Source organism: Chenopodium quinoa, unplaced genomic scaffold, assembly GCF_001683475.1.
Source record: "Chenopodium quinoa cultivar QQ74 unplaced genomic scaffold, ASM168347v1, whole genome shotgun sequence".
NCBI lineage: Eukaryota > Viridiplantae > Streptophyta > Magnoliopsida > Caryophyllales > Amaranthaceae > Chenopodium > Chenopodium quinoa.
In genome coordinates this window covers 1,053,475-1,197,653 of record NW_018744790.1, presented here as the reverse complement: position 1 = coordinate 1,197,653, position 144,179 = coordinate 1,053,475, and the positions used below count along the sequence as shown (strand labels likewise).

The window sequence follows — 144,179 nt, the reverse complement described above, 5'->3', positions numbered from 1 at the left end:
CTCTCACAGGTCCTCCCGGCTCGGGTTAGCGGGCTAGACACTTTGGAAGTGAGGGGGAAGGGTAAGGGAATCCCTACCCCAAAGGTACCTCTAGTGGGGTTTAATCCCACAACCTCTTAGTTGTAAGGCTGAGCAAAACTATTTGAAGATCCGAAAATCCGATCCGAAAATTATGGATATCCGATCCGAATTTGACTTCGAATCGGATATCCAATCCGAATAAATTGGATATCCAAAATTTAAATTTCGGATATCGAATATCGGATTTCCGATCTGATATCCGAAATGCTACCCAAAAATCGCTACATCCAGCAAACCCAAATACCCCCAGAAGCCCAAAACAAGAAACCCTAAACTATTCTTTCAACCCACCTCACCGCCCTTTTCTCTCTCCTCTCTTCTCCTTCTCTGATCTTTCATTCTCCATTTCTCCTTTCTCCTCTATTCTCGTTCAACAGCCTTCCCCCTCCTCCCGGCGGTGGTCAACTCCTACCCTTATCGCGCCGCCCTTTCCCACCAGCAACAACAACCACCTTAACTGTAGTGAACGACCCCTTCCAACCACCAAACCAGTAACAATCCTCATTGCACTCCTAAATTGACGGCGTCTCCTCTCAGATCTCAGTCCCAAATCGACGGTGGCTTCTCCGTTTTAATGGTGGTAGAGACGGCTACCCTCTCCTCCTCACAGCTTCTTCCACTTTTCGCTCCTCTCACGATTTCATTTTGTTGTTCTTCATTTTTGTCTGTTGATTTCAATTAGTGTATTTTAAGTATAAATCTAGGCTTATTATTTTTTGTCTTATATTGTTGATTTTAATTAGTTGATTCTTAATTATTTCTCGTCATTTTCTGGTTATCTTTAGATTTTGAATTTTGTGAGTTGATAATTGATTTTTTTGGTTTAATATTTTGTAATTCGTGGTTAATATTCTGCATGCACGCGCGCGCACACACACACACAAAACCAAAAAAAAAAGGTAATTTTGTCTTTAAGAGCTTAATTTAGTATTACATGACCAATATTAATAAAAGGATCGGATACTGGATATCCGACTTATCCGATCCAAAAATTTCAGATATTCCAAGCTTTCGGATCGGATATCGAATATCCTAATTTTCGGATACGGATACCGATCCGTGTTCACCCCTACTTAGTTGTGAGATACAAACTTGACCACTAGACCAGGCTATGCTTGGTGTCACGCCTATGTTGTTGGTAAATGGAAATATTGATGCATATGGTTACCATGTACTCGCCACCTTTATATGAAGCAATGCTCTTCAGAGAATGCATTGCAATCCACAGTTACTAGTTTCGAAGATTTTCTAGCTATAAGAAGGATTCTAATCCCATGAATACTGGAAGGACTTTCTCTTCGACAAGGCTAAACACTTCATGGGGAAACAAAGGTCTGCAGCGGGTTGCTAATAATTTGGCAAAGGGTTTTGCCTGGAAAGTTGGGGATGGAAATCAAATCAAGTTTGCAAATATGAAATAGGTGGGAGGTGGTGCCCCAGTTATCGCTTCAGACAACACTTTGAGAGGAGTTGGCACAGGTCTAGTCAGTGACCTCATTCTTCATGAACCTAAAAGATGGAACATCTAGAAGGTGAGAAATCTCTTTAAGTGGGAAAGTGCAAAAGGAATTTTGAACTTGGAATTATATAAATCACATGAGGATGATACTCTATACTGGGAGCATCATAAAACATGTAATTACACAACCAGGACTGGGTATGATTTTCTACAAGGGTTAAAGATGGAAGATGCTGATAGTAGGCTGACTCAGGACTTCTGCAAAATTTTATGGCGTCTTAAGATTCCCCCAAAATGGAGTCTTTTCCTTTGGAAGTTGGCAATGAATGGGATAGAGGTACTGCTGGATTGTGATCTATGTGGAGGGGAAGTGGAAGATACTGAGCAATTATTTCAAAATTGTGTTTTAGCTCAGATTGCATGGGAAGAAAGCTCTTTAGGTCCCACTTTGGAATTAGCTGAATCTATTTCAATGCGACAATGGATTCAGAGATATATATTGCTTTTCTATAGCGAGGATGGTATTCATAGCGATAGAATCACTAACTTTATTATGATTCTATGGTGTTTATGGATCAATAGGAATGGAAAGGTCTTCAGAGGAGATGAGAGTGATTTGCATGCTCTGTTGCGTCATATTGAGAAAGCAAAAGTAGAGCTAGAGGAACAGACCGAGCACTTCTACAGGCAATGATGGAGGAACTAGACCTCCGGGTTTCGACTATGCCTCATTAGGTAAAGAGCGCTTTAATCTCCAGGCTAATGGGGTAAACTCTGGGGGTAACTAATAGATGGATCGTGGCAGAAAAATACAGGAAATGCTGGGATGGGCTGGGTGGTTCAGAATGCTTCTGGAGATTGCCAGGAAGAGGACACTATTGTAGGTTGTCCTCTGCTTTTCATGCAGAATCAATAGCTTGCCTACTGGCGATTAGATGAGCCTCATCTAAAAACTGGCAAAGGATAGTGATTTTCACAGACTCTTCGATTTTGATCAATTTCTTGGGAAATTGACATAATCCAGACATTAACATCCTATGGACGATACGAGATATTCAGAAAGAAGCCAACAACTTTCAATCTTGTGTAGTTTGGAAGGTGAGTAGGGAAGAGGTCCAACAGGCACACTTGGTGGCTAATGACTGCAGGACCTCGAGTTCATCTTTCATTAATTAGTGTTTTTCTTGTTTTGTTGTCGTCAAAATAAATAAATAAATAAATTATCATGTGATAATATTTGTTCAGTGGCATATAATATTGAATATTATGTCAAATTAAACAACGTTCATTCGCCGACATGCCATTACTTAGCTTTGCCAAATTAAGCATAAAATACAAGTCTCGCCTTACTCAATTTGTTAAGACTTTTTTATCCATTGTGAACAACTAGAGGATCTCAGAGCACTTACTTGTGATATATGAAGCATGGAAACTCTCAGGACCTAATGTTTCAGAAACTCGGAAACTCGAAAACCTTTAAGAAACTTCGTTTCCATCTATGCGGGTTCCGTTCCTCCGTAACAAAAAAAACGCAACACTTTCCATTTTAGGCCATAACAAAAAATGCAACACTTTCATTCTTTCCATTTATTGTAAAGTTATTTTGGAAAAATTTACTAAAATGCCATTAATTAAGAAACTTAACACCTAATTAAAACACCCTAATTTTCATTAAATCTTAACCAAAATACTTAATCTTAATCATTCTCACCATATTCTAACCCCAAAGTCATGAACCACCATCAATTCATCAACTTCATGAAACCCTGACCTCCAGCACTGTTATTGTTCGAACCACCGCCACTTGTTTGAGCTTCCGCCGCCACTTGAACCACCAACCCACTAACACTTGTTCCAACTTTCGCTATGGCGGCGGGGGTGAGCGGATGAGAGGACAGAGTTCTGGTGGTCCACTTTAGTCATTTAGTGGGTCAAACGCATCATTATTTCAGCAAAAGAAACCTGAGTTAATTGTTCATTTGTATTTTTTTAGTATTAAAAATATTTAGTAGTTCTTCATTTGTATTATTTAATCAAAAATGAATTTATAAATGAAGTTTCAAGAATTAAATTGGTATCAAAATATTAGACATGGTATCAAATTTAATAATTTATGAATATTGTAAGTTGTATGGACATCATCGTCAAAATCTTAGGAGGGGTTTGCCTGTTTTGGATGGGATTTTGAGGTAGGAGTTTTAGGTGGGCTTCAAGGTGTTGGTTTAGGGATTTGGGTAGGTCTTGGATGGCTTTTATGGAGGGAAAGAGAAATGGGTTAGTGGGGAAAGAGGTGGTCGACTGCCTAGGGTGGGAAAGGCAGGGCCGGCTAAGGGCCTGTGCAACCAGACCCTTAGCACAGGGCCCCGAATTGTTGAGGGCCCATTAATAATTGGAGCCCAACCCTAATTTTTTTTTTTTTAAAAAAAAAAAAAAAAAAGTTGCTCTTTCTGCTCAAGCGTGAATTAGAGAAGTCAGTAACTATCTATCTTCCATTCTTCTTCCCCATTTCAATTACTCCCACAAATCAAGCACCTAGATTACCTCGTAAATGCTCTCAATTTGCTTAAAAATTCTAAAATCTTCCTTCTTTAGTCATTAAATTTCTTGTTTTACCCAAAATCTTCATCTTTCCATATAAACTTCTTGCCTTCCTCTATCAATCACAATAATTATGTTCTCAATTCATAAATTACTTCCTCTGGAGGAATTAGTTATGTATTTTCCACAAACAAATCCTTGATTTTCGTATATCAAAGGCTAATATGTATAGAGTTTTAAATTTTCTAGGAGTTTTTTTAAGCAAATTTTCTAGGAGTTATTTAGCATTTTAGCTTTATTGCTAATATGTAATTTTTAAAGTTGGAAATTAAGAAAATTATTGTAATGGGTACTCCCCTGAGTCGGTGAGCTGCGGAAATTGGAGTTGTGGTAACCTTTTACTAACTTGTTTTTATCCTCCTTTGACTTTCAATTACCAAGTATTAGACTAATTGTTGAATATAATTTGTTTTGGGTGCATTGTTTCTTTGATTACTAAATACTTTTTTTTTGAAGGGTTTAATTACTAAATACTAATGTAGTTTTATTTTTAATTATGTCTGCCAAATATTTTTTGGAGAAGGTGTTATATGAAGACTTGTTGATGAATTTGCTACAAAAATCGCTAGAAATGTCTTTTTTTTTAAAAAAACTTGAAGTTGTAGTTGGATATGATTTACTATTTAAATTAATTAGTTTGAGAGAGGGAATAAAAAAAAAGAATCGGATAGAAAAGTGTTTTTTTTTGCTTGTATCTAACTTTTTTTATCAGGACCTAATTTCTAAGTTTAAAACAGGGCCCCTAATATGGTTAAGACAGCCATGGGGAAAGGTGGTCCTTGTGGTGGTCAGTGACGGATAAAAGTACATTCGCCATAGTGTTCATCTCTTTAAAGGCGGGAATCACCAAGAAATTTACCACTCAAATCTCCCGCTCAACCTTCCCCATTCATTTTTGTACATAAATGATGTATCTTCTACCTATTGGATGTCTATGTGGGGACACACTCCCCTGACCCTTTTCTTTCTTTTATGCAGCAACGTTATGCCATAAAGATTTTTTTTTTTTTTTCCATCTAAATATTTTTTTACTACTCCATCCAATCATCAAAGCAACACTATATATAATCCACATAGTTAGATATATGATTAATAATGTAATGCAACACTATTGAGTTCATTGCTTATTTTCATCACTTGGCTACAACCTTTTGACACTTTCCTCCGTCGCCACAAACTTCAGATGCAATTTCAGCTAGTTGGGCTTCTTGAGTACCGTTATTGCACATGTTTGCGAATACATTCTCATATATGATCCCGTAAAAAGAAAATCCTCCACAATAGGTCTCATAAGTGGAAAGCTACACATACATTAATAAATACAAATTAAACTGTTTAAAACTTGTTGATTAGCAAAAATCCAAAATATAAGGTGTTGCTTATAATTACTTAAACCAAAATCAAAGTTCTTAAAACTACTTACCAATGTACTGTAACAGTCCCAATCGTCCACCCTTGAGATAGTATCAATCAACTTTGAGAAATCATTAGGGAAGGAAATAGCTTTTGCAATCTGTTCAATTGCGCAATCCACATGGCGTCGATTCGCCAACTCTTTATCCAACTCCTTCTGTGCTACTTTCTTTTTAAGAGCTCCATCAGGAGCGTTCAGAACCTATACATATCTCATTGTAAAGTCATATAATTAGTCATTTAGTTTCCTACTACGTAACTCTGTGACATATTAGTTGCAACGATTTGTCATTTTTCCTCCTTACTTTATGTCCAATTGTCGCAACTAATATGTTACGAAGGTAGTAGTTAATTTATTTAGTTTAATGCAAAATTAACAAAATCTGTCATACTGTACCATTAGTACTAAGGAATGAAGAGAAGCTTCTTGTTGATCAAGAGCCAGCTTTGGACTATTCCCATACTTGATGAGATGAGAATTGAAGATTCTTTTTTCGGCCTATGTAAATCATTATACAAGTATTTGTGAAACATTAGCTATGCAATTCAAACTATGTCCACTTAATAAGCAAATCATTTATAGCTAATTTAGCAAGACGTTATATATTCCCACCGTTTTTTTGAATATTAATTGTGAGAAAAAAAATTCATTTGTTGCAATAAAAAAAACGGAGGTAGTATAATGCACCTCTACAAATTGTTTGTCTAGAATTTTTCCTCTTGGCTTGCTGTTAAATAATAAGTAGATGCAATAGTCATAAAATGATACATAAAGATCCAATAATTATGAATTCATTGACGATTGTAGAAAAGATAAAACAAACAATAAGGACTTACATAGGAAGATTTTGGAGAAGTTTGTTAATGGCAGCCGCAAGACCATAATCGGGCGTGACTTGGTTGTAAATCCCAAGCACTAACACAGCTACTATGGCAAGGGTTATTAGGAAATTTCGTGGTTTAAGCAAATATCCCGAAAAACCTTGGCACCCCATTACCTCAATTTACCAATTTAAATCTTGCTCAAAAGAACACAAGATGAAGCCACAACAACGGATCAAATCAGATCAAATGAACCAAACCAAATAGCAACAGCAAAAGATCAACTATTCAATTCAAATGAATTAAATCAAACCAGGCCGGAAACTATGAAAAAAATCAAGGAACCATAACAACTAAATCTCAAAGTCAACTACAATTATGAATTAAAAAAAAAAAAAAAACAATCAACAACTCAACTAATAACCAACAACAAATTCAAATTAAACTTAGGTCATGTACATCATTAACAATGTATAAACAATGTATTTGGGAGGGCCAATCCTTGCCCGCAGTCATGTTGCACCAAGTTATTTTTTTAGCGGGCCAGCCCGCTCGACCCGTTAAGTTATAAACAATGTATACTTTATTTACTACTAGCTTTTATATGCACGCGATGCGTGCTTAGAACTAAGAAAATTGTATTTCTTTGAAAATGATTATGGGCATGTTCGGCGCTAGTTTTTGAGTAGCTTTTAGGTAGCTTTTAGTGGTTTGACCAAAATCACTACTTGAAAAAAAATGTAGGTGTTTGGCAAAGTAGTGGTTAAGATAGCTTTTAGTGGTGGAGGTAGCTTTTATAAAAAGTTAGGAAGATTAGCTTTTGAAATTGGAGGTAGCTTTTGAGATAGCTGTTGAAAATTTAATCTACAATTTTAAAAATAAAATGTTGATTTTTATATATAACAGCTAGTCAATCGCTAATTTACCGAACACTTATATGTAAATTATTTATCTTCACAGCTAACAGCTTGTTGACAGCTAACAGCTACATACACAGCTCACAGCTACCTCCACAGCTACAGCTACCTTCACAGCTATATTTTGTCGAACATGCCCTATATAGTACTGTATGTATCAAATTAAAATGCATAAGAAGTTAAAGATTTGATATTATTAATAATTTATAGCTAATTAGCAATGCAATTTGTATTAATTATAATAATTTTGTAAATAAATATGACTTGAATTCAAAATATATATTTTTCATATATGTTTCAATCCAATTTGGACTAATGTTCATAGATTTAAGTTTTTCAATAATACATTATACAATAAATGCAATTTTCATTTTTAATTAAATAAGGGAGAAGGGGTAATTTAGGTAAATCAAATCATAACATTTAAAATTTATTAAGGGTATTAAAGTCTTTTGAGAGGGAGGACACCATCTTCCTCCCCCCACCCTCCCTTATACGAGGAACTAAAAATGGAGAAAAGTTATGCATTTACTAATGCATAACATTGATTAAAATATTATAAAACACATGGTAGAGAGAGAAAATAGGAGAGAGATAGGAAGAGAGAGGCATGTAGGTGGACCACACCTATTTTTTAGTCGGATTGTATCACATGATGGGGGACCACATGCTGATTGTTCCACTGAAAGTTTATATAGTACCATTGAATCCTCAGTGGTACTATTTACGCATAAATTTAGTACAACTGAATGCATATATAATACTATTATGTGCACATATAGTATTACTGTATATTCAATGGTACCATTTGATCATCCAATGATATCAGAATATTTATTCATTTGTACATATTCATAATTACATGAATACCCTTTGTTATGCATTTCTAAATGCCTAACATTCCTCCCTTTAAAATTCCTCCTCTTATATAATAGAGATTATTATTACTTGTAGAAGAAAAAAAGTAACAAATCCTACAAAAGTTAATCATGTAAATCGCCATATTTCACAACACTCTAGTTCTTTGTCTCTCTTATTCTTGTTTTGACCAATATAATATACGGGGTCTTTCTTTTTTTCTAATATTCTTAATTTTTTAAAATAGTATAGTAAGTTAATCTACTTTGATTTTACTTCTAAGTCGATGCAAGGGTGTGTGAACTAATAATTCTTTCTTGGTGAAGTATAAGAAATAATTTGGCAAAACTTTATATGATTATATGTGTAACTATCCGAACATTGCAAATTTATAACGAAAGATAAATTATTGTTGTAGACATCTAAAAATGTCTTCCCAAAACCAAACCCGATGATGAACAACCTTTCACCGCCACTATTGGTCGGGTTTAGTATTTAATCCCGAGAGTGCTTAAAAAATCATATTTTATTAAATTCATATTTTTGAACAGTCATGGATTAGTCTTGATGTTTGGTAAAAGAATAGTTTTAATTTCAACCCAAACTTATTAATTAATTTTAAGCCCAAACCTTTTTTATTTTATTGTTTTATTATTTATTTTTTGCCCAAACCTTTTATTTATTTTTATTTAATTATTTTCTTATTTTAGCCCGAATAATAAAAAGTCAGAAAAGGCCCGAAATTATCAATCGGCACTTAAAATGCCGAAGAAAATTAGGGTTAAAAATGTATTTAGACGGAAAAACGGGCAGGAATTTCCCGCACCACGGCAGGTACCTACCGTGTCACGGGAATCCTTCCCGTCTGACGGTGGGATTTCCCGTGACACGGGAGGTCTGCCGTGACTCGGGACATTCCGTGTCTTTTCCGCGTAAACCCTTGACGCGTTTTTTATCCCGTTTTTCTGAAAATTTCCCGCATCACGCCAAAAGTGTGTCGTGTCACGGGAAAGAGTGTCGTCTGACGGTGGAGCTTCCCGTGTCACGGTACAGGTTGACCGTGTCACGGGATACTTTTTTAGGGTTTTTATCATTTTAGGGTTCCGTGTGCTCCCTCAGCACATTTTCCCTATAAATACCCCCCTCATTTCTGATGAACGGGGCACCGAGTAATTCTCTTATTTTATTTTCTCTCTTCTATGCTTTAGCCTAAACACTAGCCTACCCTTTTTACTTCAAAATTCCTTCTTCAAGCACTCAAAGGAGTCCATATTTTACTCGAGGTTCTGTCCTTAACCCAAGACGTGAAAGATAGAACTGTTTAAGGGTTTGGTTTTGGGGGGACATTTTTAGGTGTCTACAATTACATAAGGGTCCAATAGCCCGTGGGCCAACCCACCCATTTTAAGAGGGCGGGTTAGGACAACTATTCACCCGTTTTAAGGGCTGGGCTTTAACTCATATGGCCTGTTGGACAATATTTTATAGTTAGGCGCGACCCATTAACCACCTAAGTCCACTAATGATCAGCTCAAGTTTCAGGTTCATCTATAAGATTTGTGAAATTGGTCATTTCGTAATTGCCTGGAAATTCTAAAGCAACGCATGTGCCTGCCTTTAATGAGTGTTAGAAAACGGTCGTTTATTTTTGTGTAGACTTCCGTTACGTTGGGAACCATGGTTTGCTTTAATTTTTTTTTTTTACGAGAAAGTGTAAATATTATTAAGGGGAGTTCGAAACTTCAAAGGGAAGCACCTCAACGGGAGCTTCTTCAATCCATTATCTTAAGGTATCAAAATTACGACTAATATGTGCAAGCTTATGAGCTGCACAATTACCACACCGCCTAACAAAAGAGAAATCTAGTCTAGGAAAAAACATAACGTAGAGTACTCAAGTATATCCCTAATAGCCAAGCTAAGAGACGAGTTAGATATACAACCCTTCCTTAACTTGGAATACAAGGATTGACAATCCGCCCACCTCGAGTTTTAAGCTACGCAAGCTAGCCTCCCATGCAACTTGGAGTGTGTGACGAAGAGCTAATGCTTCTGCCATCTCAACACCCATCCTCCCTCGAACCACCATGCACGTAGCAATCATGACATCCCCATCAGCATCTCGAACCAACCCACCAAAGCAAACTTTAACTTCTTCAAATATTGTCGTATCAAAATTCGCCTTGAAAATTCCAGCAGTAGGGGCTTGCCACCCAATCGGGCTAGGATCAGATACACCATTTAACACAGCTTTAATAGAGTTAGCCTTCTAAAACTCACCAATGAGCCCTTAACCTTTCGCAAGTAGCAAGGAAATTGGAGTAGCCTTTTGATTGAAGCACCACACATTTTGCTTGAGCCAAATCTTCCAAAGTAAACTCCAAAATAAGGACACCATTGCTCATCATGAAACCGGGACGCCAACACTTCAATCCATCCTCATAAGTTCATCTCCCTCATATAGTTCACATCCAAACGAAGGACTGACATCCTCCAAATTGGCTGAACCTCTGCGCATAGAAAAAGTGCATGGGAAACCGATCTGTTGAGATAATATTATATGTAAAGATAATATTTAGGAAATATTGTTAGGATTCCTTAGTTATCTTTATGTTAATATTTGATTTGATATGATTCCTAAGCCTAGGATAATTAGGAATATATTGTAAACTATAGATGTACTCGTGAGGTGATAATGAGAACGGGAGGCATTGAATTAATTTAACATGGTATCAGAGCCTAGGTTTGTTGGGCCGTTTATAACTAGGTATTTGTCAAGCCACTGGTTAAGGAGCCTCTATTGGATGTTCATTCCCAAAGAGGATTTATATTGTACCTTCTGGTGTGCTCTAATTCTAAGGACACTCACAAGTGAGGGGGAGTGTTGGAACCCAATATGTATCACTTGTGAGTGTCCCACATTGGAGAAAGAGGAGATGTGGTTCCACTTTATAAGGTAGAGGAGTAACTCCTACTATTGCCAATTGGTCTTAGTATGGAAGCTCCAAAGCCTTGTTTGTGGACCAAACTCTCCTCCTCCTTGTTCGGGTTGCCCAAACCCATTTCATATTGTTTCGAAATTTAACATGGTATCTAGAGCTAGGGTTCAAAAACCATAAAAAAAAAATATTTCTCGTTAAATTAATCGGTGATGGCGAAGGGAGATGATGATGTTCCGCCACCACCGCCCCCTGTTGATCTTGAATATCACCTGGGATCGAGTGATCATCCCGGTATTATTATTACCCCAATTAAACTTCGTGGAGCAAATTATGATGAGTGGTCTAAGGCTATGCGAAGGGCATTGATTGCTAAGTGGAAGTTTGGGTTTGTGGATGGCTCGATCAAGGAGCCTACTGCCGATTCTTCACAAAGGAAGCACTGGATAGCAGTTAACTCCATGCTCGTTTCTTGGATTAGCAACACGTTGGATGATTCGGTGCGTTCCACCATTGGAGACTATGACTATGTGAGGGAATTATGGGTACACTTACAGCAACGCTATTGTGTTTTTAGTGGTACTAGAGTTTGTCAGTTGAAAAATTCTTTAGGAGAATGTAAGCAGACGTCCACGGAGTCGATCGGTGACGGAATATTTTGGACCCCTATCAAAAATATGGACGGAGCTACTCCAATTTTCGCGAGTACCGAAGTGTTCTTGTCGGCAGTGTACATGTGATATTGCCAAGCAAGTAGGTGATATTAGAGATGAAGATTACCTACATTATTTTTTTATTGGCCTAGACGATCCGTATGAGGCAATCCGGTCTCAATTGTTGGCGCAACACCCTTTGCCTCATGTGGACAATGCGTATCAAGTGGTGATAAATACCGAGAGACTTCGGACTAAATACGGAAAGGTGAAGGAGAACTTTATGGCGTTTAAGGTGGACTCGCGTGTTAAGTCGACTGACAGTGAAAGACCCTTTTGCACCCACTGCAATCGGGAAGGCCATGACAAAGAGGGATGTTACCAATTGATCGGGTTTCCCGAATGGTGGGACGAGAATCGCAAAGGAGGAAGAGGACAGGGCAGAGGTGCTCGTGGGGGTAGGAGTGGTGGTCGTGGTGCTAGTGGGGGACGCAATAATACCTCTACGAGCACTACACATCGTGCCAATGCTGTACAGGGAGGCGTGAACAACAATAGTGCAACAAGCAGCAATCAAAGTTCCTCCACTCAAGGCCTCGCAGGTGTGACGTCCGATCAGGCTCAACAAATTATTGAATTACTGAGCAATAAATCTAAGTCTCACTTAGAAGGTAAGACAAAGTCCCGTGGATCATTGATACCGGAGCATCTAATCATGTAACAAATGATTTGTCGATTATGAGAAACGTTAAAATAATTCAAAATTGTCCGGTGGGATTACCGGATGGTCAAGCAGTGAACGCAAATCAATTGGGTTCGGTTACACTAGATGGTGGTCTTTTCATTGATAATGTCTTATTTATACCATATTTGAATCGTAATTTAATTTCGGTCACCCAACTGAGTGATGAATCACATTGTACAATACAATTTACTAACAAAATTTGTGTTATTCAGGACCAGTCGACGAGGATGGTGATTGGCGTGGGTGAACGTGAAAACAAACTTTATTTTTTCCGAGGTGTGCCGCAAGTGAAGGTGCTAGCAGTATATTGTGTGGTGGATCTTTGGCATAAACGCATAGGTCATCCGTCGGAGAAAGTATTGAAGTTTCTTTCACCTGTGAGTAACTCAATTAGAAAGAATAATAAAATATGTGATGTATGCCCTCGGGCAAAACAGTCTAGAGATAGTTTTCCAGTTAGTGAAAATAAGGCTAGTAATTTGTTTGATCTTGTTCACATTGACTTATGGGGTCCCTACAAGGTTGCTTCGTCGTGTGGTGCCAAGTATTTTTTGACAATAGTAGATGATTATTCTAGGGGTGTTTGGATTTATTTGATTAAAAATAAAACTGAAGTTGAATTTCATTTTCTGAATTTTATTTCCTTGATCAAACGCCAATTTAATAGAGATGTAAAAGTGGTTCGGAGTGATAATGGAACCGAATTTAATCATCTAAAGGAATATTTTGTCACCAATGGGATTATTTTTGAGTCTTCATGTGTGGGTACCCCTCAACAAAATGGGAGAGTGGAGAGAAAACACCAACATATTTTGAATATGGCACAAGCATTACGATTTCAAGGTGGTTTACCGATTAAATTTTGGGGGGAGTGTGCCTTGACGGCTTGTTATTTAATTAATCGTACTCCAAGTCCATTACTTGGGAATAAATCTCCATATGAATTGTTATTTGATAAAATGCCTTCCTATGATTTAATTTGTGTGTTTGGGTGTTTGGGTTATGCACATAACCAACGGAGTAAGGGAGATAAATTTAAGTCTCGGAGTAGGAAATGTATATTTTTGGGGTACCCGTTTGGACAAAAGGGATGGAAAATGTTTGATTTGGAGACAAAAGAGTACTTTGTGTCTAGAGACGTGAAATTTCATGAGCACGCTTTCCCTTATGGTGAACAGTCGGATGAGCCTTTGAGGTTGAGATTAGGTGAGGATGGAGATGATTGGTGTAGGTAATGGAGATGATTTTGATGAGTTCGAACAGTGCAGTATGGGTGACTTACGAGGGGTGGATATTGAAGGTATGGAAGCAGAGGGAGATGGAGCACCTAGCAGGGGTCCATCGGCTGCTGGCCGTGAGCAGCCCCACCAACAGCACCTTACTGCTTTAGGCGCTGGGTTGTCAGCGGCAGCTGGCCGAGAGCAACACAAGCAGCCCAGCACAGCAGGGGCTGGTGCTGCGCGAGAACAGAGCAGGCAGCAGAGTACCTATGCCTCGAGTGCTGGGAGTGAACATTGCCAGCAGCAGCTCGAAGCAGGGGGGCAGCACACCCAGGCAGGGCAGTCCGCAAGTCAGGCGGAGTAGATTGTTGCGCAACAAAATGTGGACTCGAACACAACTTCTCAAGATGAAATAAGTGAGGAATTGGGTCGAGGGAAGAGAGTGAAGTTCCCTTCAACAAAGCTTCGTGATTGTGTTACGCATACTATTCGGAAAATTAAAGTCTCATCGTTGTCACCCGCGAAATCATCTTCCTCATGTACTCCTTATCCTATAACCTATTTTGTTAATTATGATCGGTTTTCCGAGAAACATAGAAATTATATTGCTGCAGTGACAGAGGAACGCATTTCGAGATCCTTTAAAGAGGCAATGAAACATGAAGGGTGGAGAGAAGAAATGGCATCCGAGATAAAGGCCTTAGAAGATCAAGGTACATGGACCTTGGAGACACTTCCGGAAGGGAAGAGAGCACTTGGAAGCAAGTGGGTTTACACTGAGAAGAGAGATGAAGAAGGTAAACTGATTAGATTGAAAGCTCAGTTGGTTATTCTTGGAAATCATCAAGAGGAAGGCATAGACTACAATGAGACGTTTGCTCCGGTGGCAAAGATGTCTACCGTTCGTACTTTTCTAGCTGAAGCAGCAGTGAAAGAATGGGAAGTACGTCAAATGGATGTACACAATGCCTTTCTACATGGAGAGTTGGAGGAGGAGATTAACATGAAAGTTCCCCCCGGGTTTCAGAAAAACAATTCAGATAAAGTATGCAAAATGAAGAAATCGTTGTACGGGTTAAAACAGGTGCCAAGGTGTTGGTTCAAGAAACTGTCCACGACTCTGAAGAAATATGGTTTCAAGCAGTCATATAATGACTATTCGTTGTTTACCTTTTCGAAAGGTAAATTGCAATTGAGTGTGTTAGTTTATGTGGATGACATGATTATTGCTTGTAAAAGTAAATTTGCATTGGAAAGTTTTAAAGCATATTTGTGTGAATGTTTTAAAATGAAAGATTTAGGAGCCGTGAAATATTTTTTGGGATTAGAAGTAGCCCGTAGCAAACATGGATTTTATGTTTGTCAGAGAAAGTATGCCTTGGATATTATTGCAGAGACAGGATTGTTAGGTGCTAAACCTGCAGATTTTTCGATGAAGCAAAATCACAAGCTAGCAGTTTTAGGGGGGAAAGAGTTCGCAGATGTTGAGAAATATAGACGTTTGATAGGGCGTCTAATATATATGGTTGTGACTAGACCAGACTTGGCATATTCAGTGCATATCCTATCTCAGTTTATGAGATCTCCCTTGGAAGTGCATTGGGAAGCAGCTTTGAGAGTAGTTCGTTATCTAAAGAAGTGCCCGGGTCAAGGTATTCTTCTTAGATCTAATAGTGCCTTGCAATTAGAAGGTTGGTGTGACTCTGATTGGGTAGGTTGTCCATTAACTCGACGTTCTTTGACTGGTTGGTTTGTGTTACTTGGTTTGTCTCCTGTGTCATGGAAGACCAAGAAACAACCTACGGTGGCTACAAGTTCGTCAGAATCAGAATATCGATCAATAACAGGTTTGACATGTGAATTGAAGTGGTTGAAGAGAATGCTTCGTGATCTAGGGGTTAGGCATGAGCAAGGGATGAAAGTTTTCTGTGATAGTCAATCAGCTCTACATATTGCGAATAATCCAGTTTTTCACGAGCGAACCAAGCATATTGAAGTCGATTGTCATTTTATTAGAGATGCAATTCAAGAGGGTCTCATATGTCCGTCATATGTGTCTACAAAATTACAATTAGCAAATATCTTCACGAAGGCGTTGGGAAAGGCACAGTTTGAGTTTATTCTTAGCAAGATGGGCATTCGAGATCTCCATGCTCCATCTTGAGGGGGGATGTTGAGATAATATTATATGTAAAGATAATATTTAGGAAATATTGATAGGATTCCTTAGTTATCTTTATGTTAATATTTGATTTGATATGATTCCTAAGCTTAGGATAATTAGGAATATATTGTAAACTATATATGTACTCGTGAGGTGATAATGAGAACTGGAGACATTGAATTAATTTGACAGTTTCTAACTCCTCACAGCACATTGGGCATTGACCATCAATCACCATTCCTCTATGAGCCAGCTTTGACCTCACATGAAGCCCTTCATGAAGCACTTTCCAGCCAAACAACAACACTTTGGGAGGGAGCTTAGTGCGCCATAAACGCTCCCACAACCGACTAGAAGTGAGAGTAGACGAAGAAGCTTTAGTCTATCTCGATCAAAAAGCTCCACAAAGTAAGCACTTTGAACTGTAAATTCCCCATTTTTGGAGTGCACCCAAGTCCACTCTTCCATGCAGGGAAACAATGGCAAGGGCTCATCCATGATAGCCTCTTGTTCCCAATTTGAGAATAAGCTTTGTAGCAAGTCAAAATCCCACGAGTCATTTGCGATTAAATCACAAGCTTTGTAGCAAATCAACATTCCATGAGTCAATTGCGATAAAAAAAGAGAGTATTTAATTCTTTTTCATTGCTCCGTCTCTCCACTTTCGAAAGTAAAATCTTTTTTCATGAACTCTAGAAAACATATTTCTTCATCTTCCTTAAAATTAAATGTCTATATACCCTTACTACATTTACTGAACTGAGCTGAACTGAACTAAACTGATTGGACCTGAACTGAACTGAGCTGAAATGAATATTTTATGAGAGAAGGAAATTAGGAGTTGAATTGAACTGAACTGAACTGATTACAGCTAAACTGAATTGAACTGAACTGAACTGATTAAAGCTAAACTGAACTGGACTGAACTGAAAATAAGTAAATCAGAACAGGCCCTAAATCAATAAATGCTATTGACATTTCCCTCTTAAACTCCTATCTATTTCCACCAAGACATCGCATCTTTTGTTTTAAAAATTTATTTCCCCAAAAATAAAGTTAATAAAGAAAAAAATTGGAAAAATAAAATCCTCTTATAATAGGAATCTTTTCCAATTATGCCCAATACTCTCCATATTTTTTTCATTTTATAATTATTTCCCCCCCCCCTCCATAGAAATATCTTTTCCAATAAGAATTATCCCCACAACCTTCTTTACTCCTTTTACTCTTTAGGTCTCTTTATCATTGCTATTTTCCACTAGCCAAAATGATTTTTTTTTTATCAACACCAAAATGATTTCATACTTTTCTTATTTGACATTTCATCCTTTTATTTTGGAGAACAATTTGTCAAATTGGTGTTAAATAATAAATAAATTATTAAAATAGTGTTCACTTAAAAATATTTCTCAAAGTAGTGTCCATGTAGCTTCGGAAATTACAAAGCTAGGAGTTAATATTGCTTCATTCTAAAAGTTTAAATTAAAAATTAGTCTCAAAACTAGTTCTCTTTTTTTCTTTGACAGGCAAAAATAGTTCTCTTAGATTTTACTTTACTATTGTTATAGACGTTGATGGTAGATGTGATCGGGAAGCAAGCATAGTCAATCTCTGGCATCACTACAATCAAGTGTGTTTTCCTTCTTTTCTAATTAAAATTCAACTGAAATTTATGTGAGCTTACATAACAAGTAGATTAAAGTTTTCCTAAAAAAGAAAAAAAAAAGTAGATTAAAGTTTAACGGAACAATGTAAATTGGTTAAATTTAACCTAATTATGAAAATTATTGGTGAATATCGTCTGATTATACTCATATAAGGTAGGTGAACTAGACTTTGCAATTGAATATGTCAGGCATGAACCACTTACAAGTGCTCAGAGTCACAACACCAACTATTTTTTAACTCCAACTACTCCATATAATATAATTTTTTTCCCTCTAAAATTACATAATATAGATTTGCATCTCATTAGTATTACACCAATGAATCTAGACTTTTCGTCCTTTTTTTTAACTTGATCCTGCTGTCTCTTGCATTCCAAATTTATTCTTCACACAATTCTGATTTAAATAAAATTAGTTGGCCTATATATAGTTATAACTAGGTTAGATCCCGTGCCATGCACGGTAATTTCAATATTTATTATTAGTTTAATACAATTATTTTACTATAAAAAATAATATCAAATTGCAAAATAGGATAAAAGTTATGTAATTACGACTTTTTTTAAATCATTAAAGAAAATAGCGGAAGAAATGCATGCACGACTAATAAAAATAACTATGGATTACATTACAAAGTTATATATAAGATTACATTATTGTATTATATGATTTTGTTCCCATCATAAAATAAATAAATAAATCTTTGTTGAATGTGTAAAGATGAATATACTTGCCAATAGAAAAGAAATATTATTGTAAAGTAAGTATTAAATTAAATAATCCATATAATATAATTTTTTTTCCCTCTAAAATTACATAATATAGATTTGCATCTCATTAGTATTACACCAATGAATCTAGACTTTTCTTTTTTTTTCTTTTTTTTTTTTTTTAACTTGATCCTGTCTCTTGGATTCCAAGTTTATTCATCCCACAATTCTGATTTAAATAAAATTAGGCCCTGTTCTTTTGAGCTTCTGGGCAGAGTAGAACAAAACAAAGCAGAGCAGATTTCAGCAGAGCTGAGCCGAGCCGAGCAGAGCAGAGCAGAGCAGATTTCATTATTATTATTATTATAATAATTATTATTACTAATATTAATATTAATATTATTATTATTACTATTATTATTATTAAATATTAATTATTATTATTAAATATTAATTATTATTATTATTATTATTACTAATATTATCGCATTATTATTATAATCATTAAATTTTTAAAGTTAAATATTAATTATTATTATTATTATACTAATTATAATAATTATTATTAAATATTATTTAATTATTATTATTAAAAATTAGTAATTAGTATTATCTTTAAATATTAGTTATTATCTAAATATTAATTTTTATTATAAAAATCAATTATTGTTATTATAATAAATATTATTAGTTATAAGTATTATTATTACTATTAGTATAATAACTATTATTATTATTACTATTATTATTATTATTAAATATTATTTATTGTAATTATTATTATTATTAAATATTAATAATTTATTATTATTTTTTTTTATTAAATATCAACAATTAATTATTGTTATTATTATTATTAAGTATTAATTATTATTATTATTATTAAATATTAATTAGTTATTGTTATTAAATATTAATTATTTATTATTATTCTTTTTAAATATTAATTATTATTAAATATTGGTTATTATTATAATAATTCAATGTTAAGTATTAATTTTAAGTAGAGTAGAGCAGAGCAGAGCAGAGCAAAGCAGAGCATAGCAAAGCAGATTTCAGCAGAGCAGAGAAGCTCTAAAGAATGGGGCTTTAGTTGGCCTATAGTTATAATCATATAATTTGCAAAAAATAAAAATGGCAAGGTACATACTTATTAAGTTACAATTTTTTTTTACTTCTTTTGAAAATTTTAGAACGATACACAATTTCTATAACCTCTATAAGAAAATCCATGATACGTATTTTTATCATTTTGTCAATCAAAAAAATCGTGCATCGCACAAGTATGATCTAGTAGTAAATCTATTTTACAGTACCAAATTACGTGAGAAACATTTAATGAAACCCCTTCTTTTTTCGCGTTTTACTGCTTTTCCTTTTCATGTATGAATTACTTTTTGGTTCGAATTTACTATGAATTACTACTTGAAAATTACTTGTAAGTTTCAGATTTCAAATTTGGGCACTCATCAATTTCCTGATTTCACAATGTTTAACCTATATCATGCTATGAGTTGAGTTGAGTTTGACATAATTTTCTGGAGGTTTCAGCTCAATCTAGGTATCTCCACTACCTCAGAAACTTAAAAAAATCAAAAAATTGTTCATCAATGTTCTTCATTATTTATCATTGTTCTTCAAGTTTGTTCATCCATGGATGAGATTAACCACCATTATGGTAATCTTTGTCCCGTAAATACACCCGCACATCAATGAAAATTGAAAATATACATCGATTTACATATTATATGTGAAGAGTTCATTTAATTGTTTTTAATCCAAAAACAATATATGTTAATTGGATAATCGCAAACAAGGGATGCAAAATCGGTCATTATATATATGCAAAAATTTAAACAAAAAAAATTAACAATTTTTCAAAATCTGGGTTTGTGAGCAAATTTGAGAAGACAATGATTTTTGTTTTGGAATACTTGTTTGATCCGAAAAACAAGATATAGTTTTCAATTTTGATTGCATATAAGTTATTAACCCAAATGCTAATAGGACATTACCTATAAAGCGCAATGTTATTGTTTATTTGGTCTACGATCATATGTTATTTTGGATAGTACTAATTATTAGTTCATAATGTACATGCATTAATATCCTAATATTTTTCTTAATTGATAGCAAATAGGATCGTGGTCCTCAATCCTCATTCACTAGCCAAGTCACAATGTACATATACCAAGTTTGACATCAATAATCACTTATATATTATGGTTTGATTTCTGTATGCATGCATACTCCTCAAAATTAAATTAACTCTCAATCAAACCACTTTAGAGCTATTCCACTAGTAGAAAATACTTAATGGCAAGCTGTTCAAACCCCTTAATGGGAAGCGGTTTTGAACCGCATGCTCTTAGGGGACTTGCCATTAGCCTTTTAAGTGGCAAGCGGTTTAGAACTGCTTGCCATTTGTAGTGAATGGGTAGCGGTTTTGGCGCTAAACCGCTACCCATTATGGCTATAAAAAATAATTTTTTTTTGGTGTTTTTCACTAAAATTGATACACGAACAAACTACATGTAAAAACAATAATATTTTTATAAATTAGTGTTGTAAGTATTACATTTTAGTAAAAAAAATTAAAAAAAATTAATACAAGTCATAAAAATAATACAACAGCTCTTGTTTAGCTCTTGTTCCACCACCATCACCACCATCCACGCGCACCACCACCATCCACCAGACCACCAACCAGCACCACCACCTTCCACCAAATCCCAGCCCACTTCGCCCAACACAACCCCCACCAAAACCCCACCATCCACCAGAACCCAGCCCACTTCGCCCACCACGACCCCCACCAAAACCCCCACCATCCACCAGATCCCAGCCCACTTTTCCCACCACGACCCCCACCAAAACCCTCACCAACACCAAATCGGCCTGAAACAAACCAATTCAACCACGTAAACATCACCATAAAACTACAAAAAAAAAAAACTTTAAAAAAAATACCATAAATTCCACCAAAACCTCGTAATTGGATTGAAATTTGGGTTTTAAGGGTCAAATTCGACCATGAAAACTCTAGATCTAGAGTTTTTATGGTCGAATTTGACCTAAAAAACTCGAAAATGAGGGTCTTGGCTCGAATTTGCTCGAAAATGAGAGTCGTGGGTCGAATTTGCTCGAAAACCCCTCACACCACCACCAGATTGAGAAGGAGGATCTGAACCCTAAAGTCGTCGCTCGTCGCTCTTCATGATGTGGCCTGAAAAAGGAAAGAAAGATATGAGAGTAAAAGAGAAGAAGATGGAGAACGGAGATGAGAGAAGAAAGAGAAAGAGATGGAGGAGAGCTGGAGAGAAAAGTGAGAGCGTGAGAAAAATGAAAGGGAGGAGGAGAGAGAGCGTGAGAAATAGAGAGGAGGAGGAAAGAGAAGAAGGACGCATGAGATTTTTTAGGGATTTTTTAACAAATGGCAAGCGCTTGCCATTTACAATTTTGCAAGCGGTTCACCCTAAACTGCTTGCCATTTACAATTATGCGAGCGGTTCACCCTAAACCGCTTGCCATTTACAATTTTGCAAGTGGAATTCCAAAATCGCTTGCCATTTGGGGCTTCCCATTAACTATTTTCTACTAGTATTCTATTGACAACCTAATTGTCAAATTAGATTATTATGTTCTTATCTTTCGTGTGATCCAATGGTTGGATTACTTGGATACTAGTTTGTTATTAATTAAAATAAGGAATTTTTGTGAAGAACTAACTTATATAAATAAGTTTTTTGTGAAAAACTACCTTACAAAAAAAAATGTTGTAAGAAACTACCTTTTAAACAATAAATGTTGTAGAAAACTACTTTATTAAATAATTAATGTTGTAAAAAGCTACTTTTTGTCGAAATATTGCATTGCATAAGAGACATTTAATGACCCATTTTCAATCATTTTTTCTCCTTTTTCCACCCAATTTCTCCACAGCCCCCTTATAACCTCTAATTCCTCTTCTCTTTCATTGTAAAATCAATCACATAGTAGCCACTTACAACATTTAGTTTTTATAAGGTACTTTATTACAATAATTTTTTTATAAGGTAGTTTTTCACAAAATTTGATGTATATAAGATAGTTTTTCATAAAAAAGTCATAAAATAATGAACCATCTTTGATTATTATTATAATTTTACAATAATTAAGGAGATTAAGACCAATTCTAAATATATAAGTAATGTCATATCCTAATATTGGACGAATTCCATATAATAACCAAATAAAAATAAAACGTGGAGGTGAGCAATTACATGGCAAACTTTTTTTTTTGAAAGAATATAATGACAAATTGTTAAATATAGTAAATATATTTTTGTATTTATAAATTAGGAAATTCAATATTCAACCCCTTACATTTAGGCTAAATGCATGCTACTATTGCTAGTTGTATTCTTTATAATTAGGACATATCATGCTTCTGTTTTGTATATACACATATTCTAGTTATATTAATGAGAATAAAAAATATTCATTTTCATATTTGTCAAAATAGCGTTACATGTTAAATGTGATTTTTTGTATCTAGTTTTTTACCCAATGGTTAGTACTACAACTCTATGAGTATTTTTTTGATTAGTTAAGTTTCATTTTTAATTTATAGTATATAATTTTATGTGTCATAAAAAATAACTGATAACAACACTATTGTATATCATTAATTTATTTCCTAAATAATACGTTAGATATTATAATAGAATATTTGAAAAAGATTTGGACGACAGTTTATATGAGATAACTTATGTATCATTTAGTAACAATATTTTCTAAACATAAGCAATCAACAACCATCATATAGACAATATTCTTCAAATAGATCTTAAATCTAACACATTATTGTTAATCTAAATTTCAATTTTAATTGGTTGCTTTAAATACATGATTTTTTTTACCTTATAGAAAGATGGTTTGAATTTCAAATTACACAAACCAAAAAATAAAAATTAATGTCCAAACCTATATAATGATCAAATCAATCAAAGGAAGAAGATGCAATTTTAGGATACAAAGATATATAATGAGCAAATCGATTAGAGGAAGAAGACGCGATTTTTTTTATAATTTTCTTCTCATAAACCTTGTTTGATACGTAGAACACAATTACACAAGTGTGAATTTTACGATCTGTTTATAAATTAGGAGTTAACTTATGTGTATTTTGGTTATTACCTAAAAAAGAAAGTTTATTGCATGAGTTTGACGAATGGCCATATGTATTTTGGATATTGTAAAAATTCCAACTTTATGATTTTTTTTGACGTGGAGCTGAGGGAAAATGACATTTTGATTTTATTTTACAATAAGCAAAAAAATTGAACGAATCTGATCTTATTTTAGTAAAGAAAGACTTAAAGTAGTTCCTTAAAAAATAGATAGATTTAGAATCATAAACCTTAATTAAATTATAGTATTTTCCTAATTTTATCTTTTTTTAAGGGAAAGTACGTAAGTTATTATCCTAAAATTTTGTTAATATTCTATTAATCAAATTGCGTGAAGAAATAAAAAAAATCTCAGGAAAATCTAAAATTTGAGGGAAAGTAAATCAGCTATTATCCTAAGATTTATTAATATTCTATTTACCAAATTTTATCCTCTTTTTAAATTTATTTTACACGATTGTTTATCAAACATTCCATGTTTATTGCATTATTAAATATATATATTACCATAATTCTACGCATGATAAAAATCAGTAATTTTACAAAATCATAGGATATGTCAATAAAATCAATAATATATATATATATATATATATATATATATATATATATATATATATATATATATTCTAATATTTAGAAAATATTAGAATATAATCTTTTGAAATTTATATCTTCTATACACTAATAATAAGATAAGAAATTAGGAAACTATCCTTATTATAATTAGTGATTGAAATTCTTTTTAAATAATATTTCTAATGTTAAAAGATATTGATTTCACAATATTTTTTTATATGTATAATCATTAAAATAGATTCATTTTAATTTTTGTACACGTTTAGCTACAAATATTTTTAAAAGGTCGTAAAGTACTTTAAAATAATTGGTTATTTCCATCATAACGTATGATCATAATCGTTTAATATTTAAATGCATATAATAGGTAATGTCTTATCCGTATGTGGGTAAATTCCTTAAACACAAACAAGATTTGTAATTTGGTCTTTTTTTTTTTATCAAACAAGAAAAATCTTACGTTTTCTTATCAGATTATCTTGAAGAACGTAGATCACCGAATTACCTCAAATTTTTTGTGATCGAATACATAAATTCGATGTTTTTGCAACCGTTGATTGATATTGTACTAGTGAAATATATTTTTGTAGAATTAAAAATCTACGACAATATGCTTTGTAACCCCGGATTTTTGCAAATTCGATTGTTGAACAAAGTTGAAGGACATTGAAGAATGTCGATGAATAATGATAAACTATGAAGAAAATTTTGTTTTATTTTTTTTAATTTAATCTTTTTTTTATTTTATTTAATACTGATTTTAATAAATTATTTTTTGAAAATTATAAAATAATTTTTGGAAATACAAAAATCAAATTTTGGAAAATAAAAAAAAGAATTAAAAAGGAAATAACTAAAAATAAGGTTTGACCAAGGTAAAAAAAAATCGCCTAATGATAATTCAGTATAGTGATGGTCCAAATAAAGTGGACCATAGTAGAATTTTCGCAGAAAAGATGGATTATGATTTCTACAACATAAATTCTAGATCTATTGGATTCGGAATTTGACTAAGCAAATTTCAAAGAGATGACAACATCGGTACTATTCTAGATAGGATCATTTGTTGTTTTTTTGAAGGTTTACGCTTTGTTTGGATAGCAAAGAAGGAAAGAAAAGAAGGGGAGGGAGAATGGAGGAAGGGAAGGGAAAAGAAAGGGAGGGGGGGTGAGCTCCATTTTCCCTCCAAATCTCTCCAATTTTAGAGAGATTATGGTTATTATAGAGAGAGGGAAAATAGATCCTTCCCTCTCCTTCCCCTTCCTTCCCCCAATCTTTTACCCAAACAAGAGATTTTGTCCCCCTCCATTTCTCTTCTCTTCTTTTCCTTCCATTTCTTCCTATCCAAACAAAGTGTTAAGGGGAAAGATAAAAGGGCCCCCCTATGTGAAGAAACATCAAGTTGTGACACAAGTTGGATGCTCTGCAATAATAAAAGTAAGCTCCCGAATTAATGGAATATTTAATTTTATATTATTAAATTCAAACTACAACACAATCATGTTTTGTCAACACTTTCAGACTCGTCTATTTCGTTTCTCAGACTCGTCTATTTCTCTCCCATCAGACATTGCATCAAAAGCAAGTATGGAGTTGATGAGTAGAAAGACATAAGGACTGGTAGGAGAGAAAATCTTGGTTTTCAACGTCTAGATTGTAATAATTATTTGAAGAAGAAAAGAGAGAAATAAATGAAAGTTAAGGATACCAGCGAGGTTTTTGAGTACTTGCAATGAAAGCAAATTGATGATCCAAAGCTAGCTTTTCTATGCCATACAAGTTGGTGTGGATGATCTCATTACAAATATTTTTTTGGGCTGATGCAAATATGATGTCCGACTATGACTATGACTATTTTGGTGATATAGTATGTTTTGAGGATCTTTTACCAAAATGACTAATTGAATAAAAGTATTTCCCAAAATGACTAATTATAAATTTTAGTGTTATCACAATTGCTAATTACCATTTTACTACTTACAAAAAAATAAAGATGGTTCTAGTGTTATCACAAAAAATTGAAAAAGAAAAAGGGGGGGGGGGCATGGTAATTACTAATTACCGTGGTATTTAGGAAGAAAAAAATGATGGTCAAAAATTGAAATTATGAGAGAAGAAATTCAATTGGAAAATCGTTAGAAAATTTGTATGGCAAAGAGAAAAATGGTACTCTCTCCGTATCAATATGATAGTCCCATATGGAATCAACAGGGCCGGCTAAGAGGCTGTGCAACCAGCCTCTCACCACAGGGCCTCCAAGGTGTAAGGGCCCCAAAATACGAGCCCAACTGATTTTACAGGGCCTCCAAGGTGTAAGGGCCTCTCACCTCCATTAAACTAGCAATTATCAAGACCCATCCTCTAATTTCTTTCCCCATTAATATTGCAATTCCCAAAAGGCATCAATTTTAAACCTTCCATATTCAATTCATCTAATTTATTATTAACTGGGTTGTTTAAAAAAAAAATCCATCAAACACTCCTCTTCTCCTTATTCGTATAAATTAACAAATATTGATAATATTCTTGGTCTTTCAACCATCATCCATGGAAGAAAACAACTTTGTTTCTTCTTAACTGAGTTTGTGTTTGATTTCTTTTCTTTAATTTTTGCTGCTGAGCTACCTAGGCAATTCTTAACACATTGCATATCAATAATAGAATCATGATTACCCTTATTATAGACATCCCAAGCAAACCAAACATAAAAATCCCAAGCATCATCAATTGATAATGCTCTAAATTCACCATTATGCATGCATTCAACTTCATCCCTAGTTTGCTCATTCAAACCAAAATAACAAATCTCACAAACCTCCCAAAGACTACAACAATCAAAATCCAAATATCCCACAAGTCTATTGAAATATTCACAAAAAGGCTCATTGTCATATTGAGGAAACGAGTTACTTGCCATTTTTTTTTACAAAAACAAGCAAAAATTAAAAAAAAATAAAATAAAATAAAAAGAAAAGTATACACAAAGACCTAGACTCAAGCAATAAAAAACAATCAAGCATTGACACCGTTCCCCGGCAACGGCGCCATTTTGACGGGCGTTAGAACGGTCGCACATTCCACACTCAATCAAATAAATTTATAAATCCTAAACCTAACCCCTAAACAAGTCTAGTGGTAAGTTCGGAGTCGAACCACAAGGAACGGTAATGTTGAATTGTTCTCGATCTAATGCTTAAGCTACGCCGAAATCGGTTTATGGATAGTGGACACTACAACTACACTAAAACACATATAAAGAACAAGGTATGATAAAGTCTAATAGGGGAAAAGATCCACTTAGAACAATTAATAAGCTAATGAGAATCCATTTGATAATCAATCATGCAAAGAAAGAATTATAATGAGAATTAACTACACTCAAAAGTAATCTCTCAAATTCCTAGCCTAGATCCCTCATTGACTAGGTGCATAGAAGAAAATTACCCAAAATGCAATCAAATATATCAATTCTAATTCACAATCCCTTGTCAAACTAAAACCAATATGCAATTAAGTGTGCTATCATGGGAGATCAATCCAATCTAAAACAAACAACATGCCAACATCAATTCAATCAATTTAATCACACAATTATCATCAAATTTATCTCAAATAACTCAAACAATCATTACAAAGTCTCACTCAACACCTAGTAGAAGGGAAACTACTCAAGCATAATGAAAGCAACTAAATAAAGCAATAAGAGAAGTGAAAGTAAGAAATGCTCATTGATATAAGGTGGACATCTTCAAATTCCTCATTTGATTATCCAAAATCCATGAAAACCATTGTGCTCCTCACTTTCTCTCTCTAAAATTTTGAGAGTTTCTCTCTCTAAAACCTAAAACTAACCTAAAAACTATTCTAAAACTGAAAAATCCTTTTTTCTTTAATGAGCAAAAAAAACTATTTATACCCCTTACAAAATTGCTTAGGAAGCTCCGCAAAAAGTCAGCTGAAACGGGAAAAGGTCCGACCGAACTCTGGGTAGGTTCGGTCGGACTCAGGGTAGGTTCGGCCGAACTCAAGGTAGGTTCGGTCGAACCTCCCTGATCCATGTTTGGTCGAACTTTCCTGGTTCGACCCCTCCTGTAAACATGCTGAAAACTTGGTTGAAACTGCCTTGGAGGTTCGGTCGAACTTTTCAAAAGTTTGACCACACCTTGGTTCGACCGAACCTCTTAGAGGTTCGGCCACACCTCCTCTTGAACTTCCTCTTCTTCCCTTTTGCTCCTCTTGTCTTTGTCCATGCCTCCATACTTGGCCAAGGGGCCTCCTACCGTGCTTAGGACCGTCATGGAACCTGCAAAAGATAGCAAAGATCACGAGAGCATGGGGATGATAAAATTATGCATTAAGATTATCAAAACAAGCGCAAATAAGCATACTTTTCATCCATAAAAGAAAAGGAAGCCATAAGAGGAGAAAAGAGGTAGAAAACCTAAGAAAAACAGGAGAAAAGAGACCAATACACTACCCCTAAGGGTAACATAAATGTCACTCATCAAACACCCCCAAGCTTAACTTTTGCTCATCCTCGAGCAAAACAAACACAACGGAAAACGATGTATAATTTTTTTTTAAAAAAAATAAAATAAAATAAAACTAGAAGAGAAAGAATATACACTAACTCACTTTCGTAGGAATCACGAATGCATTTAGCGCATGCATCAAGCACTTTAAACCCCATAGATCGCTCTAGAGGACGAGTATGCTCTCGTAAGGGTATCCTAAAAGTTTAACCCATAACTCTTGACAAAAATCAAGGCAAGGCAAAAAAAAAACAATAAAATAAAATAAATCGAAGTAAGAGAAAAGTTACAAGCGTTCTAGAGTGGACTTTTATGATGGAACAAACACTAATGAATGTCAATCTTTCTAAAATAATAAAGGTATGCACGTTCTAAGATGTCCAAGGTTGATTGAAACATAACATATGCTAAGCATAGAGAACTAAAGGAAACACATTCCACCTTTTGTTTCAACCAATCAAACCACGTTCTCTCTACTAGTTTCAAATCCACTTTCAAGTTAGCTTCTCATGATTCCACGAAGAAACCAGAAAATAAATAAGAAATTAAAAACATTGAGAAGGTTACCCGACATCTTGGCTATGCAAACTCGCTCTATAGGCTTGATTCCTATTTCCCGCCATCATTGAATGACTTAACCCTCTAGGATCAAAAGGACTTTCAAGGTATTAACATATAAGCTAGGAGAGTAAAGGTGTGGAGAACTCTTGAAATTGGTGGTAAACCTATGTGAAGCACGGGTGGAACTTCTTCCACAAGATCCAAACGATTCCAAAACAAAAGTGCCAAGTATGCTTATTAAATAACTTTCCCCCAAGCTTATTTAACACAAAATAACAAAAACAGGGAGAACAACAATAACAAAACCCTTTTTTTTTTTTTGTGCTTTACATTCTTCTTTACTTTTTTTTTTCAATAATTCCTTTTTCCAAGCTTTTTTTTTTTTTTTTAAATGTCCTTGCCTCTTTTAACTTTGGACGGCTTTTTCTCAAAATGTATTTGGTTTTATGCAAAAAATTATATACAACACATACTTGCTTTGCAAATGAACTTATAATTCTAAACTTGCACCATAAACAATAAAACAAGCTCCAAAACAAAATTGCTTCACAAACTAAAGGTAGGATTTAAAGTGAAACCAAGGCTGGAAGGCTTGTATTAAGGTTAGAGAAAAGAATGTATATGGCTCAAAAGGGCTAGCAAGAGGGGCAAATATAAACTAAACTCAAAAATAGAAAATATATCCTATAAAAAGAGAAATTCCTTTGTCATCCCCTAAAGTGGCACGGTCGCGATCTTGGGAGATAAAAGTCAAGTTCTAGATACGAGAATGCAATAGCCAAGGATCCAAATATGCCGCTCAACAAAGTATGATAAAGGCTTGAACAATTTACCTCACTAGGGATAGCAATAACTAACTCTTGATTTCATATCCACCATAGAGAGCAACTCCATCTTACCACAAGCAAGTGAACTAGGGCTTCATGGTCTCAAAGTTCTTAACAACTACCTTAGCATATCATATCCTAGAGTCAACCTAACACATTCTCAAACCGTGCATACCTTTATAATTTAGGAATAAGGACATTCAAGAATACAATTCCAAGCGTATTATGTCAAAAGTAAGAACAAAACAAAACACATTGCAAATTTTCCTTGATAGAAACAAAATCTTTTTGGAATTTTCAAAATAAAGAAAATGGAAATGCATATACAAATGTGCATGGCATATATGAATCAAAATTCCACCAAACATGATAGAATACCCTCCCCCAAGCTTGAATGAGGCAACATGCTCAAACTTTAAACCAAAGAATCCATGGGAGGAGAAAAGAAAGAAAGTCATCCAACCAACCAACATATGTCCAACAAGTCACAAATAATTAGAGGAAGAGCAAGGAAGGATATTACCGGATATTAGGTGGGTATAGTACCCGCAAATGACCCAATTAAACCTTCTTGAAGCCGACTACCTCTAAAATTGAATCTTGTTTTCCATGTGCTAGCAAAAGTGGAGTCAAACTTCCTTGATTCTTGATCCAAACCAATGCATAAGAGTATATTAAGTTATGTACCTAGCACCAAGCACACAAACATTTCCATGAGGCCAAAAACTATTCTAAAAATAAAAGAAAATGAAAGCAATAAAACACGGGTTACTTCCCGAGAAAGGCTTGCTTAAGGTCCAAGCTTGACCGCTCTAGTAAATAATATTGCAACGATCGCAAGAGCTTGTCAAATGCACTACTACACATCTCATAAGATAACAAGTAAGCAAATGATATAAGAAGGGCATGCACCAAGATTAGTGCACGCAAAAGAAGGTGAAGAGGGAGTTTCCAAGAAGAAGAAGAATCAAAAGAAAATTCAAGAAAATAAGAAGAAGAATAGAAAGGCAAACTCTCTTCACAAAAATCTTTTTGGGTGGCAAAATCACCCTTTTCCTCAATTGAAGACGAATGAGGGACATAAAAATCTTCATAGGCAAGGGGGTCCCCAATAGGCTCATTAACAAAGGAAGGAAGGGATAAAGGAGTGTAGGGGATATGGTTGAAATTCCTTGAAAAAGGGACATGAGAGAAGGGGATAGGAGCAATGGTCTTACAAATGGTCTCTTCTTCACCACCATTCCTCAAATCACCAATTTGAGCATGAAAATCAATCATAGAATCCTCAAAAGAAGAACACTCATGATCATGATCTCCCTCAAACATCCAACTTCCAAGAGGAACTACATAATCCCCTTCACTACAATCATGAACAACAACTCCCTCAACTTCCTTAAATCCTAAAATCTCAAAGCCATGCATGAATGTGCAAATTCATTTCAAAATCATCTCTCTCCCATAAAGCATTCTTAATGAACTCACTCAAAATGCTATGGGTTTTCATTTGACACTCAATAAACACATTAGACATAACCTTAAATGAATCTAAATACTCGTGGATAAAAGGATCACAATCATGCACTTGAGACTCATCAAGATGGGAAAAAGGGTTAGGATTTTCAAAATCAACACTCTCTTCATTCTCAACTCCTTCACCATCACTCATATGCTCACCAATGGGATCCTCACACTCTCTTGGTTGCTCAAAATCATCATCATCATCCTCAACACACACATTAAATTGGGATTTTTCACAAACAAGCATCAAGGGTGACAATTAGCTTTCTAACTCTTCTTTTCTTCTTCTTCCCTCCTCAAGACGCTCCTCATTATTTTTCATTATCTCTAATTGACCTCTCATAGAATTAAGAATCATTTCCTTACTAGGCCCAAGCTCATTATCAAGCTCAATGCACCTAATTTGAGATTCAAAAGTAGAAATAAGGGATTCAAAAGGTGTTGAAGGTTGAGGCTCAACAAGAGAAGAAGAAGTACAACCAAGATTGGAAAAATCAACATTAAGATCATGAGCATATACATCACATTGGGGAGTGGGGGCACAATCAAACACATAAGATTCATCATTAAGGGAACGAAGCACATCACAAGAAGGCATGGTAAATAATGAAAAATATTGAAACACACCATTAGCATCAACTTGAGCATGTACCTCATCATCATGAACAAAAGAGGAAATAGAGTTGAAATCATGTGTTTTAGGTTCACTTAATGGATCATGTAACAAATCATGGGAATTCATGCTAATATTAGAAGTATCAACACATTGCATATCAATAATAGAATCATGATTACCCTTATTATAGACATCCCAAGCAAACCAAACATAAAAATCCCAAGCATCATCAATTGATAATGCTCTAAATTCACCATTATGCATGCATTCAACTTCATCCCTAGTTTGCTCATTCAAACCAAAATAACAAATCTCACAAGCCTCCCAAAGACTACAACAATCAAAATCCAAATATCCCACAAGTCTATTGAAATATTCACAAAAAGGCTCATTGTCATATTGAGGAAACGAGTTACTTGCCATTTTTTTTTTACAAAAACAAGCAAAAATTAAAAAAAAAATAAAATAAAATAAAAAGAAAAGTATACACAAAGACCTAGACTCAAGCAATCAAAAACAATCAAGCATTGACATCGTTCCCCGGCAACGGCGCCATTTTGACGGGCGTTAGAACGATCGCACATTCCACACTCAATCAAATAAATTTATAAATCCTAAAACTAACCCCTAAACAAGTCTAGTGGTAAGTTCAGAGTCGAACCACAAGGAACGGTAATGTTGGATTGTTCTCGATCTAATGCTTAAGCTACGCCGAAATCGGTTTATGGATAGTGGACACTACAACTACACTAAAACACATATAAAGAACAAGGTATGATAAAGTCTACTAGGGGAAAAGATCCACTTAGAACAATTAATAAGCTAATGAGAATCCATTTGATAATCAATCATGCAAAGAAAGAATTATAATGAGAATTAACTACACTCAAAAGTAATCTCTCAAATTCCTAGCCTAGATCCCTCATTGACTAGGTGCATAGAAGAAAATTACCCAAAATGCAATCAAATATATCAATTCTAATTCACAATCCCTTGTCAAACTAAAACCAATATGCAATTAAGTGTGCTATCATGGGAGATCAATCCAATCTAAAACAAACAACATGCCAACATCAATTCAATCAATTTAATCACACAATTATCATCAAATTTATCTCAAATAACTCAAACAATCATTACAAAGTCTCACTCAACACCTAGTAGAAGGGAAACTACTCAAGCATAATGAAAGCAACTAAATAAAGCAATAAGAGAAGTGAAAGTAAGAAATGCTCATTGATATAAGGTGGACATCTTCAAATTCCTCATTTGATTATCCAAAATCCATGAAAACCATTGTGCTCCTCACTTTCTCTCTCTAAAATTTTGAGAGTTTCTCTCTCTAAAACCTAAAACTAACCTAAAAACTATTCTAAAACTGAAAAATCCTTTTTTCTTTAATGAGCAAAAAAAAACTATTTATACCCCTTACAAAATTGCTTAGGAAGCTCCGTAAAAAGTCAGCTGAAACGGGAAAAGGTCCGACCGAACTCTGGGTAGGTTCGGTCGGACTCAGGGTAGGTTCGGCCGAACTCAAGGTAGGTTCGGTCGAACCTCCCTGATCCATGTTTGGTCGAACTTTCCTGGTTCGACCCCTCCTGTAAACATGCTGAAAACTTGGTTGAAACTGCCTTGGAGGTTCGGTCGAACTTTTCAAAAGTTTGACCACACCTTGGTTCGACCGAACCTCTTAGAGGTTCGGCCACACCTCCTCTTGAACTTCCTCTTCTTCCCTTTTGCTCCTCTTGTCTTTGTCCATGCCTCCATACTTGGCCAAGGGGCCTCCTACCGTGCTTAGGACCGTCATGGAACCTGCAAAAGATAGCAAAGATCACGAGAGCATGGGGATGATAAAATTATGCATTAAGATTATCAAAACAAGCGCAAATAAGCATACTTTTCATCCATAAAAGAAAAGGAAGCCATAAGAGGAGAAAAGAGGTAGAAAACCTAAGAAAAACAGGAGAAAAGAGACCAATACACTACCCCTAAGGGTAACATAAATGTCACTCATCAGAAATCGTCAAACATAATTGTATAATTCAAGGGAATAATTTCTTTTACTTAGAGTCATGTCATCAATTCACAATCAATTAATTAAATCAATCAGAATTTACTATGTATAAAATAGGAAATAAAAACCAAGTTAAAAGTAGAATACATTCAATAAGGGTAGATCTTTTTGAAACGCCCAATATATTATATGGGACTAACAAATTGAAACGGAGGGAGTACTGTAATAACTTTTGACACATTTACCAAAAATGAGGAAAATCAAAGGGAAAATTTCTTTTTATATTTTTGGTAGGAAATAGGATTTTCTATGCGTAATAAACTAATACTCCCTCCGTGTTTTTTAAGTGTTACACTTACTAAATCCGGCCGTGTTTTAATAGATGTTACACTTTCTATTTTGGCAAAACAGTTACATTAAAATATTATATCTCTCTCCTCTCATGGTCCCCTCCCAAACCCACTACTACTTTTTTTATTATAGATTTTCTATCACATTCATTACTTTTCAATAAACTATTAACCCAATTATCTTTCTTTTACAATTTTTTAATACTCTAACTACCCCACTTACCTCTTATTTTATGTAAGTTAATTAAATTGCCTAAAACTATGTGCCGGTCAAAATGTAACACTTAAAAAAACACGGAAGGAGTAACTAAAAGAAGGGGAAAAGTGAAGAGATAAAAAAATTTAAAAAAAATAAAAAAAAAAAAAATAAAAAAAAAAAGAAGAAGAAGTAAGACAATTCGCACATATTAAGGGTTGAAATACTCGTAAAAAAAGTTGAGGTTGGAATAAAGTTATAATTGTATATGAAAAAAATTTCCAATAATAGAGAAGTTGGAACAAATTTTCTTTTCGATGCAAACCCAACAAAAAATTTGAGTGATTAACAATGGATAAGTTTAGGCAATGAAGTTTAGTCCTAGAATTGTATGTCTTACGTAAACCAACTTAAATTTATCTACTCCTAAGTCCTAACCCACTTAAAACTCTTATTTAAGGAAGTTTTCACAAGAATAATCTTTTATAGTATATATTTGATCATTATACAAAGCCTTCCAAGACGAGTTCTCATAAATTTATACACAAATCTTAATAACAATATTAGCATAATATATACAAAACACAATGTCAAGCCAATATAGGCAATGTTTCGGGTGAAAACAATGGGACCTTGCCGAAGGTCCAAAAGAAGTGGATGAAGACTGGTCTGGTCCAAGTGATGTTGGGCCGAAGGTTTCCTGCCAGCAAATACACGTAAAACTGGCCTCGGGGGTGGATCCGAGGAAGACCCCTCCGATGCCGAAGTCAGACAGTGTTTAGAGAGAGAAAGTTATGCAAGAGAGTTAATGCTTGAGGCTTTTTTTTGTGAATGAATCATAAATGATGCAAGTGAAGACTTTTATACCTTAGCATGACAAAGAGAGGAGGATGGATGGGCCAGACTTAGTCATGGCTGACCATGACAATTTGGGCCGCTTGACTTTATGTTGACTTGGCTTAATGGAGGCTTGGGCCTTGACCTTGGAATATTGAATCATTTAGTGACTAGGCCCAATTGGCATAATTGGACCCAAACAACTTGCCCCCCAAACTCGATTTGGAAGGATGACGGGTCGGGTTTGAATCCAATGAAAATGGAGGGAAGTAAATGATTTAATTAAATCAGAAGATTTAAATTTTAACAGTCATTAACTCAATAACTGTAATTAGGATAATTAGTGGGGAAGTTGAGTGGATAATGGGCGGTTAATTAAGAGAGAGAGCGTTTAACGGTTACTTAAGGAGGTATTTAAGAGAATTTAAGCATTCTGACTTTCGAAATTCCCATTTTCTGGAAATATAAGGCCAAATTCGCTATTTCTCTCCTCATTTCTTCACCAATTCACTCTCGAATTCTCTAAGAAACCCTTGTTTCTGCTTCGAAACTTCACTCCACACCCGAAATCAAAGCTTGACGCTCAAACCCGTTGCTCCGACTAACTGAATCGGCGAGTTTCGATTCTCATAAAGGTAATTTTCTTCCAATTTCCCTTGATTTTCTTAGTTTTTTGAAAGCACTCCTCTTTTCCCGACTTCCTTTCTTGCGAATTCTTCAATGACTCGCTTAAGAGGTCGCCAGACTGGAAGACAAGGTCAGGCCAGGGACCCTAGGGACCGTGCCGACGTATGGAACGGGGAACGCGTCGAGGAAGACCCAGAAAGGGGGATTCCGGTCGTCCCCTTGAACGTTGCTGCTCAGCAAGGTGCCGAGGCTGGGGTCGCTGAACAGGAGGAAGATATGCCTCCTGTGCTTTGGGATTTGCTACCTGGGCACGTTGAATGGAAAAATGCCGAAGCCCAGAGAGCCATGAGGGACAGTACCCCTTATTATTGGTGGGTTAGGCACGCCGAAGCTTATCGGTTTGCCGAACAGATTGAGTTGCACTACGACATTTTTGAGGAAGATGGGTATTGGTGCCGAATGCCCGCGCTGACTGATAGAATTCATCGCCCTCCCCCTGGGTATGTGGGGGTATATACTCGGCAACTACAGTACGGGCTTCGGTTCCCCTTAGATCCCTTCGTCAGGGACATTTTGATAAAGTACAGGATCTCCCTATGCCAGTTGACACCCGTTAGTATTCGACGGGTGATGACCTATCTCTGGGTATGCCGGGTTTTTGGCGATGAACCGGACTTGCACTCTTTCCGAAGGATGCACCAACTGGTGCAGAACACCCAGAGCGTATACAGTCATCATGGGCCCGGCTGGTGGCGAATCGAGAGCCATCCACAATATTTGACTATGTGGCCGAACAATTCTTCGGATAAGGATTGGAGAGGCCAATGGATCTGGGTAAGGGCTCCAGCTGATCCGGAGCACCCCCATTTTTTTGGAGCTCCCCGTTATCTCTCCAGGCCCGATCCGAACATGCAGGATTTGGGCCCCGAAGACCCTGATGCCGCTCGTCATCCCAGCTATGAGCAGATGAGCTTCTTCGGGAAGCAGAAGAATCCTGGGGGGACTGGCCGAATGAAGTTCATCCCAACCAGATGGCTTCCAGATAACCATTACGTCTTCCAAGAGAAGATGTTGGCGGTTGTCGGCCTCAGCCGAAAGCATAGAGCGGTAAGTACCTTCGGCTGGGGCCGAGGACTATTTATTTTGTTATTGTTTCATTTGTTTTGTCTATTCATTAAGGCTAACCTTCGCCTTTTCCTTTCAGAGTTGAGCGAGGCCACCTCCAGAATCGACTACGATCGACTAGGAGTGAATGCTGAAAGGGTCATCTTAGACCGAGCTCCAGCGATCACTGCTCCGAAGGACCGCCCACTACACTTACACTCAACGGGCCTTCAGATCGAGGCTGCTACAGATTATCTGAAGCAGAAGCCTTGGTGGGAGAAGCATGATCCTTTGAGGCCTCTGCTACCCAAAGAAGTGCTCGCTGCTCAAGCTGTTGCGGAAGTGACCAGAGGCATCAATTCCCTAGAAAGGGGTGAAGGGACTTCTGGTGCTGCCGAGGCTCATCCGAGGACTTTGGTAAGGCCTTCAGCAACTTGCTTTTTCTTCCTTTTTCTTCTTTTTGTTGTTGTTGTTTTTTTTTATATTTTATTTTTTTATACTGATCCTTCCTTGCTCCCCCACTTCTACAGTCTGAGGAAGAAGGCAGAAGGAGGGAAGGGAAGGCTCCCTAGTCGTCAGACGACCTTTCAGAACTCGACTCTTCAGATTCTAACGACATGGACGACCAACCTCTTGAACAGAGGAAGAGAAGAAGGACGGACCCAGCTGTTGTGGGTCTAGGAGATTTCACGCTGAGGCCAATGCCTGGCGTTGTCATAAGGGAACCTGCTGCTGGCCGAGGCAGGGTTCCAAGGGGTACAGGGGGTCCTCCGCCCCCGACTTAGCCACCACCGCCAATTCCATCACCGCCGAGGACCCCTCCACCACCTCCTCCTACTGCTGACATGGAGGTGGACCAGCGGACTCCTGATCTAAAGGAGGGGGTTCCCGAAGCGGTTTCCAACAAGGGGAGTGCTGCTGAGCTCCCTGAGGTTGGGGTTGCTGAAGTAGCCGAAGAGGCGGCTACTGCTGAAGACGAGGCCCCTAGGGGCTTCACTGCTGAGATCCAGCGGGAGGTTGACGCCTTGACAAGTCAACCTCTCGGGGAGGCTGAAGGGGTCCTGACTGGAGGGGACCATGCTGAAGGAGGGGCGACGACTAAGCCCAAAAAAATGGATGAGGTCCCATCAACTTCGCTCCTCTCTTTCAAGTCTTTCCAGTCTGGGGACATGGGGTTTTCAGCCAAGAAGTGCTCTATCCCAGCTGGCGTTAGGGCCGAAATCTGGGGGAAGTACAAGGAAAGCGCCGAGGCTTATTTCGGCGGTTGCTTCGAATTATCAAAAATGGAGCAAGTCCGAGAGTGATCTGTTCGGGAAACCGCCGAGATTGCTGAACCCGGTCCCTCAGTACCAGATCCTGCCCGAGACAACCAGAGGCTGCTAATGCGGGTATGTAATAAGATTCTGCACCTTCAGCAGTTTCGATTTACTTGTGAATTTATTTAACTTAAATTTAATCCCAGCTCCGCAGGTTGTCTACAATCATACCATGACCTTTGAGATGATTGACACACTTCAGGAGAGGGTAGACATCGTTGAGACAGAGGCAAAGCTTGCCCAGCTGAAGCAGGAGAAAGCCGAGGATAGGGCAAGGGTTGTGATCGACTCCTTCAACACTTTCTGTGCTAAAATGGAGAAAGATGTCTTCCCTCAAGCAGACGAGGGTGAGGCCCTGCTCAAAGCTTTCGGCGCGGTTGACGTCCCTAGCCTCAAAGCCAAGATCCAGCACAAAATCGACACTGAGGTTCAATCCCAAGTGCTGGCCCGAGAAGAAATATCTCGGCAGAAGATCAAGATCTTGGAGGCTGATGCCAATCAACACCGCCAAGCCTGCGAAAGGAGGGAGAAAGATATGGTCGAGGCCGGGGTCCAGCTAGAGTCTCAGCGGCAGAGCATCACCAGCCTGGAGGTTCAACTGAAGAACCAAGAGGAACAACTCTCTCAGGCCCGAGACAAGGCCGAGCAGACTGAGCAGCGGCTTGCTGATGCCGAGGCTCAGTTGAAGGAACAGCGGGAGTCCTCCCAGAAAGCCTTGGACGAGGTACAGAAGAAGCTAGCCGATGCTGAGGCTCAGCTAGCCCTTAGAATTTATACCCAGGCTGAGTACTCCACTGCCTACCTCAATGGCTATGGGGTGGCTCGGAGGCTGGCTCTCCATGCTGCACCTGACCTGGATTGGTATCAATGTGAAATCTGGGCTGAAGACCCCAAGAATCCTCACATGCAGCAGGCTAGCCAAGCTGAGGTCGATCTGCTAGCCCGCCTCCTGGCCGAGGATGCTGCGGCCAAGGAGGCTGAGATGAAGGAGGCTGAAGTCCAAGCTCCAGTTCAACCCGCCTCTTCTGCAGCTGAGGTTGATGCCGCGCTGGACTCCAACCTTGCTGGGAGGCCTGACCCTTCAGCTGAAGCCTAGGGACTCGGGCAGTCGTCTTTAGAATCTTGCGGATCAACGTGATCTTAAAATGATAGATGCCGCTTCTGAATGTTTTTTGCCTTTGTTTTTGCTTCAACTTGCCTCAGTGTACAAACTATTTATTTTTTTGCCTTATACACATTTCAGCAGCTGTTATTTTCCGCTTGTGGGCGGCTGCCGATATTATCTTTCACTTTACTTGAAACACTTATGTTTGTAGCTCGTAATCCAAGCATGATTTCCTGTATATGAATTTGATATTTTCCTCTTATTGCCTTGCTTTGAACTTGCATGCTTGAATTTTCCTCTTATTATCTTTCACTTTACTTAAAACACTTATGTTTATGATTTTTTTTTTTCTAAGTACAAAGCTTCGGCTTAGAGGTCTCAGCTGAGGCAGTCTGCACTTATTGTATTTCTTGCCCCCCCAGAGATTTGAAGACTTGATCTTCTGATTTCTGAGACCAATTCTCTTTTCCTTGCTTATTTCCTATCAGTTTATGCTTTTGCTCTTGATTTTCTGTCTATCTAAAAATGGATATCTCAAACACAGGGAATAAAGAAAAAATGGAAGAGTAAATATTGCAAATGTTTGTAGAAAATAGTGGCTCGGAGGCCTTTCATTAATAATTCAAAAATGTACTTACAAGGATTGTTCTGCCCCGAAGGGTTTACACATGAAAGTTTTTAAGTACATCAGCATTCCAGTGGTTTTTCAGCTCAGTTCCATCCAACTGCCGAAGTCGGTATGTTCCCGGCTGAAGCTCATCATAGATTTCATAGGGTCCCTCCCAAGCAGCTGAGAGCTTCCCATGAATTCGGCTTTTCTGTACCGCAGCAGCATTCCGAAGGACGAGGTCTCCAATTTTGAGAGGCCTTGCCTGAACTCTTCGGTTGTAAAATTTGCCGATTCTCTGCTTGTACGCAGCCATTCTGACTCGGGCCGAGTCTCTTACTTCGTCAAGGAAATCGAGAGATTCCTTCATAAGTTGCTCATTCTCGGCCGAGAAGTGGTGCACCCGCAGGCTTTCAGTGCCAATTTCCACAGGGAGAACAGCTTCGGCGTCGTACACCAATTCGAAGGGTGAATGGCCCGTTGCTTCTTTTTCGGTTGTCCGAAGGACTAGAGAGTTCCTAGGAGCTCCTCCAGCCACTTGGACTTTTGATCCTCCACCCTCTTTTTGAGGGCATTCAGAATCTGTTTATTTGCAGCTTCGGCTTGTCCGTTACTTTGCGGGTGGCATACCGCTGAATATGTCAGTTTGATGCCGAACTGATCTGTATACCGCTTCAGCGACAGATTATCAAATTGCCTTCCATGATCAAAGACAAACACTTTCGGGATGCCGAAACGAGTGATGATATTCTGCCAGATAAATTTCCTGACAGTTTGCTCCCACTAGTAGAAAAAGGCTTATTTGCGTCGCTCATTTATAGTGTATTTACGTCGCTTCTATGAGCGACGCAACTGCTCGCGACGCAAATGACTTTTGAGTCATTTGCGTCGCTCCTAGGCGCGACGCAAATGACTTTTTTGATAAACTTATTTTTTGTCACTTGCGTCGCTCCTTTATAAATAAGCGACGCAAATGACTTTTCTGATTAACTTATTTTTTGTTATTTGCGTCACTCTTTTATAAAGGAGCAACGCAAATAACTCTTAAGATAAACTTATTTTTTGTTATTTGTGTCACTCCTTTATAAAAGAGCGACGCAAATGACTGATCTGATAAACTTATTTTTAGTCATTTGCGTCGCTCCTTTATAAACAAGCGACGCAAATGACTCTTCAGATAAACTTTTTTTGTTATTTGCGTCGCTCCTTTATAAACAAGCGACGCAAATGACTCTTCCAATTAACTTATTTTTTGTTATTTGCATCACTTGTTTATATAGGAGTGACGCAAATGACTGATTAGACAATACAAAACTGTTGTATTTGCGTCACTTGTTTGTTTAATGAGTGACACAAATGAGGTGAATTTTTTTTTTTTTAATTATAATATAATAATTGCCTTGTATATGTTTATAGTACCTGTTTTCCTAGGTATAAAGTAATATGATAACGCTAATATAATTGAAATTAAAATGCAATATTATTGAATAATGCAAATGTAAATTTCGGCAGAGTCTCCTTTGTAATTTGGCCTACCCATAAAATTGGGAATGACGGCATTATATTAACAACCTGTCCAATAATTTACATCTCAATATCATAGACATTATACTCACCATCCCAACACCAATTAACCAAATTACTTCATTTCAAGCCTATAATCCAAAACAAGAGTCAAACATGTGCTAAGTGGTAAATCTAAAGTTCAACATTACATATAAAATACTCTGCCCAAATATCTCAGATCTCATTTATCTCCTCCTCGGTGTACAGTGTAGTTCTTGAAAAATCCTATAAACACAACAAATATACAAGAGGAAAGTTTTAATTCAAGATTGTAGCTAACATCAAATTGTATTTATCAAACAAAAATGAAATATTTATCAAGCGTGTGTGCTCGTGATCCTAAATCTCATAGAACAAGAGCAAGCACGAGAGAAATAGAGTTCAGGACATTACTGAAAGTGCCTAAGTAGTGGTACTTGTTCTCATAAACGCGCCCAATTTGTGCTACCCATCGCCCATTATGATGATGCCTACAAAAAAATTAAATGATAAAAAATAATTTTAATAAGACATTCAAAGAATCATATAGATGTCACATGACCCATAAAATTAAAGAAAAAACAATGAATGTTCAAAGATGCAAACAAGCAACCAGTAGTATATTGCAAAACAGCAACTGTAAAAATCTACAGACTAGATGTACTAGCTGAAAACATGCAGGTGAATATATTAAACCAGCAGAATTGAGATGAGCCTCAATGAAAATTCAATGACTGAAATTATAAAAATTCAGTCATTTAAGATTCCTGTGTTTTGTGTGCTTGCAACTTGCAAATCCAGCCAGCTTATCTTTTAAGATTCCTAATAATTAGATGGACTAAAATGGATGATGATACTCCAATATCACGTACCCAACGCCTTTTCCTCTTTTCACTTTATAGTTCTGAAGGTTCAATGGGCACTCAAGAGGGGGGGGGGTGAATTGAGTGTTAAGTAATCGTTGGCTAATTTTGCTTCTTTTCGAATTATGGTTAAGGGACCAGTTGTGCTGGTTCCCTTATGCAGCGGAATATAAATAAGCAATAAAGAAGACAACAAATTTAACGAGGTTCAGCCAACTTAGGCCTACGTCCTCCTATCCTAAGTTCTTTATTAATCTACTCCGAAAAACAAAGACAAAGAACACTCTGCTGTTTCCCTACTCCGGGAACCAGCAAACCCCACACTCTACTCCGAGTGTGCTCTCGACTTACACTCGTAAGCCCAATGTGTTTTAACTCACAAACACTCACCCAGCCTTTAACCCCTTTGTTAAAGACTCAATACAAGAATCAAGAACTCTCCTTTGATCTCACTTCTACGAAGCTAATTAAGAGAAAATATTTAAGTACTAGAATGCTCTTGTATATGACTTGATAATTGAATTAGTGCTTTAAGCTCTCAAAATAATAACTCTTTTAATTCGTGAGAGATGTATATCTGATTATTCAGAATAAGATGTATTTTATAGGTTGGTTAGTTAAACCCTAGTTACCTTAAATCATGCATATAAGATATATATGATTTATGGTAAGTATTTATCTTAATTGATTTGATCACAAGATAAAATCAATTTAGGATAAAATACTTCCTAGTTTTTAGCTAACCAAAAATATTATCTTATTCTTAGCTGCTTGGATATATTTTAAATCAATATTTTTCGGAAATTATCCTTTTTGTAAAATCTTTGTGAAACGGCAGCTTGAATAATCTGTTCAGTTAACCTGGTTCCCTGACCTGGTTCCCTGAACTGAATATGTTATGAAACTTGTTCCAAACCTTGTACCAAATTTCATAACGATACTCAATATACTAAAAGCACTTTATATACTCAATTATATAAGTTATACTACGGAGCATTTACATGAAGATCCTAAATAACTCTTTTGTGATATAGTCTTCCTTCATGTAAACTTCAAGTCTTGAAAACCTTCTTTGAATAACCTCAATTGTAACCAATGGATCTTTCTTCAATCTCTTCGAAAGTCCTATCTGCTTCAAGACTTGGAATCAACTTATATACTGCACATTCAACAAGGTTAATGCACAATATAAAGTAAGTGACTGCTTTTCCGCATAGCAGTCGAGGAAACGGTTCATACTGGTTCCCCACCAGTACATAGCACATTTATCATCTAACTGTTTCCTGTATATAGATAAGTTAGTTCAATAGATAACTCATATAGTCAATAACTTATCTAGGGAAACAGTGTTCTATTATAGCTGGTTCCAACCAACTGTTTTCAACACTTATTAAAACCTGTTTCCCATAGCTGTTTGTCATCATTCAAAACCATCATTCAAAACCTAAGGGACTCAACAAATTCCCCCTTTTTGATGATGACAAACTTTTGAAGTTCCTGAACCTGTGGACATGCTCAAAAGGAAAACCGTCAAAAACTTCAAGGACTCAAGACTCTTTGGAACAAGTCAATTAGGCCAAAGGACTCAAGACTCTTTGGAACAAGTCAGTTAGGCCAACTGGTTCCCTAAACAGAAAAAAGAAAATACGAAATAAAAAGACTCAAACTGACTCAATCTAAACTAGCTAAACCTTAGGCTTCAACTTCAGACTACTTCCCCCTTTTGGCATCATTAAAAAGTATCCACAAGTAAAAGCAATGTGCACAAGTTAATGTGCTTATCCATACAATGTCATCAACCACCATTCAAGCATTATGCTGCAAAAAGAGATTAGTCAAACAATTCATACCATAGCAGAGTTAGTAGTTCATACAAGCCAACAAAGTTCAACCAAAGAAGCCCAAATCCATCCAAAAAGAAAGTTCATGGAATGGAGAGAAGTAGACAGACCAACAAAATCAGTTATTTTAGAATAAACATGAGGGTGAGGAAACAAGAACAGAAACAGCATCACTCCTCATCATCATTCTCGTTCCCTTCCTCCTCCTCGAACTTTGCAACATCTTCTGTATTATCATCTGATTCCTCTTTATCCTTGTCACCATGCTCTGCTTAAACCAAAATCATTATATTACTAAGCATATTCTTGTGATTCCCCAATCTGTTTCAAAACCACTTCCTGACCTGCTGGTTCCTCTATTTTTTTTTTTTTTTTTTTTTTTTTTTTTTTTTTATAAATCATGAGAGATCCGCACTTATTCATAAAGTTCTCCTTGTTGCATAAAGAGTACAAGACTAGCATCACATCAATCAAGCAAAGACCTCCACCCTTTTGTGGTGTGAAAGGTTCTTGCTGGTACCCTTTTTCTCTTGGTTTCCGGAAGAGAATTAATGGACTGTTCCTCCTACACCTTCTCAGTGAACTTCTTTAATGAAGATTGAGTTACTCTACTTCGTACCATGGTCTTAACAATGAGTGTCTTCTCATTGTAACCAACAATCTCTAATTCATCCTCTTCACTCTGACTTTTCCGAATTTCCTCCAACTTCGGGCTTAAGGACATTTGAGCTTCCTTCTGATGTTCCCCCTGAGACTGAGCTGGTTCCTTGAGTGAACAGTAACCGAATGAACAATGATGAATTTAAAGCATACGAGAGAGAGAAAGAGAGTTTCGAGTGATGATGATTGATGATCTGCACAAAGGGTTAGTGTATATTTTTAACAATGAAGCACAAAGAGAGAAGAAGGAAAGAAAAGAGTTAGTTGAGCCAATAAAAAGCAACTGTAAAGGATATTTTTAAATTGAAATAAAAAATTTGGTAATTATCTTTTACCATAATTATCTCAACCAACTATAAATAAGGCATATGATATGTTTGCCTTTTATATGGGATTAAATAACTGAAATAAGATAAATTCCTTCCAAAATGAAATATCTTATAGTAATCTTCCGAAAATAAAAGATATTATCGGATGACATATCAGAGCTGGTCTGCTGTTTCCCTTTGCTGGTACCTGTATAGAACCATGTCACGCTGTTTCTGGCAATTCAGCCTGATTTCACCTGTTTCTTACAACAATGATTCTCAATCCTTTTGAGATTTTGAACCATCTACACAACACTTGAAAGATATCAACATAAGTATGTACACACACTATACAAGAGAATACCATTCTAACCAATCATTGAAGGAAGTAATTGAAGCCAATACCTAAAATCTAACTAGACCTAAAAGGACTCTTAACCTACAAAAAGACTCTCTACACAAAGGCTTTGTGAAGATATCAGCAATTTGATCTTCACTTTTACAAAACAACATCTCCACCAATTCTTTTTCCACATTGTCTCTTAAAAAATGGTGTCTTATTTCAATGTGTTTTGTCTTGGAGTGTTGCATAGGATTCTTTGAAATATTGATTGCACTAGTGTTATCACAAAAAATAGGAACACTTTTATAAATAACACCAAAATCTTTCAGCTGGTTCCTTATCCACAGTAGCTGGGAACAGCATGAAGCTGCAGCTATATATTCAGACTCTGCTGTGGATAGGGCCACTGAATTTTGCTTTTTAGAACCCCATGAAATTAGACAAGAGCCAAGAAAGTGTGCCATACCTGATGTGCTCTTTCTATCAACTAAGAAACCAGCATAATCTGCATCTGTGTATCCAATAAGATCAATGGTACTGCCTTTGGGGTACCACAATCCCAGATTTGCTGTTCCTACAAGATACCTAAGTATCCTTCTAACAGCCTTCAAGTGAGATTCCTTTGGATTGCTTTGAAACCTAGCACACAAACCAACAGAAAACACAATGTCAGGTCTACTAGCTGTTAGGTAAAGTAGAGAACCTATCATTCCTCTATAAAGGGAAGCTTCAACATCTTTTCCCTTAAGATCAGCATCTAATTTTGTAGATGGGGGAACAGGTGTATCATAAGCTTTGCTGTTCTCCATGCCGAATTTTTTCAGCAACTCTTTTGAGTACTTTTGTTGATGGATCATTATTCCATCATCCATTTGCTTAATCTGCAACCCTAGGAAGAATCCTAGTTCTCCCATCATGCTCATTTCAAATTCACTCTGCATAAGATTAGCAAATTCATCACATAAAACCTGATTAGTAGCACCAAATAAAATATCATCAACATAAATTTGTACTACAATCAAGTGTTTCCCCCTGGTTCTTATGAACAAGGTCTTGTCTACTGTTCCCCTCTTGTAATCATTTGCCATCAAGAAATTGGACAATCTTTCATACCAAGCCCTCGGAGCTTGTTTCAACCCATATAATGCTTTGTCCAACTTGTACACATGTTGGGGGAACAGTGCATCTTCAAAACCAGGTGGCTGCTCCACATATACTTCTTCCTTTAAATATCCATTGAGGATGGCAGTCTTTACATCCATCTGAAACAGCTTAAAATTCATGTGAGCAGCATAAGCAATTAAAATCCTAATAGCCTCTAGCCTAGCTACTGGTGCAAACGTCTCATCATAGTCAATTCCTTCTTGTTGATTGTACCCTTGCACCACTAGCCTTGCTTTGTTTCTGACTATAGTACCAAGGTCATCTAACTTGTTTCTAAAGACCCATCTAGTGCCAATGACTGATCTTTCCTTGGGACGGGGAACCAGGTGCCAAACCTGGTTCCTCTGAAACTGATTTAACTCATCTTGCATAGCTAGTACCCAATCAGGATCAGTCAATGCCATTTTATAGTCAGTAGGCTCTACATTAGACAGGAAAGAATAGAAAGCACAAAAGTTTTGAAAAACATTTGTTCTCGTTTGAATCCCCTTATTTATATCACTAATTATTTGATCAGTGGGATGAGAAGATTGATATCTATAACTTTTAAAATTAAGACTGTTTTGTGCTTTCTCATTAAGTTGGGAACCAGCATGTTCATGGATTTCTCCTTCTTCTGAGGAGCCAGGAGGATTCACATTCATGCTGTTTCCTCTATCATTACTTACCTCAGGTTCAGGGGTGGTACCTTCTTCTGTTCCCCCTGAACTCATTACCTGTCTATTATTTGAGGAACCATCAGGACTTGGTTCCCCTTCAGAGTCCTCATTATCTTCATTTTCTTCTCTAGGCACTTCATCATTATCATCTGGTGGAATATTTGGTAGGCCTAGATCTGCTTGCACTTCATCCGTGGGACCAGTATACTGGTTCCCCGTGAAATCCATCAATCCAATCACTTCATCAGGTTGTACCTGCGCAATCTCAGAAGACACGTTAAATTCATCAAAAATGACATGGACACTCTCCTCAACACAAAGAGTCCTTTTATTGAAGACTCTATATGCTTTGCTGTGAGAGGAGTATCCAAGAAAGATTCCCTCATCACTTCTAGGATCAAACTTATCAAGTTGATTCTTCCCATTATTATGCACATAACATTTACATCCAAAGACACGAAAGTATGTGATGTTGGGCTTTCGACCTTTAAGAAGTTCATAGGGAGTCTTATTTAACTTTGGTCTAATGAGACCTCTATTCAATATATAGCAAGCAGTGTCAACAGCTTCTCCCCAAAAACTCTTTGGGAGACCACTCTCAATGAGCATCGTCCTCGCCATCTCCTCAAGAGTTCTATTCTTCCTTTCTACAACACCATTTTGTTGAGGTGTTCTAGGGGCTGAGAAGTTGTGATTAACTCCATGTTCCCTACAATAATCAATAAAGTTAGCATTATCAAATTCAGTACCATGGTCTGATCTTACCGAGACCAGCTTGTGGGTGAGCTGGTTCTCCACTTGTTTCACCAATGTTACCCATTCTTCAAACGTTTCATCCTTTGTGTGTAACATCATTACCCAAGTGTACCTAGAATAATCATCAACCATAACACAGACATATCTATGACCTCTTCGACTTTGTACTCTCATGGGACCACACAAATCAATGTGTACAAGTTCGAAGGGTCTGCTGGTACTCAAAACAGTTTTAGACTTAAAAGAAATTTTGACCTGTTTCCCCCTTACACATTCAGAACAAACTTTATCAGCTTCATACTTAATGTTAGGAAGGCCTACAACTAAGTCACGTGTTTTAAGTTTGTTTAGAAGTGTTAGGCTAGCATGTCCAAACCTCTTATGCCAAATCCATTGATTATTGTCAGAAACAGCTCTCAAACAGATGGACTTGTCTTGAGGGATTTTATCTAAGAAGGTGATGTAAACATCATGCTTCCTGGTTCCCTCACATACAAGTTCTCCTGTTTGTGAGTTAACTATGTGACATAGGTTGGCTTGAAACTCAACTATATTACCTTTGTCACATAATTGAGAAATACTCAAGAGATTATGTTGCAAGCCTTCAACATAATAAACATCATCTATTGCGTTAGAAAGTGTCTTACCAACCTTACCTAAACCAGTGATGGTTCCCTTGCTGTTATCCCCAAAGGTGACACTTCCTCCATCAAAGGCCACTAGTGAAAGGAATTGATCTTTATCCCCGGACATGTGTCTTGAGCAACCACTGTCCAAATACCAATAGGTGTCTCCCTTCACTCTAGCCTGCAAGAGCAAATCAAACATTAGTTTTAGGAACCCAAACATACTTGGGTCCCTTTTCAACAACATTAACATCTTGTTGATCCTTTCTTCTCCATACATATTTTACACCCTTGCTGTTCTTATTAGCACTAATTTTCTTAGCTGGACATTCATGTATCTTATGTCCATTTTTACCACAATGAAAACACACATGCATCTCTTTAGTCATGACATACTTGCCTCGTTGATATTCTTTGATCCAGGTGGTTTCTCTAGGAGACCAGTTAGTCCTGGTTCTCTGTCTAGTATAACCAAGACCAACTTTTCCTCTGTTTCCTCTTGATGAAGTCAGGTAATTTAAGGATTCTTGAGCATTCAATAATTTGTCCACATGTCTATGACTATCATTAAGTTCTTTTTCTCTGGTTTCAAGTGTTTTAGTTAACAATTCGTTTTTCTCTTTAAGAAAATCAAAGTTACTTTTTAAAGCTTCGAATTGTAGATTAAGCTTTGAAACCATAGAGTCAATAGACATGTCAACAACCACTAGTTGCTTGTCCTTTTTCAGTTGATTGATTTCCGCATGCAAATCACAAATATTACTTTCATACTTATCAATCGTATTACTAACATCTACACTGGTACCTGTAGGGGAAACAGTGAACTGTGCAGCTTTAAGTGAAGCAATTTCCTTGTGAGAGTTTTCCAGGTTGTAAGCCAATGTTTCAAAGGCCTTCAACAAGGAAGTTCTAGTACACGAATTTGCTTTACTTATAGCTACTGAAAAATCAAGAGTATCACTAGTGGTTGATAAGTCTCTAGGGAACCAGGAGGTCAGATCCTCTTCACCATCAATTGGTTCAAACGATCTTTCCTTTTCTAGTTCCACTTTACACTTGTCCAATTCAACCTCTAGTTCTGCTACTTGATTTTTTAGTTAATAACAGACTCCTTCTAGATGATCACAACTAGCAATAGCAATATTACATTCACCACGTTTTTCTTTTAATTCTCTTTTGCAAGTTATGTATGTTTCACTTAGTTTATAGCATTCATCTAGTAAGGAATCAATACAAGCAAGCATATTTTCTCTATCATATTCATGCATATCTTCTCTAATTTGCTCTAAGCTTACCTTGCGTTCATGTAGTACATCCTTCTTTGCCATAAAGCATTTGTTGAATGTACTGGTTCCCCCTCTGGTTCCTGGACCAGTGCTGTTTTCCTTGATGTTTGTAAAGGCAGTTAGGCAAACATCTGAGTTGGGTGATCCTTCTTCTTCATCTGACCCTGAGTCAGAGTCTCCCCACATGGAAGCTATCATGGCATTCTTGTATGCTTGTTTATCTCCGGATTTAGACTGTTTGTCATTCCACTTAGGACAATCTCGAATAAGATGTCCTTTTTCTCCACACTTGAAACATCCTGTAGAAGAAGAATTAGAGTTAGATTTTTTATAGTTTTTAAAATGCTTACCTTTGAAATTCTTTCTTTGATCTCGAAGAGATCTCTCAAATCTTTTAGCAATCATGCTAATCTCATCTTCTTCTTCCTCTACTGTTCCCTTCAACGCCATGCCTATGGCTGGTTCCTTCTGAGACTTAGAGTCAATCAGCATCTCATGAGTCATAAGGGAACCAATCAGCTGTTCCAGAGATAAGGTAGACAGATCCTTTGCTTCGTATACTGCTGTTACCTTGGCTGTCCATGCATCTGTTAAACTACGCAATAATTTTCTCACAAGATCCTCGTCAGATAAATTTTTACCAAGAGATCTAAGATCATTTACAATAGTCATAAACCTACGAAAGCAATCATTGATTTTTTCATTTTTATTCATGGCAAACAATTCATATTTAGACATGATTAAATCAATTTTAGACCGTTTTACCTCACTGGTTCCCTCAAACGCAAGTTCAAGGGTGTCCCATATCTCCTTAGCACTACTGCAGCCAGATATACGATTTGTTTCGGTCTCACCTATTGCTTGTTGTAGTATTGACATTGCCTTAGCATTCTTCTCCAGCAACTTGTAATCAGCAGTGACCAATTCGCTATCTTTCTTGGGAACCTGGTTCCCCTCAACATCTGTCTTGAGAATGATATTAGGACCATTTTTAACTACGAGCCAGCATTCATAATCAATACCCATGATAACATTCTGGATCCTGTTCTTCCACCAAGCATAATTATTTCCATTAAACTTGGGTGACTTGTTGTCATAACCGATTGCACTTAATTCTTGAGTACTCATTCTTAACTCCTCTAGATGTTACTCTTTCGAGAAGCTTAGGCTCTGATACCAATTGAAGGTTCAATGGGCACTCAAGAGGGGGGGGGTGAATTGAGTGTTAAGTAATCGTTGGCTAATTTTGCTTCTTTTCGAATTATGGTTAAGGGACCAGTTGTGCTGGTTCCCTTATGCAGCGGAATATAAATAAGCAATAAAGAAGACAACAAATTTAACGAGGTTCAGCCAACTTAGGCCTACGTCCTCCTATCCTAAGTTCTTTATTAATCTACTCCGAAAAACAAAGACAAAGAACACTCTGCTGTTTCCCTACTCCGGGAACCAGCAAACCCCACACTCTACTCCGAGTGTGCTCTCGACTTACACTCGTAAGCCCAATGTGTTTGAACTCACAAACACTCACCCAGCCTTTAACCCCTTTGTTAAAGACTCAATACAAGAATCAAGAACTCTCCTTTGATCTCACTTCTACGAAGCTAATTAAGAGAAAATATTTAAGTACTAGAATGCTCTTGTATATGACTTGATAATTGAATTAGTGCTTTAAGCTCTCAAAATAATAACTCTTTTAATTCGTGAGAGATGTATATCTGATTATTCAGAATAAGATGTATTTTATAGGTTGGTTAGTTAAACCCTAGTTACCTTAAATCATGCATATAAGATATATATGATTTATGGTAAGTATTTATCTTAATTGATTTGATCACAAGATAAAATCAATTTAGGATAAAATACTTCCTAGTTTTTAGCTAACCAAAAATATTATCTTATTCTTAGCTGCTTGGATATATTTTAAATCAATATTTTTCGGAAATTATCCTTTTTGTAAAATCTTTGTGAAACGGCAGCTTGAATAATCTGTTCAGTTAACCTGGTTCCCTGACCTGGTTCCCTGAACTGAATATGTTATGAAACTTGTTCCAAACCTTGTACCAAATTTCATAACGATACTCAATATACTAAAAGCACTTTATATACTCAATTATATAAGTTATACTACGGAGCATTTACATGAAGATCCTAAATAACTCTTTTGTGATATAGTCTTCCTTCATGTAAACTTCAAGTCTTGAAAACCTTCTTTGAATAACCTCAATTGTAACCAATGGATCTTTCTTCAATCTCTTCGAAAGTCCTATCTGCTTCAAGACTTGGAATCAACTTATATACTGCACATTCAACAAGGTTAATGCACAATATAAAGTAAGTGACTGCTTTTCCGCATAGCAGTCGAGGAAACGGTTCATACTGGTTCCCCACCAGTACATAGCACATTTATCATCTAACTGTTTCCTGTATATAGATAAGTTAGTTCAATAGATAACTCATATAGTCAATAACTTATCTAGGGAAACAGTGTTCTATTATAGCTGGTTCCAACCAACTGTTTTCAACACTTATTAAAACCTGTTTCCCATAGCTGTTTGTCATCATTCAAAACCATCATTCAAAACCTAAGGGACTCAACAAGTTCCTAGTCTTTTATAAAGTAATGGAGAAAATATAAAGCTAACCATTTTTCCACGCTTAGAGCCACTGTTTTATCAACCCAACATAGCACACTTTTTACAAGCATCAGTTCTGAAACTGAAATTTGTGGCATACTTGGTAGTATATAAAACTCTGCCCCTTCAAATACCCACCAGTTAAAATAATTAAACCCATAATTAACAACCAAGTTTTGATTAATTTTCCTACACTACTATCACATGCAACATCTACATGCATGATTATTTCTAGTATTCTGTAAATTGAATTTTGTAACTGAAAATTATTTCACTTGTTTGGGTGTTTAACAGGCTATATGCTCAAATTGCAGTAACGGAGTTATAGTAATTAAATTATCCTACCATATGTAAAGACGGCAAAAGCGGAATTCTGGGTACACCCATCCATAATTATTCCAAGAAAGTTCTCTTGGGCAATTTATCAGTCAATTTAAGTACATACATTTCCAATTTTCAATGCAATTAGCCAAGAATTATTATGTGTATTCCATTATCAGATGACCTAGTAATTGTGTTCTTAATTATTATTATGTGTATTATAATTATTATTATGACTGAAATTATAAAAATTCAATTAAATCTGCCATATAATTTCTAATTAGTGAACTAACACTAAACTTGAAATTAAACTAAGTCATTGTTCAAGTTAAATGCTACATTCTATCTACCATCAAAAGATTGAACATAAATAGAAGCAATCTTACCATAGGTGAACTTGATTTCAAAAATTCAACAATGTCGAGCCGAAATCGATTTTTGGGGACGAAATTAAGCGATTTTTCCACTCAAAAATTCAAAAATTCAACATTGCTGTAATTTGCTTGAACTTCCTCGGGTTTTTGGGGGCGAAAATTCAACGAATTTTCCACTCGAAAATTTCAGTTATTGCTCGAATTTTTCAGCAGGATTTTTAATTGAATTTTTTGGGGTTTCTAGGGTTCGAATTCGTATGGAATTGAGTACATTTTTTGCTCGAAATGGGGGATTTTTGGTCGAAAATAATCAATTTTTCTGGGGTTTAAGGATTCTAATTAATTAGGGTTTTTGGTCTAAATTTTTGCTCGAAATTGCTCGGATTTGCTGCCGATTATGGGTGTTGAACTTGATTGCGATTTTGGATGTTGAATTTGCTGGGGAATTGCAGTTTTTTGGGCGAATTTGTGGGTGTTTTTTGGGCGAATTTGTTGGATTGAAGGGTCGATTTTGGATGTTGAATTTGTTGCAATTTTTTTTTTCTTTATGTTTAGTGAATTAGTGAAAGGTAGGCGTGAAAAGCTAAGGTAAAAAAGAATAACCTAAAGTGCAACAGAGTTATTTGCGTCACTTTATAATAAAAATGCGACGCGAATAACAAAATCTGAAATGCTGAAAATTTGTTATTTGCGTCGCTCATTTATTAAAGGAGTGACGCAATTTATTCACTGCCTTATTTGCGTCGCTTGTCAGTAAATGAGTGACGCAAATAAGTTTATTATTTGCGTCGCTTCAATAAATAGGAGCGACGCAAATGATAGAAAGCTAACATAAACTTGTTTTTTGCGTCGCTTCTTTAATAACAAGCGACGCAAATAACTTTAAAGGAGGGTAAAAATACACATTTGCTCCGTTCTTTAGAATGAGTGACGCAAATATGGCGACGCAAATGAGCCTTTTTCTACTAGTGTCCGTAATGTTCGAGGCTGCTTCGGCCTCAATCCATTTACTAAAATAGTCGACACCGACTATTAGCCACTTTTTCTGATATGCGGCATCTGGAAATGGGCCTAGGATATCCAACCCCCATTGAGCAAATGGAAGCGGACTCAGCACGGGCTGAAGCTCTTGGGCTAGCTGATGGATGACTGGTGCGAATTTTTGACATTTTTCGCATTTTCTGACCAGCTCCTTGGCGTCTGAGATCTTGGTGGGCCAATAGTACCCTGCCCTTAATGCTTTGTGGGCTAGGCTCCTTCCCCCAATGTGGTTCCCACATATGCCGAGGTGGATTTCCCGAAGGATATAATCTGCATCTGTCAGCCCCACGCATTTCAGCAACGGGGCTGAGAAGGATTTCTTCAGCAGTTCCCCCTTGAAGACAATGAACCTTGATCCGGTTCGCTTCAACTTGGAGGCCAGAATTTTGTCTTCGGGAATTTCTCCCCGAAGCTTGAAAGCTAGGATGAGATCCATCCAGCTTGGTTCCTGGTCGACGCAGCACATTTCAGGTGCTGCGTCGACACTTCTTTCTCGGCGCACCTCCACATAAACAGATTGGTTCAGCTCAGTGAGAGTTGAACTAGCAAGTTTGGAGAGTGCATCGGCTTTTGCATTCTGACCCCTTGGGATCAGCTGAACTTCAAAAGTTCTCAGCTTTGCGATAACTGATTTGATCTTGGCAAGGTATGATATCGTCGAGGGCTCTTTGGCCTCGTACCTGCCACCAATCTGATATGCAACTAGCTGAGAGTCTGTTTTCTGACAAACATGTTCGGCTTCCAGCGAGATGCACAATTCTAGGCCGGCAATGGCCGCCTCATATTCGGCTTCGTTGTTCGAAGCCTTGAAGGAAAATTTTAGTGCATACTCAAAGGACTTGCCTTCAGGAGAGGTTATAACCACCCCTGCCTCCGAACCATTCATGGTGGAGGATCCATCCGTGAAAACGGTCCAGGTTTTCTTTTCATCGTCTAGTGTCTCCTGGTACGAGCATTCGGCTAGGAAGTCTGCCAGAGATTGAGCCTTTATGGCTGCTCTCGGCTGGTAGCTGATGCTGAACTCTGTGAGCTCAAAAGCCCATTTGGCCAGCCTACCAGATTTTTTCAACTTTACCGAGAACTTTTTCCAGCAGCTGATCAGTCAAGACCACTATATGATGACAATCAAAATAGGGTCTCAACTTCCGAGCGGCTACCACCACTGCATAAGCAACTTTTTCGAGTAAGGGGTAGCGGGTCTCGGCGTCTGTCAGAGCGTGGCTGACGAAGTAGATCGGTTGCCGTGTTTTATTTTCTTCCCTCAACAGCACTGCACTGATGGGGGCTGGGCTGACAGCCACGTACAAGTACAGGGACTCTCCCTCTACTAGGCTAGCCAGTGTTGGAAGTTGAGCTAGATGCTCCCAAAGCTGCTTGAAGGCTTCTCTTTGCTCGTCCTCCCAGACGAGCTCTTTTGTTTTCGAGAGTTTCAGGGCTTTGAAGAAAGGTAACCCCTTATCCGAGGCCCTGGAGATGAACCTCGAGAGGGCTTCCATTCTTCCGGTGAGCCGCTGAACATCCCTTTTTATTTTTGACTCAAGGAGGTCGAGCGCTGCCTGCACCTTAGCGGGATTGGCGTCAATCCCTCTTTTGCTGACCATGAACCCAAGGAATTTCCCTGACTTCATGCCGAAGACACACTTCTTCGGATTCAACTTCATCTGATGCTTTCTTAGTGTGGCGAAAGTTTTCGCCAGGTCCCTAACATGGTCTTCATCTTTTTCGCTTTTGACGATTGAATCGTCAACGTAGACTTCCATGTTTCGTCCCTTTTGCTCAGCGAAAAGTTGGTCCACCAGCCTTTGATATGTTGCCCCCGCATTTTTCAATCCGAAGGGCATCATTCTGTAATTGTACATCCCGGTGTTCGTGACGAATGCCGTCTTTGCTTGGTCGTCGGGGTGCATGAAGATCTGATGATACCCAGAAAATGCGTCCATGAAACTAAGCAAGGCATGGCCACTTGTCGAGTCGACTAGCTGATCGATCCTCGGCAAGGGATAGAAATCCTTCAGACATGCCTTATTTAGGTCCGTGAAGTCAACGCACATTCTCCAGGTGCCATTTGCCTTCTGAACCATCACCACATTGGCCAGCCATTATGGATACTGGCAGGGTTCGATGAATCCTGCATCCAACAATTTTTTGACCTCGACTGCGATGTCTCGGTTCTTATTTGCGGAGTAATTCCGCTTCTTTTTCTTAACTGGTCGGCACGTTGGGTCGACGTTAAGCTTATGAGATATGAGGTTTGGGCTTATCCCGGGCATGTTAGCTGCCGAGAAAGCAAACACATCTCGGTTGTCCCGAAGGAGTTGGATGAGTTCAACGCAGACTTTCGGATCAAGATCCAGCCCGATTATAACGCATTTTTCGGCGTCTCCTTCGGTAAACTCGACCGTTTCGGTCTGCTGGCCCAGCTCCATTGGCGTGGGGCTGGACTCTTCGTTTTCTGGCCTGCTGTCTTGTCAGCAGGGGTCCCATATTTTTTCTTCTTCAGCTGGCTCTCTGAGTCTTTCGGCTCAGATGACGAGCTAGCCTTTTCTTTTCCTGGCCCTTTTTCTTTGGCCAGGTCTCCTTGGGCCGAAGCACTTAGGCCTTTCAGCTTCTTCGCGCTCGGCTGCCTGTCTTTCTCTTCCTCATCCTCGTCATCCTCCTTTGTACGAATAGTGGATGGCTTGAGGTAGTTGCACCTTCGGGCCTCCTTTTGACTGCCCTCGATCCTTTCGGGGTAGGCGGCATCCGAGACATAGATCATCAGCTGATGGTACGTCGAGACTACCCCTTGGATCTCGTGAATAATGGGTCTCCCCATGATCACGTTGTACATAGAAGGAGCGTCGATGACCAAGAATTCGGTCATGACGTTCCTGGCTGCCTCATCACAGCCGATGGTGACAAGAAGTGTTACCTTCCCGTCTGGATAAGTTGAAGCCCCATTAAATCCGGATACCGGGTAGGGTACCTGTAGGGAATATTTTCAAGCCTTTAAACCCACTAGCTTGAACCCCACTGTGATCATACACTAAAGTACGGTGGCGTCCAAAAGGGAAGAAGATAGAGCAAAAGAGTCGCCAACAAGTTTTTTTAGGAACATGTAAATCATTCACGAGGTGAAGGTTACACCCCTAAACGATCTAAGAGATCGTCAACTCCATAAGGTCATGAACCAAATAAGGGTTCGGGGATGAAGGTACAAATCCAACCTAAAAGAGATTGAACATGCCCTAATAATAGGCCTCTACTTTATTCTGATCGTATTCATAAGCGCTTTCTAATTAACATGCAATAATTAGGATTACCCCTAAACCTGTTTAATCTATGTTGGTTGAATATTAATGCACAAATAAACTATTATTGGCGATCACTTGAATTATAACCACAATTAACCCTAACAAGATTATTAATTATCTCATTAAGCGTGATTACAAGTACCAATTCCCTTTAAACATGCATAAAAGGCGTGATCAAGCAATAACAATAAATGTCAAGCAACATAATAAATAATCAATCATGAATAATAATTATAATAATCATAATACCATCATAAATAAAATAATCAAAATAATAATATCATCATAAATCAAAACAATTATAATCATAATCATGTTCATGTTAATATTAAAGCATAATAATAATAGCAAGATCCTAGGCATGATACTAACAAGATTAATAACAAACCCTAGCATGTCACTAAGCAATAAAAATCAAGTCTTTAGCCCTAACATGATACTAGCAATCATAAATATTAGGAAAAATATAGGAAGCATCGTAACAATCATATTTAATATTAAAATTACCCTAGACATGATACTAGGAATATCATAATAACAATGTAAACATGATTTCTACATCATAACATCAATCAAAACATTAAAGTACTTACTTTGATGCCTCGTACCTCTTTCTAATTACAAAATACACACGTTAGTAACTTCAAGGAAAATAATAAAACAAAACAATTAAATTAAATAATTGAAAGAGAGATTTGGGACCAAACCCTCAGAAATTAAAACCTTTCACGTCTAGGGCGAAGGCAACTTCGAATATGGCTAGGTGTATCTAAGACTTGCGAATGCGGAATTTTGTATTTGAAAACAAAGTTTAGAAAAGAGAAAGAGAGAGGGAATAATCAAGAAAATCTTGATGAGAGTTGGTGAATGAAAACGGAGTTTTAATACGTTATTTATAGAGAAAATCAGCCAAAAAGATAAAATTAACAAAACAGAGTCTGGCGCACGTATTGGCCATTGGCGCCAGACGCCAATGGATAGCGCTAGGCGCCAATGGCTGGCGCCAGGCCTGGTTCCAGGCGCCAATGCCTGAAGTCAGGCGCCAGGCCCGTTTTTAACGCGTTTTTTTTTTATCATATATTTTGATCCGAAAGTCCAAATCAGGCATATAATATGTCGTTGGAAAGCTCTTAAAGTCTAATTTCCAACCCAATTAGAATCAGATTAAAATATTTTGTATATAAAAGATATGGCCAAAATAGTGGAAGGGTATCAGTTTTGGATAAAGTTTCATGTCTCATTCATATCTTTTTCGTTAACTCGGATTTAATATTAAAATATATCATTGGAAAGATAATTTAAAGATCTATCCAACCATATAAAATTTGGATAAATATTATGAGGTACGAAAATAAAATCTGAATATATTCCACTTTGTACAAAACAAGGATTCTTAAAAGGAGTAGTTTTATTCAATTTCAAACTCTTTAAAACATAATTATCAATCCTAACTCCATTAGGATTTAAAAGAACCTTCTAGAGTATTCTAGAAGACTATAATCAATCCTAATAGCTTTAGGAATGATAATTAATAATAGGCCCTCCTCTAGATCATTGGGCCGCATATAAAAACCAAATCGGGCCCAGTTTAGTATTTTGGCCATAACTTCCTCATTATTCATCGGATTTGGGCTTATAATATATTGTTGGAAAGGTCTTTGCAAACCCCATCCAACTACACTACTATTGGACCCATATCATGGACCAACCAAACTGGATTGGCTGTTTTCTTAAAATAAGTTTTCTCAAACAGAGAGAAAAGAAAAGAAATTAAAACTATCCGCAACGCTAGACTTTCCACACTTTCACTTCATTCGATTATGATTCGACGCGAAAGGTACTCATCACTGGGTTTGGTTTTGGGGAGACACAAATGGGTGTCTACAGTACTGGCGTGAGGTGCTTGGGCTTCAGATTGATTTGGTTGTAGGCCTTTAGGAACTAAATGTTTGCTCCCGCCGCCACCATCAACAAGAACCTTGCTGACATCGTGGTTGGCCACTGTGGCGATAATCACCAACGGATCCTCGTGAGGGTACGTCACACCCCGGCAATCAACGGATGTGAACGTCATGTTCGGCACCGGCGACTAGGGAGGCTGAATGCTAGCATTGTTCACTTGGTAGGTCAAATCCCTAAGGTGACGTTTGTGCTCCCTCCGAGAACATATTCCTCCCGAGATAACGTTAATTGGAGGAAATTTTCCCTCCGCATTTTTGTTGTTCTTTCGGGGGAAATTGAGTTCTTGCCGAGAGTCCTTTTCGGATTTCTCAGCCTCTTTTTTCTCGCGGTGATCTGCGATGTATTTTTTCAAATATCCCCTCCGGACCATATCCTCGATTTGGTCCTTCAGCAGGATACATTCCTCAGTGTTGTGTCCCGGCGATTCGTGGAACTCACACCACTGATTCTTATTTTTGCGTTGATACCACTCTGGGAGCGGTCTCGGCTTCCTGTAACTCTGCTCTTCCTTCGTCACGCTGTAAATTTTAGCGTGTGGGAGGGCCAGCGGAGTGTAGGATTCATATCTCCCCGTGAAGGGAGCAGATTTTTCTTTCTTCGGCTCGTTGGCCGAAGATTGTTCGGAGGCTTTCGCCTTCCCTTTCGCCTTCTGGCCTTGGCCTTCGGACGATTGTTTTTTCATCCCACCCCCAGATTGGGGTTGGGATTTTGTTTTGTTCCACTCTTCGGCTCGGATGAATTTATCCGAGGCGTTCAGAGCCTCCTCCAGGGTCTGCGGGGTATGCATGACATGAAGTCAAGGAACTTTCCGGGCTGAAGGCCATTCTGCATTGCAACAACGGCCAGCCCTTGATCCAGCTGAGACACGCTGGATGACTCGTTGCTGAAACGAGTCAAGTAGTCTCGGAGACTCTCGGTCTCCCCTTGCTGCAGACTCATGAGCTCTGCAGTGGTTTTCTCTCGGCGGTTTGCCGTGGAGAATTTTCTCTTGAACTTAGTGGACAGGTCGTCCCACCATGTTATAGAGCCTTCCTTTACTCCCTTGGAGATCCACGCTTGCGCGACCCCCTTTAAGAGTGGTGGGAAAATATTTGCACCAGGTCGCTTCGGACCAGGGGCAAAGGTGCATGTGCCCCTCGTAAGAGGTAATATGGTCCTTCGGGTCCGAAGTCCCATCGTATGTAATGTGCGACGGTATTTTAACCGTCGGCACATGCTCTTCTAGAATCCATTGCTCGAATGGAGAACTGGTAGGAAGAATCACGACCTTTCCCTTATTCCTGGCCGAAGGGACCGCGCTCTGCCCTCTTAGAGAGGTAGGAGTGGTTTTCATCCCTGGCTGGGAAGTTCGGGCCTCGTCTACAGGGAATGAGAGGCAGTTATGCACACTCGGCTCCCTGCCGCCGAGTCGGTCGAGGACGCTTCGGCGGACAGTCTTTGGCCGTTCTCGACGAACAGTCTCTGGCCGAGAGGCTGAGCTGCTGCTTTTGTGAGTTTCTGGTCGAGAGGTAGAGGATCCTTTGAAAAAATGAGGGTTCTTTTTTCTCTCTTTTTCAGTCCTCCAAGTGTCCTCTTCCCACTCTTCCAGCTCCCTAAAGGAGGGAGGGTTCTCCCCCTCGTGGTCGAGCTTCCTCCACTGATGCCTGGTATGCGGAGGGGTTCGGTCACGAGGTGGAGGCATATTTTGTGCCCTCATTGCTTCCATTAGCACCGCCAACGCTCTTGCCACCTCTTTCGAGCTATGCCTCGTTAAAGGGGTCCTCGGCTGAGTGTGAGAGTGAGAGTGGACGGTCAAAGGTCTGCTTTGAGGCACTGATTGAGTCCTACGATCGGACTGACTTTTGTTAGACCGAGGAGGACTCGGTCTATGATGAGATTGGTGAATTATGGGAGAAAAGGAATCCTCCCGGTATGCTCCTCCCGAACTGGCACCCTTAGAAGAGTTCTGGTCCGGAGAAGGTGATGGTGTAGGAGTCTTAGGCCTTTCGCCTGCTCCTTGACTTAGTCGCTTGTTCTTGCGGTTCTTAGCTATTGCTACTAAGATTTTTGCAAAATGATTTTAGTTGGCTTAAAGATTTCTTGAAAGTCTTCCCCACAGACGGCGCCAAATTGTTTCGGGTGAAAACAATGGACCTTGCCGAAGGTCCAAAGAAGTGGATGAAAGACTGGTCCGGTCCAAGTGATGCTGGGCCGAAGGTTTCCTGCACAGCAAATACACGTAAAACTGGCCTCGGGGTGGATCCGAGGAAGACCCTTCCAATGCCGAAGTCAGACAGTGTTTAGAGAGAAAGCTATGCAAGAGAGTTAATGCTTGAGGCTTTTTTTTGTGAATGAATCATAAATGGTGCAAGTGAAGGCTTTTATACCTTAGCATGACAAGAGAGAGGATGGATGGGCCAGACTTAGTCATGGGTTGACCATGACAATTTGGGCCGCTTGACTTTATGTTGACTTGGCTTAATAGAGGCTTGGGCCTTGACCTTGGAATATTGAATCATTTAGTGACTAGGCCCAATTGACATAATTGGACCCAAACAGGCAAGATGGGCTCAAAATTGTAGTTCTACTTAGAATTTTTAGACGTGGGATTACAACAATAACCAGTGAAGAAATTAGAACAGCCATCAATGCCTTTAGGCAATTGTCGGATAGTGGCGCAGAAACAATTCATCTTATATTCTTACATATTTATGGGTTTGACATTAGGGAAGACATCAATGCCTTTAGACAGGGGTCAGATACTAGTGTAGAAATCTTTCATCATATATTATCCAACATTATTACTAATGGCTTCTACGACAGCGATGGAGTATCAATGTACACACAACAATCAACCAATGAATCGGTTGTGGCTAATTTGAAAAGGGTGAGGGTTGAGGAGTTAGCGGTTGATATGGATGAAGTTTGTTCCATTTGCCTAGAAAATTTTGAAAAGAAACAAGAAAAAGAAGAAGAATTGGTGTGTTTATTACCATGTAAACATGTTTTTCATGACGGTTGTATTGTTAAGTGGCTCAACCTTGGCCACTTTTGTCCTCTGTGTCGTTTTGAGTTGGGGGCTGCCGAGAGCTGGTAAACAAATCATAAGAATTCATATTAGTGATTAAATTCATTTAATTGTAATCAAGATTATTTGTAATTGTCTCATATTTTTTTTAATACTCGTATATGTGTTTTTATGTAGTAGTACTTTTTAATGGTAATCAAGAATGCTTGGTTTTCTCCAAGAATTCAAGATTTAAGATGTTAAAAAAAAAAAAAAAAAAAAAATCCAAAACTAAATTTCTAGGCTCCTCCAATATTGTCGCCGACGGCGGACTTTATGACTGCACCTATGTTGTTACGTTTAAGGGCTTGTGGAAGTAGCATAAAACAAAACCATAAAACCACAAAAAGTAAATTCATTTAATTGTGATCAATTTATTTTAAATTGTCAATAAATGCTCATGTCCTCATGTCCTTGTAATACTCATATATTTGTTTGTATGTAATACGGAGTACTTCATAGTAGATAGTACTCCCTCTCTTAATCTCCAAGAATCCATGGTTTAAGAATTATTTAAAAAAAAAGAAAAATTTGCGAGGAAGGTCTTTTTATGAGGTCGACCTTGTGTGAAAGGTCCTTTTATGAAAAAGTGGCACGAAAGGTCCTTATATGAACATTGGGTTGCGAGGAGGGTCTTTTGACCAAATTCCGGCGTTGACCAATTTTTTCCGGCCAAAAATTAAGCTTTTTTTCCCCTCTTTTCCTTAATTTCCCTTTTCCCCTTTAAATTAAGCTTGAAAACAAGAATTAGAATTAGAATTATGGTTGTTATAGTGTTTAATTTCACTAAACCACCAATCTAATTAAAGAACCACCGATCCAGACTAACCAACCACCCTATATCTACCCATAACAATCCATACTCACTGAGAACCGACCACCTACGAAAACCACCCATTAAAAACCCACACCTCGAACATCCACCCCACTAGACCAAACACACGACCCCCACGAACAGCCACCCACCAATAACCGGCGAAAATTAAAGAACGAAGAAGATGATGGGGAAAAGTTCAAGCAACAACACTAAGGCGAGGAGGAAAGAAGAGCACGCAGCACCGGCTATGGTTGAATGTCTTTGATTGGCCTTCAATTGTAATTTTAGGGATAAGAATTGAAGATTTGAGATTAATTTTGCTCTAAAATTAGGGTTTCATAAGGGAGAAATGGGGGATAGATGAAAAATCGTGAGAAAAGAGGGGAAAGGAAAAAAAATAAAAAAAAAGGGAACTTAAGGGGTCACGTGATTGCACGTGATTTTAAATGGCCAGAAAATTTTGGTCAATGCCGGAGAACGGTCAAAGGACCCTCCTCGCAACCCAATGTTCATATAAGGACCTTTCGTGCCACCTTTTTCATAAAAGGACCTTCTACACAAGGTCGACCTCATAAAAGAACCTTCCTCGCAAATTTTTCTAAAAAAAAATAATAATTTAAAAAAAAATCCACAGCCAAATTCTTTGGCTCCTCCAATTATACTGCACTTATGTTGTTGAGTTTAAGGGGTTTTGGAAGTAGATGCAAAAAACCATAACCATAAAATCACAAAAACTGGTGTCTTATTTTCCGCTTCAGTTTTGTGGAACAAGCTCATTTTTTATTTTTATTTTTTTCAAAAGCTCATAATTATTCTTAAAAACAAAGTTGATTGGTATTGTGAATCATTGTCCAAAGTTTATCGGTGCCAAAAGATTTTACTCCGTATCAATAGTATTTTATTTTAGTTTGTTGTATTACTACAATAACTGATCTTGTTCGGATACTGTGAAGGATCTTTAGTCCTTATTTAGTTCATCTTATTTTTATTTTTCTGATCTAAACTTATTATATCATTAATAATGTGTATCATAATCATAATATATAATTTTTATAATTTTTTTCATATTGAAATTATAGATATATTTTTTTGATGGACTTTTTGTGAAAACTACATTATTACAAGTTAGTTTTTGTGAAAAATTATCTTATTAAAAAAATGTTGTAAGAAACTACGACCTTTTACACAATCGAAAATCCTACGGTAGGTAAATGACGCGTACTGATATGTACCACTAAACCAACATACCGCAATGCACACTAATAAATTTAATTAAATACATTATTATTTTTTGCATTTTTTAAACACAGGTTGACTTTAGCTAAGATAGTAAATTGCGTTATTACTTTGATTAGTGGTTTAAGGATAAAACATTAGTGGTAAATTGCATTATTACTTTGATTAGTAACTCATACAAGTAACACCAGAATACAAGTAACACCTACATGTAACCCCTGACAAAACCAGTAACACCCTACAAGTAACCTTTATCGTACAATGTGGCCTGCCGCACTGAATAACCTATATTTTTCATAAGATTTATCCCATGTTGTTTATAAAAGTAACCCAAATTCATTATACGAGTGAAATCATGTAATTTAGAAATAAGTAACCCCATTTGTTCATTCGATTAACCCTATTTTTTTGTTTTTAAAATTGAAAGAATAATTCCACTTATTTAAAAGAGTAATTTTGTTTTTTTTTCTCATTTAAGTAACCTAGATACTATACGTTAAGATAATCCTATTTGCTCAGTACCATAACCCTCTATTACTTAATTAATTTCCTTATATGTTATTATGTGAAGGGGCCACACCATGTAACTAGCCATATACTATATAAGACTTTGTGAAAACGTTGAGTTAACACTTGCCTTTAGCTCGTGGCTCTCGTTACACCAAAAAACCTAAAAAAATAATTTGAGTGATACCGAATAACGGATAAAACACTACTAGAAAACAGCTTAATTCCGACGGAAAATTTCCGTCGGAAACCGTGTTTACGACGGAATTCCGTCGGAAGGTGTCGTCGGAAAAGTATTTGTAGGAAAATTGACATTTTACGACGGAATTTAGCGTTGAAAGAGGTTTTTCTGGTCTGGAAAAGTCCGTCGAAAATTTTCGACGGAATCCGATTCCGTCGGAATTTCCCGACGGAAATTCCGTCGGAAATTTATTAAAAAAAACAAAAAAAAAAAAGCCCGCACCACCAACCCCCACCACCAGCTACCACCCCTTACCACCAGCCCACCCAACCAGCCCCCACCGCCCACCATCACACTCACACCGACACCACCCCACTGCACACCACCACTCGCACCGACACCACCACACTCGCACCGACACCACCCCACTGCACACCACCACACTCACACCGACACCACCACACTTGCACCGACACCACTCCACTGCACACCACCACACTCACACCGACACCACCCCACTGCACACCACCACACTCACACCGACACCACCACACGCACACAATAACCCAAACACCAAACTTCGCAAAATCCTACCCAACCCAACCCAAAACCCAGTCACCCCTAACCGAGCCCACACTACCCACCCCTAACAAATCCCCACCAAAACCCACACCACCCTGACCGAATACGACCCAGACCACAGTTTGGGTGCTTTTCGGTGGTGGTGGATCTAAATTTGGGAGATTTTCGGTGGTGGTGGATCTAAATTTGGGTGATTTTCGGTGGTGGCTGTGGTCTGGGTCGTATTATGGTGATTTTCGTGGTGGTTGTGGCTTGGTTAGTGTATTCGGTCAGGGTGGTGTGGGTTTTGGTGGGGATTTGTTAGGGTGGGTAGTGTGGGCTCGGTTAGGGTGACTGGGTTTTGGGTTGGGTTGGGTTGGATTTTGCGAAGTTTGGTGTTTGGGGTTATTGTGTGCGTGTGGTGGTGTCGGTGTGAGTGTGGTGGTGTGCAGTGGGGTGGTGTCGGTGTGAGTGTGGTGGTGTGCAGTGGAGTGGTGTCGGTGCAAGTGTGGTGGTGTCGGTGTGAGTGTGGTTGGTGTGCAGTGGGGTGGGTGTCGGTGCGAGTGTGGTGGTGTCGGTGCGAGTGTGGTGTGCAGTGGGGTGGTGTCGGTGTGAGTGTGATGGTGTGCGGTGGGGCTGGTTGGGTGGGCTGGTGGTAAGGGTGGTAGCTGGTGGTGGGGGTTGGTGGTGCGGGCTTTTTTTTTTTTTGTTTTTTTTTAATAAATTTCCGACGGAATTTCCGTCGGGAAATTCCGACGGAATCGGATTCCGTCGAAAATTTCCGACGGACTTTTCCAGACCAGAAAAAACCTCTTTCAACGCTAAATTCCGTCGGAATTTCCGACGGAAATTCCGTCGTAAAATGTCAATTTTCCTACAAATACTTTTCCGACGACACCTTCCGACGGAATTCCGTCGTAAACACGGTTTCCGACGGAAATTTTCCGTCGGAATTAAGCTGTTTTCTAGTAGTGTTTTATCCGTTATTCGGTATCACTCAAATTATTTTTTTAGTTTTTTTGGTGTAACGAGAGCCACGAGCTAAAGGCAAGTGTTTTAACTCAACGTTTTCACAAAGTCTTATATAGTATATGGCTAGTTACATGGTGTGACCACTTCACATAATAACATATAAGGAAATTAATTAAGTAATTAGAGGGTTATGGTACTGAGCAAATAGGATTATCTTAACGTTATAGTATCTAGGTTACTTAAATGAGAAAAAAAAACAAAATTACTCTTTTAAATAAGTGGAATTATTCTTTCAATTTTTAAAAACAAAAAAATAGGGTTAATCGAATGAACAAATGGGGTTACTTATTTCTAAATTACATGATTTCACTCGTATAATGAATTTGGGTTACTTTTATAAACAACATGGGATAAATCTTATGAAAAAATATAGGTTATTCAGTGCGGCAGGCCACATTGTACGATAAAGGTTACTTGTAGGGTGTTACTGGTTTTGTCAGGGGTTACATGTAGGTGTTACTTGTATTCTGGTGTTACTTGTATGAGTTACTAATCAAAGTAATAATGCAATTTACCACTAATGTTTTATCCTTAAACCACTAATCAAAGTAATAACGCAATTTACTATCTTAGCTAAAGTCAACCTGTGTTTAAAAAATGCAAAAAATAATAATGTATTTAATTAAATTTATTAGTGGTGCATTGCGGTATGTTGGTTTAGTGGTACATATCAGTACGCGTCATTTACCTACCGTAGGATTTTCGATTGTGTAAAAGGTCGTAGTTTCTTACAACATTTTTTTAATAAGATAATTTTTCACAAAAACTAACTTGTATAATGTAGTTTTCACAAAAAGTCCATCAAAAAAATATATCTATAATTTCAATATGAAAAAAAATTATAAAAAATTATATATTATGATTATGATACACATTATTAATGATATAATAAGTTTAGATCAGAAAAATAAAAATAAGATGAACTAAATAAGGACTAAAGATCCCTTCACAGTATCCGAACAAGATCAGTTATTGTAGTAATACAACAAACTAAAATAAAATACTATTGATACGGAGTAAAATCTTTTGGCACCGATAAACTTTGGACAATGATTCACAATACCAATCAACTTTGTTTTTAAGAATAATTATGAGCTTTTGAAAAAAATAAAAATAAAAAATGAGCTTGTTCCACAAAACTGAAGCGGAAAATAAGACACCAGTTTTTGTGATTTTATGGTTATGGTTTTTTGCATCTACTTCCAAAACCCCTTAAACTCAACAACATAAGTGCAGTATAATTGGAGGAGCCAAAGAATTTGGCTGTGGATTTTTTTTAAATTATTATTTTTTTTTAGAAAAATTTGCGAGGAAGGTTCTTTTATGAGGTCGACCTTGTGTAGAAGGTCCTTTTATGAAAAAGGTGGCACGAAAGGTCCTTATATGAACATTGGGTTGCGAGGAGGGTCCTTTGACCGTTCTCCGGCATTGACCAAAATTTTCTGGCCATTTAAAATCACGTGCAAATCACGTGACCCCTTAAGTTCCCTTTTTTTTTTTATTTTTTTTCCTTTCCCCTCTTTTCTCACGATTTTTCATCTATCCCCCATTTCTCCCTTATGAAACCCTAATTTTAGAGCAAAATTAATCTCAAATCTTCAATTCTTATCCCTAAAATTACAATTGAAGGCCAATCAAAGACATTCAACCATAGCCGGTGCTGCGTGCTCTTCTTTCCTCCTCGCCTTAGTGTTGTTGCTTGAACTTTTCCCCATCATCTTCTTCGTTCTTTAATTTTCGCCGGTTATTGGTGGGTGGCTGTTCGTGGGGGTCGTGTGTTTGGGTTCTAGTGGGGTGGATGTTCGAGGTGTGGGTTTTAATGGGTGGTTTTCGTAGGTGGTCGGTTCTCAGTGAGTATGGATTGTTATGGGTAGATATAGGGTGGTTGGTTAGTCTGGATCGGTGGTTCTTTAATTAGATTGGTGGTTCTAGTGAAATTAAACACTATAACAACCATAATTCTAATTCTAATTGTTGTTTTCAAGCTTAATTTAAAGGGGAAAAGGGAAATTAAGGGAAAAGAGGGGAAAAAAAGCTTAATTTTTGGCCGGAAAAAATTGGTCAACGCCGGAATTTGGTCAAAAGACCCTCCTCGCAACCCAATGTTCATATAAGGACCTTTCGTGCCACTTTTTTCATAAAAGGACCTTTCACACAAGGTCGACCTCATAAAAAGACCTTCCTCGCAAATTTTTCTTTTTTTTTAATAATTCTTAAACCATGGATTCTTGGAGATTAAGAGAGGGAGTACTATCTACTATGAAGTACTCCGTATTACATACAAACAAATATATGAGTATTACAAGGACATGAGGACATGAGCATTTATTGACAATTTAAAATAAATTGATCACAATTAAATGAATTTACTTTTTGTGGTTTTATGGTTTTGTTTTATGCTACTTCCACAAGCCCTTAAACGTAACAACATAGGTGCAGTCATAAAGTCCGCCGTCGGCGACAATATTGGAGGAGCCTAGAAATTTAGTTTTGGATTTTTTTTTTTGTTTTTTTTTTTAACATCTTAAATCTTGAATTCTTGGAGAAAACCAAGCATTCTTGATTACCATTAAAAAGTACTACTACATAAAAACACATATACGAGTATTAAAAAAAATATGAGACAATTACAAATAATCTTGATTACAATTAAATGAATTTAATCACTAATATGAATTCTTATGATTTGTTTACCAGCTCTCGGCAGCCCCCAACTCAAAACGACACAGAGGACAAAAGTGGCCAAGGTTGAGCCACTTAACAATACAACCGTCATGAAAAACATGTTTACATGGTAATAAACACACCAATTCTTCTTCTTTTTCTTGTTTCTTTTCAAAATTTTCTAGGCAAATGGAACAAACTTCATCCATATCAACCGCTAACTCCTCAACCCTCACCCTTTTCAAATTAGCCACAACCGATTCATTGGTTGATTGTTGTGTGTACATTGATACTCCATCGCTGTCGTAGAAGCCATTAGTAATAATGTTGGATAATATATGATGAAAGATTTCTACACTAGTATCTGACCCCTGTCTAAAGGCATTGATGTCTTCCCTAATGTCAAACCCATAAATATGTAAGAATATAAGATGAATTGTTTCTGCGCCACTATCCGACAATTGCCTAAAGGCATTGATGGCTGTTCTAATTTCTTCACTGGTTATTGTTGTAATCCCACGTCTAAAAATTCTAAGTAGAACTACAATTTTGAGCCCATCTTGCCTGTTTGGGTCCAATTATGTCAATTGGGCCTAGTCACTAAATGATTCAATATTCCAAGGTCAAGGCCCAAGCCTCTATTAAGCCAAGTCAACATAAAGTCAAGCGGCCCAAATTGTCATGGTCAACCCATGACTAAGTCTGGCCCATCCATCCTCCTCTCTTTGTCATGCTAAGGTATAAAAGCCTTCACTTGCACCATTTATGATTCATTCACAAAAAAAAGCCTCAAGCATTAACTCTCTTGCATAGCTTTCTCTCTCTAAACACTGTCTGACTTCGGCATTGGAAGGGTCTTCCTCGGATCCACCCCCGAGGCCAGTTTTACGTGTATTTGCTGTGCAGGAAACCTTCGGCCCAGCATCACTTGGACCGGACCAGTCTTCATCCACTTCTTTGGACCTTCGGCAAGGTCCCATTGTTTTCACCCGAAACAATTTGGCGCCGTCTGTGGGGAAGACTTTCAAGAAATCTTTAAGCCAACTAAAATCATTTTGCAAAAATCTTAGTAGCAATAGCTAAGAACCGCAAGAACAAGCGACTAAGTCAAGGAGCAGGCGAAAGGCCTAAGACTCCTACACCATCACCTTCTCCGGACCAGAACTCTTCTAAGGGTGCCAGTTCGGGAGGAGCATACCGGGAGGATTCCTTTTCTCCCATAATTCACCAATCTCATCATAGACCGAGTCCTCCTCGGTCTAACAAAAGTCAGTCCGATCGTAGGACTCAATCAGTGCCTCAAAGCAGACCTTTGACCGTCCACTCTCACTCTCACACTCAGCCGAGGACCCCTTTAACGAGGCATAGCTCGAAAGAGGTGGCAAGAGCGTTGGCGGTGCTAATGGAAGCAATGAGGGCACAAAATATGCCTCCACCTCGTGACCGAACCCCTCCGCATACCAGGCATCAGTGGAGGAAGCTCGACCACGAGGGGGAGAACCCTCCCTCCTTTAGGGAGCTGGAAGAGTGGGAAGAGGACACTTGGAGGACTGAAAAAGAGAGAAAAAAGAACCCTCATTTTTTCAAAGGATCCTCTACCTCTCGACCAGAAACTCACAAAAGCAGCAGCTCAGCCTCTCGGCCAGAGACTGTTCGTCGAGAACGACCAAAGACTGTCCGCCGAAGCGTCCTCGACCGACTCGGCGGCAGGGAGCCGAGTGTGCATAACTGCCTCTCATTCCCTGTAGACGAGGCCCGAACTTCCCAGCCAGGGATGAAAACCACTCCTACCTCTCTAAGAGGGCAGAGCGCGGTCCCTTCGGCCAGGAATAAGGGAAAGGTCGTGATTCTTCCTACCAGTTCTCCATTCGAGCAATGGATTCTAGAAGAGCATGTGCCGACGGTTAAAATACCGTCGCACATTACATACGATGGGACTTCGGACCCGAAGGACCATATTACCTCTTACGAGGGGCACATGCACCTTTGCCCCTGGTCCGAAGCGACCTGGTGCAAATATTTTCCCACCACTCTTAAAGGGGGTCGCGCAAGCGTGGATCTCCAAGGGAGTAAAGGAAGGCTCTATAACATGGTGGGACGACCTGTCCACTAAGTTCAAGAGAAAATTCTCCACGGCAAACCGCCGAGAGAAAACCACTGCAGAGCTCATGAGTCTGCAGCAAGGGGAGACCGAGAGTCTCCGAGACTACTTGACTCGTTTCAGCAACGAGTCATCCAGCGTGTCTCAGCTGGATCAAGGGCTGGCCGTTGTTGCAATGCAGAATGGCCTTCAGCCCGGAAAGTTCCTTGACTTCATGTCATGCATACCCCGCAGACCCTGGAGGAGGCTCTGAACGCCTCGGATAAATTCATCCGAGCCGAAGAGTGGAACAAAACAAAATCCCAACCCCAATCTGGGGGTGGGATGAAAAAACAATCGTCCGAAGGCCAAGGCCAGAAGGCGAAAGGGAAGGCGAAAGCCTCCGAACAATCTTCGGCCAACGAGCCGAAGAAAGAAAAATCTGCTCCCTTCACAGGGAGATATGAATCCTACACTCCGCTGGCCCTCCCACACGCTAAAATTTACAGCGTGACGAAGGAAGAGCAGAGTTACAGGAAGCCGAGACCGCTCCCAGAGTGGTATCAACGCAAAAATAAGAATCAGTGGTGTGAGTTCCACGAATCGCCGGGACACAACACTGAGGAATGTATCCTGCTGAAGGACCAAATCTAGGATATGGTCCGGAGGGGATATTTGAAAAAATACATCGCAGATCACCGCGAGAAAAAAGAGGCTGAGAAATCCGAAAAGGACTCTCGGCAAGAACTCAATTTCCCCCGAAAGAACAACAAAAATGCGGAGGGAAAATTTCCTCCAATTAACGTTATCTCGGGAGGAATATGTTCTCGGAGGGAGCACAAACGTCACCTTAGGGATTTGACCTACCAAGTGAACAATGCTAGCATTCAGCCTCCCTAGTCGCCGGTGCCGAACATGACGTTCACATCCGTTGATTGCCGGGGTGTGACGTACCCTCACGAGGATCCGTTGGTGATTATCGCCACAGTGGCCAACCACGATGTCAGCAAGGTTCTTGTTGATGGTGGCGGCGGGAGCAAACATTTAGTTCCTAAAGGCCTACAACCAAATCAATCTGAAGCCCAAGCACCTCACGCCAGTACTGTAGACACCCATTTGTGTCTCCCCAAAACCAAACCCAGTGATGAGTACCTTTCGCGTCGAATCATAATCGAATGAAGTGAAAGTGTGGAAAGTCTAGCGTTGCGGATAGTTTTAATTTCTTTTCTTTTCTCTCTGTTTGAGAAAACTTATTTTAAGAAAACAGCCAATCCAGTTTGGTTGGTCCATGATATGGGTCCAATAGTAGTGTAGTTGGATGGGGTTTGCAAAGACCTTTCCAACAATATATTATAAGCCCAAATCCGATGAATAATGAGGAAGTTATGGCCAAAATACTAAACTGGGCCCGATTTGGTTTTTATATGCGGCCCAATGATCTAGAGGAGGGCCTATTATTAATTATCATTCCTAAAGCTATTAGGATTGATTATAGTCTTCTAGAATACTCTAGAAGGTTCTTTTAAATCCTAATGGAGTTAGGATTGATAATTATGTTTTAAAGAGTTTGAAATTGAATAAAACTACTCCTTTTAAGAATCCTTGTTTTGTACAAAGTGGAATATATTCAGATTTTATTTTCGTACCTCATAATATTTATCCAAATTTTATATGGTTGGATAGATCTTTAAATTATCTTTCCAATGATATATTTTAATATTAAATCCGAGTTAACGAAAAAGATATGAATGAGACATGAAACTTTATCCAAAACTGATACCCTTCCACTATTTTGGCCATATCTTTTATATACAAAATATTTTAATCTGATTCTAATTGGGTTGGAAATTAGACTTTAAGAGCTTTCCAACGACATATTATATGCCTGATTTGGACTTTCGGATCAAAATATATGATAAAAAAAAAACGCGTTAAAAACGGGCCTGGCGCCTGACTTCAGGCATTGGCGCCTGGAACCAGGCCTGGCGCCAGCCATTGGCGCCTAGCGCTATCCATTGGCGTCTGGCGCCAATGGCCAATACGTGCGCCAGACTCTGTTTTGTTAATTTTATCTTTTTGGCTGATTTTCTCTATAAATAACGTATTAAAACTCCGTTTTCATTCACCAACTCTCATCAAGATTTTCTTGATTATTCCCTCTCTCTTTCTCTTTTCTAAACTTTGTTTTCAAATACAAAATTCCGCATTCGCAAGTCTTAGATACACCTAGCCATATTTGAAGTTGCCTTCGCCCTAGACGTGAAAGGTTTTAATTTCTGAGGGTTTGGTCCCAAATCTCTCTTTCAATTATTTAATTTAATTGTTTTGTTTTATTATTTTCCTTGAAGTTACTAACGTGTGTATTTTGTAATTAGAAAGAGGTACGAGGCATCAAAGTAAGTACTTTAATGTTTTGATTGATGTTATGATGTAGAAATCATGTTTACATTGTTATTATGATATTCCTAGTATCATGTCTAGGGTAATTTTAATATTAAATATGATTGTTACGATGCTTCCTATATTTTTCCTAATATTTATGATTGCTAGTATCATGTTAGGGCTAAAGACTTGATTTTTATTGCTTAGTGACATGCTAGGGTTTGTTATTAATCTTGTTAGTATCATGCCTAGGATCTTGCTATTATTATTATGCTTTAATATTAACATGAACATGATTATGATTATAATTGTTTTGATTTATGATGATATTATTATTTTGATTATTTTATTTATGATGGTATTATGATTATTATAATTATTATTCATGATTGATTATTTATTATGTTGCTTGACATTTATTGTTATTGCTTGATCACGCCTTTTATGCATGTTTAAAGGGAATTGGTACTTGTAATCACGCTTAATGAGATAATTAATAATCTTGTTAGGGTTAATTGTGGTTATAATTCAAGTGATCGCCAATAATAGTTTATTTGTGCATTAATATTCAACCAACATAGATTAAACAGGTTTAGGGGTAATCCTAATTATTGCATGTTAATTAGAAAGCGCTTATGAATACGATCAGAATAAAGTAGAGGCCTATTATTAGGGCATGTTCAATCTCTTTTAGGTTGGATTTGTACCTTCATCCCCGAACCCTTATTTGGTTCATGACCTTATGGAGTTGACGATCTCTTAGATCGTTTAGGGGTGTAACCTTCACCTCGTGAATGATTTACATGTTCCTAAAAAAACTTGTTGGCGACTCTTTTGCTCTATCTTCTTCCCTTTTGGACGCCACCGTACTTTAGTGTATGATCACAGTGGGGTTCAAGCTAGTGGGATTTTAAAGGCTTGAAAATATTCCCTACAGGTACCCTACCCGGTATCCGGATTTAATGGGGCTTCAACTTATCCAGACGGGAAGGTAACACTTCCTGTCACCATCGGCTGTGATGAGGCAGCCAGGAACGTCATGACCGAATTCTTGGTCATCGACGCTCCTTCTATGTACAACGTGATCATGGGGAGACCCATTATTCACGAGATCCAAGGGGTAGTCTCGACGTACCATCAGCTGATGATCTATGTCTCGGATGCCGCCTACCCCGAAAGGATCGAGGGCAGTCAAAAGGAGGCCCGAAGGTGCAACTACCTCAAGCCATCCACTAGTCGTACAAAGGAGGATGACGAGGATGAGGAAGAGAAAGACAGGCAGCCGAGCGCGAAGAAGCTGAAAGGCCTAAGTGCTTCGGCCTAAGAAGACCTGGCCAAAGAAAAAGGGCCAGGAAAAGAAAAGGCTAGCTCGTCATCTGAGCCGAAAGACTCAGAGAGCCAGCTGAAGAAGAAAAAATCTGGGACCCCTGCTGACAAGACAGCAGGCCAGAAAACGAAGAGTCCAGCCCCACGCCAATGGAGCTGGGCCAGCAGACCGAAACGGTCGAGTTTACCGAAGGAGACGCCAAAAAATGCGTTATAATCGGGCTGGATCTTGATCCGAAAGTCCGCGTTGAACTCATCCAACTCCTTCGGGACAACCGAGATGTGTTTGCTTTCTCGGCAGCTAACATGCCCGGGATAAGCCCAGACCTCATATCTCATAAGCTTAACGTCGACCCAACGTGCCGACCAGTTAAGCAAAAGAAGCGGAATTACTCCGCAAATAAGAACCGAGACATCGCAGTCGAGGTCAAAAAATTGTTGGATGCAGGATTCATCGAACCCTGCCAGTATCCATAATGGCTGGCCAATGTGGTGATGGTTCAGAAGGCAAATGGCACCTGGAGAATGTGCGTTGACTTCACGGACCTAAATAAGGCATGTCTGAAGGATTTCTATCCCTTGCCGAGGATCGATCAGCTAGTCGACTCGACAAGTGGCCATGCCTTGCTTAGTTTCATGGACGCATTTTCAGGGTATCATCAGATCTTCATGCACCCCTACGACCAAGCAAAGACGGCATTCGTCACGAACGCCGGGATGTACAATTACAGAATGATGCCCTTCGGATTGAAAAATGCGGGGGCAACATATCAAAGGCTGGTGGACCAACTTTTCGCTGAGCAAAAGGGACGAAACATGGAAGTCTACGTTGACGATTCAATCGTCAAAAGCAAAAAAGATGAAGAACATGTTAGGGACCCGGCGAAAACTTTCGCCACACTAAGAAAGCATCAGATGAAGTTGAATCCGAAGAAGTGTGTCTTCGGCATGAAGTCAGGGAAATTCCTTGGGTTCATGGTCAGCAAAAGAGGGATTGACGCCAATCCCGCTAAGGTGCAGGCAGCGCTCGACCTCCTTGAGTCAAAAATAAAAAGGGATGTTCAGCGGCTCACCGGAAGAATGGAAGCCCTCTCGAGGTTCATCTCCAGGGCCTCGGATAAGGGGTTACCTTTCTTCAAAGCCCTGAAACTCTCGAAAACAAAAGAGCTCGTCTGGGAGGACGAGCAAAGAGAAGCCTTCAAGCAGCTTTGGGAGCATCTAGCTCAACTTCCAACACTGGCTAGCCCAGTAGAGGGAGAGTCCCTGTACTTGTACGTGGCTGTCAGCCCAGCCCCCATCAGTGCAGTGCTGTTGAGGGAAGAAAATAAAACACGGCAACCGATCTACTTCGTCAGCCACACTCTGACAGACGCCGAGACCCGCTACCCCTTACTCGAAAAAGTTGCTTATGCAGTGGTGGTAGCCGCTCGGAAGTTGAGACCCTATTTTTATTGTCATCATATAGTGGTCTTGACTGATCAGCTGCTGGAAAAAGTTCTCGGTAAAGTTGAAAAAATCTGGTAGGCTGGCCAAATGGGCTTTTAAGCTCACAGAGTTCAGCATCAGCTACCAGCCGAGAGCAGCCATAAAGGCTCAATCTCTGGCGGACTTCCTAGCCGAATGCTCGTACCAGGAGACGCTAGACGATGAAAAGAAAACCTGGACCGTTTTCACGGATGGATCCTCCACCATGAATGGTTCGGAGGCAGGGGTGGTTATAACCTCTCCTGAAGGCAAGTCCTTTGAGTATGCACTAAAATTTTCCTTCAAGGCTTCGAACAACGAAGCCGAATATGAGGCGGCCATTGCCGGCCTAGAATTGTGCATCTCGCTGGAAGCCGAACATGTTTGTCAGAAAACAGACTCTCAGCTAGTTGCATATCAGATTGGTGGCAGGTACGAGGCCAAAGAGCCCTCGACGATATCATACCTTGCCAAGATCAAATCAGTTATCGCAAAGCTGAGAACTTTTGAAGTTCAGCTGATCCCAAGGGGTCAGAATGCAAAAGCCGATGCACTCTCCAAACTTGCTAGTTCAACTCTCACTGAGCTGAACCAATCTGTTTATGTGGAGGTGCGCCGAGAAAGAAGTGTCGACGCAGCACCTGAAATGTGCTGCGTCGACCAGGAACCAAGCTGGATGGATCTCATCCTAGCTTTCAAGCTTCGGGGAGAAATTCCCGAAGACAAAATTCTGGCCTCCAAGTTGAAGCGAACCGGATCAAGGTTCATTGTCTTCAAGGGGGAACTGCTGAAGAAATCCTTCTCAGCCCCGTTGCTGAAATGCGTGGGGCTGACAGATGCAGATTATATCCTTCGGGAAATCCACCTCGGCATATGTGGGAACCACATTGGGGGAAGGAGCCTAGCCCACAAAGCATTAAGGGCAGGGTACTATTGGCCCACCATGATCTCAGATGCCAAGGAGCTGGTCAGAAAATGCGAAAAATGTCAAAAATTCGCACCAGTCATCCATCAGCTAGCCCAAGAGCTTCAGCCCGTGCTGAGTCCGCTTCCATTTGCTCAATGGGGGTTGGATATCCTAGGCCCATTTCCAGATGCCGCATATCAGAAAAAGTGGCTAATAGTCGGTGTCGACTATTTCACTAAATGGATTGAGGCCGAAGCAGCCTCGAACATTACGGACACTAGTAGAAAAAGGCTCATTTGCGTCGCCATATTTGCGTCACTCATTCTAAAGAACGAAGCAAATGTGTATTTTTACCCTCCTTTAAAGTTATTTGCGTCGCTTGTTATTAAAGAAGCGACGCAAAAAACAAGTTTATGTTAGCTTTCTATCATTTGCGTCGCTCCTATTTATTGAAGCGACGCAAATAATAAACTTATTTGCGTCACTCATTTACTGACAAGCGACGCAAATAAGGCAGTGAATAAATTGCGTCACTCCTTTAATAAATGAGCGACGCAAATAACAAATTTTCAGCATTTCAGATTTTGTTATTTGCGTCGCATTTTTATTATAAAGTGACGCAAATAACTCTGTTGCACTTTAGGTTATTCTTTTTTACCTTAGCTTTTCACGCCTACCTTTCACTAATTCACTAAACATAAAGAAAAAAAAAATTGCAACAAATTCAACATCCAAAATCGACCCTTCAATCCAACAAATTCGCCCAAAAAACACCCACAAATTCGCCCAAAAAACTGCAATTCCCCAGCAAATTCAACATCCAAAATCGCAATCAAGTTCAACACCCATAATCGGCAGCAAATCCGAGCAATTTCGAGCAAAAATTTAGACCAAAAACCCTAATTAATTAGAATCCTTAAACCCCAGAAAAATTGATTATTTTCGACCAAAAATCCCCCATTTCGAGCAAAAAATGTACTCAATTCCATACGAATTCGAACCCTAGAAACCCCAAAAAATTCAATTAAAAATCCTGCTGAAAAATTCGAGCAATAACTGAAATTTTCGAGTGGAAAATTCGTTGAATTTTCGCCCCCAAAAACCCGAGGAAGTTCAAGCAAATTACAGCAATGTTGAATTTTTGAATTTTTGAGTGGAAAAATCGCTTAATTTCGTCCCCAAAAATCGATTTCGGCTCGACATTGTTGAATTTTTGAAATCAAGTTCACCTATGGTAAGATTGCTTCTATTTATGTTCAATCTTTTGATGGTAGATAGAATGTAGCATTTAACTTGAACAATGACTTAGTTTAATTTCAAGTTTAGTGTTAGTTCACTAATTAGAAATTATATGGCAGATTTAATTGAATTTTTATAATTTCAGTCATAATAATAATTATAATACACATAATAATAATTAAGAACACAATTACTAGGTCATCTGATAATGGAATACACATAATAATTCTTGGCTAATTGCATTGAAAATTGGAAATGTATGTACTTAAATTGACTGATAAATTGCCCAAGAGAACTTTCTTGGAATAATTATGGATGGGTGTACCCAGAATTCCGCTTTTGCCGTCTTTACATATGGTAGGATAATTTAATTACTATAACTCCGTTACTGCAATTTGAGCATATAGCCTGTTAAACACCCAAACAAGTGAAATAATTTTCAGTTACAAAATTCAATTTACAGAATACTAGAAATAATCATGCATGTAGATGTTGCATGTGATAGTAGTGTAGGAAAATTAATCAAAACTTGGTTGTTAATTATGGGTTTAATTATTTTAACTGGTGGGTATTTGAAGGGGCAGAGTTTTATATACTACCAAGTATGCCACAAATTTCAGTTTCAGAACTGATGCTTGTAAAAAGTGTGCTATGTTGGGTTGATAAAACAGTGGCTCTAAGCGTGGATAAATGGTTAGCTTTATATTTTCTCCATTACTTTATAAAAGACTAGGAACTATAAAGTGAAAAGAGGAAAAGGTGTTGGGTACGTGATATTGGAGTATCATCATCCATTTTAGTCCATCTAATTATTAGGAATCTTAAAAGATAAGCTGGCTGGATTTGCAAGTTGCAAGCACACAAAACACAGGAATCTTAAATGACTGAATTTTTATAATTTCAGTCATTGAATTTTCATTGAGGCTCATCTCAATTCTGCTGGTTTAATATATTCACCTGCATGTTTTCAGCTAGTACATCTAGTCTGTAGATTTTTACAGTTGCTGTTTTGCAATATACTACTGGTTGCTTGTTTGCATCTTTGAACATTCATTGTTTTTTCTTTAATTTTATGGGTCATGTGACATCTATATGATTCTTTGAATGTCTTATTAAAATTATTTTTTATCATTTAATTTTTTTGTAGGCATCATCATAATGGGCGATGGGTAGCACGAATTGGGCGCGTTTATGAGAACAAGTACCTCTACTTAGGCACTTTCAGTAATGTCCTGAACTCTATTTCTCTCGTGCTTGCTCTTGTTCTATGAGATTTAGGATCACGAGCACACACGCTTGATAAATATTTCATTTTTGTTTGATAAATACAATTTGATGTTAGCTACAATCTTGAATTAAAACTTTCCTCTTGTATATTTGTTGTGTTTATAGGATTTTTCAAGAACTACACCGTACACCGAGGAGGAGATAAATGAGATCTGAGATATTTGGGCAGAGTATTTTATATGTAATGTTGAACTTTAGATTTACCACTTAGCACATGTTTGACTCTTGTTTTGGATTATAGGCTTGAAATGAAGTAATTTGGTTAATTGGTGTTGGGATGGTGAGTATAATGTCTATGATATTGAGATGTAAATTATTGGACAGGTTGTTAATATAATGTCGTCATTCCCAATTTTATGGGTAGGCCAAATTACAAAGGAGACTCTGCCGAAATTTACATTTGCATTATTCAATAATATTGCATTTTAATTTCAATTATATTAGCGTTATCATATTACTTTATACCTAGGAAAACAGGTACTATAAACATATACAAGGCAATTATTATATTATAATTAAAAAAAAAAAAATTCACCTCATTTGTGTCACTCATTAAACAAACAAGTGACGCAAATACAACAGTTTTGTATTGTCTACTCAGTCATTTGCGTCACTCCTATATAAACAAGTGATGCAAATAACAAAAAATAAGTTAATTGGAAGAGTCATTTGCGTCGCTTGTTTATAAAGGAGCGACGCAAATAACAAAAAAAGTTTATCTGAAGAGTCATTTGCGTCGCTTGTTTATAAAGGAGCGACGCAAATGACTAAAAATAAGTTTATCAGATCAGTCATTTGCGTCGCTCTTTTATAAAGGAGTGACGCAAATAACAAAAAATAAGTTTATCTTAAGAGTTATTTGCGTTGCTCCTTTATAAAAGAGTGACGCAAATAACAAAAAATAAGTTAATCAGAAAAGTCATTTGCGTCGCTTATTTATAAAGGAGCGACGCAAGTGACAAAAAATAAGTTTATCAAAAAAGTCATTTGCGTCGCTCCTTTATAAAGGAGCGACGCAAATGACTCTTATTTGCGTCGCGCCTAGGAGCGACGCAAATGACTCAAAAGTCATTTGCGTCGCGAGCAGTTGCGTCGCTCATAGAAGCGACGTAAATACACTATAAATGAGCGACGCAAATAAGCCTTTTTCTACTAGTGGGAGCAAACTGTCAGGAAATTTATCTGGCAGAATATCATCACTCGTTTCGGCATCCCGAAAGTGTTTGTCTTTGATCATGGAAGGCAATTTGATAATCTGTCGCTGAAGCGGTATACAGATCAGTTCGGCATCAAACTGACATATTCAGCGGTATGCCACCCGCAAAGTAACGGACAAGCCGAAGCTGCAAATAAACAGATTCTGAATGCCCTCAAAAAGAGGGTGGAGGATCAAAAGTCCAAGTGGCTGGAGGAGCTCCTAGGAACTCTCTAGTCCTTCGGACAACCGAAAAAGAAGCAACGGGCCATTCACCCTTCGAATTGGTGTACGGCGCCGAAGTTGTTCTCCCTGTGGAAATTGGCACTGAAAGCCTGCGAGTGCACCACTTCTCGGCCGAGAATGAGCAACTTATGAAGGAATCTCTCGATTTCCTTGACGAAGTAAGAGACTCGGCCCGAGTCAGAATGGCTGCGTACAAGCAGAGAATCGGCAAATTTTACAACCGAAGAGTTCAGGCAAGGCCTCTCAAAATTGGAGACCTCGTCCTTCGGAATGCTGCTGCGGTACAGAAAAGCCGAATTCATGGGAAGCTCTCAGCTGCTTGGGAGGGACCCTATGAAATCTATGATGAGCTTCAGCCGGGAACATACCGACTTCGGCAGTTGGATGGAACTGAGCTGAAAAACCACTGGAATGCTGATGTACTTAAAAACTTTCATGTGTAAACCCTTCGGGGCAGAACAATCCTTGTAAGTACATTTTTGAATTATTAATGAAAGGCCTCCGAGCCACTATTTTCTACAAACATTTGCAATCTTTACTCTTCCATTTTTTCTTTATTCCCTGTGTTTGAGATATCCATTTTTAGATAGACAGAAAATCAAGAGCAAAAGCATAAACTGATAGGAAATAAGCAAGGAAAAGAGAATTGGTCTCAGAAATCAGAAGATCAAGTCTTCAAATCTCTGGGGGGGGGCAAGAAATACAATAAGTGCAGACTGCCTCAGCTGAGACCTCTAAGCCGAAGCTTTGTACTTAGAAAAAAAAAAATCATAAACATAAGTGTTTTAAGTAAAGTGAAAGATAATAAGAGGAAAATTCAAGCATGCAAGTTCAAAGCAAGGCAATAAGAGGAAAATATCAAATTCATATACAGGAAATCATGCTTGGATTACGAGCTACAAACATAAGTGTTTCAAGTAAAGTGAAAGATAATATCGGCAGCCGCCCACAAGCGGAAAATAACAGCTGCTGAAATGTGTATAAGGCAAAAAAATAAATAGTTTGTACACTGAGGCAAGTTGAAGCAAAAACAAAGGCAAAAAACATTCAGAAGCGGCATCTATCATTTTAAGATCACGTTGATCCGCAAGATTCTAAAGACGACTGCCCGAGTCCCTAGGCTTCAGCTGAAGGGTCAGGCCTCCCAGCAAGGTTGGAGTCCAGCGCGGCATCAACCTCAGCTGCAGAAGAGGCGGGTTGAACTGGAGCTTGGACTTCAGCCTCCTTCATCTCAGCCTCCTTGGCCGCAGCATCCTCGGCCAGGAGGCGGGCTAGCAGATCTACCTCAGCCTGGCTAGCCTGCTGCATGTGAGGATTCTTGGGGTCTTCAGCCCAGATTTCACATTGATACCAATCCAGGTCAGGTGCAGCATGGAGAGCCAGCCTCCGAGCCACCCTATAGCCATTGAGGTAGGCAGTGGAGTACTCAGCCTGGGTATAAACCCTAAGGGCTAGCTGAGCCTCAGCATCGGCTAGCTTCTTCTGTACCTCGTCCAAGGCTTTCTGGGAGGACTCCCGCTGTTCCTTCAACTGAGCCTCGGCATCAGCAAGCCGCTGCTCAGTCTGCTCGGCCTTGTCTCGGGCCTGAGAGAGTTGTTCCTCTTGGTTCTTCAGTTGAACCTCCAGGCTGCTGATGCTCTGCCGCTGAGACTCTAGCTGGACCCCGGCCTCGACCATATCTTTTTCCCTCCTTTTGCAGGCTTGGCGGTGTTGATTGGCATCAGCCTCCAAGATCTTGATCTTCTGCCGAGATATTTCTTCTCGGGCCAGCACTTGGGATTGAACCTCAGTGTCGATTTTGTGCTGGATCTTGGCTTTGAGGCTAGGGACGTCAACCGCGCCGAAAGCTTTGAGCAGGGCCTCACCCTCGTCTGCTTGAGGCAAGACATCTTTCTCCATTTTAGCACAGAAAGTGTTGAAGGAGTCGATCACGACCCTAGCCCTATCCTCGGCTTTCTCCTGCTTCAGCTGGGCAAGCTTTGCCTCTGTCTCAACGATGTCTACCCTCTCCTGAAGTGTGTCAATCATCTCAAAGGTCATGGTATGATTGTAGACAACCTGCGGAGCTGGGATTAAATTTAAGTTAAATAAATTCACAAGTAAATCGAAATTGCTGAAGGTGCAGAATCTTATTACATACCCGCATTAGCAGTCTCTGGTTGTCTCGGGCAGGATCTGGTACTGAGGGACCGGGTTCAGCAATCTCGGCGGTTTCCCGAACAGATCACTCTCGGACTTGCTCCATTTTTGATAATTCGAAGCAACCGCCGAAATAAGCCTCGGCGCTTTCCTTGTACTTCCCCCAGATTTCGGCCCTAACGCCAGCTGGGATAGAGCACTTCTTGGCTGAAAACCCCATGTCCCCAGACTGGAAAGACTTGAAAGAGAGGAGCGAAGTTGATGGGACCTCATCCATTTTTTTGGGCTCAGTCGTCGCCCCTCCTTCAGCATGGTCCCCTCCAGTCAGGACCCCTTCAGCCTCCCCGTGAGGTTGACTTGTCAAGGCGTCAACCTCCCGCTGGATCTCAGCAGTGAAGCCCCTAGGGGCCTCGTCTTCAGCAGTAGCCGCCTCTTCGGCTACTTCAGCAACCCCAACCTCAGGGAGCTCAGCAGCACTCCCCTTGTTGGAAACCGCTTCGGGAACCCCCTCCTTTAGATCAGGAGTCCGTTGGTCCACCTCCATGTCAGCAGTAGGAGGAGGTGGTGGAGGGGTCCTCGGCGGTGATGGAATTGGCGGTGGTGGCTAAGTCGGGGGCGGAGGACCCCCTGTACCCCTTGGAACCCTGCCTCGGCCAGCAGCAGGTTCCCTTATGACAACGCCAGGCATTGGCCTCAGCGTGAAATCTCCTAGACCCACAACAGCTGGGCCCGTCCTTCTTCTCTTCCTCTGTTCAAGAGGTTGGTCGTCCATGTCGTTAGAATCTGAAGAGTCGAGTTCTGAAAGGTCGTCTTACGACTGGGGAGCCTTCCCTTCCCTCCTTCTGCCTTCTTCCTCAGACTGTAGAAGTGGGGGAACAAGGAAGGATCAGTATAAAAAAATAAAATATAAAAAAACAACAACAACAAAAAGAAGAAAAAGGAAGAAAAAGCAAGTTGCTGAAGGCCTTACCAAAGTCCTCGGATGAGCCTCGGCAGCACCAGAAGTCTCTTCACCCCTTTCTAGGGAATTGATGCCTCTGGTCACTTCCGCAGCAGCTTGAGCAGCGAGCACTTCTTCGGGTAGCAGAGGCCTCAAAGGATCATGCTTCTCCCACCAAGGCTTCTGCTTCAGATAATCTGTAGCAGCCTCGATCTGAAGGCCCGTTGAGTGTTTAGCGGGGTCCACAAACCTCGAAATCCAACGGCCATTACGAGGCGTCGCCGGTGGTTTTCTCTCTCTTCAAAGCTTTCCGCCGCTGCCGCCTCTCTCGCATCCATGGATGACAGTAGCGTGGAATGTAATCAGCTTTCGAAGTTGGTACTAATAAATAAAATTGGATGTTTTCTTGGGTTTAAACTGTGTGTTCTTTGTTATAATACTCCGTATAATTTACTCATGTTTCTTTGTGATCATTTAGTTTTGAAGTAATTATGCAATCCATGAAAAGGTAGCTTTTGATTATCTATTTACACGGATTTGCGTGTATGAAATTAATAGTGAGGTTTATTTATAATGCTAGTTGGATGATTGAGTTATTGCTGACTGAATTCCATAATTTAAGATTAAGCTGCTACTATAGTAATGCCGCCTTAGGCTATGTTACCCAGACTCTGGTACTCGTGTTGGACACCAGCCGCCTATAGGTTTATAGTTTGAACGCACTGGTTATTACTTGTTACTGAACTTTTATTGTTGAGTAAGTATGATCCTAGTGGTTTGTAATTCATGTCCTATCGAACTCGTTGTGTGGTTTCGAATTTGCATATACCATGAACTTGACTTGCTATTTGGTTGCAATTTGAGTTTTATTATTATTTTTTTTGAAATTTATACATGGGTAGGGTGGCTACTGTTTGGAGGTGCTTTGAAGAAATGATCTTAGAAATTGCGTCATTTTTCATAGCTAAGTGAGATGTTATATGCCATTCTTTGCTGTGTTGTAACATCAGTGGTGATGATTTATTGTGTGGGAACTGGGTTTTTCGAGTTGGTCAGTTCTTCATTGGTACATGTTGGTGGAGGAGTTAGTGACTGCTTATTCTAAGAGGCAGTGATTGTGTGTATGTACCTTTGAATGGATTGTTTTAATAAATGTTTTCCAGAGTAAGAGTGATGCTGGGTTAAGCAGTGGTTATAGTTGAGTATAGCCAAGAGAATGATTCTTTGATTTGACATGATACCCTATAGCCAAGAGAATTTGGTTTAGTCTCTTGCAAAATAGTACTCCATTTCATAATACTTTCTAATTAATTGTTTATATAATATTAACACAAGCTCAACTGAATATTGCTAATATCTCTAAAATGTCAATACACTATTGCTTAGTTACACTGTTTGGAACACTGGGTATAGACATACAACGCTAATTTCATGAGATGTTCTTGTTTGAGATTCTCTCTTCTTCATTACAACAATTGTAATCTAGGTAAACTTAAATGAAGCATGCTTTTAACTGGATATGATTATTTATACAAATGATTTTTATTGTTTGAATGTGTACATGCATAGTGAGAAACTATTTTCAGCATGTTCTAAACTATTCTTATGTTTAAAATATATTACTAATGTAGGAATGTTACTAATGTTTTTTATTTTATAAAATTTCAGCAAAATGGAAAGCCAAAATAAAGAAGAAGAAATTACTATTATACCGGATGAAAAAATTACTTATGGAAGAAAAAGGTAATTAAAGTTTTCCCTTATGTTCTAAAGTATTTTTCCCTTATATTCTAAAGTTTTCTCTTATGTTTTAAAGTATTTTTATTATGTTCTGTAATTTTTTATTATGTTCTAAAGTATTTTTATAATGATCTAAAGTTTTCTACTATGTTCTAAATTATTTCTATTATGTTCTAAAGTTTTCCCATATGTTCTAAAGTTTTCTATTATGTTTTATTATATTTTTTACTTATGTTCTAAAGTTTTCCCTTATGTTCTAAAGTATTTCTATTATGTTCTAATATTTTCTATCCATATGTTCTAAAATATTTCTATTATGTTGTAAAGTTTTTCCTTGTTCTAAAGTTTTCTATTATGTTCTAAAGTTTTCCTTATGTTCAAAAGTTTTCTATTATGTTCTATTACATTTTCCCCTTATGTTCTAAAGTTTTCTCTTATGTTCTAAAGTTTTCAATTATATTCTATTATATTTTTCCCTTATGTTCTAAAGTATTTTTATTATGTTATTCTATTATGTTCTAAAATATTTCTATTATGATATAAAATTTTCTATTATGTACTATTATATTTTTCCCTTATGTTCTAAAGTATTTCTATTATGTTCTAAGAGTAACTATTATGATATAAAGTTTTCTATCAAGTTCTAAAGATTATCATATATGTTCTAAATCATTTATATTTGATTTTAAAGGAAAATTGTTGAAAATGATGCGGAAGTAATTGACAAAGCTGAATTTGAGAAACATGTGCAAAGTCAGAAACGAAAAAAAAGTGCCAAGCTTTCATCAAGGATTCAACGAACTAGAAAAATGAAAGAAAAGGAAGAAGAAGATGATGATGATGATGAAAATGATGAGTAGGATGTGAAAAAAAATCAGAAAAATAAGAAAAGAAAGATTGAAAAAGAAAAGGATGATGAGGATGTGAAAATAATCAAAGTGGAAAAAAGTAAGAGATCGGCTTATCAAAGTGTTACCGCTAAGGAATTGATGAAACAAGTGTTGGTAAATCTCTCTGATAAGCATAAACAAGCTATTCAAAAAATTGGATTTGGTGCTTTTTTGAACTTGGATGCACCACATTATGTGGATTCTTGGTAAGCACTAGTGTTCTAAAGGTTTACATTATGTTCTAAAGTATTTCTATTTTGTTCTAAAGTTTTCCCTTATGTTCTAAAGTTGTCTCATATGTTTTATTATATTTTTCCCTTATGATCTAAAGTTTTCCCTTATGTTCTAAAGTATTTCTATTAAATTCTATGATTTTCTATTATGTTCTATTATTTTTTTGTTTTATGTTTAAAAGTTTTCCCATATGTTCTAAAGTATTTCTATTATGTTCTAAAGTTTTATCTTATGTTCTAAACTTTTTTATTATGTTCTATTATATTTTTTATTTATGCTCTAAATTTTTCCCTTATGTTCTAAAGTATTTCTATTATGTTCTAACATTTTCTATCCATATGTTCTAAAGTATCTTTATTATGTTCTAAAGTATCTTTATTATGTTCTAAAGTTTTCTATCCATATGTTCACATGATATATGTTCTAAAGTTTTCCATTATGTTCTAAATTATTTCTATTATGTTCGAAAGTTTTCCCTTATGTTCTAAAGTATTTCTAATACGTTCTAAAGTTTTCCTTTATGTTCTAAAGATTTCTATTATGTTCTATTATCATCTATTATGTTCTAATTCTTATAAAATTCTAATTAATGTTCTAAATTTTAATTATCATGTTAATTTTTATTTTTATTTAAATTCTAATCTATATGTATTTTGTATTCTAAACCTTTAATTTAAATCTAGGTTGACACAACAACTTCTTTCGAATTTTGATCCCAAGAGATGTTGCTTGATGCTACCGGGGAGAGAAGAAGAAATACTCTTTGATGAAATTGATGTTCACATGACATATGGATTGCCAATGGGAGATATAGCAATTCTTGATACAATAGAAAACAAGAATGAATGTGCAAATTTTATGCAAAAATGGAGAAAAAAACTTTCACCTTAAAGTGGTATGAATATTTTTATGTGTACTTGTATTCTAAACTTGTTATTTGGCTTATGTTCTAATGTATTTTAATAATGTTCTAAAGTATTTTTGATTATGTTTTAAGATTTTATATTATGTTCTATTATATTTTTCCCATATGTTCTAAAGTTTTCCATTATGTTCTATTATATTTTTCTCTTATGTTCTAAAGTTTTGCATTATGTTCTAAACAATTTCTATTATCTCCTAAAGTTTTATATTTTGTTCTAAAGTTTTCTATTATGTTCTATTATATTTTTTCTTTATGTTCTAAAGTTTTCCCTTATGTTCTAAAGTATTTCTATTATGTTCTATGATTTTCTATTATGTTTGAAATTATTTATATTACATGTCAATCTTTTAAAGTACTTTTGATTATAAAGTATTTTCTATTATGTTATAAAGTATTTCTATTATGTTCTAAAGTTTTCCATTATGTTCTAAAGTATTTTTGCTTATGTTCTAAAGTTATTCTGATTATGTTCTAAAGTATTTTTGCTTATGTTCTAAAGTATTTTTTATTGTATTCTAAATTACCTATCCATGTTCTAAATTACTTATAGGGTGGTCCAAAAAATGCACAATTGATTAGTAGGATTCAAAAGGTGAAGGAGGTAGATAAAGTACAAAAACAAGTTTCGGATGAATTCATTTGGAATTTTTTGGTTTGTGCGGTTAATAGTTGCATCCGTTCAACTAATAACAAGCAACTATACATTAAGTTTTTGTATAGTTGCAAGGATACAAAGAATATAGTTAAATTGAATTGGTGCAAATTTGTTAAGGAGCACTTGATGGAAACTACTAAAAAATGGTTAGATGGAGAATCTTTCTTTACGGGTCCTTTAATCTTTCTTATGGTAAGTTCTAATGATGTTCTAAATTATATATCTATGTTCTACTTTACATATCAATGTTCTAAAGTATTTCTAATGATGTTCTTTTAGGTATCCTATTTTGATCGGGTACAAAGGAAGGGGTTAGAGATACCACGTCAAGTTCCATTAATATCATTGTGGAACCAAGAAAGGTTCCATACAAGATTGAAGTTTGAGAAAGACCTTGGATTTGGAAAAGGAAAAGTACTAGAAAGAATGAAATTGAATGTGGTATGATTTTTGTATATGCTTATGTTCTAAAGTTTATACTATATGTTCTAAATTTTGTAATATATGTTCTAAAGTTTATTATCGTTTTATATTTTTCTATACAATATATTTATGCATGTATTCTAAAATTTATAATGTAAATTTAAAAAGGGATCGGAAAAAAGGCAAGAGAATGACAAAGGCAAAAAGAAAGAGCAACCCTTGACAATTAGAGAAAAACAAGGGGAGAAGAAAGTAATAAAAAAGCAAGGGAAAGACAAAGGAAAAGAGAAAGTTGTGGAAAACCAATCAATGACATGTGATTCTATCACGTCTCCAAATGATATGATGGTATAATGTTTTAATATTTTTTTTTATTAATTTATTTACTTATTTCTATAATATTTTAAATATTCATTATTTTATGTTCTAAATTCTTAGGATTTTTTAAGCAAATTTGGAGATTTGGCAAAAAGTCTTGCATCGAATGTAAAAGAGATGTATAACATGTTGGAACAAGCAAAGGATATCTTTGTTGAGGAATAAACAACGGGGAAAATGCATCATCTTATAGACAACATTTGGTGCAAGTATACCACAAAGGTATAATAATCATGTTCTAAACTATTTTTAGACTATGTTCTAAAGTGTAATTTTTATATTTATAATAGTTCAACATATATAAATGTCTTATTGGATTCTAACTTATGTATTCTTATATATAGTCATTGGTAAATCAAGAAGAAGAAAAGCAACAGACAAAAAGTCCTTCCATACTTAGTCAAGATCAACAATTCTTCGATGAACCGGCATTCATAGAAGAATTGAATATGTTGATGAACATTGCATGGAAGAAATTTAATGTTGAAAAGTCACCAAAGTCATTGGGACATGGTAATTACATGTTTAATTTCTAAATTATACCTATGTTCTAAATTATGCTCTTAAATCAAGTGTTTATGTTCCAACTCAAATCTTTATGATATAGTTAAGTTCTAAAATTGTGTTTTGTAATTATTATGAAGATTTGACATCAAATGAAGGAGAAAGAGAAAAGAACAACGATGAGAGAAATATCAATGAAAAGATAGATGATACTATCTCTTCACCTATACTTGGTAATTTCCAACTATTTTCAAACTCATTTCTTATTAATGTTCTTTTAATTAATTGATTTTAAAATGGAAAAATACTAAAAAAAAATGAAATAGAATATTTGTATATGCTTATGTTCTAAAGTTTACGCTATATGTTTTAAAGTTTAAGCTATATGTTCTATGGTTTGCACTTTATGTTATAAAGTTTATGTTAATGTTCCAACTCAAATTCTTATGATACAATTATATTATATGTTGTGTTTTATAATTATGTTTTCAAGATAAAGAAGAGAAGCAAGACCAAGGACAAGAGGATAATCAAAAAGAAAGACAAGAGGCAAAGGAAGGAGAAAGCCAAAAGGAGATGGAAGGAGAAAGAGAAGAGGAGCAAGAAGGAGATTTGGCTAAAGGTTATGATCTAAAGTATTTCTATTATATTCTAAACTAAAGTTTTCTATTATGCTATATTATATTTTCCCCTTATGTTCTAAAGTTTTCCCTTATGTTCTAAAGTATTTTAAAAAGGAAAAGTACTAAAAAAAATGAAATAGAATATTTGTATATGCTTATGCTCTAAAGTTTACGCTATATGTTCTAAAGTTTAAGCTATATGTTCTAAAGTTTGCACTTTATGTTCTAAAGTTTATGTTAATGTTCCAACTTAAATTCTTATGATACAATTATAATCTAATATTGTGTTTTATAATTATGTTTTCTAGAACAAGAAGAGAAGAAAGACCAAGAACAAGAGGATAATAAAGAAGAAAGACAAGACTCGAAGGAAGGAGAAGGACAAAAGGAGCAAGAAGGAGAAAGACAAGAGGAGCAAGAAGGAGATTTGACAAAAGGTTATGATCTAAAGTATTTCTATTATGTTCTAAACTAAAGTTTTCTACTATGCTCTATTGTATTTTTCCCTTATTTTCTAAAGTTTACCCTTATTTTAAAAAGGAAAATTACTAAAAAAAAAAGGAAATAGAATATTTGTATATGCTTATGTTCTAAAGTTTACGCTATATGTTCTAAAGTTTACACTATATGTTCTAAAGTTTGCACTTTATGTTCTAAAGTTTATGTTAATGTTCCAACTCAAATTCTTATGATACAATTATAATCTAATATTGTGTTTTATAATTATGTTTTCTAGAACAAGAAGAGAAGCAAGACCAAGAACGAGAGGATAATAAAGAAGAAAGACAAAAGGAGCAAGAAGGAGATTTGACAAAAGGTTATGATCTAAAGTATTTCTATTATGTTCTAAACTAAAGTTTTCTATTATGCTCTATTATATTTTTCCCTTATGTTCTTAAGTTTTTTTTATTATGTTTTTAGATTTTCTATTATGTTTTAAAGTTTTCTATTATGATCTATTATATTTTTTCTTTATGTTCTAAATTTTTCCCTTATGTTCTAAAGTATTCCAATTATGACATAAAGTTCTCTATTATATTCTAAAGATTATAATATATGTTTGAAATTATTTATAGAACATGTCAATCTTTTAAAGTACTTTTGATTATAAAGTATTTTCTATTATGTTCTAAAGTATTTCTATTATGTTCTAAATTTTTTAGTTGGAAGCATTTGGTGAATTTTATGAAGAAATTGATAAGAAGAGTGCAATTATTTCCACTTATGAAACAAGAAATGTTGAGATGAGATGGAAAAGCAACCAGAATAAACATGATTGTGGAGTATTTCTGTTGAAGCACATGGAATCCTATGAAGGCCAATGTCAAAAACAATGGAATTCAGGACTAGAGAAGGATAATGTAAGTACAAAACATATATGATTAGGTTCTAATTACGTGTCAATGTTTTAATGTAATTCTTATTATGTTCTAAATTACATGTATATGTTCTAAAGTCATTTTTTTGTGTGCAGTTTGAGCAAATGAAAAGGTTATGAGTGGAGTATTGTGGGAAGATTATAACATCAGAAGTAAATGAAGAACGGAAAAGAGTGTTGAAGATGGCTAGAAAGTGGTCAAAGATCAACAAATTTTGATATTTGATTGTGTAAATATCAAGTATATATAATAGTAATTTTTTGTACAAATATATGATTATGGACATAACTGTTTTGAACATGTGTATATTTTGAAACATTAATATCATTTGGAACATTAACCTAATTTCAAGTTATTTTGATTGTGTTCTAATGTATATAAAGTAATTCTTAATATGTTCTAAAGTAATTCTTATTATGTTCTAATTTATTATTATAATGTTTTAAAGTATTTTAGTTGTTACTTGCAAAATTTGCGCAAAATAAATGGTTCACATTAGTTGAAAAATATTATGTTATCTCATACTCATCCAACCCCATTCTCATATTATAATATTGCCAAAAATTATGTTAATAAAAGAATAAGATTTATAATATAATCATGTTATATTATAATTGTAAACATAAGAATATAGAGAATAATTGGACAAAAAATAATATGCATTATGTTCTCAAAATAATAAAAAAAAAATGTATAAAAGAAAAATTTACACAAAATTTTTTCCATGTGCTATTTCCTAAATATAAAAAGTCCCATGCGGTTGTACGAATAGCATAATCAACCTGAAAAAAAAATTAATAATTAGAACATAAACACATTATAAATTTTAGAACATATTTGATGCATTTTAAAACATAAAGTATTCAGTTTAAAACTCAAAGTATTTATATAATATGTTTTAAAGTATTTTTATTATGTTCGAAAGTTTTCCCTTATGTTCTAAAGTTTTCTATTATGTTTTATTATATTTTTCCCTTATATTCTAAAGTTTTCTATTATGTTCTAATGTTTTTATTATGTTCTAAAAATTTCTATTATGTTCTATTATATTTTTCCCTTATGTTCAAAAGTTTTCCCATATGTTCTAAAGTATTTCTATTATGTTCTAAAGTTTTACCATATGTTCTAAATAATTTCTGTTATGTTCTAACATTTTCTATCCATATGTTCTAAAGTATTTCTATTATGTTCTAAAGTTTTCCCTTATGTTCTAAAGTTTTCTATTATGTTCTATTATATTTTTTCCTTATGTTATAATAAAATCATGTTATTTTATAATTGTAAACATAAGAATATAGAGAATAATTGGATAAAAAATAATATGTCATTATGTTCTCAAAATAATAAAAAAATATATAAAAAAAAATTTACACAAAATTTTTTTTTGTTCTATTTCCTATAAATAAAATGTCCCATGCGGTTGTACGAATAGCATAGTCAACCTGAAAAAAAAAATTAATAATTAGAACATAAACACATTATAAATTTTAGAACATATTTGATGCATTTTAAAACATATACAACATGTTTAAATTAAAAATTCAAAATATTAAATTTAAATTCAAACATATTTGATGCATTTTTTCTTATGTTCTAATTAGTAATAATTTTAATTTATTACTAATTAAAACATAAGAAAAAAATGTTTACTTACAATATCACTTGACTTTCCCTGGACAATTACGACTATCATGATGACCAAGCTCTCCACATGCTCTACATAATCTTTTCTTCTTTTGACTTTGTTCAACAGCTTTTTCTCTGTCACTCTTCATTCTCTTGTTACTATTTGGAACATGCGTATCATTTGGAATAGGGGTATCATTTGGAACATTAACCTGATTTGGAACATGAACCCCTGTACCTTTGTTTTTTGAAATTTTTGGAGCTTTAATCAAAACTTCAGAAGGTAAACTAGCTCCAATAAGCATTTCAATGTCTTTAACTTTGCTACAAAAATTGTTGCTTCCATTTGTTGTTTTCTTCTGTTCCAAATCTATTCTCATGGCTCGAAGTTTTTTGACAAGATCACTTAAATCATCTTCATTGTTTTGCACTAAACTCACACAAGCATGAATTTCACACCACAAATCATTTAATAGCATCTTTTTATCTACAGCATTAAGACATTCCTCTAAAACATTACCCTCTAAATAAAAAATGGGCTTCTTATAAGCCATTGTACACCATCTATTTAGAACGTAAGTCTTGGGAATTTTTTCTAACATCCTTGCTTTCCACACCCAAATCATATGCCTACAAGGCACACCATCACGTTCAAATTTTTTACAAAAACACTTGGTATCTAAGGTAGTTGGATCAAAAACAACATCAAAAGCCCTCCTCCTAGATCCTTCCCTTAATTTGAAAATGTAAATCTCATTGTCATTCTTCATCTCCTCAACACCACAATTAAAACATCCAATTTCAACCTCATATTGAAAATCATAAAAAATTGTTGTTGTAAACAATTCAGAAGCATCTTTTTCTAAAGGAATTAGAGTCTTACACTCTGGACGCTTATTCTTTGAATCATTATCCATTTTATTTTGAGTGTGCCTTTGAGCATCCAATGCACATTCAAACCTATAGAAAATAAAAATTAACTTTAGAACATAGAAAATAACTTTAGAACATAAAGTGAATTACATTAGAACATATTAAAATAATACACATAATCTAAATACTATTAAAACATTAAACTAAAACTTTAAAACATTTAAGAAAAAATTTATAAAATAAAAGAGAGTTGAAAAAAATGGTAAAATTATAAAATAATATATATATATATATATATATATATATATATATATATATATATATATATATATATATATATATATATAAACTTTAAAGCATTAAAGAGATTTGAAAAAAAGTCATTCTTATTATGTTCTAAAGTTTTCCCATATGTTTTAAAGTATTTCTAATATGTTCTAAAGTTTTCCCTTATATTCTAAAGATTTCTATTATGTTCTATTATATTTTCCCTTTATGTTCTAAAGTTTTCTATTATGTGCTATTTCCTAAAACTATAAAATAAAAGAGATTTGAAAAATATGGTAAAACTAAAAAAAAAAAAAAAAAAAAAAAATTAAAGCATTAAAGAAAAACTTTTGAACATAAAGATTAAAATTAGAAAATATTTAGACATTTACATATTACCTCATGTAAAACTCAATCAAAGTGAGATGGGGATTTGTGAACATAGTGAAAAAATTATTTTCACTTTCGGATCTAGATGTGGTCCTCATGATGCCACCTAAAAATAAATCTCTGAAATACGCTGGAATCCACATATCACGTATGTTGAACATGTGAGCCAACCACTCATGATCGTTCAAATTAAATTCTGAAATAACTTTGTTCCACTTTTCTTCAAATTCTTCTGGCTCAATCTCTAAATGCCAAACACATGCACAAAGTTTTTTCAAAAAATCAGTTTCTTGGGTAATTGCCCGACCTACTTTTTCAGGCACCTTTTTCATAATATGCCACATACAAAACCTATGTTCTGTAGTTTGAAAAACATTACGAATAGCAACTTTCATTGCAGGGTCTTGATCGGTAATCAAACACACAGGCTCATTATTTCCCATTGATTTAAGAAAAATTTTGAAAACCCATTCGAAAGATGATATATCTTCATGAGCTACAAAAGAAGCCGCAAAAGTAACACATTTCTTATGGTGATCCACTCCAGTAAATGGACCAAAGATCATATTATATCTGTAACATACACAAATTATATATGCAGAAAATATTAGAACATAAGGATTAACTTTAGAACATAAATGTAAATTGTGTAGCATAAAGGTATACTTTAGAACATTAAGGATAAACTTTAGAACATAAAGATAAATTGTGAAGCATAAATGTATACTTTAGAACATTAACGATAAACTTTAGAACATAGAAATTTAATTTAAATATTAAACTTGCCAATATTTTAGAACATAATGCATCTATGTTTAGTATATCAGCAATATATGTTTAGAACATTAGCAATATATGTCTAGAACATAAGAAATACATAATTTAGGACATAAGTAATATATGTTTAGAACATCAAAACATGATAGATATTAATTTAGGAACATAAAAAAATCTACATTTAGAACATCACCTGTTTGTTTGGAACGTTGTATCAAAATATACCATATCACCAAAAAGTGCATAATTTTTGCGACAAATAGGATTAGCCCATAAAGCTCTACAAAGTCTATCTTCTTCATCAACATCATAGTAAAAAAAAGGCACTCCAAAGCAATTTCTTATTTTGAAAGTTATCCACAAACATTTGGGCATCTGATCCAGCAATATAAGCCTTCAAATCTCTATAAAAGTTTTTGAAATCTTGTTTAGATGCACCAACATTATCATGTGATCCAGCTAATTCTTTCATCATTGTATAAGACCTCACAGGACCAACATTTACCTGTGTACAAAAACAAAGAGAAAAAAAAATTACTATGATTAAAGATCAACTTTAGAACAAAGAAAACAATATTTGGCACATAAAAATAAATCACCTTTGAATTATCAACAATCAACTTCTTATACATAATATGCATTTTTCTATTATCCTTTTGAAATTTTGCACAACTTGGAGTATATAAACAATGATTATGTTCTTCTTTGAATTGACTAACAACATACTTTCCTGCACCATATCTCATACATATGTGAGCATTGCATCCTACACGAGTCACATTCCTTAGTGGTACCACCAGGGCTAAACGATCCAACAACCTCAGGAGTACGATAAATAACACCAACTGCATTAGAACATAAAGAGAAAGAGAAACATACATAGAAAACTTTAGAACATAATGAAAAAAGTTTAGAACATTAAGAATAAACTTTAGAACATAGTAAATTACTTTATAACATACATAATAAAATTTAGAATAAAGTGAAAAAATTTAGAAAATAAAGAATTACTTTAGAACATAACTAGAATTTTTTTTTAATATTAAACAAATTTTGAACATAATCAACAAATTTACAAAATTACTTTAAAATATACAACTAAGTAAAGTTTAGAACATGTAAGTAAATTGAAATTAAAGTATTAAAACAATGAAAATTACCTGAATGAGTAACAACGGAAGAAGGAGAATTATCTCGAACATCATCTAAATCCATGAATATGCCAAAACCTAATTATCATAAATACAAATTGTAGTAAAAAACCAATCTAAAATTACTTATAGAAGAAAAAGGTAATTAAAGTTTATGTATTATTTTTCCCTTATGTTCTAAAGTTTTCCCTTATGTTCTAAAGTATTTCTTTTATATTCTAAGATTTTCTATTATGTTCTAAAGTATTTCTATTATTCCATAAAGTTTGCTATTATGTTCAAAAGATTTCTATTATGTTCTATTATATTTTTCCCCTTATGTTCTAAAGTTTTCCCTTATGTTCTAAAGTATTTATATTATGTTCTAAAGTTTTCCCATATGTTCTAAAGTTTTCTACTATGTTCTAAAGTATTCCCTTGTGTTCTAAAGTTTTCTATTATGTTCTAAAGTTTTCCCTTATGTTCTAAAGTTTTCCCATATGTTCTAAAGTTTTCTACTATGTTCTAAAGTTTTCCCTTATTATGTTCTAAAGTTTTCTATTATGTTCTAAAGTTTTCCCATATATTCTAAAGTATTTTATTATGTTCTAAAGTTTTCCCATATGTTCTAAAGTTTTCTATTATGTTTTATTATATTTTTTACTTATGTTCTAAAGTTTCCCCTTATGTTCAAAAGTATTTCTATTATGTTCTAACATTTTCTATCTATATGTTCTAAAGTATTTCTATTATGTTCTAAAGTTATTCTGATTATGTTCTAAAGTATTTTTGCTTATGTTCTAAAGTATTTTTTATTATATTCTAAATTACCTATCCATGTTCTAAATTACTTACAGGGTGCTCCAACAAATGCAAAATTGATTAGTAGGATTCAAAAGGTGAAGGAGGTAGATAAAGAACAAAAACAAGTTTCGGATGAATTCATTTGGAATTTTTTGGTTTGTGCGGTTAATAGTTGCATCCGTTCAACTAATAACAAGCAACTATACATTAAGTTTTTGTATAGTTGCAAGGATACAAAGAATATAGTTAAATTGAATTGGTGCAAATTTGTTAAGGAGCACTTGATGGAAACTACTAAAAAATGGTTAGATGGAGAATCTTTCTTTACGGGTCCTTTAATCTTTCTTATGGTAAGTTCTAATGATGTTCTAAATTATATATCTATGTTCTACTTTACATATCAATGTTCTAAAGTATTTCTAATGATGTTCTTTTAGGTATCCTATTTTGATCGGGTACAAAGGAAGGGGTTAGAGATACCACGTCAAGTTCCATTAATATCATTGTGGAACCAAGAAAGGTTCCATACAAGATTGAAGTTTGAGAAAGACCTTGGATTTGGAAAAGGAAAAGTACTAGAAAGAATGAAATTGAATGTGGTATGATTTTTGTATATGCTTATGTTCTAAAGTTTATACTATATGTTCTAAATTTTGTAATATATGTTCTAAAGTTTATTATCGTTTTATATTTTTCTATACAATATATGTATGCATGTATTCTAAAATTTATAATGTAAATTTAAAAAGGGATCGGAAAAAAGGCAAGAGAATGACAAAGGCAAAAAGAAAGAGCAACCCTTGACAATTAGAGAAAAACAAGGGGAGAAGAAAGTAATAAAAAACAAGGGGAGAAGAAAGTAATAAAGTTTTCTACTATGTTCTAAAGTTTTCCCTTATTATGTTCTACAGTTTTCTATTATGTTCTAAAATTTTCCCATATATTCTAAAGTATTTTATTATGTTCTAAAGTTTTCCCATATGTTCTAAAGTTTTCTATTATGTTTTATTATATTTTTTACTTATGTTCTAAAGTTTCCCCTTATGTTCAAAAGTATTTCTATTATGTTCTAACATTTTCTATCTATATGTTCTAAAGTATTTCTATTATGTTCTAAAGTTTTCTATTATAGTAAAAAAAAACAATTTGAAATTAAAATCCAACAATAGAAAAACTCAAGCAAGAAAAAAAAATTTGGAAAAAAAAATTGAAAATGAAAACTAGAAACTTAAAAAAAAAGCGAAAAAAATTAGGGAAAAAACGAGGAAAAAAAAACGAATTAAAATTAAAAAATTGAAATCAAAAATAAAATACTGGAAAAAAAAACGAAAAAAAAAACTTGAAAATAAAAATAAAAAAAAATGGAAAATGGACAAAAAAAAAAACTGGAAAATATAAATAACAAAACGGAAAATCGAAAAAAAAATTGAAAATAAGAAATTGAAAAAAATGGAAAATCAACAAAAAAAAAAAAAAACTGGAAAATAGAAAAAAATCATAAAAAAAAATTGAAAATAAGAAATCGACAAAAAAAAACTGGAAAAAACTGAAAAATAGAATAAAAAAATGGAAAATCGAAAAAAAAATCGTAAAAAAAATTGAAAATAAGAAATCGAAAAAAATGGAAAATCGACAAAAAAAAAACTGGAAAATCGTAAAAAAGAATCGAAAAATCTTATATAAGAAAATAAAAAATCGAAAAAAAACTGGAAATTAAAAAAATATATTATTAAAAATCGAAAAAAATAAAATACCAAAAAAATAAACTTTAAATCGCCAAAAAAAAAAAAATTCAACAAAATCGAACCAAATATAAAAACAATTGAACTTATAATGGCAAAAAAAAAACGCAAAATAAAATAAAATAAATAAACTTACCAAGTTCCTTGAGGTAGAGGAGAGAGAACAGAGAAAATGTTGAGGAGAGAGAAAATGTTGAGGAGAGAGAAAATGCTAAGGAGAGAGATTTAGGGTTTTCTTTTATTTAAAGATTGAATAAGAGTTATTAAAATTACAAAAATACCATTACTAAAGGGGGATTTTAGATGGTTAGATCAAAATCATTGAAGGGTTGAGATGAATTCTTATATAGAGGAGGGTTCTTATATGAGCATCCCTATATATATATATATATATATATATATATATATATATATATATATATATATATATATATATATATATATATATATATATATATATATATTCTACCTCTGTCCCCGAAAGAACGACCCATTTGGCCTAATTTTAGTCCCAAAAAGAACGACCCATTTGGCCTAATTTTAGTCCCAAAAAGAATGACCCATTTGCATTAAAATCCCCACCAATTTGCAATAATATTTGTGCAAAATTAGCTTCCCCATATAAAATTTTGTTTCTCTATGTACTTTTTAAACTTTCTCTCTCTACTTTTTTACAAACTCCATGTAAATGTATCTTTCCAATATATTTTTACTTCTTTTTATTTAACTTTCTTAATACCCGCAAAATCAACCCAAATGGGTCGTTCTTTTGGGGACAGAGGGAGTATATATATATGAGAATTTTTCCCTGAGTTTTTAGAGAGCCACGTAAGATTTCATATTTCTTAGCGCGCCATGTAGGATAATAAATTTTAATGGTAGCTTATTAAATACGAGACTATTAATTTCTTTTACAATTAAATAACTCAAATGTCACGTAAGCAAAATTGACAAATGAGATTTTAAAGTTTAAATTAATTAAATAAAAAATATTATCTTTTGAGATTAGGAATTTTACCTAAATATGTAACAAATTTTAGCATATAAATACAAAATAAAAATATTTTAAAAATTCAAATAAACCGTGTATTGCTAGCCTTCATCTAGTTATTTATATAAATCAATGAATTTAGACGGTAAAATATAATATAGTCTTAGAACAGTATGCTGCCCAAAAGTAATGAAAAGCAAATAAAACCTACTTTAAGTCGAATAACTTGGCACTTACGTTAACAGACTTAAAAATTATCTACTCTTATATAAATACAGTATTCCCAACAATACTATTCTATGCATATATGATCTGTGATCATTATATATAGACTTTCAAGACTAGTTTTCATAAATCAATTCACAAATCTTAAGAAGATTATTAGCATAATAGAAAACATGTCAAGCCAAGATAGGCCCCATATTGATGTAATTGTTGAAATTCTTTCTCGCTCTAATAATGAACATATTACCGGCGAAAACATTAGGGAAGCCATGGATGCCTATAGGCAGCTGTCAGATGATGGCCTAGTAATCGCTCATAATATATTTTCCGATATTGTCAATGGCTTCCGCAACCGCGTTGGAGTATCAACACTTGCACAACGACCCACCGATGAATCGGTCGTAGCCAATTTGAAGAGGGTGAGAGTTGAGGAGTTAGTGGTTGATGTTGATGATGTTTGTTCAATATGCCTAGAAAAGTTTTAAAAGAAACCAGACACAAAAGAAGAAGCAGCAAAAGAATTGGTGTGTTTATTACCGTGTAAACATGCTTTTCATGACGGTTTATTGTTAAGTGGCTTAAGTTGAACAACTTTTGTCCTCTGTGTCGTTGAGTTGGCGGCTGACGAGAACTCGTGAACAAATTATTGGATTCAATTTAGTGATTAAACTCCTCTTAATGTAATCAAGATTATTTTTAATTGTCAATAAATAATCATATTTTTTAAGTATCTTGAACGCTCTCTAAACGTTGAATTACCTTATAAAATATTCCTTAATTTGTTAAATCACGTATTGATCACATTTGTATAAGGTCCTGTTCTTTTGAGTTTCTGGGCAGGGCAGAGCAGAGCAGGGGTTAGCAGAACAGAACAAATTAAATTTCAGCAGAGCATATTTCAGGATAGCAGAGCAGAGCAGATTTCAAGATAGCAGAGCAGAGCAGATTTCAGGATAGCAGAGCCGAGTCAAGCATATTTCAACATTATTATTATTATTATTATTATCACTATTATTATCATTATTATTATTATTATTATTATTATTATTATTATTAATAGAAAGGAAAAAGACAATGGTTTACTTATATTTATTTCACAAAAATTTTAAAATAAAATGATTTAATGAGTAATAATATTTTTATTGATAAATTTGTCTTAATCATATATTTTTAACACTAAAAATAATAATTATATACAAAGTACTACTTGAAAACAACCTCTTTAATTTTAATTCCTAAATTGTATGGAAAGATTTGAAAAATAATTCAACTCAATGAACTAACCATCAATACACACATAAAATTTTTCCACACATTATGATTCTAATATCAAATATTTATAAAAGAAATTGTTATTAATTGATATTATTATTATTATATATTTATTTTGAAAGAATTGTTATAATTATTAGAAATTATTAATAAATAATATTATTAAATATTAATTCTTAATAGTTTAAATTATTAAATATTATTATTGATAATTATTATCATTAATTATTATTATGATTAATAAATATTAATTATTATTAATATTAATAATTATTAAAAATTTTAATATTAATAATTATTATAATTATAATTATTCAGAATAATAAATTATTATCATCAATACAATATTAATTATTATTATTGAATATTAATTATTATTATTGAATATTAATTATTATTATTGAATATTATTTATTATTATTGAATATTAATTATTAATATTGTTATTATAAATTATTATTTGAAAATAGAGCAGAGCAGATTTAATTTGAGCTGAGCAGTGCAGCTCTAAAAAACGTCAATGTTCCACGTAACATCTTTTAAATACGCCACGTCACTTCATAAATATTTCATGACGCCACACCACTTATCCAACGTCTCTTTTTGTCATATCATCACCAAAGCAACCCACATTTCTTTATATAAAAATATAAAGTTAAGGGGATTATTTTAACACCCAACCACTTATAACAAAGTTGGTTATTTAACCATTTTAACTCATTATCAAGTATGTTACATATATAAAAAAGAAATGTACATAACATTAAACCACATGATTGTCGATTTCAGATTTTAAAATCCTTAAAAAAAATAAAACTTCAATTGCATGATTACAAAATTAGTAACCCGGGGCAACGTTCGGGCTACTCACTATTGGGTAAATAGAATGCAAACCAAAAATAAAAATTGTACCTATAAAGTATTTGTTATGTAAGAATTTTTTTTTTAAAAAAAAAACAAAAAGTACTCCGTTTTTGTTATTAGAGCCTTGTATTTTTTTCAAGAAACCCTATTTATTGTTGTACTTCTTACGGAGTATTTTTTTTTTGGTGAGAATTAAACCCAACTTTTTTATATCCAGTAATTATTTTGAATAATAATTGCATATTAAAATTACGTAGTATTTGATCAACAATAACGAAGACCCTAGTATATATTTTTAATTATATCAGGATCCATTATGAAAATCATCTAATTATTGGATAAAAAGATAACCAAATTTATGTGGACTAGATTTTTTTTTTAAAAAAAATTATTCATAAAAAAAAAAAAGATATATGTATTTTAAAGGAAAAATCAAACACGGTAGATAACTGATTGAGGATGAAAAAAAAAAAAAAAAAGATAAAGTTGCATCTTCAATAAGAAAACTTTTTTTTTGACGGGAAACAATAAGAAAACTTGAAAACATATACGTTTATCTTATGGAGAAAAACATATAGTTCATATAATCCAAGTCTGTTTATTGTCATGAATAATTGGATAAGTATTAGATAATATAATTAAAATTAATCCAAACTAAAAAAAACAATTATCTTTTAGTATACAATTTCCCTATATAAAGCCTTCACCCTCAACATCAAAAGGCACAACAAAATAAGCTATTAACTCGATTAATTTAGTGTGACAAACGTGAAAAAGAGAGAAATTTAAGATAATGGGGAAAGGAGGAAGTGCTAGTGATGTTGCTTCTGTTTCAGAGAACAAGGCTGCTTGGTTATATGGAGTTAATGATCTTCGTATTCTTCCGTTTAAGCTCCCTGCTCTCGGTAATTTACTTGTACCTCGAACCCTTGGTATAAGCTAAGATTTGTATGTAGCGTTACATTAATAGTGTAATTTGAACTAGTAACGTGATAATTTATATCTCTATAGATGATTTTATTTATTCCTTGATTTCTTTTGGAATATAATGTTGAATGTAACATATAATTTTGGTATGTGACAGGACCTAAAGATGTGAGAGTAAGAATGAAGGCTGTTGGGATTTGTGGGAGTGATGTGCATTATTTAAAGGTATATAATTACATAGATATACTAGTATATGATATAAGTTGCAAAAATTTATTTCCATATTATTAATTGTAATGCTAATGAATTTCATTGTATTATGGTTAATTTGATTAGACAATGAGCTGTGGTGACTATCATGTGAAAGAGCCTATGGTGATCGGTCATGAATGTGCCGGAGTCATTGAAGAAGTCGGGAGTGAGGTTACTTCACTTGTTCCGGGGGATCGAGTAGCTCTTGAGCCCGGGATTGGGTGTTGGCAGTGTAACCGGTGCAAAGAAGGGTCTTACAATCTCTGCCCTGATATGCGCTTCTTTGCTACCCCTCCCATTCATGGATCTCTTGCTGATCAGGTTTCTATCTAATTAATACAATGTTAATTGTTCATTATTTTATTATAAGGTCCACTAACATGGTGTATGAAATTCACATGGATGTTATGTGTAGATTGTGCATCCTGCAGACTTATGTTTCAAGCTGCCTGAAAATGTCTCATTGGAGGAAGGGGCAATGTGTGAGCCATTAAGTGTTGGTGTGTATGGTTGTCGCCGAGCTAATGTTGGTGCTGAGACTAATGTTTTGATCATTGGTGCTGGACCTATTGGCCTTGTCACATTGCTGTCAGCTCGTGCTTTTGGCGCTCCTAGAATAGTAGTAGCAGATGTGGATGATCACCGTCTTTCTGTTGCAAAGAGTCTTGGTGCTGATGGAGTTGTTAAAGTTTCATCAACTAAAGAGGTGTGTTGCTTTACAAACTACCTACGTACACTACTAAAATAACGCACTACAAATATCTATAACAAGTAAAATTTTGTTTTTGTTGCAGTTTGTCTCAGCAGAAGTGGATGAGATGAAGAAAATAATGGGAAAAGATATAGATGTAACTTTGGATTGTGCTGGTTTTGAGAAAACTGTGTCAACTGCTTTCGGTGCTACTCGTAATGGTGGTAAGGTGTGTTTGATTGGAATGGGTCATTGCAATATGACAGTTCCTCTTACACCTGCTGCATCAAGGTAAAAATCAGTTATAAGTTATTGATTTCAAGTTTTTTCACAAGAAAACATTGGTAGTATATTAATTTTGTTATGTTGTTGCACATGTATCACAGGGAAGTAGATGTGTTGGGTGTATTCCGATACAAGAATACATGGCCACAATGTATAGAGTTCATAAGCACCGGGAAGATTGATGTGAAACCTTTGATTACTCACCGATTTGGATTCACTCAAGAAGATGTGGTGAAGGCTTTTGAGACTAGTGCTAAGGGTGGCAAAGCCATTAAGGTCATGTTCAACCTTTAGAGGATAGACGGTTTAGGGCATTAGTTGATTAGTATTTTCACCAAAACAAATACTTTTTTTAGGATCTCAGAGATACAATTTTTAATTAAGATTTCGATTATGTAACGTGTTATCACAAATATATTTTCTATTCTTAGTAAATTTCATTTATAAAGGTTCGAGTATCTTCAACATTACCTACGTATCTTTACATATTGTTTTAACGTGTATGCAAAGTTTCAATTTGGGTAGTAGGGATTACTCTCCCAAATTACACAAAAATTATAACATACCATTTTTGAAACATAAAGGTCAGGCTTTAGCCTTATAACTTGAATTCCATAGGGAAAAAGTTTCCCGCGAATGTTTGAAACATCTCGAGGACACAAAGCACATAGAATAAATAGCGAGCCCTGCAAAACCCTTAAACAATAAGGGGTAAAAAAAAATGGTTAGTGTAATGGGATCTTAGAGGTTTCCAATACGTAACAGTCAGATATGAAAGTTTTTTTTTTGGTGTACTAACAAAATTCAGTTCATGAAAAAGATACTAGTTTCATTATTTAGATAAACTGTTGATGTCAAAACGGTATTTGTCATATGCAAATTAATAGGCTGAACTAGATAAAACCAATTATTAGGATTGTATATGGATGACCGCTAGTAGCTTATACTTGTGATATTAATGTTTTCTGAAGTATAAACCTCACACGTAATTCATTCCTAAAATTCAATAGTCCTAAAAATCCATATCAGATCAGATAGATTGAGATCATTTGGTTACCAATGAAATATTACTGAAATAAGCTGAAAAGAACAGAGTTTTTAACATTTAAGTTGGACACCCGACACCCAATGAAGAATGTGTCAAACTTCTTAATGATGCAGATCAATTATAAGTTTATAAAATGCAGGGTGCGTGTTCCTTTGGTACGAAAATGAAGAAACAAGGATAATTCAAGCTTCCTTCATGCATCATAAGATTACAGGGGTACTATTACTTCAGATTTCAGTTTCCTTCAATGAGAAACACGCCTTCCTGCATAATCTTCCGACAAATTTAATTTACCAATGTGTCAAAAGGGTGCTAATTATACCAATCTAGTTTATTGGCTCGATATAATAGCCTAGCTTGCAAGGATCTCAAGCACCACATAACCTATAAACAGCTGTGCTTTAGTTGTAGAAACCATCACTCCATTGCTCTACATCACCAAGTAAAGCAACTATAATGATATCTGTTCTTTTATAAAAGCACAACCCTGAGTATAGAAACCGTCATCCTTTTGCTTTACATTTCCAAGTAAAGCAAATCAATGAAGAATTTGCCATATATATAGCCAAACAAAAAAAAATTGCCTTCCAAACATGACATATTATAGCAGTGTAAGAAAAAAATATATACATCACTAACCAAGCACTAGTTAAAAGTTATAGTGCAGTTGAATCTACCACTCTTGTTCGATTTCAATAAGCAGAAGCAATGTCCACACCAACATGTGCAGGTGACTTCAGACATAATTTACACCGTCTTCTATTTCATCTGTCTCCTCTTTCCGTGGATCATTGACAACAGTGTTAATAAGTTCAGATAAGCGTTAATAAATTCATATAAGGGTTAATAGATAAGGGTTAATAAGTTCTAATAAGGGTTAATAAGTTCAAGAAAAATAAGTAAAGATAAGTTCAGATAAGTTGTGACAAGGGTTAATCACGGCTACCCAAGTTTAATTTATAACTAAAATAAGATCTAATAGAGGCTTATAAGTTCAAATAAGTTCATATAAGATCAGATAAATTCAGATAAATTAAGATTAGTTCAGATAAAATCAGATAAGTTCAGATAAATAAAAATCAGGTGAATAGAATGCACCCTTAAGGTCAGTTCACGTTTACTAAACTGAACTGATTAGAGTTGAACTAAACTAAACTAATTGGATCTGAACTAAACTGAATTGAACTGAACTAAGCTAAAATGAATATTTTATGAAAGAAGAAAATTAGGAGCTGAACTGAACTGAACTGATTGGAGCTAAACTGAACGAACAAAAATCAAGTAAATGTGAATAAGCCCTTAGTGGTGATGTATTGACAATTTGACACAATTCCAATATATGAAAAATGCTTTTATATGTTTTTTTTTTAATTTTTTTTTTTTTTATATCTTAAGTACAATCTGAAATTTGAACTTATATATTAAATCTTTAATTAAAATAAGTGTTAATATCTACCCTTATATATCTACCCTTATCTATTAGATCAGTAGGGTTAATAAGTGTTAATATCTACCCTTTGTCCTTACTCGTCATTACCGCGACTGTGTAGATCGTGAAACCGGAGGTAAAGAGTTGGTGGTTAAAAGAGGAGGTGGAGGTGGTGGTAGTGGTGGTTAGTATGAAGAGGTGGTAGTGGTGGGTAATATGAAGATGGGGGTAAATTGAGGGGGTATTTTTTTGATTAAAAAGGGTAAATTTGTAATTTTAGTTAATTTTGCGGGCGTTAGTTAGATATTCGAGGGCGACATTTATGGAGTATTACTAGATGAATCCCGTGCGATGCACAGTTTGTTAGTATTTTTTTTAAAAAATAATATTTTTCATATTTATGTGATTAAAATTGTTATTGTATTAGTTTTAAAATATTAGATAAAATTTCTAATCTCAAAAGATAATATTTTGTATTTAATTAATTTAAACTTTAAAATCTCATTCGTCAATTTTACTTACGTGGCATTTGAATTATTTAATTGTAAAAGAAATTAATAATCTCTTATTTAATTGGCTACCACTTAAATTTATAATCTTACCTGGCGTGCTAAAAAAATTAAATCCTACGTGCCTCTCTAAAAATTCGGGAAAAAACTCCCCTTTAAATATATATATATATATATATATATATATATATATATATAGGGTCGGGATCCGGTGAGAACCACCCTTTATGTGAGAACCCACACCTTATGTGAGAACAAATCTCAGCCGCTAGATTAGATGAAATCCAACTGCTGAGATTATAAGCATGCCTACAAGCTAACTTTCAGCATCTAATATATCTCTCCCCTCTATTCTGTCTGCAATTCAAAGCTCATCAATGGCGATTTACTTATCAATGGCGATTCACTGAGTATGCTCTTCTTTCGGCAAATTTCAGCGGTTTCTTTCTGCAATTTTCAACGGTTTCTTTTTGCAAATTTCAACGGTCGCAATTTCATCCACCATTGAGGTTTGTTCGTAATTTTAATTTTGAATTGCATGTTAACCTGAATATTCAATATATTTTGATTTTACATCTCTGAAAAATTTGGAATTGCATGTTAATTTTCGAATTGAATTACATGTTAATTTTCGAATTACATTAATCGAATTGAATGTTTAATTGCATCAATTATTTGATTGAATTGAATCAATTATTTAGGTTTGATTAATTTGATAGAGATTTTAATAATATCATATTAAACTTTATAGTGATTGAATCAATTATTTATGTTCTTATTTTCAATCAAATTCAAAATGAGCAAATAAATTAAAATGAGCAAACCTAAATATGTATAATAGAACAAAGGGGATATGAAATGAGCAAAGTGGATATGGAATGAGCAAAGTCATATAAAAATGAGCAAATTGAACTTTGTTGTTATTATGTTCTTATTTTCAATCAAATTCAAAATGAGCAAATAAATTAAAATGAGCAAACCTAAATATGGATAATAGAACATTTAAAATGAGGTAACTACAATTAAAATGAGCAAATATTAATGACATTCATAAGTAATTCAAGGATCTATAAGTTTTGCAAATAATTGCTTGTAAAAACACTAAGTATACATAATTGTGTATGTATGTGTGTGTGTGTGTGAGAGAGAGTGTGTGTGTGTGTGTGTGTGTGAGTGAGTGTAACATTGTGTCTGTGTGTGAGTGTGAGTGTGAGTGTGAGTGTAAGTGTGATTAAGTGTAAGAGTTTATATATGTGGGCATTGAATTGCATGTTCATTTGACAAATGAGCAAACCTATCCCCCCTGCCCCCTCCTCTTTCTGTTTGCAATTCTGATTTCAGAAACTGATTTCAGTTATAATTATAGATTATGAAATTATTGAGTGTGTGTGTGTGTGTATGTGTGTGTGTGTGTAAGTGTGTATCTATGTCTGTGTGTGTGTAAGTTTGTTTAAGAATCTGATTTCAGTTCTAATTATTAAGAGTGTATGTGTGTGTTTAAGTGTGTTTAAGGAGGTGCATATTCACAAATGATGAGCAACAACGAACAAGTTGAGAGTCAATCAAGTACCATCACAAATGTGCCAACTACTCCTACAATAGTAGTTTCTCCTAAAGTAGCACCTTTGATCACTCCCGGAGGAACAAAAGAATTGCATCCAATATGCCCCAATGAGTTGAAACCAGCTATAGGGATGAAGTTTAATAATCTTGAAGAGGGCCTTGAATTTTATAAAGGCTATGCATTTGCTTCTGGTTTCAATACAAGGAAGTCTACAACTAAAAGACAAAGAAGAAGCAAAGAATTAAAATATCAGTATATCTTGTGCAATAAGGAAGGATACAAAGAAAAAAGAAAGACTACTGTAGAAAAAGATTTAAATAACAAGGAAGGGGAAAACAATGAAGAAAAATCTTCAATCAAAAGGAAGAGACTCGTTACTCGTGTTGGGTGCAAGGCACATATTGTCCTAAAGCATTGTGATGATAACACATTCATAGTGACAAAATTTCATGAGGGACATACTCGTGCACTTTATACACCTAGCTGCAATCTATTCCAAAAAGATGGAAGGAAAATAAACATTTCACACAAAAACATATTTGTGAATAATTCTAAGGTAACACTTTAAAATTCTCTTATGTTTCATGAATTCTATGTATGTTCTAATAAAAGTTGTTTGCTCATTTGACAAATGAGCAAATAATTTTTTGCTCATTTGCCAAATGAGCATTGAATTGTTTCATGAATTCTCTTATGTTTCAAATTCTCTTATGTTTCATGAATTCTCTGTATGTTCTAATAAAAGCTGTTTGCTCATTTGACAAATGGGCAAATAATTTTTTTCTCATTTGACAAATGAGCATTGAATTGTTTGCTCATTTTAAAAATGAGCATTGAATTATTTGCTCATGTGACAAACTGTTTTGTTCTTTAAATAGGTGAATATTGGTCCCGTTACAACTTTTCGAATGATGAAGGAAATTGTTGGAGGATATGAAAACATTGGTGCATCTAAGGAAGATTTCAAAAATTTTCATAGAGATTTAAAAGCATACATTCAAGGAAGCGATGCTCAAATGTTCGTGGATAACTTTACCAACAAAAAGCTGATGTGGAGCGCTTTTTTCTTTGATTTTGAGATGGATGAAGATTATTGCCTTTGTAGAGCATTGTGGGCAGACCCCCTTTGTAAAACGAGTTATGCTCTATTTGGTGATATGGTATCCTTTGATACCACATACCAAACCAATAGGTAATTCATTTATGTGTTATTACTAGCTATAGTTGAAATTAATGACTTTGTTTTAAATAAAATTAGTTTAATTGCTCATTACTTCTATGTGGAAATTGAATATCCCCATAAGTCTAATATTCTTTGATAAGAGTATGTATATGGGCATTGAATTGCATGTTCATTTGACAAATGAGCATTGAATTATTTGCTCATTTGACAAATGAGCATTGAATTGTTTGCTCATTTCACAAATGAGCATTGAGTTATTTGCTCATATGAGAAATGAGCATTCAATTATTTGCACATTTGACAAAAGAGCAAAGAATTGTTTGCTTATTTCACAAATAAACATTGAGTTATTTGCTCATTTGACAAATGAGCAATCGATTATTTGATAATTTTTCAAATGAGTATTAAATTATTTGCTCATTTAAACTTTATTTTGTATGTGTAAACAGATATAACATGGTGTTTACTCCATTTACAGGCGTTGACCATCATAAGAATTGCATTAATTTTGCTGATGGTTTCATAGCAAAGGAAGATATCGTGTCATTTGAATGGTTGTTCAGATCATTCCTCAAGGCAATGGGTGGGAATGAACCTAATTGTATGATCACAGATCAGGATCCAGCAATGAAAATTGCTATTAGAAGTGTGTTTAAGAAGACTGAACATCGGTTCTGTATGTGGCACATAATGAAAAAGTTACCAGATAAGGTGGAGAAATCAATCATGCAAGAAGAAACTGGTTTCCTAAAAAAATTATGTGCTTGCGTTTGGCACCTTGAAATTGAACCTGCTGAGTTTGAAGAAAGGTGGAACAAGGTGATGATTAAATACCACTTGGAACAACATGAATGGTTAGGTTATATGTACAAGATAAGAGACAAGTGGATTCCGGCCTATTTCAGAGATGTGTTCCTTGGAGGAATAATGCGTACAACATCAAGATCCGAAAGTGAAAACAACTTTTTCTGCTCCTTTATCAATCCTCATGTGTCACTTGTTGAGTTTTACTTGAGATATGAAGCTGCAATTGATTCCCAGAGACACACTCAAGGTCAGAATGATAATGATTCAAAGCACAAATATCCTGAGTGCAAAACACCACTAGGGATAGAAAAGCATGCCTCACATTTATATACTAACTCTGTCTTTTATGATTTTCAATACGAGGTTGAAATTGCTTGTTTTTCTTGTGGTGTTGATGAATTGAAGAAAGAAAATGAATTGGAAGTTGCAACAGTAAGTGAAGGAAATCGGACTAGAACATTTGATGTTGTGTTTAATCCAACTAACTATGACACCACATGTTCTTGCAAGCTATTTTATAGGCAAGGAATTCCATGTAGACATATGATTTGGGTTTGGAAAGCAAAAAGGTTTGAAACCATTCCCGAGAAGTATATGCTACACAGGTGGACTACTATGGCATTAAAGAAACCAATTTTTGACTTGGGAGGAAACCTGTTGGAGCAATGTGCTAATATAATAGACAAGAAAAAATTGTTAAATGATTTATGGTCAGAGATACACACTTGTGTAAGTTTGGCAGAAGGAAAAGATGAAGATATTCAAGACCTTGTGATAAATCTTCAAGGAATAAGAAAGGATTTGGAAGCAAAGAGGATTGCAAGAAATAATGAAACAACAGCTGGAAGTGCAAAAAACAAAGAGCAAGACATTGAGCTATTGATTGGAGCTAGTGTGCCAACTGAAATAATTGTCAAACCTCCAAAAGTTTCAAAGAATAAAGGAACTGGAGTTCATGTATCAAATGAAGAGACTTCAAAAAAGAAAGCGACTGAGATTGATGTGTCAAATGTTGAAACAAGAGGTAGAAGTGCAAAAAGGCTTAAGGGAGAAAAAGAAAAGGTTGTAGAGCAAAACCAAAAAAAGAAGAGATTATGTAGAGGTTGTGGTGAATTGAGTCATCATGATATTAGAAATTGTCCAAAAAAAGTGTAATGGTACTTTTATATACATATAAGGTTTTGTTGAATTTTTATATTTAATAATATATTATTAATTTTGAACTAATCATAGTTTAATGCTTTGCAATATTGTTGAATTGAAAATAGAACATATTCAAATTAGTGACTAAATATTTGTTCATTTCTCGAATGAGCAATAATTCCTTGCTCATTAATCAAATGAGCAAATAGTTAACTACTCATTTTGTCAAATGAGCAAATAATTATTTGCTCATTTGGTAAGTGAGCAAATTAGCTATTATATGAACTTGGAACAATTGTACTCTTGTTTCATCTCCCAATCCAAAATCAGCTCTCCTTGCGTCAAATGAGCAAACATATCTTTTCTCAATCATCAAATGAGCAAGTAATTCCTTGCTCACTTAGCAAATAATCAATAAAGGTAAAAGCTCATTTCCTAAATAAGCAAAAATAGTTGCTCATTTGTGAAATGAGCAAACATTTCTTTATTCATTTATCAAATGAGCAAGAAATTCTTTGAACATTTATCAAATGAGCAAGAATTCATTGATCTATCATTTAATGAGCAAACATCTGTTTGCTCATTTAACAAATGAACGAATATTTCAAATGAAAACGGCTGTATATAACAAGGTATGTGAAGTAAAAACAAAAAAAAGATTGAATTTTAATTCAAATATAATCATCACTATAGTAAAAAAGGGTAGGCTTCTATTGGTAAAATCTGTTTATAAATCAGTTTTACATCATTCAAAGACTACTTAAAAGTAGATAAAATCTTAATTTACCAAATTCCCTAAACCAAAAAAGACAAATCATCACTACTAACTATTTAATTCCCTAACATTCAGCTTTCTTCAGTCTTTTGCTCTTTCTTCCTTGAACTTTTTCTTCTTCAGGCTTTTCTTTTTCAGCATTTTCTTCTTTGTCAGCAACAGAAACTTTACTTTGCTTTTTCTTCTTCTGAGCAATTTCTTTAACAGATTGAATAGTGTTCACTTCACTTGTAATTATTCCCAAGGTGTACTTTTCACGAAGTTTAGTCAAGATTATCAGCTGCAAAACAAATAACATAATCAAACCCTATACAATTAAGGAGATTTCAATAACATGAGCAAACATGTAAAAGTAACACCACAAGTTGCAGTTGTAACTTGTAAGGCAATGGCCTATGGTATTGCTAGATTAATGGACCATAGACCTCAAAATTAAAGTAAACATTTGATAGGAATCCTTGCTCATTTGTCAAATGAGCAAACATTTCTTTGCTCATTTGATAAATGAGCAAGTAATTTCTTGCTCATTTAGCAAATAATCAAAAAGTTAATTGCTCATTTCTTAAATGAGCAAAGAATTAGTTGCTCATTTGTGAAATGAGCAAACATTTCTTTGTTCATTTATGAACTGAACAAGTAAATCCTTGCTCATTTGTCAAATAAGCAAACATTTCTTTGCTCATTTGATAAATGAGCAAGTAATTTCTTGCTCATTTAGCAAATAATCAAAAAGTTAATTGCTCATTTCTCAAATGAGCAAAGAATTTACATTATTTTTCTTCAAACCAGGATCCCACTTTGCACAACCCATGTATGTTTCCATGAGTCTCATCACTGCAACTCCACAATGCAAATGATTTTTATCCGAAGACTTCCATGAACCATTAATCACAGAAATTTCCATCCGCTTGATATCATTTGCCAAAATAGAACTCTGTACATTTCCTTCACATTGAATAAAGTTTGAAAAAGCAGTTCTCTGAAAACAAAAACATTAAATAAGCAAACATAATAAAATCTAATCATTCAAGTAAAAGAAACAAACATAATGTGAATAAAGATTAACTTTTAAGCCATACCAAATGTTTTAAAAGCTGTTTATGATCTCAGCATCTTTGTTATAATAAAAAAGCTCGATATTACCATTCAGTGTGGTAGTGTTAAAACATACCAAATATTAATGATCTTCTTCATAAACTGGGAAGAAAAAAAGCTGAATATCCTTGTGTGGTACAACTGATTTCATGTACAAATTCTCAGCAACCTCAAAAAACATCTTATTCCGATGGGCAACAGAATCTATCTCATAGTGAATAAGACAGTCCTACATGTTAAAGAAAAAAAAATTAATTACAACAAAAAAACAAAATAATTCAATAAAACAAAATAAATGAAAGAATTTGAACTTACGGTAGCACTAAGGTCAAAAAATAAACGAGCAGGAGAATTTGGATCTCTAAACTGCTCATTATAATTCAGAATGCTACACCAAGCATTAATGATCTCTGTATCAACTTTATATTTATTATAAATATTCTCAAGATGTACTCTCAAAATTTCAAGACCATTCTCTCCATTAAATACTGGTTCACTGCATAAAAAGAATAAAGAAAGTTAGTATGTCTAAAACAAATGGAAGTTAATGTACAAGATAATAAATTCTATAGATAAAAAAAATACTTACAAACGATTTTTATCATCAGCAAACATTGCCTTCAAGACACTCATCTGAACTGGTGATAATGGATTGTAAATTATCATAATGCGGGACTTAAAAGGTGATCTAAGAAGCACTGATGGCTGGGGTTTGCGTTTCTTTGGAATAGAACTCTTCTTTTCAGTATCACCTTTTCTCTTATGCACAATTAAAGCTTCTTGAGCATCAGAAATGAGATCTTGAGGATTAGCAATCAGAGCATCACCAACAGCTTGAGAAGCATTAGCAACAGAAGCACCAACTTGTGCACTAACAGAAGCAACTACAGGTTCAGTAGGCGCATTGCTAGGGGGAGAATTGGTTTCTTGAGAAAAGACTCCTAAACTGAATGTAGGAGTTCCAGATCCTTTGGCAAGTGAATGTCCTGAAGCAGATTTGAAACTTGAATCTCCAATTTTTTTGAACACATTTTTAGCAGCCCTATCTGAACATCCAACATCAGGGATACAACTTGCTATATGAACACTTTCAGAAGCAATCTTAGTAACATCAATGGGTTCCGATTCATTTGGATGAACAACCATTGCATTGAATGAAGATTCAGCATGCTTTTTGTTGCTTGAAATCTGAGAAAACCTATCCCAAGCTTCAATTACTGCTGGATCTTGCCAATATTCTTCATCTTGGCTAAATGAAAGAGTATTATCTTCAGTCAAAGTTTTGGAGCTCATCTTATGCTCATCACAAATGCCCATGGCATCTTCCTTCAACTTTTGTATCTTCTCGTTGTTTGGAAAATACTTGATGGCAATTTCATGTTTTTGACTGAAATACATGTATGCCAAGACCAGGTTTGAAGATGCTGTTGCAAGCTCCATAAGGCATTTCTGTAAAAAAAAAAAAAATAAATAAAAAAATACATAAATAAGATAAATATAAATGAGAAGAGTAAATATGGAATAAGCAAAGTGGATATGGAATGAGCAAAGTCATATAAAAATGAGCAAATTGAACTTTATATGAGCATTGAAGTTTTTGCTCATTTGACAAATGAGCAAAAAATTAATTGCTCATTTGACAAATGAGCAAAAAAATTAAGAACTATAATGCTCCTGCTCACAAGAAATATCCACATATTTATCATATATGAGTTTCACAAGATTGCAGTAACCAAAGACCAACATTTACATAAAATACTTTTTCTATATTCATGACATGCATATGAGTAATGCAAAAGCACACATATGGCCACTTGCCTCTATGCATCATACTGAGAAGAACTCTAAAAATAAACAAAAAATTAATATTGGCTTCCAGAAAACTCATATAAATACCTTCTTTGGATCTTGTTCACTTTATTCATTTTTTGTACGAATTGGATCAGATTGTTCCTAAAGACAAACATAAACAAAACAAAAAAAAAAGAAAAAGAAAGTTAGAACAAGTTGAAACCAAATATCCTAACAAATATAAACCAAGCTTACTTATAACACATAACCAATTGCATAATTTGCTCATCTGTCAAATGAGTAAAAAATTATTTGCTCATTTCAAATATGAGCAAGTAATTGCTTACTCATTAGACAAATGAGAAAAAATTAGTTGGTCATTTCCAAAAAGAACAAAGAATATTACAGTATATATGGTTACCTTATTGGCAACTACTTGAGTTTCCACTTCAGAAGGAATGAATTTTTCCTAAATAAAAAACAAAAAAGTTAAAAAAGTAGGATAAAAAGGAAAAAAATAAAACAGAAAATTATAGTTAAACACCATTTTAGGTTGTGTCATGCTAGAAGAACCAGCATCAAGCTTTTTAGCACGAATATTTCCAAGCCTCCCTTTAAAGAGTTCCAATTTCTCACGTGTTGACAGCATAGCTGTTGTCCACCCTTTCAAGATTGGAATTTCACGTGCAGCTCGAACTTCCTCAAGTACAAATTGATCAACATATAATAACTACAAACAAGTAAGAAAAGAAAAATTAGTAAATTAAAAATCAACAAATAAGTAAGAAATACTACATTAAAAATATACAAAAATTATAGTAATACCATAAGAAACAATAAAAACCCAGGAAAAGAACGAGTTGGACGTTCTTCCCATAAAAGCTTGCCCTTCACGAAAGAATCAAGGATATACTTTGACCAATTCAAGTCCTTGATTTTATCAACATCAGAAAGAAATGTAAGAATATCAGAATTATATTCATGTTTTGTTTCCCTGACAAAAAAATGAGCAAAACAAAAGAGAATTGAGCAAATAGAAATTTAACTAAGCAAAATAAAATAGAAATGAGCAAACTAAATTGAAAATGAGCAAATTGAAAGTAAAATGAGCATAATAAAAATAAGAAGACTACCATCCATCAGTGTAGACACACAAAGAACTACAAAGTTTCGTTTGAACATAGCACCAGCTGACTTATGCTCCTTCTAAAACTCTTTAAGCTCCCCTATTTTGATAGAGAGTGAGTTGCTTTGGAATTGCTTTTTCCATTGTTGAATGACTTTTTTATTTCTGGAAAAATTATTTTTATCAATCTCTATGCCCCCTATTGGAAACCCAAGAACTTCATGCACATGGTCTTCAGTAATACGGAAAGGATCAGAATCAGGAATATTTAATGAGCACGTCTTAGCATCAAAGTGCTGCACCAACTGTTTCGGGGTTTTTTGATGTGTCCTGCGGGAGAGTTACAACACCGAGACTGACCTCCAGCTGTCTGTACCTGCAAAACAACGGAGACTCCCAAGGGTGGGAGTTCCGCCTCCGACGATCAAGTTAGAACGTGTTTGAGGAGTATAGTGCGGAAAGTAATAACCCCTCCTGAGTCAGGAGGGTTCTGCAATGAAGATTGCTCGGTTTTTGGGTGCATTGAATGAGTATTCAATGTAAGTTGTGTTTTTTGTTGGATTGTTGGATTGTTGGTTGTGTGTTTTGCAAATGAGGATGGTTCCTCTATTTATAGAGAAGGAGTTCAATCCCTTTCTAGGGTTTGGTGACACGTGTCAGGAACGGGTTGGTTCCCTTTGGGCCTCTCTAAGGGTGACACGTGTCAGCAGGCTATTGGGACACATGTTGCGTTAATAGTGGTCCGATTGTTAGGGGGTTTTTTACCCCCAAACATTAGCCCCTCGGAAGGAGTAATCTCACTTAGCAGTGGGATTGCTTCTTTCGAAAACGCGACTGCCTGAGCCTCTTTGGTCGGCATTTGTCTAGTTCAATTTGGGGAGAGATTTGATTGACTTGGAAAATTTGATACCTTGAATGGTATGACATTTTCCGAGTTAATCAAATCATAATAATGATTGCCGCTGAACTAGACAGATGTCGACGATTATTACCTTTAGCCTCACTATGCTGATAGCCCCATCCTAGGCGGATTGTCGGCCATCACGTGGAAGTTTTGCAAGCAATATTATATGACCGTTGGCCTTTATTTTGATCAATTAGGCCATTGGCCGCTTGTTTGATCATACGAGGGCATAACCTTTTGGGATGCTTTGAGCAACGCTGGTTATGACATGACCAAGATTTGATGTGCCGGTTGTACTGTTTTGCAGTGAGGAACCGGTTATATCTTGGTTACAAGGATCATTTCAAACAACCGGGAGTTATTTTTAACGTTAGCCGGTTAAAGCTGTTTGAGTTATGACCGCTAGAACAATGTACCACCCGGAAGGGAGATGTTCTCTTCGACGAATTCACCCGAATGGGCGTCGCCGGAGGCCTGAGTTTTACAGACAAATTTTTATTTTTGATCATCCAGCTGTTTAGCCTTCGTTTGATCATTCAAGTGCATAACTGTTTGGGATGCTTTAAGCAACGCTGGTTATGGCACGATTCCGGCCGTTGGCCTCAACAGGATCATCCGGCCATTGGCCTTCGCTTGATCGCTCAAGTGCATAACCGTTTGGGATGCTTTAAGCAACGCTGGTTATGGCACGATTCCGGCCGTTGGCCTCAGTAGGATCATCCGGCCATTGGCCTTCGCTTGATCGCTAGAACAATGTTCTTCCCGGAAGGGAGGTGTTCTCTGCGACGATTTCACCCGAATGGGCGTCGCCGGATGCCTGCTGCAGCAGACGATTTGTTTTAAATTTTGCCGCCTACACATTGCACAGGCGGTGGTTCTACTTGAGCCTGCTCAACATACTTTTTTAGACCTTTTGCGATCAGTATGCTGCCGTTAAGGGAGACTTGAACCAATATCAAATGTTTTCGAAAAACCAAGTAAAATGCGGTATTGAAAACTAAGTAAGGATGTACACAATACTCGTACTGAGTCTGTTAGAATGGTACCTTCCGGTGGAGAATGCCAACATGCTTGACGGCATTGAAGTGCCTCCTGCTAACTCGTGATACCAGGCTCTTCAAATGGTGACAGGCGGCCATGAAATGCCTCCTGGGTTAGCAGGATCCAAGAGATGGATTTGATTCTCCGAGAACACAGGCGACTCTTTGCTGAGGCGCCTCCTGCTTGACTACTCAAGCCGCTTGATTTCATGATCATGCTGCTTGTTTTGGTGCGGTAAGGCATACATCCCCATTCTAAGTCTTTAGCCATGCTATTTCAAGGGGTTGTATCGACCCATATACATGCGGCGAGACTTCATACATTTGATAATAAAACAAGTTGTGGAAGTATCTAGGCGACTCCTTGAAGCTTTGCTAGCTGATACCCCACACGGTTCACCGACTAAGAGCAGTTTGAGATCAAGGGAGTTTGTTGAAGTGTGCCCAGGAGGTTTGATTTGAGTAGCTTAACTTCGACCCATGTATACAAACGGTTTTATTGAAGTATAACAATGTCGCTTTAACGTGTAACCACAGGCGGCTAGAGAGTGAGACTCAGACTACCTTGGTTCAGCTTGGTGAAAACTTGTGGCCAACCCATACAGGAGGCAACACAAGAGGCAGGGCTTCACAGGAAGCAATGCATACAGAAGGCGGAGCTTCACAGGAGGCAATGCTTCAAACCCTACAAATGCAGAAGAACTTCTAGCCCCATACTTCTCATAAGGTTGTATTGACCTTTGTATACTAAGCCGGTTTCCATGGTGTGACAGAAGTGTCACCCAATCGGTAAGCTCATTGCTCGGGCTTCATACATACAGGAGGCTTAGCAAAGCTGTACCAATTACCGGCTTCAATAGCGTAATGCATACATGCACCATTCATCCGGAATTTCCAAAGCTCACCTCGTATATATACAGTCGGTTACCCTTTTTTTTTTTTTTTTTTTTTTTTTTACAATGATGATAATAATCATAATAATGAGAATAACTATAATAATGACTAACCGCATTAGTGATTTGATCAATATTAAAATGATTAAAATGATGATTAATCATTTTTAAATAATGATTTAATCAACTTACTATTTTAATCAAGCTTTAACCGCATCATGAAAATCATGCTACAAACGTAGCTCGGAACAAGCATACTTAGTCGGACCTTATGGTGTAACACAAGCATTACCCACTCGGTTTAACGAGCTAGACTTCCACACATACACAACCGGAGGAGATAGCTAGCCGCCTAGCTTGAAGTAATAAGATTGCCGCCTGGCCAGCTGCTGGGCTTGCTAGGAGCATCAGCCGGTCGCTGCCTGGCCAGGGGCTGGTTTCTTGAAATGCCGGCTGGACCTTGTGACATCCGCAACAAGCCATTGTAGCTGCTGTACATACATTCGGCCAAATACCGCTTATCTCTTGTTGTTTGCATATAAGGTGCCAGCTCACACCATTGAGAATGTATTGCAGCAGTGATACGTGATCAAGAGCTGCACACACAACCGAATTATATGTGCCTAGTACATGGTGAGCTTTAGCGCTTGGCTAGATCGGAACGTGGCGACGCAATGCTACCACAGCCGGCTTCGAAGGTGCATTGTATGCGCCTGGCTAGGTGTGGCCAGCTGCTGCCTGGCCCAAGCTCAATGCTAGCCGAAAAACTCGAGCCATTCATGCGCTTGCTACCAAGCGGGATGCTTGACGCCTGGCCATTGGCTGGTTGCTTGATTTCATCTTGCACTTACACAGCCGGCAGTTGAAAGCTGTTCTTCCCATGCGAGGCAAGGCCAGTGCTTGATAGGCGTCCAAGCTACCAAGGCCGCTTGCTTATAACACTAGTTGGTTGAGATGAGGATCTTGTATTGTGGCGCTTGTGCTCAATCAAGAGGCTCTTCTACGATTGCCGCCTGAGATGTCGACATTGCCATTTATGGGAATCAAATGCGTGCTTTGACTTGCAAGCACCCAGCCGGTGAATGCCGCTTGCAATACATAGAGCTAGCTGATGTTCGCAAGCATGCTTGAGCCATGCGGTATAATGCCACTTGTGTATGCTTGAAACAACAAGCATGTTGCAAGAATGCTTGAGCTTTCCAATGATTATGCTAATTTCAATCAAATGCCGGCTTGTTTACGCATAAACCCACAGCCGGTTTTGCTTGGGTGTCGATTGTAAGCTGCTTATACAAAGCATACACAACCGGTTTTACTTGGGTGCAAATTGCCGGTTGTATGCATATCTTGTTAGGTGCATGCTTCTCTCATGGTTGTCTTCAAGGGCTGCTTCCACACAACCAAGCCCCATACAGCATACGCAGGAATAAAGCTTATGGCTGCTTTTATGATTGCCGGCTGGCTTTCATTGCAATGGAGAATGAAGACGGACGAAGCACATAGTCTAGCTCTCATGTACACAGCCGGATGCTCATGTTGCCGCTTGACTTGCTTGAGCTATACTCAAGCCACACATGCGTAAGTAAAACAACATGCGGCAATATCCACAGAAATCTCCACGCATATGCCGGCTACATATGCGGCAATGGGGCTGATTGCTGCTCTTATAGTGCCGCCTGACCCATGCTTATGCTTTACGATATTGAAACAAGCACTTATAATCGGTTGTAATGGCGCAACGAGTGCCACCCAACCAGTTTTGCAAATTAACTTGCAACTGTGTACACACAAGTGGCAATACTGCCGTGTGCTTGGTTAGGCATGCGAGAGGTTGGATGTTTCATAGCCAAGTCCTTCACAGCCGGTTTAGGAGCTTGCCCTGTGTATGCCTTGGATTGAAGCATCATGATTCAAGCATCAACAGCCGGAGAAGTCTAGTCGCCTGGCTGCCGTTGAGCAAAGTGCCGCCTGACTGGTACATCAGCCGGGTACTTGGGTGCCCAACTCATGCGTGATGAAGATTGGCTGACATTCGCAAGCATGCTTGGCCAGGCGGTGTAAGACCACTTGCGTGTTCTTGAAACAAGCAAAACGGATGCATGGCTGGAGACAAGAGTTGCGTTGTGACTAACGCTACAACATTCACAGGAAGGCAAGACATGCGTGGCATTTCCGCATGGGTGGGTAGTGCTTGGCCAAGCGCTTAGCTTGCTAGGAGTCATTTTGCTCAAACACTCACAACCGGCTTAGCTTGAGCATACCTACAACCGGATTGATCAATTCGACACTCCAAGTGGCTTTGGTTTGTACACCACCGGGTTTAATCGTTCAATACTCCACAGCCGTATTCATCCATTGCCGGAGGTGGAGGCTAGTACGGCTGCAATTTTGCAGGCAATGAGCCTGGGTTTCTTTAGTGTTTGATTGCGAAGACTCAGACGGTAATGGTACCGGCTGGGTTCTCTTATCTACCCTCACAAATTTCTTTGCCTAGCTTCCGAAGACACAGACGGTAGTGATACCGGCTGGGTTTTCTTGGCTATCCTCGCAAAAATTATTATACAAAGCCGGCTTGCTGCTTGAAACAGGGCAGGTGACGCTTGTGCATGCTGCTTGCTTGCCGTTTGCGTGTGAGGAGATGAGGGCTGGATAGTTGGAATGGCTGCCTGGTTGAAATTGCCGCATGAGGTATCACTACGGAATTTTATTATAAATGGGCATGACGTGTTAGCTTGCACATGAAATAAGAAGACTACCATCCATCAGTGTAGACACACAAAGAACTACAAAGTTTCGTTTGAACATAGCACCAGCTGACTTATGCTCCTTCAAAAACTCTTTAAGCTCCCCTATTTTGATAGAGAGTGAGTTGCTTTGGAATTGCTTTTTCCATTGTTGAATGACTTTTTTATTTCTGGAAAAATTATTTTTATCAATCTCTATGCCCCCTATTGGCAACCCAAGAACTTCATGCACATGGTCTTCAGTAATACGGAAAGGATCAGAATCAGGAATATTTAATGAGCACGTCTTAGCATCAAAGTGCTGCACCAACCATAAACCCAACCACAAAGGCAGTTGGGTCACCTTCAAAAACTCCATCGACCCAAATCCTATATCCCTAGCTGCTTTCAACTGATTTTGTGAAAGTAAAACTGATTCCATAACTTGAACAACGGATGAGGGTGACATCCGACTATGCAATGTCCCATGAATGTGAGACTTCAAACCTTTCACTTCATTACCTGACTTCAAAACTTGCAATTCATTGCTGGATTTCATCTCCACTACCTTAATCATCTGTTTTTCTTTCTTAAATGTGTCCTTTAAAACCATTTTTCCTTTGTCATTAGAAGATCCTGTCTTGAAACTCATTCCTTTATATTGTGGCTGTGTAGAACGACCAACAACTCCTAATTGTGTTGGCCCTGCCGCATCTTCGTCACCACCAACAACTCCTAACTGTGATGCCCCTGCTGCATCTTGGTCACCACCAACTCTTAACTGTGCTGCCCCTGCTGCATCTTGGTCACCACCAATAACTCTTAACTGTCCCGCCCCTGCTGCATCTTGCTCACCAACATTAACAGCAGAATTTGTCTCAACAGATGTCCTGCTCAACAAAATAGGTATCCTTGATGTCAAATGAGAAAATACTTAGCTACTAATTTAACAAAATGAACAAAACTTAAATGCTCATTTCTCAAATGAGCAAATACTTAGTGCTAAAATGAAAAACAAAACATAAAGTGAACATGAAGATGAATATTTCACATGGGGGAGTGTGCATCTTTATGTTGGGTGTTCTTCTGTCGTGCGACCCGGCGGATGAACAAGTTATCAACTACTTTCAAAGCTGTGAAGAAGTTAGAGAACTTGTTTTTAAACTCAAATTCTTTCTCACTGATATCTACTTTAAGACCTGATGTGCAACATAATGAACTAACTTCTAGGCTTCTGATGTGAAAAGCCGAACAGTAAAACGCCTTCTAACTATCAGTTTCTTGGCTTCTAATGTGAAAATCCGAACTAAGTACACAACGAAGTTGATAGCTTTGTGGTGACGATAGTAATAACATTGCACAGGGAATTTTGATTGTGATAATTTCTAAGACAAACAAAAGAGATGCATTGAAAATTACTTCCCATCTTAAACTGTTTTTTTTTTCCTATTTGCTTTCACATACAAGTATTAACCTGTGGCAGTTTTAGATGTATTGAAAATTACTTCCCAACATTATCTACAACTTTTTATTGCTTGTAACTGTCAATTAAAAATCTAATATTTCATAAATGAACAACAAAACATAAAATGAACAAGTTATCAACTAATCTACAAGAACTCCCATACAAGTAATACAACTAATCTACAACAACAACAAAAATAATAATAACTCAAATAATAAAAATAAAATGAGCAGAAACACATACATTGTATTTTCTTGAGGAACATTTGCAGAATCCATAGCAATTACTTCTAGGTTTCCAAAAAAAAAACAAAGAAAATGTAAGATAATTACTCATATGAAGCAAAATGAAAACTAAAATCAACTAATAATTACTTAAATAAAGCTATAATCAAACAAAAAATAAGATAAAACCAGAAAATAAAACATACTTGAGAACTAAAGTAAACCGAAAATCAAATTAAAATACACAAAAGAATTAAAATACCTAAAATCAAGCTAAAATGAACATAATAGCACAAATTATCAGGGAATTGTAGGTTTCCAAAAAAACGAAAAAACTGGACAATAACGAAAATAAGCAAAATCAACTTGATATCTACTCAAAAAAACGAAAATAAAACTGAAATCAATGAAAAAAACAAAGTAAAACATTATCGACAGAAATTGATAAACAATGTGAGCTGAAATCAGCGAAAATCAAACGAAAATCAAAATGAAAATGAACAAATGTAACTGAATGTGACCTAAAATTAATTGATGAACACGAAAATATAAACAATAAACTCACCTTGAAAAACAATTGATGAAGATTGGAGGAGTAATGATGAGAAATCAGAGAGAAAAGCAGAGAGAAAGAGAGTAGAAAATAGTGAAATTGTGAGGAGAGAGGAAATAGTGCGTGAAAGAGGAAGGAGAAGAGAGAAAAAACACAGTAGTTTTGTTTGACCGGGATTTAATTGTGGCCGTTGGATGTAATTGATCCAACGGTTATAATTAGTCCTCACATATAATAGGGTTCTCACATAAGGGATGTGGTCTCATATGATCCCATTTCTATATATATATATATATATATATATATATATATATATATATATATATATATATATATATATATATATATATATATATAGATTTAGGGCGTATGATTTGAGGATCGAACCTTCAACCTCTTATAAGAACAAAAACTATTTCACCATCTATGTCAATTATCAAGTATGTTATTAATATCTAAAAGGAAAAAATGTTTCTAATAATCCACCTTTGGCCGATTCGATATTAATAATCCCACCTTTGAATTATTATTTAATAATCCCACCTTTATAGGGCATCTTCTTTTATTGGTCCCTAACGTGTTGGTAACCTGTTTTAATAGGTTAAGGTGCTACATGTCACTTTGTGATTGGTTAAAAAAAAATAAAAAAAAACAAAAATTACAAAAACTAAAAAAATAAAGAGAAAAAACACCGGTCCACAATTCCACACCAACCCCACGCCACCAAACCGAATCCTCCCGGCAACCCCTCATCCCCACCCACACCGCCGGAACTCCATTCGCATCACCACCCAGCAAAAACCGACCTTACTTCCCCTTAAAAAAATTAGATTCATACTTAAATTATGAATTGGAAAAATGAAAAGTTTCATTTTAGTTGTTACGATTTGATTTTTTTTATTGTTCTTCTTCATTTGTTTTTACGTTGATTCCAAACTCTTAGATCATATAGCCTGAAAATATGAAAACTAGTAGAATAATCTGTGAATTTCAACTCAAATTTCGATTATTAATGAGTTTTTTTAGCTCTATTAATGGCGGTTTCAATGGTGGTTTTCGTGGTTGGAGGTGGAAATCTGGTGGTTTTATGGGAAGAGGGTCGGTTTCCGCTAGGTGAAGGTCTAACGGCGGTGTAGGTGGGGAGGAGAGGCTGCCGGAGGAGTGGGTGTTGGGGTGGTCGTGGGGGTTGGGGGTCGCTGTTGGAGTTGGGATGGGCTGTTTTTTTTTTTTTTTTTTTTTTTTTTTTTTTTTTTTTTTTTAAAGGTTTTGTTATTAAAAAAAAAACTCAATTTTAATTTGACAACAATTAAAATTTTAAAAAGCCTTTTAAAAAAATTTAAACGATTGAACGTACAACAGTAGCATTTGAAAAACCGTCCGGGCTACTTACTAGTTGACAAATTAAATAGTTGATTGTGGAGTTAGAATCTTACTTGATACATTTTAATTGATATGTAATTGACAGTTTTTAATTCATTTAATTTGTATATATTGGCTGCGGTTTTTAATTTGTGTGTAATATTAATTTTTGTCATTTTGGAGATAGAACTTAGAATGTTAAATTATTTAGAGATAAATGTTACATAATTGATTGATTTTTATGTATTACAGTATTGATTTTTTTTTTTTACTTGTTTTTTTTTAAGGATTATAGTTTTGATTTACAATTTTACATTTACTATATTAAAAAAAAATTTAAAAAAAATTAAAAAAAAAAAAACTAGAATGTTACTCATACAATAATAAATTAGTAAACATATGAATTATGCTAGACTTAGGCCCTATTCTGTTTGTAAGAGTTTATAGGTACTAATTACGGAAAAAACATTAATCACATTCATAAAATCTCATTGCATAACACATAAAGAACAAGTAATTATACCTTTAAAGCGTGATTCCACGTGCGATCGAGCAAGAACAATGGGAGATAAAGAACCCCAAACGTGATTCCTCTACTTGATCCACAAGCACAAGTTCAACCTCCACTAATGCTAGTTAGCCGTGATTGAACGCTTCAATCAACCTTCAACGGAGAAGAGGGACATGAACTAACCACGAACCACCACGACGAACACCACGAGCCACCACAAGGGGGCGCCGGACGTACGGACGTGAGGGGGAGGAGAGAGAGTCGTGTGTGTGAGGAGAGAGAAATAGATAAGGTTTTGGAATACTGGTTGCCTTGTTTCACAATTGACTGATTATTAATTGTGACTGATGTCAACCCTGGGCATTGATCTTATTTATAGATCATATCTCTAAATAAGAGACCATGTCAATCTCAAACTCCTAAGCCTAATCAAATTACTCTAGCCCAACACTCCATGTGGTATGTCATAATCTCATGAGGCCCAGTATTGAGCCTCTTACTTGTTTAACCCAATACCCTTGTTGTGTGACCTTATAGGATCCATTTTATTGGGCTTTGGACTGTTTAACTAGCCCAAAGATCATTTGTCATATCTAGCACCAAACAATGACGATTCAAAAGAATGAACTTATTATTTCCATAATAGTGATCGATCCTTGATATATCTAGTAATTGCACTTATCGAAGACATAATTCCTTCAATGTTCACCTTATTTCCACTTATATCAGGGTTAATAAGTTTAAATATGTTCAGATAAGGGTTAATAAGTTCAGATAAAGGTTAATAAGTTCAAGAAAATTAAGTAAAGATAAGTTCAGATAAGTTGTGGCAAGGGTTAATCAGAGCTACCCAAGTTTAATTTATAACTAAAATAAGATCTTATAGAGGCTTATAAGTTCAAATAAGTTCATATAAGATCAGTTAAGTTCAGATAAGTTAAGATTAGTTCAGATAAAATCAGATAAGTTCAGATAAGTAAAAATCAGGTGAATAGAATGCACCCTTAAGGTCTGTTAACATTTACTGAACTGAACTGATTGGAGCTGAATTAAACTAAACTAATTGGATCTGAACTAAACTGAACTGAACTGAATTAAGCTGAAATGAATATTTTAAGAGAGAAGGAAATTAGGAGCTGAACTGAACTGAACTGATTGGAGCTAAACTGAACTGAACTGAAATTAAGTAATTGTGAACAAGCCCTTAGTGGTGATGTATTGACAATTTGACACAATTCCAATATATGAAAAATGCTTTTATATGTAGTTTTTTTTTTCCTTTCTTTTTTTTTTTTTTTTTTTTTTTTTTTTTTTTTTTATCTAAGTGCAATATGAAATTTGAACTTATATATTAAATCTTTAATTAAAATATTTTCTTTTTTTTCACGATTTCGAATCCACTCTTCGAAATTCCTGGATACGCCGCTCTCCTCAGTACAACTGACCTCGGTACAAATTCAAATGTTGCCACATGTTAATTTTTTGGAAATTTTGTCAAAAATAGCATTTAAATGACCACTTTTAAGAACAACTACCATATAATTTTTATTTATTTATTTATTTTTGAAAAAACTACCACAAAAACACAAAAACTAGCATTATTACTTGTATAACCCAATACTCTTGTTGTGTGACATTATAGGATCCATTTTATTGGGCTTTGGACAGTTTAACTAGCCCAAAGATCATATGTCATATCTAGCAGCAAACAATGACGACCCAAAAGAACGAACTTATTATCTCCATAATAGTAATCCTTGATATTATCGAAGACATAATTCCTTCAATCTCCCATTTGTCTGAGACAAGTGCGCAATATTCAAATTCCTTAAGTCAATGTGTGTCGATTTGATTATATGATTAATGTCGTTATCATATTTATCTACAAATCTTTTCTTGAAATCTGAGTTAGAATAACAAAACAAATGATTACTATGTAATCATTTGAGCACGACCATGCATTTTCTGAATTCTCCCTCTTCAAGGGCCAAAGACACATTCCTAATTAAATAGGTAGACTCAATCCAATCTTGTGGCAACTAAAGCTCCCACTCAACTCCTGAAATGGCCGGGAAACATCCTTTAAAATCTTTAGTTACGGGAAGACGTTTGAATGTACCACAGCCAAATCATTTATTGAATGGAATCAGTGTTCCACTCATGTCAAAGGAATTCACTAATATATCCGGAAGCTCTATACTTGAACTTCAAAGTAGATCTATAGTTCGATCATGTATCATTCATGCATATCCATGTGATTAACCGAGCATCATCACTATGCCCCTATAGCCCATGAAACTACGCTATCCAATCAATCTTACATGTTAGTCCATTTATTGAAACCATTTATGTCCACTTTAATGATTTTAAACTAGGAATTTAAATTATATATGAATTTAGTTCACCAGTGGGGTTCCATTAACCAGGTAATCAACCTGATGAGCCCATCAATCCATAATTATTTTGGATATTTTATTTAATGTCAATAAACCATAATTAAAAATATTGAAAACTTTGTTTCAATTGATAAAAATAATTCCGCAAGTTAATGTATTACTTATGTGATATGTTTTCTCAAAACATACACAACTTAAATTACATAACTTGCTTCAATCTAAGATCCTTGGTATGACTCTCATAACTTGGTCATAGAAGAGGTTTAGTAAGTAGAGTTCATGAGACATTCTCATAAACATGAATTTTGAAACTTCTAAATTTTATAATAATCGTCATCTCCATACTCTAAGAATTTTCCTTCGCCCCTTTCGCAAGGAACTTAGAAATTTCAAATTTGTATTCCAACGTTACATTGGATTTCGATTGAAATCTATCATCACTTGTCCTTAAAATGCATGAATCAAATAGATAAGTATAGTATGACATGCATGATTCATCCTTTGCAAACTATATAAGGAGCATCACTCAAAGCATTAATTTCATCAACCTTTCTCAAAGCATTGAATCTTTAAGCAATGTGTCATGTTACATGGGATTGAAACTCCTTTCAATATAGTTTTGAACCTTATAAGAATCTTATCAATATAAGTTTCTTAACCAAGCTTAAACATCCTTCTAAAACTATCTCTATAGATCTTGAATCCCAAATGTACTCATCATTCTCTTCAAGGTTTTTTCATACAAAATGCATTAGTCATTGCTTGACTCTTCAAGCAATGAATAATTGCTCTTTATACTAGACGAAGAAGACTATATAGTTCCCACTAAACATCTTGTATACACAAGACATTTTCTTAATTTTATGAGAACATCAAATGATTTTGATTAACTCACAAAATTAAGAGCATTAACTCCATGATGCTTACTTCAATCCATTAATGGATCTTTTATGAATCCTTAGGATTATTGGATATTCAAAACCATTCTGATTGTATCATATACAAATCTTCTTCCATGAACAATTTCAAGAAAGTGTTTGACATCCATCTACCAAATCTCATAAGGTAGAATTCACTAAAATTCTTTAATAGATCTGTCGTAAGGTTTTGATGAATGTGAACAAATGATGATTATCTAACTAATAAGTGTATTGAGATGTGCATGAACAAGTCATGAAGCATGAAGATGATTGAGTACAGGTTAGATCATCATTGAAGATGGTTCCCTATATACAATGTATGGATCGTGCTTGAGTTCCTCAAGGGGAACACAAAGAGAAGAAGTTTAAACGTACAAACGTATTGTTACACTTTACATGCAGTTCCTAGGAAGAATGAGAAGATGTTCTTTGCAAGGAATGAGCATCAAATCCTGAGGGGGAACAAGTAAAGAGAAGTTCCTTCATGGGAGTAGAAGCTTCAGAGTACGTAGAAGTTTCATCAGAGAAGAGAAGTTCCTTTGCAGGAACAGAAGTGTCGGAGTAGATGCTTCACCAGTGAAAAGAAGTTCCTTGACAAGAACAGAAGCATCGAAGTAGAAGCTTCATCAGAGAAACATGAAGACATAAAAATAGGATTATATTTTTCTAGGAATCATGTAAGTATGTTGGACACGAAAAATTATTTGGAACATGCCTATGGAACTAAATTGGAACTTCAGTCTCGAAGGAACTGACGGTCTGGAAGGAACTGGGTGTTGCTGACCAGCCAGTTCCTTACGGGTGAGTCTAAAATTCGTGTATTAGAGAAACACACATTTACACAGCACTAGAAGTCTGTTTTCCATGTTAGTAGTCATTACATTATCTTTGCCTACTTTCTAGGTAATTAGTTTTGACTTGTATAATTTATTTTTAATAGATTTTATTTTATAAAAGATAAGTTGTAAAAAATAAAATCTGATTTTCTTTTTAGTCAAAATGATATTTTATTCTCTTTATTTTCTCCTATATTTTAGGGATATGTTTTAGGTTGTTTCCAATCTAATCTCTAATTGGTTTAATATTTCAAATTAAATAGGATAGTTATTTTAGGATAAAATATTTTTATAAAATATTTATTCTTAATGAATAAATTCCGAATCATTTTTTAATTGATAAAAATCTGATTTGGTTAGTATTTTATTTTCTTATAACTTCTATTTTTATTTATTAAGTTTTTGGAAAAATAAAATTGCTTTTCACATTTAATTTGAAACAACTTTTTACAGGAGAAAAAAATAAGGAGATCATCGAGAAAATATTTTTTACTCCAATCCATGTCTTCCATTACTTCTTATGTTCATGGAGTTAATGGAGATAATGCCTAGAATTTAGGAAGCACTACTATTATGGTTGAAGATCATGGGATGAATGGGTTTGTCTTTAAAGCATTATAAAAAGAGATGTTTTCATTCATTCCAAACAGTCTGGCTTAAGTGAGTCATTCCATAATGGAGTTTGTCCCAAGTGGTAGAGCAGTAGAAAAGAAATATATTTTCTCTCCACGTTGGTGAGCCAGTTCCTTCAGGTTCCAAGTTCCTTACATATCTCAAAGTGTCCAACATATTAGTTTTATACATTATATCTTTTATATGTATTTGAGGGTTATTTAAGAGTTTAAGTGAACTCTTGTAATGGGGAATTAATAAGGGTTTGAGTGAACTCTTGTATTGGGGTGAGAACTTGAGTGAGTTCTTCGTATGTAGAGAAGGCTTTGAGTGAAGCTTGAGAGAAAGAGAAAGAGTAAGGTTTTGAGTGAAGTCTTGAGTGAGAAGAGAGGTCTTTGAGGGAAGATTTCGAGTTGCAACTATTAGAGGGATCTGTATGTATAAGTGCCAAGAGATCATTGGCTCTTTCACCCTTTCCAGTAAAAGGTGACTTTGTCATTTTCCCCAACAAGCATGATTCACACACATCAAATGATTCATAATCAAATGATGTAAGGATTCCATCCTTTTGTAACTTTTGGATGCGCTTTTGGTTTATATAACCCATCCGCAATGCCATAGATATGTTGGGTTTAAATCATTCGACTTTTGTTTCTTGCTATTTATGTTATAGACTTGTACTGTCCTATCAAGTACATATAAGCCATTAATCAACTTGGTAGAGGCTCAAGTTCCTCATAGGTTATAATAGAGTCGTTGGCCTATTTTAGTGGAATGTTTAAAGTCAAAATCCCTTTAGGTCGAGGTTTTTCACTTCCTATTTGGCCTAGGAATTTTTCCTCGTAAAATCTCTCTTGCACTATTTCTCTATTGCGTTAAGTTTCTTTTAATTCCACAAAAAGTGACTAGCAATCTCCATACTACAATTCACCCCCCCCCCCTTTTATTATTTTATCTAAATAACAAGATCTTTGCAACATGACTTAATGTAAAGGTTTCATCGTAGTCATAGTCATACTATGAATTAGTTGAATCCTTAAACAAGTCTTTGCTTTGTATAGAAAACATTTTTCTTTCTTGTTTGTTTTGCTTATAATGGTTCTCACCCAATTAGGCAAATTATTCAAGTTTCATACACTTGCTTAGAGACTTAGAATTTATTTCAGATTTCCTTGTTTTTAAAGCACTTGGAGTTATAACTTGTCAAATCATCTTTATTACTTGCATAATTATATATTCCAAAATCAATATTTTGAAACTCTATGAAATCATATTTCTTTGGCTAAGGTTTACATATGCTAGTCATCATAGTGGGTTTTTGATGCAACAATTGAAACTTATACAACAACTTTGTTTAGTTTCAATGAGAACGAAGCGACAATAAAGGATTTGAACTTACCTTCGACACATGGTTATTATTCCCATTACACTTAATGAGACCCCGCGTTGTCATTTGTAACATGAGGTGAATATAATCATGCTCATATTGTTGCTTTTATTCGATTATTTCTCGAATTTTTACAAGATTTTCGAATTCACTTTTCAAGGTTTTTGAACTCTTTCGAGATTCTTATACTCCCACTTGCCTTTTTAAGGAGCCTCATTTAGAATAGGGTGAACTAACCATGGTTTGAACCATGTTTATTTGTTGCTTTCTTGAACTCTTTCGAGATTTATACTACTCCCACTTGACCTTTTGGAAAAATTTTCCATAAGGGCACCTACTTGAGCAAAAAACATTTTATGCTAAATATGATTTGTGTAGTAGTACTCGGTGATTTGTATAGGAATTGATCGTGCATTAAACTATTTAATACAATTTATTCCTTGCTTTGTAGAAAGATTGTATAAGAACTCTTCTTATCCATATCATATATGAAGTCTTTGCTACATTTTGATTTGACATATATAGTTGGTTTAGATTAGTAGCTCATATTAAAAGTATATCCCTTTAACAATGGTTGGAAAAAAGGTAATTTCATTCATTATCAAAATATATCTCATATAGATTGATAGCTCCCTTCATAAACACTTCATAATAAGGTTTTCTTTCGGAGTTTGTTGTAAAACGATTTCACAATTCTTGGATGTTTATCAAGGTCTTGGTTTAAATTCTCATTATTGCGATCATATATCGTAATACTTTGAATATATTGTCAAGTAAATGTCTTGACTCAAATTTTCACCATTACAATCATATTGTAGTGTTTTTATTATCTTGTCAAGCTGATTATGAACTTCATACTGGACGTTTTGAACTTTTTAAAACTTTCACAGTTATGCTTCAACTAAGCACAAGTGATCATATCACAAATGAAGTTTCATTGTCCGTCTCTAGCCTTTGAACCTTTTGGTTTTCTTACATCGATATGTATTCAACCTTGAGTTCGCATCATTATTTCTCTAAATGGTGACTTTGTAAGAATATTGAAAGTCCATTCCTTTGGATCTTCCGCATGAAATGTTCATTTTCATTTGAATTAATACACATATTAGAGACAATTATATTTATATATATAGAAATGGTTTAATTATTTCTATCATATAGAACTTTAAACTTATTTAGCAACTCAAAACACATTTTGACTCAATGAAGCATAGAACAACATTTACTCTATGTTTTTGAATCTTCAATATAATTGTTAGTTATTACTAACATCGATTAGTATTTCGATAATGGTAAGAAAAAATAACATTTATTTAATTCTAGCCAATTACTAGGTAAGGTGAAATATAAGTTCTACTTGTAAATTTGCAAATTTTGCTTCCAGACTTGTAGATTCTACTTGTGAAGTAGCAACATTTGCTTCTAAACTTGTAGATTTGTTTCTCCCTTAGCCATATTTCTCATTCTATGGGGTAGAATACTAAACATGACATCACATGTTCAAGAAGTAGTAATGTGCTAAATCAATTTTTACGATATAATTCTTAAATTGGAACATTTCCATTCTTTTACCTTCCAAATGTATGAGATTGTTTATAATAAATTGAAATTGGTCCATTTAATTTGAAACATTTGTTGTTCATAACAACTTAAAGCATATAAGAGTTATAGGTTTTAGAAGTAGCAACTTGTTTGTATTTCTTGGCCTATAACTTCTTAATGCAATCTCCATGTATTCTTAAACCTTTCCCATTTGAGCCACTTAGAACATTTCTATTAGGTTCAAAATAATGCTTTTCTTAACTAGTTTAAACGCTTTTCATGATTTTGCTAAGTCTATTTAATCAACTATCCAACTCCATATGAAATGGATGAAGAATAATGTCATTTTATCAACTTTTGATCATAGATAATTTCAATCACTTTCTTATATTCAATCATATTGAAGATAAGAGACTTTATTGGACTTCTATACTTGTCTTTTAGAGGGTTTGTACCTCCCACCTCATTATATCCCTTGAAACACTTTTTCAAAATGAAAATGTGTTGGCATTTTACTCAAAACATTTTGAATAAAACCAACCTTAGACATTTGACATGGGTTTTTAAAACTTGCCTTTTTTGGAATATAGGTTTATGGATTATCTTTTAACCTTTTGAAAAATTTTCTCAACTATATGTTCAATCGAGGAGATTATATATAATAATAAAATTAGAACGACATGTTACTTATAAGTAAACGCAAAATTCAATTATGTTTAATAAAATTTTAAAGTACCATAAGCGAATTAAATTGAAACTTTAAAACATTTTAATCACTATTAATTGATCCCAATTGAATTAAATGATTCCAAGACCCTTTATTCGTGTAATAGGTTACCGGACTGAGGCCCTACCATCAAGCATTACATTTTCAAGGTGAGTAAACTCTTTACTGATTACAACTCTTGTAATTCTTGATTGAATAATTACCCATCACATGTTTAATTATTACCCTTAGCTTCAAGGTTCTAAATGCTTTTGGTAATCTTATTGAGTATAACCAATTAAATATGTAGAACGTGATCTACCCCACAATGCCTAAAATAACAAGTGACACTCTGCGGAGGCCGACCCATCACTCACTATCCAAGGATTGTTAGGTATCTAATTGGAAAAGCAACCTCAATATTATTGAGATCTAGATTTATTATGTTGTGATTATTTAGTGAACTCTAGCGCGTCATCACAAGCATCAATAAAATCTAACATGCATAATAAACCGAATGCATAAGCAAGACATAGCATGACCCCTAATCCTAAGAAAATTAATAAAGTAAATGTTCCCACTTGAATCGTCATGGATCTCATCCACCATGCTCCTTTGGGCCTTCACTTCATGGGCTTCTTGGATTAACTACAGCTTGTAATTTTACTCTATTCTATCTACTACTTAAATAAAATAAAATAAAATTACAAAAATACTTTATTAGTACATAGACCGTACTAAGATTACAAAAAATACATACGATGCGCAGATCGTATTTAGTAATCTACTGGACATACTAGTCATTATATAGCAATAAATAAAATCATATATTATAAAGTGTCATATAATAAATCACTCATCATGCTTTCCTAAACTACAACATCGAATGTTCACAATTAAGGAAACATGGCACCTAAATATATCATATTTTGATTACTGCAATTAGATAATATCATATATTATTCATGATCATCAATAAAATATCGTATATTTTAAATTAGTCATGAGATAGAATCAAATCTTATTTTAATCTTAAAAGATAAATCATATTTATCCTCAAAGATTATCCTAACAAAATTAGGAGATTCTATCCTAATTACTAGCCAATCAAAAAATTTTAAATCAAATATATCCAAAATTAATTATAGGATAATCACATTATTTAAATCAATTATTATCCTTTTAGAATATGCTCAGAATATCTTAACAAATCTTATCCAAAATTAACCACTTTAATTATGGATGATTATCAAAATTAACACTTTAAATATGGATAATATCAAATTAGTCAACTTTTGAAAATTTTATTTTATCCAAAATAAAACCGATTTTATCTTAAAATAATTTTAAAACAAAATAAATTTTTTTCTTGAAAACCACCACACACCGCTAGCCACCATGGTTGGCCAGCCGAGGCTAGCCACGGTGGCTAGGCGCTTTCTTAGCTTCCACTGCCGTAAGTCATTAGCGGCAGCAGTACTACTGTTGGCTGCAGGCCACCGTGCTTGGCCAGCCTAGGCTAGCCACGGTGGCTGGCTGCTTTACAGTAGCCACTGCCGCAAGAAGTAGCAGCAACAACAACAGTGGTAACCACGACAACAGTTGTGCAACAGTTGCACACTGCTGTCCAGCCACCTTGGACCACCTGCCCTGCCCCTACCCTCCCGCTTGAACCACCACCCGCGGCTGCCACCTTGGCCGCGCCACCTAGCCATGGCTGCCGCCCAAAACAACACCAAAAACCTTTATTTTTATTTATTTTTATTTCAATTTTAATTAACAATTTTTGTTAAATAAAATTAGTGTGGTCCATGATAAATTAAAACATAAATTTTTTGCTAATTCATCATATTAAAATTAAATTCACAATCTAATTTTAAAAACAAGGGTTCTTCATGAAAAATAATCCCCAATTTAATTTAACTCTTAAATTAATCACTGATCATGCAAAATTCAAAATTTATACATGAAATCAACTAGATTAAATTCATGAAGCATAAAACGATCGAAACAAACAAAAACAAGCACAAAAATCAGATTTTAGAGCTTATTAGGTTTGAAAATTTTCGAAAAAATAGGGTTAGGGTTTGAAAAATTTGAAAACTGCAAGGCATAATTCGGTCCTCGTCATAGCTATTTTGAGCAGTATTAAATCACATTTAATCAATTCCAAGAGTTAAATCACATTTAATATAATAATTGAACCATAATTAAATTATTATCCCTCTTAATTGAATTAAATTTTGTGGACATCAAATATTTATTGTCAATATGCGTAAATGCAAAAGGCTAACTAATACCACTGTTGGATTTTATAGTAACTAATTGTGGAAAAAACATGAATCATATTCATAAAACACCTAATCCCAAGATCTCATTGCATAACACATAAAGAACAAGTAATTATACCTTTGAAGCGTGATTCCACGTGCGATCGAGCAAGAACAATGGGAGATAAAGAACCCCAAGCGTGATTCCTCTACTTGGTCCACGGGCACAAGTTAAACCTCCACTAATACTAGTTAGTCATGATTGAACGCTTCAATCAACTTTCAACGGAGAAGAGGGACACAAAACAACCACGAGCCACCACGACGAACACCATGAGCCACCACAATGGGGCGCCGGACGTATGGACGTGAGGGGGAGGAGAGAAAGTCGTGTGTGTGAGGAGAGAGAAATAGATTAGGGTTTGGAATACTGGTTGCCTTGTTTCACAATTGACTGATTGTTAATTGTGACTTATGTCAACCCTGGGCATGGATCTTAATTATAGATCATATCTTAAATAGAAGCCCATGTCAAGCCCAAAATCCTAAGCCTAATCAAACTACTCTAGCCCAACTCTCCATGTGGTATGTCATAATATCATGAGGCCCATTATTGGGCTTCTTACTTGTTTAACCCAATACCCTTGTTGTGTGACCTTATAGGATCCATTTTATTGGGCTTTGGACTATTAAACTAGCCAAAGATCATTTGTCATATCTAGCACCAAACAATGACGACCCAAAAGAACGAAATTATTATCTCTATAATAGTGATCCTTGATATATCTGATAATTACACTTATCGAATACATAATTCCTTCATTGTTCACCTTATTTCCACTTATTTTAGGGTTAATAATTAAGTTTAGATAAGTTCAGATAAGGGTTAATAAGTTCTGATAAGGGTTAATAAGTTCAAGAAAAATAAGTTAAGATAAGTTCAAATAAGTTGTGATAAGGGTTAATCAAGGCTACCCAAGTTTAATTTATAACTAAAATAAGATCTAATAGAGGCTTATAAGTTCAAATAAGATCAGATAAGTTCAGATAAGTTATGATTAGTTTAGATAAAATCAGATAAGTTCAGATAAGTAAAAATCAGGTGAATAGAACGCTCCCTTAGTAGCTGAACTGAAATGATTGGAGCTGAACTAAACTAAATTGATTGGAGCTAAACAAAACTGAATTGAACTGAACTGAGTTGAAATGGATATTTTATGAGAAAGGAAAATTAGGAGCTGAACTGAACTGAACTGAACTGAATTTAAGTAATTGTGAACAAGCTCTTAGTAGTGATGTATTGACAATTTGACACAATTCCAATATATGAAAAATGCTTTATATGTAGGTTTTTTTTTTCCTTTCTTTTTTTAATTTTTTTTATCTAAGTGCAATCTGAAATTTGAACTTATATATTAAATCATTAATTAAAATATTTTCATTTTTTTCACGATTTTGAAGCCACTCTTAGAAATTCTTGGATACGTCGCTCTCCTTAGTACAACTAACCTCAGTACAAATTCAAATGTTGCCACATGTTAGTTATTTGAAAATTTTGTCAAAAACTAGCATTTAAATGACCACTTTTAAGAACTACCATTTAATTTTTATTTTTTTTTTTTATTTTTTTTAAAAACTACCACAAAAACACAAAAAGTTTTAGTAGCACTACCACATTTATTGTTTTCGGCAAGAATCTCCGTTTTGAGGGCATATTATTAAATGGAAATATTGCTCTACATTAACCCTAAATTGGATAATACACTTTAATTTCCCCAAATCCTCCAATTTTATAAAGCCCTTCATTCAATTTTTTGACCATAAACCTTAAGGGGGCGTTTGGTTAGTGTAGGGAATAATTTTAATCTTTAAAAATCCCACTAGCTTGAACCCCACTGTGATCATACACTAAAGTACGGTGGCGTCCAAAAGGGAAGAAGATAGAGAAAAAGAGTCGCCAACAAGTTTTTTAAGGAACTTTTAAACCGTTCATAGGATGAAGTTTACACCCCTTAACGATCCAAGAGATCGTCAACTCCATAAGGTCAGGAACCAAATAAGGGTCCGGGGATGAAGGTACAAATCCAACCTAAAAGAGATTGAACCTGCCCTAATAATAGGCCTCTACTTTATTCTGATCGTATTCATGTGCGCTTTCTGACTAACATGCAATCAATAGGATTACCCCTAAACCTGTTTAATCTATGTTGGTTGAATTTAATGCACAAATAAATCTATTATTGGCGATCACTTGAATTATAATCACAATTAACCTAACAAGATTATTAATTATCTCATTAAGCGTGATTACAAGTACCAATTCCCTTTAAACATGCATAAAAGGCGTGATTAAGCAATAACAATAAATGTCAAGCAACATAATAAATAATCAATCATGAATAATAATTATAATACCATCATAAATAAAATAATCAAAATAATAATATCATCATAAATCAAAACAATTATAATCATAATCATGTTCATGTTAATATTAAAGCATAATAATAATAGCAAGATCCTAGGCATGATACTAACAAGATTAATAACAAACCCTAGCATGTCACTAAGCAATAAAAATCAAAGCTTTAGCCCTAACATGATACTAACAATCATAAATATTAGGAAGAATATAGGAAGCATCGTAACAATCATATTTAATATTAAAATTACCCTAGACATGATACTAGGAATATCATAATAACAATGTAAACATGATTTCTACATCATAACATCAATAAAAACATTAAAGTACTTACTTTGATGCCTCGTACCTCTTTCTAATTACAAAATACACACGTTAGTAACTTCAAGGAAAATAATAATCAAAACAATTAAATTAAATAATTGAAAGAGAGATTTGGGACCAAACCCTCAGAAATTAAAACCTTTCACGTCTAGGGCGAAGGCAACTTCGAATATGGCTAGGTGTATCTAAGTCTTGCGAATGCGGAATTTTGTATTTGAAAACAAAGTTTAGAAAAGAGAAAGAGAGAGGGAATAATCAAGAAAATCTTGATGAGAGTTGGTGAATGAAAACGGAGTTTTTTAATACGTTATTTATAGAGAAAATCAGCCGAAAAGATAAAATTAACAAAATAGAGTTTGGCGCACGCAAAACGAGGTTGGCGCCAGGCATTGACCATTGGCGCCAGGCCTGTTTTTAACGCGTTTTTGGTTTTATCATATCTTTTGATCCGTAAGTCCAAATCAGGCATATAATATGTCGTTGGAAAGATCTTAAAGTCTACTTTCCAACCCAATTAGAATCAGGTTGAAATAGTTTGTAGATAAAAAGATATGGCCAAAATAGTGGAAGGGTATCAGTTTTGGATAAAGTTTCATGTCTCATTCATATCTTTTTCGTTATAACTCGGATTTAATATTAAAATATATCATTGGAAAGATAATTTAAAGATCTATCCAACCATATAAAATTTGGATAAATATTATGAGGCACGAAAATAAAATCTGAATATATTCCACTTCGTACAAAACAAGGATTCTTAAAAGGAGTAGTTTTATTCAATTTCAAACTCTTTAAAACATAATTATCAATCCTAACTCCATTAGGATTTAAAAGAACCCCTTCTAGAGTACTCTAGAAGACTATAATAAATCCTAATAGCTTTAGGAATGATAATTAATAATAGGCCCTCCTCTAGATCATTGGGCCGCATATAAAAACCAAATCGGGCCCAGTTTAGTATTTTGGCAATAACTTCCTCATTATTCATCAGAATTGGGCTTATAATATATCGTTGGAAAGGTCTTTGCAAGCCCCATCCAAATACACTATTATTGAACCCATATCATGGACCAACCAAACTGGATTGGCTGTTTTCTTAAAATAAGTTTTCAAAAACAGAAAGAAAAGAAAAGAAATTAAAACTATCCGCAACGCTAGACTTTCCACATTTTCACTTCATTCGATTATGATTCGACGCGAAAGGTACTCATCACTGGGTTTGGGTTTGGGGAGACACAAATGGGTGTCTACAGTTAGTGTATTTTTCTGATTGGAAACAGATTCGATTAAACCGATACTGTTATCAAAATGTTTACCGATTTACAACTTGCACTGATGTCATTAATTCAAGGCTAACACAAACATTTATGACAACAAATAATGATCATATATGGTTCCAAACGATATTATATAGCCCCGAGATGTATTACCTAGAATTTCAAGAGTTTTCGACACTGAGCCCCGAAGACTCCAAAATTTCTCAAAAAGCATAGATATTAGCCTTCAATTTATGAATTTTTTTGAATTTTTTTGGCCCGGAAATAAAAATTGCCGAAATGTTTACCATGATCTCTAATACCATCCGGGAGTCCAATTGGGTGGGTGAAACCATCCAATTCGCCTTAACAATTAGCATTACCTAAGGGTAATGGTTACCCCTCATTTGTTACTTCTCAAAAAGTTGAGGTAACAAATACTCTTACCCTCCTATTAACAAATACCCTTTTTATGGTTAAACCAAACAAATTAAATGAAAAGGTAATACTTAAATGATTCCTTTCCCCTGTCTTATGTGTTTACTTTCCACTCTATTTCCATTTCTTGAACCAAACACCCCTAATTTTAAGATTTAATTGAGAAATTAAATCATCTATAATGCAAAATTTAAGATAATTGACCTATAATTATGTTTGACTACGGAAATCTCTTGTTTTCTACACCACAATTGATTGAAATTTTATAAACAAGGCTCTCTCAACCAAATTTTTTTGCTAGAAAATTAAACGTGGTAGTGTTACTCAAAGTTTTTGTCACTTTATGGTAGATTTTTTTAAAAGAAAATTTAAAATGTTAGTTTTCTCAAAAGTGGTCATTTAAATAATAGTTATTGGCAAAATTTTCTAATTATTTCGATAAACTTCTAAAATGGAAACTTTTCCATACACAGGATTGATCTAAACATAATCCGAACTTCATAAACTACACAAATCAACTAGGTGCACACCATGGTATTACTTTTAATATCTCAATGCTAAGTTACTTAGTAATACAGCGCATAGCTGCTTTGTATTTACAAAGCATATAGGAGGGCAAAAATGTAAATTTGATAATTTTTTTTTTTTTTGGAAAAAAGTTGACTCTACAGTGGTACATTATAATATACCATTATGCGTGTATAATGTAGCATTAAAGTATGAATTGTTTTAATAGTATTTTTGTGTACTATTATGCATGTAGTGGTACTTTTTACTATCCTATAGGTTGAATATTTTTCTCGCTCCAAAATACTTACCACTTGTCACCTATTATACATGTAGTGGTACATTTCTCATCCTACATGTTTGCTAACAAATAGCAACTATTAGGGTTAACCAATGTGATGTTGATTTCGAAAGTATGACC

The 144,179-nt window shown here is 35.6% G+C and overlaps 9 protein-coding genes and 3 long non-coding RNA genes across 13 annotated transcripts; 8 read left to right on the top strand and 4 right to left on the bottom strand.

Moving 5' to 3' along the window:
* Positions 1-3,667: 3,667 nt before the first annotated feature.
* LOC110703924 (vacuolar-processing enzyme-like) lies at positions 3,668-6,771 on the bottom strand. Its single transcript, XM_021881720.1, has 5 exons — positions 6,389-6,771; positions 6,240-6,279; positions 5,949-6,050; positions 5,562-5,753; positions 3,668-5,439 (listed from the first exon to the last, which is right to left on the bottom strand). Exons 1-5 carry the CDS (start codon positions 6,544-6,546, stop codon positions 5,272-5,274), a joined length of 660 nt encoding a protein of 219 aa, XP_021737412.1. The 5' UTR covers positions 6,547-6,771; the 3' UTR covers positions 3,668-5,271.
* Positions 6,772-38,666: 31,895 nt separating this feature from the next.
* On the top strand, positions 38,667-39,590 carry LOC110703866. The gene has a single exon (XM_021881643.1). It carries the CDS (start codon positions 38,667-38,669, stop codon positions 39,588-39,590), a length of 924 nt encoding a protein of 307 aa, XP_021737335.1.
* Positions 39,591-41,667: 2,077 nt separating this feature from the next.
* On the bottom strand, positions 41,668-54,289 carry LOC110703923. Its single transcript, XR_002507797.1, has 2 exons — positions 53,598-54,289; positions 41,668-42,242 (listed from the first exon to the last, which is right to left on the bottom strand). It is a non-coding gene; the product is annotated as an uncharacterized LOC110703923 (long non-coding RNA).
* Positions 54,290-78,641: 24,352 nt separating this feature from the next.
* LOC110703922 lies at positions 78,642-81,045 on the top strand. Its single transcript, XR_002507796.1, has 3 exons — positions 78,642-79,318; positions 80,471-80,547; positions 80,716-81,045. It is a non-coding gene; the product is annotated as an uncharacterized LOC110703922 (long non-coding RNA).
* Positions 81,046-83,167: 2,122 nt separating this feature from the next.
* LOC110703864 (coiled-coil domain-containing protein 18-like) lies at positions 83,168-84,091 on the bottom strand. Its single transcript, XM_021881642.1, has one exon. The coding sequence runs from the start codon at positions 84,089-84,091 to the stop codon at positions 83,168-83,170; it is 924 nt and encodes a 307-aa protein (XP_021737334.1).
* Positions 84,092-85,694: 1,603 nt separating this feature from the next.
* On the top strand, positions 85,695-87,626 carry LOC110703839. The gene is made up of 2 exons (XR_002507783.1): positions 85,695-86,873; positions 87,562-87,626. It is a non-coding gene; the product is annotated as an uncharacterized LOC110703839 (long non-coding RNA).
* A 125-nt stretch (positions 87,627-87,751) lies between these two features.
* Positions 87,752-89,018, top strand: LOC110703838. The gene is made up of 2 exons (XM_021881622.1): positions 87,752-87,966; positions 88,678-89,018. Exons 1-2 carry the CDS (start codon positions 87,860-87,862, stop codon positions 88,883-88,885), a joined length of 315 nt encoding a protein of 104 aa, XP_021737314.1. The 5' UTR covers positions 87,752-87,859; the 3' UTR covers positions 88,886-89,018.
* Positions 89,019-89,486: 468 nt separating this feature from the next.
* On the top strand, positions 89,487-91,722 carry LOC110703837 (rho GTPase-activating protein gacV-like). 2 transcript variants are annotated; one of them, XM_021881619.1, is made up of 7 exons: positions 89,487-89,766; positions 89,854-90,015; positions 90,166-90,345; positions 90,436-90,597; positions 90,720-90,888; positions 91,020-91,112; positions 91,373-91,722. In XM_021881619.1, exons 4-7 carry the CDS (start codon positions 90,553-90,555, stop codon positions 91,537-91,539), a joined length of 474 nt encoding a protein of 157 aa, XP_021737311.1. In that variant the 5' UTR covers positions 89,487-89,766; positions 89,854-90,015; positions 90,166-90,345; positions 90,436-90,552; the 3' UTR covers positions 91,540-91,722. The 2 variants fall into 2 exon arrangements, with proteins under 2 accessions (XP_021737311.1, XP_021737312.1); XM_021881620.1 differs by lacking the exon at positions 89,487-89,766 and having other exon boundaries at positions 89,776-90,015.
* A 2,817-nt stretch (positions 91,723-94,539) lies between these two features.
* Positions 94,540-98,029, bottom strand: LOC110703863 (protein FAR1-RELATED SEQUENCE 5-like). The gene is made up of 5 exons (XM_021881641.1): positions 97,975-98,029; positions 97,541-97,659; positions 97,180-97,319; positions 96,047-96,610; positions 94,540-95,467 (listed from the first exon to the last, which is right to left on the bottom strand). The coding sequence occupies exons 1-5, from the start codon at positions 98,027-98,029 to the stop codon at positions 94,540-94,542; spliced, it is 1,806 nt and encodes a 601-aa protein (XP_021737333.1).
* Positions 98,030-98,719: 690 nt separating this feature from the next.
* LOC110703836 lies at positions 98,720-99,771 on the top strand. The gene is made up of 3 exons (XM_021881618.1): positions 98,720-99,098; positions 99,186-99,347; positions 99,498-99,771. Exons 1-3 carry the CDS (start codon positions 99,033-99,035, stop codon positions 99,609-99,611), a joined length of 342 nt encoding a protein of 113 aa, XP_021737310.1. The 5' UTR covers positions 98,720-99,032; the 3' UTR covers positions 99,612-99,771.
* Positions 99,772-103,889: 4,118 nt separating this feature from the next.
* LOC110703834 (sorbitol dehydrogenase-like) lies at positions 103,890-106,413 on the top strand. Its single transcript, XM_021881617.1, has 6 exons — positions 103,890-104,747; positions 104,927-104,994; positions 105,106-105,342; positions 105,437-105,727; positions 105,816-106,003; positions 106,099-106,413. Exons 1-6 carry the CDS (start codon positions 104,636-104,638, stop codon positions 106,289-106,291), a joined length of 1,089 nt encoding a protein of 362 aa, XP_021737309.1. The 5' UTR covers positions 103,890-104,635; the 3' UTR covers positions 106,292-106,413.
* A 4,099-nt stretch (positions 106,414-110,512) lies between these two features.
* Positions 110,513-114,444, top strand: LOC110703862 (protein FAR1-RELATED SEQUENCE 5-like). The gene is made up of 5 exons (XM_021881640.1): positions 110,513-111,103; positions 111,426-111,739; positions 112,180-112,900; positions 112,943-113,599; positions 114,436-114,444. Exons 1-5 carry the CDS (start codon positions 110,513-110,515, stop codon positions 114,442-114,444), a joined length of 2,292 nt encoding a protein of 763 aa, XP_021737332.1.
* Positions 114,445-144,179: the final 29,735 nt, after the last annotated feature.

Coding starts and splice junctions, on each gene's coding strand:
- LOC110703924 (XM_021881720.1), bottom strand. CDS start 6,546: ATGGGGTGCCAAGGTTTTTCGGGATATTTGCTTAAACCACGAAATTTC. Junction 6,051..6,239: donor TAGACAAACAATTTGTAGAG/GTGCATTATACT, acceptor TGATTTACATAG/GCCGAAAAAAGAATCTTCAA. Junction 5,754..5,948: donor TTCATTCCTTAGTACTAATG/GTACAGTATGAC, acceptor AGATATGTATAG/GTTCTGAACGCTCCTGATGG.
- LOC110703866 (XM_021881643.1), top strand. CDS start 38,667: ATGACCTTTGAGATGATTGACACACTTCAGGAGAGGGTAGACATCGTT.
- LOC110703864 (XM_021881642.1), bottom strand. CDS start 84,091: ATGACCTTTGAGATGATTGACACACTTCAGGAGAGGGTAGACATCGTT.
- LOC110703838 (XM_021881622.1), top strand. CDS start 87,860: ATGAAACAAGTGTTGGTAAATCTCTCTGATAAGCATAAACAAGCTATT. Junction 87,967..88,677: donor CCACATTATGTGGATTCTTG/GTAAGCACTAGT, acceptor ATTTAAATCTAG/GTTGACACAACAACTTCTTT.
- LOC110703837 (XM_021881619.1), top strand. CDS start 90,553: ATGCATCATCTTATAGACAACATTTGGTGCAAGTATACCACAAAG. Junction 90,889..91,019: donor ACCAAAGTCATTGGGACATG/GTAATTACATGT, acceptor ATTATTATGAAG/ATTTGACATCAAATGAAGGA. Junction 91,113..91,372: donor TATCTCTTCACCTATACTTG/GTAATTTCCAAC, acceptor TATGTTTTCAAG/ATAAAGAAGAGAAGCAAGAC.
- LOC110703863 (XM_021881641.1), bottom strand. CDS start 98,029: ATGGATTTAGATGATGTTCGAGATAATTCTCCTTCTTCCGTTGTTACT. Junction 97,660..97,974: donor TTCCGTTGTTACTCATTCAG/GTAATTTTCATT, acceptor GTTCTAATGCAG/TTGGTGTTATTTATCGTACT. Junction 96,611..97,179: donor GCTGGATCAGATGCCCAAAT/GTTTGTGGATAA, acceptor TGTATGTTACAG/ATATAATATGATCTTTGGTC.
- LOC110703836 (XM_021881618.1), top strand. CDS start 99,033: ATGGAAACTACTAAAAAATGGTTAGATGGAGAATCTTTCTTTACGGGT. Junction 99,099..99,185: donor GTCCTTTAATCTTTCTTATG/GTAAGTTCTAAT, acceptor ATGTTCTTTTAG/GTATCCTATTTTGATCGGGT. Junction 99,348..99,497: donor AAAGAATGAAATTGAATGTG/GTATGATTTTTG, acceptor AAATTTAAAAAG/GGATCGGAAAAAAGGCAAGA.
- LOC110703834 (XM_021881617.1), top strand. CDS start 104,636: ATGGGGAAAGGAGGAAGTGCTAGTGATGTTGCTTCTGTTTCAGAGAAC. Junction 105,343..105,436: donor ATGGATCTCTTGCTGATCAG/GTTTCTATCTAA, acceptor TGTTATGTGTAG/ATTGTGCATCCTGCAGACTT. Junction 106,004..106,098: donor CTTACACCTGCTGCATCAAG/GTAAAAATCAGT, acceptor CATGTATCACAG/GGAAGTAGATGTGTTGGGTG.
- LOC110703862 (XM_021881640.1), top strand. CDS start 110,513: ATGATGAGCAACAACGAACAAGTTGAGAGTCAATCAAGTACCATCACA. Junction 111,740..112,179: donor ACCACATACCAAACCAATAG/GTAATTCATTTA, acceptor ATGTGTAAACAG/ATATAACATGGTGTTTACTC. Junction 112,901..112,942: donor TTTATGATTTTCAATACGAG/GTTGAAATTGCT, acceptor GATGAATTGAAG/AAAGAAAATGAATTGGAAGT.